At 41.5% G+C, this 144,179-nt stretch overlaps 2 protein-coding genes across 3 annotated transcripts; one reads left to right on the forward strand and one right to left on the reverse strand.

Moving 5' to 3' along the window:
- Positions 1–12,748: 12,748 nt before the first annotated feature.
- On the forward strand, positions 12,749–26,606 carry LOC122781195 (interferon regulatory factor 4-like). The gene is made up of 5 exons (XM_044044751.1): positions 12,749–12,902; positions 13,010–13,111; positions 22,290–22,667; positions 23,993–24,105; positions 26,313–26,606. The coding sequence occupies exons 1-5, from the start codon at positions 12,785–12,787 to the stop codon at positions 26,382–26,384; spliced, it is 783 nt and encodes a 260-aa protein (XP_043900686.1). The 5' UTR covers positions 12,749–12,784; the 3' UTR covers positions 26,385–26,606.
- Positions 26,607–28,337: 1,731 nt separating this feature from the next.
- exoc2 (exocyst complex component 2) lies at positions 28,338–113,028 on the reverse strand. Of its 2 annotated transcripts, none has more exons than XM_044044874.1 (28): positions 112,966–113,028; positions 100,455–100,604; positions 96,067–96,243; positions 91,612–91,738; positions 87,075–87,188; positions 81,568–81,692; positions 76,233–76,313; positions 69,464–69,609; positions 59,675–59,756; positions 59,487–59,589; positions 47,379–47,497; positions 46,441–46,542; positions 46,199–46,323; positions 45,848–45,916; positions 44,863–45,020; positions 44,634–44,755; positions 43,301–43,362; positions 43,114–43,194; positions 41,765–41,824; positions 34,418–34,479; positions 34,266–34,335; positions 33,742–33,858; positions 32,020–32,161; positions 29,665–29,720; positions 29,459–29,581; positions 29,270–29,331; positions 29,060–29,116; positions 28,338–28,680 (listed from the first exon to the last, which is right to left on the reverse strand). In XM_044044874.1, exons 2-28 carry the CDS (start codon positions 100,570–100,572, stop codon positions 28,587–28,589), a joined length of 2,754 nt encoding a protein of 917 aa, XP_043900809.1. In that variant the 5' UTR covers positions 100,573–100,604; positions 112,966–113,028; the 3' UTR covers positions 28,338–28,586. The 2 variants fall into 2 exon arrangements, with proteins under 2 accessions (XP_043900809.1, XP_043900808.1); XM_044044873.1 differs by having other exon boundaries at positions 29,060–29,119.
- Between the last annotated feature and the right edge of the window lie 31,151 nt (positions 113,029–144,179).

The raw sequence follows: 144,179 nt of genomic DNA on the forward strand, positions 1-144,179 counted from the left end.
TTTGGTCCACATCGCTCAGCCCTATGTGAGTGAGTGTGTGTGCAGTAACTAAGTATCCTGTGGGCTGACAGTCAGAGAGACACTGACTCTCGTCACATGGAGGTTAGTTTGACTCTGTGTATGTCTTGTAGTTACATGTAACAAACAGCCTGAAGTATGCCAGCTCAGCCGTGGAACCAGTCACCTGTGTAATCACACGCCAGTGCCCCTGAGCCACTACAGCTCCCATGATTCTCGCTAATCCACAATGAGATGAGAACATATCGGCGGCAGGATCACAGGAAGCTCAGAGCTCCGGAGCAGGGCAGTGCTGAACCCGACAGACCGGTTTCACTTCATCACCATGCAGAACAATGCAGTCGTCTGTGTGCTGCATGTGAGTGACGCGGCTTTTTAATCAAGGCAGACGACGCTCAGCTTTTACAGGATTAAACTTTATTGATGGATTTTCATCACAACTCATCGATCTGTTTTCCCATCACCTGATCTCATCATAACCAGTGGGTGGTGACTTAGTGTGTGTGTGTGTGTGCGCGTGTGCAGTGTCTGCCTATGCCACGCGTGTGTTCATGTTGTGAGAACCTAAATCTGTTTACACAGTTACATCATGGAGACTTGATGAAGGTAACAATGAATGTTACCTGAAGACAAGTTTTATTGTTAATATTTCCTCTCTCCCCTGCTATAAGTGACAAATCATCCCTTCAATTTGCATGAAATGAACATTTCTATAGCACCGTTCTAGTTTTGATGACCACTCAAAGCTGCTTCACACTACACTCACACATTATTTTTCTATCACACAGCTTAAATACCCACTCACACATCGGCATGTAGACTGGCAGAGTTGGGAATCAAACCCTTGACTCTCCAGTTGAAACACAGCTGACTCTACATTGAGTCACTGTTGCACCATATGTACTTAGAGAATATGTAAATGGTCTGTATTCAGTGGTAGAGCGAGTCGTCTTTCAACTAGAAGGCCGCTAGTCTACATGCTGATGTGTCCTTGGGCAAGACACTTTAACACCATGTTAGTCCTGATAGCTGTGAACTCATCACACTCTCGCACAAACTCTCACGAGTAAGTCTACGAGTAAGTCTACGATGCTAAGGGTAAACAGACATGGACGAGCGGTTCTGTGTTGCTGTTGTTGTGCAGCTTTATCTGCTCTGTCTTCTGATGCCTGTGTCCCCACCCCTACTCTTTTTCATTGGCTGTTGGCAGCATGTGTTTGCAGTTGTGTTGGTTATTAGTACAACACATTACCTCATCACGTACTGTACGTTAAATCAAACACGTTTGATTGACTGCGACTGAGGTCGCAACAGTTTTCTGTGCCGACTGTCCCCAACTGGCGCTGACTGGAGCAGACAACTTTGTGTTGGGGCAAATAAGGCGAGTGTGTTCACAGCTTGACACTCCATTCACCCATTCACTCACACTTTCATACGGCGTATCTATGTGCAGCACACTTTCTATCACTCATCTTTGTTACCCATTCACAACCTTTGAGTTGAAAGATGATTAATCAGAGATACATCTGCAGAATATCAGAATCGACCTGTGAAAAATGCATTTTTTAAAGAAACTTTAAGAATTTTACTATAGATTTCATTGCATGTTTTAGACAGATTTGCTCCTGACGTGCAAGAATACAACGGTACAATCAGTGGCAGTTGCAAGGCAGCGTTGTGTTGTGGTGTTACATTGAGTGTTGACAGTGTGACGTGGGACTGAGAGAAAAACAGAAATGACCACTTTTATTTCCAACCAGGTCACTTTGTCGGCACAACAGATCATAGTTGCTGCCTTCAAACCGAGAAAACACAACCCACATCAGATCTTCTCCTTTAGACGCCCAAAGAAGAGTAAAAGAGGAGGGGTTATTTCTTTCCATGTCTCCTCATTGGCCTTTGTGACGTCATCTCAGACAAACATTTTAAACGCTGTGAATGAAATTAGCATCATTCTAAATATTTGCTTAAAAGAGTAGTCAGAAGGTCAGCAGTTCATACTGTATCCTGGTTTGGGGAAGGTATTTTTTCTCTGGTTTCCTCCCACAGTCCTAACCCTACACTAAAATGACAGGTGTCAGTGTGAGAGTGAACGGACTGGTGACCTTTCCAGGGTGTGACTGAGATAATGTGTGTTGTGACTGTACAAATAAGATTGAGAAAATAAGAATTCTGGGTAAGTTAGCACCATAGTAGCCTATGGTCTGTATACTGAGAGGATTATTATGGATAACCGCAGGTCACAAACATTGAGACCCATATCTGTAAATATAATTCAGTGACTCCCATCGGGACTGGACGTCTGTAAAAGACAACAAAGTGAAAGCAAAATGGAAATTCAGAGTCAGGTTGTTAGACTCTCATTATTCCATTCTTTCTTCTTCAGAGTCTTTTTTCCTCCCTTTTACTTTGAACGCAACCTTTCCTTTTAACCTTTGCTCTTTTTGTTTGCATTTGGAAATTTAAATCTATTTTCCATGTCTATTTACATAAGAACCAACAGTTTTTAAGAAGTCTTTAAGATTTTAGACAGTTTAGGGGATTTTGTTGGACTTTTTCTTTTGCCATGTACGTGTGAGACAGACAGGTTAATGACTCTTTGTCATAGGGTGTAGCTCAGCTGTCCACATAATGCCATCTGGCTTTGTCTAATCTGAGTGCTGCTGTCTGACTCAGCTCACTTGACTCCCTGGTCAACAAGGGGTTAACCCACAAAGACACTAGAGGGGGGAAGGTGAGAGCACAAATGGAGAGACACGCTTACGCCGTATAGCTGTCATCCAGACAGACAGACAGACAGACAGCATCAACGTTGAAAAGAGTGATCTGAATGAAGAAGCTGCTGAAGTTAATGACTGTTCAACACTGACCTCGGGCAAAGGTAATGATGCTCCAATACAGCGCCAGCAAATTAGCTGCTGTGGTTCATGTGAGACTGATAACAGTGTCGAGACAACATACTCAGCATGTAGAGGAAAGTGTGACAATGACGGTGAACTTCAACCCTGGAGAGGTAATGAAGCCTCAACAAGGCATTAGGACAGGGAAGGACATGAGAGGAAACAATGTGAAGACAAAAGAGTACAAGCACAAGAAGACGCTAAAGGTGAGACGGAAGGGAAGAAAGGAGGGACATGGGTCAAGAGAACAGAGAACAATGTAACGTGAATAAAAAAGAAAGAAAGAAAGACTGACCTGGTACTACACAAGGAAACAAAAGAAAAAGAAAAATACTGTATCTTTCAGTTTTAAGAGAAACATTTCTCTCTTCACTTCTTCACCAGGATGATGAGACTGAACCGTAACCTCCGCTAGGGTAACGACATCACAAGGCCTCAGCTAACGGATTAGCCACAGTGCTAACTAGGGTGAGTGTGAGCCACAGGGGAACCATCAAGTCTGCAAACACATGAATCTTGTAAATGAGAGAGAGAGAGAGAGAGAGACAGAGAGAGTGAGACAGAGAGAGAGAGAGAGGGGCATGGGTCCAGGCTGGGGGTTAGATTGATGGACCCTTATCTTTGTCATGGTGGCCTGCAGTCCCCTACTAGACTGTCAAGGCCTCATCCTAATGATAATGGTCATGTTGGTGTGTGTCTGTGTGTGTGTGTGTGTGTGTGTGTCATATGAGGTGTACATTGTGTTTCCTGAAAAATGATCAGCAGCGCAGTCGTGTTCTGCCGCAGCCAGAAATCAATGTCCCATTTACATCAGAACTGCATGTTCTACCAACGAGCCAGTGTGCATTACATATGTGTATATATATATGTATATATATATATATATATGTATATATATATACATATATATACATATATGTATATATATGTATATATATACATATATATGTATATATATACAGTATGTATATATATACATATATATATGTATATATACATAGTAAGATATTTGTGTGCCAATTGTAAATACTTTTATAAATGCACTATTAACAGGAAGTGCAACTAAACAGTGGTAAGACAGTGGTTATCAGCTGCAGGTGAGTATGAACAGACGGGATAACGGAGGTTTTTAAAGGCGTTGCAGAGGTCAGACAGGAGAGAGGATCTCTGTTTCCAAAAGAGCGGCGATGAACTCATAATGTTGTCATTGTTGGAAATCACCAAAATAACAACTTATGATATAATGATGACATGATATAACAGCATTAAAGTGATTTAATGAGATGATGATTGGATGTCCTGGGACTTATCTGTGAACACTGTAGTTCATATGCCAGGCCTGTATGTGGTGCTGCTACACAAATCCCTGGAATCTCCTTCCTGAGATCATTTGATTAAGTGTGTGTGTGTGTGTGTGTGTGTCTGCCATGTTTTTAAAATGAAGTCAGATTTGAAAATCCTCTCGTGGAGGGCAGGAGTCAACCAGCTGCCCCATGTTACCATGAAGGATGAGTATGTTGTACTGATTGAACCTAACATCAGGTGACACGACCGTACACACACTGATGTGGGACTTGAGGTGAGATAGTTATATAAATACACACACACAGAGCATGATGATTTATAATGTGTCATGAACGCCAGGAAACAGGGTCTGTTTCACACATCTGACAGAAGACTGAGAGCAGAACTACATCAGAAACCAGTCATGTGACTGGTTCAACAGAAAAACTGATCATAGTCTTTTGTGGCGTCTAATTGTCGACTGTTTGTCGAACAGTTGTGTAACTCAATGTCACACTCACGTTTGCTCTGCGACACACTCCATTTATATGAAACAGCGACGTTTAAAATGACTCCAACTCTCAGTTTGTTGCATATGAGTTTCAGTTTTTCTCTGCAAATACATATTTGTGTATTTCTCAACAAACACATTCGCTAACAGTTCTTAAAAAAAACAAGACCAGGTGTTGGATTACCTGATTCATGTGTGTGCACAAGTGCATGAAAAGCCAGACTTTATCTTTCCAAAGTAAACATGGCAGTGTCAACAGAACGTCAAGCTGCTGTGTCATTGTTTGAGATGTTAATAATGAGCAGAGCATTCTGGGAAAATGACAGTGTAAAATGGTGACATCAGTAACTCAAGTAAACATGTCACTGTTCTGTTTCAGGTACATTTATAATCATTCCCACTGAAGTGCATGTTCAGGTTCTGTGCAGGTTCACGCAAGACAAAAGACAAAATCCACCACACTGTCCCTCTGTCCCTCTGTCCCTCTGTCCCTCCTCTTCTGCCTCTAATCGGATTTCCATCCATTAGATCTTTTCTGGTGACCTCCATGCATGTTAAGGAGGGAGAGATGAGCTGAGGTGTATTGATGCAGGGAGGTGATAGGGAATCAATAGTCCTATAAAATGGACAATCAGGCAGTGAGGCTGCCTGCTGGGGTCCTGAGGGGGGGATATTAGCTCCGTCTGTCTCACTCAAGTGTCACAAATGAAAATGTACAGCCTGCCTGTCCTTTATGTCCGTCCTCTGATTAAAATGTAAAGCTGTCTGTGAGTCCACGTCGTTTCCCACGGCTCACGCTGGGCATTTCATTCTAATCTCAAGACAAGCAACATTTGTATAAAGTGGATTAACCACTGATTACTTTCTCTGCATCATTGAATGTGAAGAAAAATGTGATTATGAAAAGTCAGATTCAGATAATTACTGATGTTTGAAAATCTAAATCAGACGTTCAGTGTCAGACACACACACACTCACACACGCTCAAATATCTGTACTTTGTTTAATGAGAACAATTGTTTTAATAAACAACATGGATGTGTCTGTGTCTGTGTGTGTGTGTGTGTGTGTGTCAGCTAGTGACACGCGTGCAGATTCACACACATATCTTCTGTGTGACCTATGACCTCTCAGACAATAGCTTGGTGATGCTGGTGTTTCCTCCTGCTCTGTCACACTTACTCAGCCCATCTGGACAGGGAACACACACACACACACACACACACACACGCACACACACACACGCACGCACACACACACATATACTGTACATAAAACACATGCATGCACACACACGCACACACCCACGCGCACACACACACACACACACACATACTGTACATAAAACACATGCATGTAAAATGTGTGTGTGTGTGTGTGTGTGTGTGTGTGTGTGTGTGCTACCTCTTTAGGACCCTTTCTGTCATAACCATGACTTTGTCAGGACCAGTAGGCCTCATGGAGAACAAAAACCTGGTCCTGATGAGACAGAACCTAATTTCTGAGAAAGATGATCAGGTTTAGAGCTAACATTTGAATTGTGGTTAGGTTAAACTTAGAGTTAGACATTAACTAGTTATGGTTTAGGTAACGGATAAGGCTGTTTGAATGGATGTCAGTCCTTAAAGAGATAGCTGTGGGAATATGTGTATATATATATATATGTGTGTATATGTATATATATATATATATATATACAGTATATATATATATATTTATATACATATATACATATATATATATACATATATGTATATATATATATATATATATACATATATAAGCTGATATATATATGTATATATGTCAGTCAGTCAGTCATCATCTAACCGCTTTATCCTCCACCAGAGGGTCGCGGGGGGTGCTGTGCCAATCTCAGCTGAATCGGGCGATAGGCGGGGTACACCCTGGACAGTTCACCAGTCCATCGCAGGGCCACACACACACACACAGCTAGAGACAAACAACCATTCACTCTCACACTCACTCCTATGGTCAATTTAGAGTGTCCAATTCACCTAATCCCCACATTGCATGTTTTTGGACTGTGGGAGGAAGCCGGAGAACCCGGAGAGAACCCACGCACACACGGGGAGAACATGCAAACTCCATGCAGAAAGGCCCTTGTTCCAACCGGGGCTCGAACCCGGGTCTTCTTGCTGCAAGGCGAGAGTGCTAACCATTAACATATATATATATATATATATATATATATATATATATATATATATATATATATATATATATATATGTATATATATATGTATATATATATATAAGCTGATTACATGTGCTGACTCAGTTACTTTTACCCGCCTATGTAAAAACAATTTCATCTGAGGTGCCATTAATTTTCCTCTCGACACAGCCCTCCCTCCTCCCTCCCTCTCTATTTATTAATGTGGCTCCTACGATCTGCACACACACACACACACAGAGAGCATAGCTTTATTATAGCCATATATCTAGAGTTGTGCAGCGAGGCCGAGCTCTGTAGTAGGAAAGCCTCAGAGAACACTTTGCTTATAGCATCACATTATAATTAACAACACTGTGCTATGTCTTAACGCTGCATTGTTCTTTATCCACACTGTGCTCCAGTTTCCTGCACAGTGTACAGTTAAGGTTTGGGGTTAGACATCATGCTATAAGGTTTAGGGCAGGGGTGTAAAACTTAAATGACCGGGGGGCCAGTGAGTGTCTCGTCTGGTTATAGATTTACATCTCAGGTGTGACATGTGTACGTGTACAACAACAAACATGAACCACTCACTCTCCTGCACCAAAGTGAAGGAAAGTAAGAACTTTACAAACTCCAAGTTCCACGTTGTAGACGTGACGGTTAAAGTGAGATAAACATATTCTTACGACATGAGCCTTGTGATACCTGTCTGGCTGAGTTTTCACTGAGACCAGGTTTTCCCGTCTCACGTGGGCTTTAGGACGTATCTCAGTCGCAGCGCCACACTCAGGCCTGGCCATGCGTACTGCAGCGTGCAGACTCGTTTTGGGGGTTTCATGTGGATGTTTGCCACGTTTCCATGACGATAGTGTGGTTAAATGTGATGTTTCCCTTGTTGAAGGAGACTTCAGTCAAGCAGCAAATGATGGAACTAAACTCAAGGAAAAACAAGTTTACTGTAAAGGATTTACAGAATGTTTTTTACATAAATGAATTTTGATAAACCATCTACAGTCCTGGCATGTGTGGCGTATTCAAATTATTATGATTATGATGATTTTCTGCCCACATCAGCAGACACACTGCTGTCAGTGAGTGATCACCATCAGCAGACACACGTGGGATTTTTCTCAGCTCAGCTCCGATATGCTGGATTAGCCTTCGCTCCTATAGTCAATGTTATTTTGCACGTGTGGACTTTCTTTGTGCTTGGACAGATTAAGAGCCTCCACGTGTGGTTGCCGGGGTCGTCGTTGTCCCCAAAGAATGAAGCCGCTCAGACTTTAATGCAGTGGCTGCTATCATCTCGAGGCACATGCTGCGGTTTCATCACGAGGCATCGTCTCTGCTTTTCTCTGTAAAACCTCGAGTCACGTTGAAAAGGTAAATGAATCATTTCCAGCAGATCTTTGGTAAATTCATTAAAAGTCTGTTTGTGTTTGGATAACACGGAATCAACGCACACAAAATCTCCCATGAGCCATCTGTGGGCCCCGACCCAGACTTTGGTAATCACTGATCTAAATAACGTGTGGTCCCTTGTTGTGTACATGCAGATGTTCCTCCGATCCACAGTGATGTCCGATGAATTTCAGTGATTTTTAAAGCAGTTCTTTCTTTTTTTTGTTGGTCTGAGCTTCACGTCCGTGTGCGTCACAGCTCACACTTGTGTCACAACTGAACAAGGACTCTGGAGTGAAAAAATGAACACAACACTACTCGTAAGCGGGAAAAACAACCACTTATGGAGGGAACAAACCTAATGAGACACTGACGCGCTGATTCTTTGGTTCACAAGAAATGAGAGGAGAGTGAACTTTCAGAATAAAACAGGAAACCACAACACAACTAAACTTTCTTGGTCATGACAACTTGTAGACTTATTCTGAAATGACTTAACCCTGCGCTTAAACACTCCTGTTTGCGGCCGTCTCACTTTACTTGTTGTCCCCGTTGGTCTTGATATAAATCACATGACTTCCTGTGTCCAGTGTGGGAGTGGTCATTCAAATATAATTCACCAGTTTTAAGTGCATTTCAGAGAATACATTGCAGCTGACCTCCATATAGGGACATAAATAGAAGTTAAAAAAAATTATAATTTGACTTTTTTTAATAAAACCTTTTTTGGGCAATAATCAATAATGATCAATAATTTCAGGATAACTTTTTACGATAAGGAAAATGAAGCGATCTCAGAGAGAGAACGACACCTCTGCTCCGCCTTGGTCATTCAGAGAGACGGAGCTTCCTGTTTGCCATTTTTAATGTAACAGGTAATGTTTTAAGATTACACATCAAAAGTGATCCTAATTTACTGCAGCTTGGAATACATGCAGGCTGGGCGTGTGTACGACAGTGTTTAGAGTCATTTTGGGACTTTCATGTAGATGAAGACTTTTTAAAAACAGCAAAGACAAAGATTGTTCACGGTTTGTTGTGTTTTTGTGTGAATACCTAAACAAGTCTGACCTCAACTGCATCAAAAAAAAGATTTTATACTTTCACTTGAGGAGGAGAGTTATGAATCAAATGATAAAGTACGCTTAGCAGGGATATTATTAGAGTCATGTGAGTGTATAGCATTAGTTTCTTCATTTTAATCTGTTTTGTACAGAGCTTATTTCAGCAATAATCCAAAAGCCACTGAAAAAAACCCTTTTCTCAAGGGAACAGGTGATGCTAACGTCCAGTTTGACTGTAAAAACAACACATAAGCATATAAAACATGTGATCATCAGCTTAATTGACTTGGGCGGAGCAGATGTCCGTGGTGGTGATCGTCACCGAGAGCAGACCAGACCACAAACACTGAGGTCACAACACTAATTGAAAATGCCAAATACTGATCCTCCAATTACTTTGAACATGGACTCTGTCTGTCTGTCTGTCTGTCTGTCTGCTCCCCAACCTTAAACCTCACCGCACCCTCCCACTCAAGCCTCCATATGTGATCTCCAGACCCCACTCTCTCTCACTGTCCAGCCAATTGTTAGCGGCAGCACGAGGAGAGGCGGAGGAGTGGCGGTGTTTATTAATGAGAGATGGTGCGACCCCGCGCACGTCTCCATCAAAGAACAAGTTTGCACAAAGGACATTGAGTTTGTTGCGGTGGGCATCCGCCCGTATTACATCCCGAGGGAGTTCTCACATGTGATTGTGTATACAGTCTACATCCCTCCCTCAGCCGATGCAGCCGCAGCATGTGAGAGGCTGCACAGCTCAGTGTCAGCACTGCAAACTAAACACCCAAACTCTCTCCTGCTCATAAATGGTGATTTCAACCATGCCTCGTTTTCCCCCTTTTTACCCACGTTCACACAGTACGTGAAGTGCCACACCCGGGAAAACAAGACGCTGGACCTCTTATATGCAAATATAAAGGATGCGTACACCTCCGCCCCCCTCCCCCCACTCGGCCGCTCTGATCACAACCTGATACGTCTGCGACCTGAATACACACCCATGGTGAGGAGGCAGCCCGCACAGAAAAGAACTGTAATGATGTGGAATGAAGAAGCCAAGGAGAGGTTGAGAGACTGTTTCGAGACAACAATCTGGGAGACTTTCTCTGATGGAGATAACATCGACGGCTTCAATGACTGTTTCACAGATTACATAAAATTCTGTGAGGAGAACGTTGCACCAACCCGCAGGGTGCGATGCTTTGCCAACACCAAGCCATGGGTGACCCCTCAACTTCAAGTCCTGCTGAACAAGAAGAAGAGGGTGTTTGCTTCAGGGAGCAGAGAGGAGCTGAAAGAAGTTCAGCGGGAGCTCAAGCAGGCGATCAGAAAGGCTAAGGACGTATACAAGAGGAAACTGGAGGAGCAGATGGGGCAGAGCAGGACGAGGGATGTGTGGAGAGGCCTGAAGAACATCACAGGTCATGGACAGAGTGGAGCCAGAGTCACAGCAGGGGGGGACCAGCGATGGGCCACTGAACTGAATCAATACTTCAACCGATTCGATCAGGGCCCCCCTCCCCTCTCCACCACTGCCCCCCACTCCTCACACGCCTGCTCTCCAGCGGCTACAGCCACCATCCACCAACCGTCCTCACCTCCAAAACACCTCACTCCAACACCCCACCCCCCACAGCCCCAGCTGCCCACCCCCCCTCAATCCCCCCCCCTCTCTGTGACAACTGAGCAGGTGAGGAGAGAACTGAGGCGACTGAAGATCAGGAAAGCTGTGGGACCAGATGGGATCAGCCCCAGACTGCTCAGGGACTGTGCGGACCAACTCTGTGAGGTGGTCGCGCACATCTTCAACCTGAGCCTCAGACTGGAGAAGGTCCCGGTCCTGTGGAAGACCTCCTGTGTGGTTCCAGTTCCTAAGACGGCGCACGCAAAGGAGCCCAGCCACTTCAGACCGGTCGCCCTGACCTCTCATCTGATGAAGACCATGGAGAGGCTGGTCCTCAGACATCTTCGCATGGTGGTGAGCTCCGTGATTGTCCCACTGCAGTTCGCCTACAGGAATGCCGTCATCTACCTGCAGCACCGGGCGCTGACTCACCTGGAGGTCGCCGGGAGCACTGTGAGAGTCATGTTTTTTGACTTCTCCAGCGCTTTCAACACCATCTGACTGGCGCTGCTGCGGAGGAAGATGTAGGACGTAGGAGTGGGGACGCAGCTGGCTGCATGGACCACCGACTACCTCACCAACAGGCCGCAGTATGTGAGGCTGCAGGACTGCAGATCTGAGGTGGCCATCTGCAGCATCGGATGCCTCAGGGGGCGGTGCTCTCACCTTTCCTCTTCTCCCTCTACACCTCAGACTACACCTACAACTCCAGCAGCTGTCACCTCCAGAAGTTCTCCGATGACTCAGCCATTGTTGGCTGCGTGTCTCATCAAGGACTTTGTGGACTGGTGTGAGAGCAACTTCTTGTGCTTGAACACTGGAAAGACGAGGGAGATGGTGATCGACCTCCGGATAAACACCCCACCACACCCACCAGTGAGCATCCAGGGCTCGGACATTGAGCTGGTGGATAACTTTAAGTACCTGGGTGTTTATCTCAATAATAAACTGAAATGGACCACTCACATCGACGCCCTGTACAAAAAGGGTCAAAGTCGCCTCCAGCTCCTGAGGAGACTGAGGTCTTTTGGAGTGTGCAGACCTCTACTCCGGACTTTTTATGACTCTGTGGTGGCCTCTGCCATCCACTATGCTGTGGTTTGCTGGGGAGCGGGCAGCACGGACCGGGACAGAAAGAAACTGAACAGGCTGGTCAGGAGGGCCGGCTCTGTCCTGGGCCGCTCACTGGAATCGGTGGAGGAGGTGGGATAGAGGAGGACATTATCCAGACTGTCCTCCATCATGGATAACACACTCCACCCACTGCACCTGACTGTGGAGGGGCTTGGCAGCTCCTTCAGCAGCAGGCTCCGGCACCCTCAGTGTAGGACGGAGCGCTACCGAAGGTCCTTCATCCCCACTGCTGTTCGGTTATTTAACTCCTTGTCGTAAATGTCCACTCACTTTCCTACTTACCCCTGATACTTACTCTATATTAGAGTGTAATTTTATCTTTTTTATTTTTATTTTTTGTAATTTTCTTACTATTTTATTTTATTTTATTTTATTTTATTTTATTTTATTTTATTTTATTTTATTTTTATTCTATTCTCATCTCTTAACTGAGCTGTTGTGAATGTGTTTCCCCCCTGGGGGAGGAATAAAGTCATTCAATCTTCAATCAATCTAACTGTGTGTATGTGTGTGTAACTGTGTGTACGTGTGTGTACATGTGTGTAACTGTGTGTACATGTGTGTAACTGTGTGTACATGTGTTTAACTGTGTGTACATGTGTGTAACTGTGTGTAACTGTGTGTACATGTGTGTAACTGTGTGTACGTGTGTACAACTGTCCACAGATGCCACAGTTCATGCCAGAATCTGGCTGGAGAGATTACTGTCAGGACCAGGCCCCCCTGCTGGAGCTGCCCTGCCCCCCCCGCAGCTTTCCCTGGAAGGGTCCATCCATAGAGAATGGTTACAATATATGGAAATGAGCATTCTTGGCCGTTTTAGCCATGTACATATTGATTGATTGATTGATTGATTGATTGATTGATTGATGTGGTCTCTGTCTTTGACAGGATACCAGCACAGAGCCTCTGTTTACTCGTACGGCCCTGCTGACTGCCAGCCGCTGCCGTTCACCCTGGACACAAGCATCAGATCAGCAGAGGCACTCTCAGGTACCACAAGAGACCAAGCAGTGAATGCATGTTTCCACAGTGTATATCAGATATGATAATTAAAGGGTGGATTACTTATAGATCTATTTGAGGGGTGCTTATGGTTTGCATGTTCCACATTTTATCATAAATATGTCATGCAGTGTGGGACACTGGTCTGGTCTTGGTCTTGACTCGGTCTCACCCTGCCTCGGTCTTGGTCTTGTCTCGGCCTCGACCCCTCAAAGTCTTGGTCTTGTCTTGGTCTCGATACACTGTGGTCTTGGTCTCGACTTGGTCTCAGTTTAGGTGGTCTTGACTACAACACTACTGTGAGACGAGAGCGAGCATCAGTGAACACAGAAACATCGCTGTGAGTGACAGAGAGGACCAGAGAGAGAGAGAGAGGGAGACAGAGAGAGAGAGACAGAGAGAGACAGAGAGAGAGGGAGGAGATTTTGATTTTGAATCAACTTTATTTTTTCGTTCTCTTTTCATAAAATCATCTGAATTGAATAATATCAAACATTTCCTCTCTTACTCTTTAGAGTAAATAAATAAATAAATTCACTTGATTCACATGAGCACATCTCCCAACTGCAGTGTGTGGTTTTCCACTGAACACAACGCCTGATTAAAACACCAAACCTGCTGGAAAGAGTCCAGATCTCCTGCTGCTTTGAAATAGTTAAAATCAATGAGGAGTCTGGACTTGATCATATTGATACACAGCGACAAGTTCAACGATAAAACCATCCTCCACCAGTTTAAAAGCTGGCATTTGTCCTTGTGTTGGAGTGTGTATTTAAAACCCAGAATAAAAAGCTGCTTGGTAAAAACCTCTCCACATTTGGTAAAAACAGTTTGTAAAAAAAGAAACAAGGGTAAAAGACGAAGACACTCATGAAAACAGTGAAACACAGTCTCTCTTTGGTCGCAGTAGGGGCACTTGTCCTCTACTGCTGGGTTTATAGTGGACACAAAGGAGTTCACTGCCATGACCCCATGGAGGACTCTCCAGTGAAGGTCTGCATGTCTTTTTGAGAGTGGAGGTTTGTAGAAGGACCTCCACTCCAGTCTGGCTGCAGGAGCCAGTTGCAGATATCTCCTCCATGGGGTGTCAGGTCTTTTGTCCAGTTTTGTCCGGTTTATTGCTTTCACCAATATTCTGTAAAATGTTTTTCCCGCGGGAACCCTCCAGTGGTGCGAGGTGTGTATATTCCATTAAAATCCCAGAGCAGTCTGTAAAATCCGATGTCAGGAAAATGGCAGGAAAAGGATCGTCATCCGTCACTGTTTGATTAAAAGAGGAGTTTAAAAGCAAAAATAAAATCCTGACCAAGGCCTTTAAAACCCTGCAGAATGCAATGGGACAGGGGTCTCCACAGAGTGTCTTTTGGTCCGGTCAGCAGTCTTTGAATAAACTGGAGGCGTAAAGCCGCGCCCCTGCTGGCCAGATGGACCAGGCCTTGCCCCCCCTCTTCTTTAGGTAAAAACAGGACACTCTGTGGGACCCAGTGCAACTTGTCCCAAATAAAATCAACTAAAATAGACTGAATTTTTGACAGGAGAGAAACCGGAGGATCGACGCAGGCCAGCCGGTGCCACAGGGAGGATGAGACCAGGTTATTTGCTATTAAGGTTTGGCCTCTATATGACATTTTTGGGAGTAGCCACCTCCACTTCTCCAGCTGACCTTTAACGTGTTCTAGGACATTGTCCCAGTTTTTATTTTTGCTGGTCTCATCCCCCAGGAAGACTCCAAGATATCTGAAACCTCCTTTTTTCCACTGTAGGCCACCGGGCAGCCCTAGCCGACGCCCAGTTCCCCTCCAGCCATCAGAGCCTCGCTTTTCCCCCATTTCACTCTAGCAGATGAAATAAAACCAAAGTCTTTCACAGTGTTAGTTAAAATGTCGATATCTTGTTGTGACTTAACTAAAACAACGAGATCATCCGCTGTGAAAGAAATTCTTGAGTCATCAGTGTTGAGTAAATCATGCCTTTACTGCATGCATGGATTTTTGCATAGAGGAGAGACACTGTCACCAAGGACAATGGTCTCTCCCCTTCCTCCAAAAAGCTTCATCACTTATACACAAACATCAAAAAGTTACAAACAGAAGTTACAAACAGAACACCATACCTAATGTTTATGACCCCAGTAAACGTTATCTGATGTTTTACAAGATGCCATCATTGACCTTTCCTGGTGACTTTTCCCTATCATATAATCACCCCAGCATTCATTCACAGCTTGACTGTTAATTGTTGTCTTAGAACATTACAGGAAACAAGAAGAAAACCAGTTATTTCCCACATTTCCTCCCTAACAACTAACTCTTTCTATGACTACACACGGCAAACATATTAGTATAGGTTAACTATTAATTCTCAGTACATAGCAAACAACACCAAAAAAACAAAAGATCAAAAAAAAAGGGCCCATTCTGAAATGTGACACACATTTGATTCACAATCCTTACTTTGTTCACAAGATATTTGCACATACAATGGTGTTTTACTCCACCTATACACCTATACACAGAAGCTTGCATACAAGTGAGTGCACAAGTACGACAACAAAAATTATACAAAACACAATTAGCACAGGGATACACACATGAACAATCATTTCAGCCCAGGGTCCAAATTGTTCATTTAACCATCTGTTGAAAGTAAAACCTTATTTCATTCAGTGTGCAGAACCAGATATTCGCTATTGTCCAATTTCCCATCCACCACATGTAGCCATGACACGATCCTTGAGGCTAAGGTGATCGTATGCCTCATTGTCTGCGTCGATGCCGGAGTGAGCTGCAAAACAGCTGCTAACTCACCCTCCTTTTGTTTTGTGTTGTGGTTCTCTGACCAACACACTCTTAAGGGGAAAGCAGCACGCACAGCGTCAGCCAGGTTGACCATCATGTCGTTGAACCGCACTGATTCAATGGCAAGGGATGTCGACCAGTTGGCCGCTTGGATGTTGGCCCATCTGAGTTTAAAACACCTCCGACACACAGCTTCTACCTCCTCTTCATCTGTTGGCCATGGAATGTCAACATAGGCATCTGGTGCACGTTCCCTTTGTCCCCTTGACTCCTGAGCCAGTAGTCAAAAGAAGCTGCTAATGGAGAGGAGACATTTCTGGGAAAGGCAATGTTAGCTGGCTGATTTGTAATTTCAGTCCCTTTGTTTTTTCTCATAGATGTTGGAAGGGTTTACAGATCAGGGTACAACTCTGGCTTCTTCTCCTTCTCCCCTTCAGAGTCATTTGAGGCATATTCAACTGTAAATTACAATTTTATCTATCTTAACTTTACAAATAAATGTAATGAATGTCAACACCATCATAAACACCTTGAAGCAGAACACCATTTCCAAATTAGTACATTTGACTTAGCACAATAACACACTCAGGTTGCTAGGTTCAGTTGTAACATAGACAAGTTTAATGCCAACACACTTTGAACAACTTTCAGCACAAACACATACTCAATACACTCTTTGCATTACACACAGACACACACACAGTACAATACACTCTTTGCATTACACACAGACACTCACACAGTACAATCTCTTATTTTACAGTTTTTCTTTCTTTTTCTCCTTTTTTCCTTTCAGTCAGTCAACAACACTTATACCCCAATTACTATTTTTTTTTTAATTAATTTGTTAATTTATTAGTACTGTTGTTTTTATTTTATTATTGTTGTTATTTCTAAACATCTATTCTTTTGGTTCTGGCTCATATCTAGTTTTTCCTATCAAACTTCCTCTTGTATCTGAAACTCCCCTTCTCTCTGTCACTGTGTGTGTGTCTCCGTCCACCAACACAGCTGTTCTCATTCACCACAAGGAGTCAGCACTTAGAACCAGTTTGTTCACTATTTCCTAACCCTATTATATTATTAATTATAGCCTAACGCTCATGCTATAATAAATCAAACTAAAAAATAAAAAACTAACAAACTTCACAGCCTGCAATGACCCCATGTCAAAAATAGCTTTTCCTCTTCAACACAAGCTCTAAAGACTGAACTTATGTCCACACATACATAAAACAACACAAAACAATACAAGACAACACATAAACCAAATTTCTAAATTTTACTCAGTCCCAGTTTTAAATTTGTATGTCGACTTTAAAATAAATCTTAATCTTAACAACTTTTTTCTTAAAAACGTTTGCTCTTCTTCTCACAGAACACCACAAACAATACGAGACAACACATAGTCCAAATTTAAATTTTACTAAGTCCCAATTGTAAAAATATATGTCGACTTTAAAAGAAATCTTAATTTTAAAACTTTTTTCTTTTCTTTTTTTAAACATTTACTCTTCTTCTCTTTAACTTAAGTTTTATAATTTCTATGCTCAATTTTCACTTAGTAGAAGAATACCATGTCTTACAGTTTCTTTCGAAATCTGGCACCGCATATTCAACTTACTGTTGTTACTTATTAGCTGAATTTTTCTTTATCTTTTTCCTTTAAATTTTTCTTCAGAGCTTCAAAACCACACAGGAATTAAATGAAACTAGTCTCCAAACCACACAGGAATTATATGGAGACGGTCTCGGTTACCACAAAGGAATTACACCAGACCTCGATAGACTTTCTTTTCTGAGATATTTTGAGGAGATCGTCATCTGACTTATCCTCCTCCATCATTTGTTGACCCATGTCACTCTGCTCATTCATACTTGTTATGGCTTCAGTGTTTGTCTCAAGAGACACTTCAGGAATGGCAACCCTAACCCGCGACGGACGGCCCCACCAGAGCAGAAAAAAACGGCCCACACGGAAGTGCCCCCCACGGTAATGGGGGCAGGGGTGACATCCGCGGGCGGATCTCCCCCCGCAGCAGCCCGCCACGCTCCGCAATCCCACGGGCAAGAGCGGACCAGGTGCCCCTCGCCCCCACAACCAAAACATTTCATTGTTTCTGAGGAAAAGAAAACCACATAATTAAATCCATCAACTTTAAAAGAGAAAGACAGGTTTAGATCAGTGTTTCTTTTTTTTTAGGACCTGTCTCCTATGACACACAACATGTTTCAGCCCAGCGAAACCATCCTGATTGGTGACACAAGTAAGTTGCCCGTATCTCGACAGCTCCTTTCCCAGTAATTCATTCTTGATGAACGGGGGAGCACTGGAAATCATAATCTTTGTGGCTGGGTTGACGAGAGGGGAGACGGAAGTGAAAGTGTCTCGGATAACCACACCCTCTCCACCACCTCGCCAACCTTAGCCGTACTGTCCAAAAACAATACAATGCCCCGTTCATTCGCGAGGCAGACTTGACGCTGTCATACCCGACTACCTCTCCCACAGCACTGCACTGCGGGGAAAAGCTTGATCGCATGTTTGCGAGTCAGCTTCTCAAACTCCACAGATGCAGCCTCCGCCACCGGCATTGTGCCACACAGAGCACGCTGCCCCTCACAAACAATTACACACACACACACTCTCGCACTCACTCACACACACACACACTCTCACACACACACACACAACAGCCTTATAACAATAAAAGATAAAATAAAAGCTCATAAACACACTCACACGGAAAATAGTTTTCTCACAACCTACGAAAAAGCTGAAACAAAAACCATACGCTCTCAGCTCCTTACTCACACACCACCTCAGAGAGAGACAGAGTGAGACAGAGAGGGAGAGAGACAGAGAGAGAGAAAGAGGGAGACAGAGAGAGAGATTTTTAAAAACACAACTTTATTTACCGTTATGAAAACAGTTTTACTTTGTGTGTTTTTTTAAATAAAATATCCATATATATAAACACATATATACAAAACACATACACACACATACACAAACACATCACTTCAGGACTTTCCCAAACAACAGGTCATCATCTTCCACCTGACACAGGACATCCTGAAGGCACCACATGTTTTTAAAAGAGGTTTAAAAAAACTCAAATCCAGCCCGATCCTGGCACTGATCAGCTACACACACACTGGAACAGGAGAGATGGTTCCCCCCCTCCACCCTCCTCTTTCTGCTCACATACACCTGCCTTCTTAGCCTGACCCAGCACAAAGTTCAGGAGCTGGCTCTTCTCCTTCTTTAAAACCACAGATAAAAACCTCTTCAGTAAAAACACTCTGCAGGAACAGTGCAGACAAATGACAACCGACACACACACACACAGGGAGAACATGCAAACTCCATGCAGAAAGGCCCTTGTTCCAACCGGGACTCAAACCCGGGTCTTCTCTCTGCAAGGCGAGAGTGCTAACCACTACACCACCAGCACTTGTGCAGGGGTGCAGGCTGGTGCTTTTTGCAGAAACTTGTCCATAAGAGGCTGTGATGGTTTACTGAAAAAGAGGTGAAAATAATTATTACTTAACAGATATTTTGAAAGCTAAATGTCTTAATCCTACAATAAGCCTGCAAACTAAAATGAATAGACATGTGCTATGGTTAATCTGTTAATAGCAGATCTCTGGTAAGTTGTCAATTAATTGTAGTGAAGTACAATATTTCCCCCTGAGATGTAGTGGAGTAGAAGTAAGTGTTAAAAATTGGAAATACTCAAGTGAAGTAAAAATACCTAAAATTGTATTTCAGTAGTTGAGTAATGGCGCATTTCCACTGGCTCTACTCGCCTCGCCACGGCATGGTTTAAGCGTTTCCACTAGCCTAGTACCTGGTACCAGGTACTATTTTTATTAACTATTTTTAGTACCTGCTGCGAGGTTCCAAGTACTATGTGATGATTGGTCAGACTGCCGGCCGCTGACTGGCCAGAGTCCCGTCACAGGAAGAGACCTCCCACACACAAATCAAGCCGAACAGAGCCGAACTGTAGATCACTTAAAACTACTTAACTTACTTGGACTAACAGTCCAAGTAACATTAGTAACATTAAGCTTTATCACATCACGGATTTTATGTTGCATTTACCTTGTCTCGTGTCATCCGCTCATGTCATCAAATGGGTGTTTTCTTTTGAATGTGCTGCAGCATTGAAGTCGTGCTGTTATGGTACGCTAGCTCCATCTTGCAATGTACACACACCACGATGTTGTCCTTCATTTTTTATTTAAAATGATCCCACACCTTCGACATCTTCTGTCTCTTCCTCTTATTACTTTCGCTTTGCTGTGTTTGCTCATTGTCGCTGTCACTGTTTTCGGTCCCGGTGTCTGCCATTCTGTACAGCAAAACAGCCCACACGCGTTACGAAAAGAACCGCCGCCGTCTCCCGCTTCATAGGGGACGCATACCCGTGGGCACGTTGTGTCACACTAAAAAGAAACATGAGCTTTACGTTTATTTGTTTAATTAAAGAGGCTTCGAGGCAGAGAAAATTCCTCAATCATTTTTAGTAATCAAGTTATTCGAGGTACTCGAGGAATCGTTGCAGCCCTCCAGTGGAGGCGTATACAGAGACCTCCAGGCCGGTCCTGACCTCTCCAGACCGAAGTGCGCCCACTCAGCTTGTCTCTGTTCAAAGTTTTTACCATCAGGTGGTAGAAGGTCTTTCCTGAGGCCTCCTGCAGAGAGGCCTGAGGGCACTGGTCTAGAAGAGGACACGCACAGTCCTTCAGGTCTGGAGTCAGCTGGATGAGGGGGAAGGAGTCCTGTGTGTTGGCTGTGGTTTCGCCTGAATTCAAGGTGTCCAACATCAGGAGCTCATGTCCACTCAGTCTCACTCTCCAGTGATCCAGCAGTTGTTTGGCCACTCTACAGGACCTCAGACCCAGACCTGAAGCCAGACCAGCGGAGTCCTCCAGCCAGGGCCCAGCCAGCTGCACCACCTGGCCCAGAGTAGTGAGCCCTGCAGCTTGAAACAGAGAAAACAGAGGGGCCCGCCCAGTCTGGACAGTCCAGGACCGACCTGTGGAGAACTGGCTCCTGCAGTTGCCAGTGCAGAGAATCTGCCTGTTTCAGTCTCTGTTTGTTTTTTGAGCAGCTTCCACCAGAGATGACCTGTTGAGCTGAGTGTTGTCCATTAAAAACTAATTAAAATCCATATCCAGGCTGTTAAAACAGTTCAGGATGCAGCAGGCTAGAGCCCTCCACACAGTATCCTCTGGTCTATTCAACAACCTCTGGATGAATTTCAGGCGAAAGGCAGTACCCCTGCTCGCCAAATGAACTAGGCCCTCCCTTGGAAGGAAGAGGACACTCTGTGGGACCCAGTGCATCCTGTCCCAAATAAAATCAACTAAAAGCCTTTGTATTTGGGAGAAGAGAGAGGCCAACCTGTGCCAAAGGGAGGACGAGACCAGGTTGTTGGCGATCAGCACCCTGCCCCTGTATGACATCTTTGGGAGGAGCCACTTCCACTTGTTAAGCTGTCCTTTCACCATTTCTACAATGTTGTCCCAGTTTTTCTTGGTGCTGGTCTCTTCCACCAGGAAGACTCCCAGATATCTCAGCCCACCTCTTTTCCGGGTGAGCTCTGCAGGCAGGGTGAGCTGGTCCCCCAGCCTCTCTCCCACCATCACAGCCTTGCTTTTCCACCAGTTGACCTTGGCAGAAGATATAAAACCAAATAAATGAACAGTGTCAATTAAAACATCAGTATCTTTTTGTGAGTTGACAAACACTGAGATCATCAGCGTAGGCAGACATTTTAAAAGACACCGGACAACTGGGGAGGAACACACCTGTCAGTTTGGGCCGTAACTGATGCAGCAGAGGCTCGATGGCTCAGGAGTATAACATGCCAGAGAGAGAGCAGCCCTGTCTCACCTCCCTGACTATGTTAAAGGCACGTATGAGCCTGCTGGGAACACAATAGGTCTGGTCTGGGTGTGGCATGAAGGTTTCCATGACAACCACAGCACAGCATTCCCTTTATCAAGCTGAGCTGTAGTTCTAGGTTTTAGCTCATCTTTTATTTTAAAGGGAAAATAACTGCCAGCAGGGTAGGCAGTGGTGATTGTGTGGCCCTCTCGTCTCTTCCTTGGAAACATTGTCATTTGGCTGAACTACTCACATTAAGCTGCTGCTGTTGGTCCAGATGTGGGAGAAATTCAAAATTCAACAGGTGTTCAAGCCTGTGATGAACTGATTTCCAGAAGTTCTTTCCTTGTTGTATCACATGTAAAGTGATGTTGGGTCAGAAGAGCAAAGCAAACGTCTGCTTATTAGTCGAGAAGTAAAGATACAAGAGCACAGTGTTGCTACAGCTGCTCTCTCCTCTGTCCAGATGTGCGCCTGCAGGTGTCCGTATATTTCAGGGACAGTCTCGTGCAGGAGGTGACCACATCCAGTTTGAAGGGTTGCCACATCACTCCGTTCCTCCCTGAAGAGGAGCACAACCTGCCGCCTGGAGGTCCTGATGTGATACCTCTGCCTTTGGACAGCCTCCTCTCCCAGAGGAGGACAGAGGAGAGGACCCACAACTCCTTTTCCAACTTAGAAAGGGGAGTATTGCTGTGGATGGGTGCGGACGGACTGTACGCTTATCGCCTGTGTCAGAGCCGAGTGTACTGGCAGGGAGGACTGTCCACGCATGGAACCAAGGCCTGCATGTTAGAGAGAGAGGTCACGTGTAAACTTCTGGACACACAGCACTACCTCACAGGTGAGAGAACACAGCAACAACAAGATCATCTCAACTCAGAGATACACAAATATTTATATTTGTGAAGCTGCACTTAATAAATGGGAGGAGTGCATCAGGAAGGGCATAAACAATCCAATATGAATTGTAGAATAGGTGTCTGATATCATTTAATCATTTTTATTTTATAGCTTAATAATGATAATAATAATAATAACAAAAAATAATGATATTAATATGAATGAAATTCTGAAATGTGTCTGTAGGTCAATGTACAACAATCAGACACTTCTAATTTACCATCCTTTTCTTTAGGGAAACAAACAACCTTGGACAAAATATTACAGCTGCATGTTGACATCGTCTGTAAATAAAAATGAATTCTTTCAGTTTTCAAAACAGAGATTAGTTTGTTTGTTTTCAGTCTACAAGCCATTACATTTACTGGATCTTTGACACTTAGTATTCATATTTTAAAAAGTGGAACTTATCTTTTCACACTTTAGTAGGACAGATAATGAAACATTGATTTTTCATTTGTACACTGGACTTTCTACAGGACTCCATGATGATGTGTTGTGGCACAATTGTCGTTTTACTTTGATGAAACTGGTTGAAACTTGCATAAAACGTGAGAAATTAATGTTGTGTTCTAGGTGGATCATGGTGACAGAGATCATCTCTGTATCTGCAGAGATATTAATTTAGTATTGTTATTATGTTATTATTATTATTATTACAATAATAAATTAATAATAACAATTATAATAATAGTAATAATAACAACAATAATAATCATAATAATATTAATAATAACACAAACAATGAAATAAACATGTTGTATCTGCTGTCTTGTGTGGTTTCACCACAGCATACAGAGCCGGACACGCTTTCAGTGATACTTTCTCATGACGAGCAGCTACTTTCAAAACTTGCGGTTTCTTCTCTGCAGACGTTTCCACGACAGAGAGTGCACCAATGATAATGACAATTTCTGTTTCAGAAACAGCAAACACATATATATCTATATATATATATACATATATATATGTGTGTGTGTGTGTAGTTTTTAACTACAAATTAAATGATGGTGCTTTTTTATAAATGTGATATGGTGTGAAAATGTAAAATAGTATAAAGGAACACCAGTATAGTGTTGACAAAACAGAACTTCTACGCACAATAGAAAAATGATGCGCTTGTTGGTCGTTCCATTCCAATCACACCAAAGGTCAAACCACTTCAATGACATTTCTCTGAAGTCATTTGAATGTGTTCAGTTCAGTTCTGTCATCTTTGAGCTATCAAAGCTAATAAAGTGTTCTTGTGTCGTTCTCTTCAACCAGAGATCCAGAGTTATGGACTCCATGACCGACGACTGCCTCATTTCCAGGTCCTACTTAGTTTTGGAGAAGAGTGTCTGGACCCACAGAGCCAAACATGTACCCTTACTGTCCAGGTGGAAACACACAGCTTATCCTTACAGTACCTTCATCCAACCAAGACACAACCACAAGTTCATGCTCCAGACTTCTAAAACACTTTTCTCTGTGATTTACAATGAAAGTCTGTTCATCAGGCTCATTGAACACAGATGACTGTGACTGTAACTGTGACTCTGACTGTGATTCTGACTGCGTCTGTGACTGTGACTCTGACTATAACTGTGATTCTGACTCTGACTGTGTCTGTGATTCTGACTCTGACTGTGTCTGTGATTCTGACTGCGTCTGTGACTGTGACTCTGACTATAACTGTGATTCTGACTCTGACTGTGTCTGTGATTCTGACTCTGACTGTGTCTGTGATTCTGACTGTGTGACTCTGACTATAACTGTGATTCTGACTCTGACTGTGTCTGTGATTCTGACTGTGTGACTGTGACTCTGACTATAACTGTGATTCTGACTCTGACTGTGTGATTCTGACTGTGACTGTGACTCTGACTATAACTATAACTGTGATTCTGACTCTGACTATAACTGTGATTCTGACTGTGTCTGTGACTCTGACTGTGTCTGTGACTCTGACTATAACTGTGATTCTGACTGTGTCTGTGACTCTGACTATAACTGTGATTCTGACTGTGTCTGACTATAACTGTGATTCTGACTGTGGACTCTGACTGTGTCTGTGACTCTGACTATATCTGTGACTCTGACTGTGACTCTGACTGTGTCTGTGACTCTGACTGTGTCTGTGACTCTGACTATACTGTGTTGACTATAACTGTGATTCTGACTGTGTCTGTGACTCTGACTATAACTGTGACTCTGACTCTGTGACTCTGACTGTGACTCTGACTATAACTGTGATTCTGACTGTGTCTGTGACTCTGACTATAACTGTGACTCTGACTGTGTCTGTGACTATGACTATAACTGTGTGTGACTCTGACTATAACTGTGATTCTGACTGTGTCTGTGACTCTGACTATAACTGTGATTCTGACTCTGACTGTGACTATAACTGTGATTATAACTGTGACTCTGACTGTGATTCTGACTCTGACTGTGTCTGTGACTCTGACTATAACTGTGATTCTGACTGTGTCTGTGACTCTGACTATAACTGTGATTATATGACTCTGACTCTGTGACTCTGACTGTGTCTGACCCTGACTGTGACCTGTGACTTGACTGTGTCTGTGACTGTGTCTGTGACCTGACTATAACTGTGATTCTGATGTCTGTGACTCTGACTATGTGACTCTGACTGTGTCTGTGACTCTGACTATAACTGTGACTGACTCTGACTATAACTGTGATCTGACTGTGTCTGTGACTCTCTGATCTGTGACTCTGACTATAACTGTGAACTGTGATTCTGACTGTGTCTGTGACTCTGACTATAACTGTGATTCTGACTGTGTGTGACTCTGACTATAACTGTGATTCTGACTGTGTCTGTGACTCTGACTATAACTGTGATTCTGACTCTGACTGTGATTATAACTGTGACTGACTATAACTGTGATTCTGACTCTGACTGTGTCTGTGACTGACTGTGTCTGTGACTGACTATAACTGTGACTCTGACTGTGTCTGTGACTCTGACTCTGACTATAACTGTGACTCTGACTATAACTGTGATTATAACTGTGACTCTGACTGTGTCTGTGACTCTGACTATAACTGTGATTCTGACTGTGTCTGTGACTCTGACTATAACTGTGACTCTGACTGTGACTGACTCTGACTGTGTCTGTGACTCTGACTATAACTGTGATTCTGACTGTGTCTGTGACTCTGACTATAACTGTGACTCTGACTGTGTCTGTGACTGACTATAACTGTGATTCTGACTGTGTCTGTGACTCTGACTATAACTGTGACTCTGACTGTGTCTGTGACTCTGACTATAACTGTGACTCTGACTGTGTCTGTGACAATGAGGCTCAGCTCACATAGTCTGAGTGTGAGAGGAATCTGCCACAAAGCATGTCGACGACACGTCGTCTGAGTCCAGCCTTTTACACAAGCATGAGAGATCATTGACATGCTGCATCTATACAGACACACAATGCCCCTGTCAACGTTTATGTTCATGTTATACATATGTCTATGTGTATATATATATATACGTATATATATATATATGTATATATATATACATATATATTGTTGAAAATGGTTCACTGATCTGTCCAATCGTGCTGTGTTGCAGGTGGAGCCGCTGATTGCCAGGCAGCTCCTGTACTATGCTCAGCAGACAGGCAGCCACTACTACCGTAGCTAAGAGCTTTCATGAGTCACAGAACACAACCAGAGGGTCCTAACACATCGCATCAGTCTGCAGAAGTGACTCAGGATACTCCTGTGAGCTTTTTAAACAGGCAGTGCGACAACGTCTGAGACAAACATGGACAGTGTTACACAGGCATGATGGGCATTTAGTGACCATTGCTGTTTGCTGAGTGCAGTTCTTTGTGTGTATGTGTGTGTGTGTGTGTGTGTGTGTGTGTGTCAAAACAAACATGCAATACTTCCTTTTTTTTTTTCAGGGGACACAGACATTTTCCAAAATGTAACACAAGGTGATGTTTTACTAATAAAAGCAAAGTTATGTTTTGTGTCTTAAATAAGCAGATTATTTATTTTCATACAGATGAAATGAACAAAAAAAGAGAAATATGAAGTAAAATAGAAAAGGTAGCAGGTAGCAGTAGCACACTGGAAGAAACACTTCATCTCCTCCTGAAGATTCATTCATACTGCTGCTTTTAAAAAATAAATACATTAATAATCATTTGAGGTTATAGCCTCATAATTATAAACACAAATAAACACAAGCTACATGAGTAATGTCAGGGTTAGTGTGTGTGTCTGAACAGGAAGCGTGGTTCAGGTGCAGGATGACAACATGACGACATTGTGAGGGGGAAGCCGTGCTAAACACAAAGCCTTCTTGGATTGTGCTCATATAGTGGATTTAAAGGGATCATTGTTGTGTTGTAAGTTGTATGACACAGACCCAGGGTTGTTAAATCATTTCCGGAGCTGAGAAAAGCAGTTCTGTGAGTTTGGGACACAGCTAATGGGTTTTAAAGCACAAACATACATGCATATATTATGTTAACAAGTTTGAACAATAACAGTTGGGGACTACGCTGCATGTAGCTGCGCAGTATTTCAGCTGTTTAATCAGAGAGTGAAACAAACACTGATTATGAGTCCCAAACTCTCCCAGAACTACTGTTCAGGTGCGACAGAGGCTCAGTCGTCTTTCAACTGGAAGGTTAAAATGATGTTCGATGTCACTTAACCCCACGTTGCTCCTGACAGCTGTGTCGGCAGCGTGTGATGGGTATGAAAGAGTGAGTGAAAGGTGGTGAAAAACAAAACTAGTGTAAAGCAGCTTTGACTGGTCATCAGGACTAGAAAACGTTGCATCTACTCCTCACTCCTGGGCCTGTTTCTTACAAATGAATGTTCAAAAATCCAAACTATCTCTCTAAATCTGGTTTGCACTTCTACAGAAAACAGTCACACAAAAGAAACAAACCATAAAGATATTTGTCTTTGAAATAAATCATTGTGTCATCACTTACAGAGAGTTTTTTTGGGAAAGCTGCCATTTCGGCCAAAGAGTTTTGAGCAAAATTGTCAAGTGAAATAAATGATTGATTTATAAACTTAATCGCATAATCTTATGTTCTGCTATTTACATTAAAGCATTTTTCTAATGTTCTCTCATGTTTCCATCAAAGGTTACTGACTGGTGTGTTATGCTATGAAATGTGGGTCCTTCTATGTTGAAATGTTGACTCATGGAAAGTGTCCATGAAATGCTCCAAAAGGTGGAAGAGGACGTTCAGGAGGTTCTGTGTGAGGTTCGGACTCATCCACCATGGTTTTTGGTTGTTTTTAGTCGGACTGCATACAAACATATCAGGAAATGAGTAGAGCTTATTTCCCCTGCTCTGCACTAAAGGTGAATCAAAATGACTAATACGTTTGCATACGTTGCCGTCTGTCTCCTTCCACCCATTCCCATAATGACTATTATTCGTCTGCATCTTACTCTAGGATTCATGGACAGGCTCGAGTGTCTTCAGTGGCTCCACCCCCTGATTACTAAACACTGACCTTACTGTCAGACAGCATGAGTGAACTGATGAGAGCATTTGTTTTGTTAAAACCCAAATCTGATTTGATTAAGATCAATCAACAAATCACTTTTAATAATGAGTGAATTGGAATGACTTTATTGGGCAACTGGATCAGACTGAGTGATGGTGCCTTCATCATTAGCATAACAATCCCAACTGTTCTTCATGAAATCAACTCATTTAAAATCTTCAAGATTAGATTACATACATTTGGATCAAATCTAGTGAAGCAGACATTGAAAAACAGGTTGAGAAACCAAAGTGATGTATGTTCAATATTTGAATTCTAACAGCAAAGATACAAAGACATTGCAGCACAGATGCAGAGTTCATCTCTTTACAGGCTGGACAGAAGAGGGCTGGAAGCAGGTCAGCTGAAGCTGCATGCTGCTCTTGAACGTATTCAACAGCTCCTCCAGTAACCTGTCACGAGAAACACTGTCAAATAATTTTCAAACAAATGCATCCTGAGGCAAATCAAAAGTGTTGGTCCTGAATTATGTCACATTCATTCTTCATTTGTCATTGTCCACACTGCAATAACTCCTTTTGTGTCTTGAATATTTTGAGGAAATTTAGATATTTGTTCTTGTAAATCTAGTTTATAACGCCAAACAGACTTTTACAAATGTGCACATTGCATCAAATCATATGGGACTGATGAGGACTCTCCTGTTTAAGATGGCGTCTAAGCGTAACTGACCATTGGCCTGATAACAGCCTCTTTTTGTTTTTTTCAAACTAAATTGATTGATATCTAGATCTAGTATTTGTTTGTAATATGGACCAGTGAGAGACTTACTTCTTATCAGATCCACTGTGTAACTGAGGCAAAGCATCCAGAGCTTGTTTGAAGCTGCTACTGTGGGAACGAGAAAAAGAGCACAACAGAAATACACTATGATACACCCATAGTTCATACATATGTATGTACATGCGTGTACACACACAGATTCATGTATGTGACTTGTCTTGCTGTGTGAACATGTGTGTGTGTGTGTGTTGTACTTACTTGCTTTCAGAATTTAGATATGTGGCTATGGCGTCTCTCAGAGCGCAGAGTTCAAGACGAGCCTGAGGACGACGCAGGGAGAGAATGGACAAGAAAAAAAGACAAGATGATGACATATTAAACTGAAATATGGCATTATCACAAATGACAGGTGTGTGTGTGTGTGTGTGTGTGTGTGTGTGTGTGTACCTGCAGGGCCCCATTTTTGCTGAAGAAGGACACACACTGCATAAGACGACACATCTCCTCTGAAACTGACTCAACAATCGTAGACAAGACCTGAGATACCAGATCCTTAGAGACTGCGAAGACCTGCGACAGAGAGCAGATAAATGTTGATGAAAGGAAGTGAAACTCAACACTGTCCAGTGTTAGAGGTGTACGGCTGCTCGTACCTCAGCATGCACTGTGATTATGTTGACCAGAGCTTCTTTCAGGTAGTTCCTGACGCCTGAGACAAAAATCCACAACAGAGGTCAAAATCCAGGTCAAGGGAATGAGATGATGAATGAACTCACTGACAAAAAGTACATGTCTTTCCTTTGTGTCTCCAAAGCTAATGGCAGGAATACTTTATGAAAAGCTGGACAGTTATGCATCATTTGTGCAGAACTATATGATGTACAATAACATTTATACTGCAAAAATGCTCTTATTTAAATTAGGATTTGGGAGTCACCTGATGACCAAGTCTACATCCATGGATCTAATCATCAAAATAATAGATCAATAAACCTTTGGGAAACCAGTAACCTCTGGGAAAGTCTGGATGGAAACTGTGGAAGACTGGTAACACTGGAGAGACGGCTAACCCCCATCAAAACCTGGCAAGGACATTTGGAGCCAGCAACCCCTGGTGCAGCACCCACAAGAGGGCACCAAGCCGGCTACGTCACATACACATGAACAGAGTGCCCGTAATGGAGGGAGGAGGAGACCCTCGCCTGAATAGATTCACAGATAACAGCCTGGACTGTGACATAGACACAGAGAACAAGGCTTGAACTAACAACTCTAACTGAGGAGGCACGGGACGCAAACTGAAATCTGAAGAAAAAAGTTTAATGTTTGAGTCAATAAACAACTCAATGAAAAAAGCATTTGTGAATGTACATATTTAGAAAATAATAATAATAATAATAATGATAATAATAATAATACAACAATGTTCAGTATAACAATTAATACAATTTAAATATTTACAGTGGAAAGAAGTTTATAAAATAATCTGTGAGAGTTAAACATTTCATGCTTCTTTGAAAAGGGGAAAATGCATTTGCAGTTACCATGATATGCCACCAGAGAGCACTGTGGTTCTATTAATCAGGAAATGTTGGCATTGAGAAAACGAATAACCTCCTGTGTTGTAATCTATCCAAATAAAGATGCATTAAAAACATCCCCACTACTATGTATACAGATGTATGTATATATACACATACATACAGTGCCTTGTGAAAGTATCCGGCCCCCTTGAACTTTTCAACCTTTTGCCACATTTGAGGCTTCAAACAAAGATATAAAATTGAAATTTTTTGTCAAGAATCAACAACAAGTGGGACACAATCGTGAAGTGGAACCAAATTTATTGGATAATTTAAACTTTTTTAACAAATAAAAAACTGAAAGACATATGAAAGCCCACATAGAGTTTGCCAAAAAACACATGAAGGACTCCCAGACTATGAGAAATAAGATTCTCTGGTCTTATGAGACCAAGATTTAACTTTTTGGCATTAATTCTAAGCGGTATGTGTGGAGAAAACCAAGCACTGCTCATCACCTGCACAATACAATCCCAACAGTGAAACATGGTGGTGGCAGCATCATGCTATGGGGGTGTTTTTCAGCTGCAGGGACAGGACGACTGGTTGCAATTGAAGGAAAGATGAATGTGGCCAAGTACAGAGATATCCTGGAAGAAAACCTCTTCCAGAGTGCTCAGGACCTCAGACTGAGCTCACCTTCCAACAAGACAATGACCCTAAGCACACAGCTAAAATAACGAAGGCGTGGCTTCAGAACAACTCTGTGACCATTCTTGACTGGCCCAACCAGAGCCCTGACCTAAACCCAATTGAGCATCTCTGGAGAGACCTGAAAATGGCTGTCTACCAACGTTCACCATCCAACCTGACAGAACTGGAGAGGATCTGCAAGGAAGAATGGCTTCCCCAAATGATCCCCACATGATCCCCAAAAGAAAAATTTAAAGGGGTCTGAATACTTTCCATACCCACTGTGTGTCGCGCTAGACTTTTTACATTCACATTCTTTTTCAAGATAATGACACTTTTTTCAGCATTGATCTCATGACCACAAGGAGGTCATGAGATCTATGCTGAAAACTGTGTGGCTATTATAAGGGTCCCTAATACTACGCGATAACAGGAGAGTTCACTACACACTCTGCTTGTGTCACACAGAGATGCACTTCAGCGATCCTCCTCATCAGTTACATGCTGATTGAATGTCGGTGTAATTCCTTATTTAATGGAGGTGTTGATTGGACATTAGTGCAGGGGGCTGCTGGGACTGCAGGCTCTTCCACACAGGAAAACAGTGAGCAGTTAGTAAAACAATGCTTGCTCCAAAACAAATCAGACATGTTGAGCTACAGGACTCAATTAGTGGTTGCCACGAGTGATTTTCCTGTGTTATCTTGGCCTGAAGTCACAGCTTTTAGCGTAGTGAAAACATAAACTTCTAAAAACTGTGCCTCCAGTGAGGCTTTCACTGCATGCTTGTACCTGTGGGCGTTTGACAGTCTCTCCAGTCGAAGTATCCGGCATAAATGCCAGGCTCCAGAGAGCCTGCGATTGGGTCGGCACGTCTTTCGATGTAGGCATCAAACAGTGTTCTGTCCAGTTCCCGAACAGCATCGACACTCTCCTGATGGGTAACCACAAAAACCACATATATCAATAGTTCATAAACAACAATCTGTCCACATGTTTACATAATATAGGCTTCAACAATTGTTGTTGAAAAAAAGTTGAAATATGGAGATTAAAGGTTTCTGCCCAACAGCAATCTCCAATACTTATCGACCAAAATTAATTTGTTAATAGATTTTTTTTTTTTAACTTTAACTTTTAACTTTAAAACTGGACTAAAACCTTTTTGAGTTTTCGTCGACTCAAGCTGGACTAAAACTATCACATATAGAAATGAATTAAACTGGACTAAAACTATCACATATAGAAATGAATAAAACTGGACTAAAACTATCACATATAGAAATGAATAAAACTGGACTAAAACTATCACATATAGAAATGAATTAAACTGGACTAAAACTATCACATATAGAAATGAATAAACTGACTGAAACTACTATATGAAATGAATTAAACTGGACTAAAACTATCACATAGAAAATGAATAAACTGACTGAAACTATCACATATAGAAATGAATAAACTGGACTGAAACTATCACATATAGAAATGAATAAAACTGGACTAACTATCACATATAGAATGAATTAAACTGGACTAAACTATCATATATAGAAATGAATAAAACTGGACTAAAACTATCACATATAGAAATTAATTAAACTGACTAAAACTAACACATAAGTAGAAATGAATAAAAACTGGACTGAAACTATCACATATAGAAATGAATAAAAACTGGAAAACTATCACATATAGAATGAATAAAACTGGACTGAAACTATCACATATAGAAATGAATAAAACTGACTAAAACTATCACATATAGAAATGAATTAAACTGGACTAAAACTAGTCACATATAGAAATGAATTAAACTGACTGAAACTATCATTACTTAATAGAAATGAATAGAAATGAATAAAACTGGACTAAAACTATCACATATAGAAATGAATAAAACTGGACTAAAACTATCACATATAGAAAATGAATAAAACTGGACTAAAACTATCACATATAGAAATGAATAAAACTGACTAAAAACTATCACATATAGAAATGAATTAAACTGGACTAAAACTATCACATATAGAAATGAATTAAACTGGACTGAAACTATCACATATAGAAATGAATTAAACTGGACTAAAACTATCACATATAGAAATGAATAAAACTGGACTAAAACTACTTCCTCTTTGGTCACATCAGTAAACAAATACAGAAGACCTAAAAAAACACATTTGATCTTACTGATAAGCTATGGCTCAACAAACCCTGTGTGATTTTCTCTATGAACTGGTGTTGGCAGTTTACGAGCCAATGCAAACTTCCATTTCTTTATTGTAAAAGGGTTTCCAACAGCGAGATGAATGAATAAGCATAATGTAGCACTGGTACAGAAGTGGCAGAGGCTGAAGAACAGCAAAGGATTATTGGCTCTAATTTACAGAGGCAATTATTGGCTTTTTTATGCTTAAAACTGTTATAGCATCATATACTTGTACATCGACATTTGAAAATCCACTGTTAGACAAAGTCTTGTAAAACGTGTAGTGTAACACTGACCCGTGTGATTTTCTCTGTGCCTGTGAAGCCATGTTTCTCAAAGTGTTCAACCAGGTTCAGGAAGGTGTGTCTCTCCAGGTGCTGGCAGTTACTCAGGATGATCAGCAGACGCTGCTCCTGCGCGCACACACACACACACACACACACACACTCATGTTATACTTTCACACATTTTAGGCCTCTCATAGAAACAATGCATTGTTTACACCTTAGAGAGAAAACAACACTAAACACAAAAGACAGTAACAGTTGAGCAAGACAATTTCAACTTCCCCAAACAAGTTGAAAGGAAATAATAATAATAACAACAACAATAATAATAATAATAATAATAATAATAATAATGATAATAGCAATACTAGTGTTATTATTAATGCAATAGCAATATAATAATAATGATAATAGCAATACTATTGTTATTATTAAAGCAACAACAAAAATAATAATATGATGATGATAATTAACATCATAATCATTATAATAATAATAATAATAATAATAATAATATTAATAATAATGCTTACAAATGTTGGACTGAAGACCTCTTGAATGCTGCTAAATTGATCTGGAGAGGACAAGTCCACTGCAATGTTGCTGTATACAGGAGAGATTTGGACATGCATTTTAAAAGCAAACAAATGTATGCACACACACACACAAACCTTCAGACACTTACTGAGCTGCATCATTGTCTCCATCTGTCTTGGTGCTTAGCTGCTCCAAGCAGTTGATAAAAACCTAAGTAGAACAAATGGACATGGTTATCAGGTATGTTGTAAAACCAACACACCACAACAGTGCTACAATCAAACCTTACACTAACAGGGACGGGCATGTCATCAAATAAATACAACAACAAGTCAACAATGGAACGTCACATATTTAACTTATGTGTGGATGTGTCATGGTTCATTTACACCATTTCATGCATTACAATGATAATTGTACATACATTGTTTTGCCTTTTAGCTGTTGTTGGATTGCTGGTGGCACCAGAGTGTGTCTACTGTCAATTTTATGATTTTTTTTCTTAATAATTTTATTGTGTTTTGATGGCTTAACATAATCTCTGCTGCCAGGGGTCTCTCTCAAACAAAATATCCAATTCCATGACAACAGTGGCGTGCACAGACGCAGCAGTGTTTTTGTGTTTGTTCAGGGACTTTACTGTATGTACGTGTGTGCGTAGTGTAACGTTTGCATCCATTACAAGATACAGTCACCGCTGTATTTTGGATATTAGGAAGAACTTCTGGTATAGTGTAGGAGGCTCCCAGACAGTTTTATTTACCCTCACAAAATACTGAATAATTACACAGCAAGGGTGTCAGTGTAGCATGAAAGGGGGAAATAAAAGACGGACCAAAAGTAATTCAAGAAAATACGGTCAATCGCCGACAGAAAGTGAGGAGGATACAGCTAATGTTAGCATGCTAGCTGAGCAAAACGCTATGGAGGCCATCCAAGCTAAGATCATTTCAGAGATCCAGAAAGAATTCAGCGAAGCAATAAGAACACTCAAGAGTGGGCTGGTGGACTTCCAAGGAGAACGGAGTTAACGGAAATAACCGACAGAGCCGCGGAGATGCTATCCTATACACTTAAACTTCAGGAATCCATTACATTACATTACATGTCATTTAGCAGACGCTTATATCCAAAGCGACTTACAAGGGAATTGAGTACAACCTGCCAGGAGTGGAGTTGAACTTGCGACCATGAAGTCTTTGCACACAGGGTCTTAACCACAGGCGATCTTAACCACTGAGCCACTCCACCCCCAATCCATTCAAGTGCAGCTAACAGACCTAGAGACCGTTCCTGCAGGAACAACACCCGCATCCACGTATCCTAGAAGGGGCTGAGGGGGACAACATGAACACTTTTCTGGAGGAGTTTTTCAAAAAAGAATTGTCCCTCACCGAGACCCCCCTCGGTATTGAGCACTGCCACCGCACACTGGGATCCAGACGCCACAAGGTGCCTTCCCCAGGTCTGTGCTTGTGTACTTGTTGGAGTACACAACTAAAGAGCTGGTGCTCCGCTTGGAGAAAGAAGGAGATTCATTATGATGGAAGAGAGTTTTTCGAGCAGGACTACCCGACAGATATACACATGAAAAGAAAGCCATATCGAGATTGATGGTTCCTCAGCAGCATGGTGTAAAACCTTTCGAAAAATCCTTGTACTGGTACTTTAATGATATCCTTAGGGGCGGGGAAATGCCGCTTTCATGGAGACAAGCTATCATTTCAGTAAATCCCAAACCAGGCAAAGACAAAACCGAATGTAACTCGTACAGACCCATATCAGAATTAAACATGGATTACAGACTATATGCATCGATACTAGCAAAAAAGGATGGAGGATATTGTCCCAGATCTAACGGATTAATCGATTATGAAAATAATCGTTAGTTGCAACTCTAGAGAGAATTAACTTTGTGTCACTGTCACAGTCCTCCCAACATATTGGACATTCTGGGGGCCCCCTCCTGGAGGCACAAAATGGTTTAGTCCGCCCATAGACCGCACGGGTGGCAAGTGTAGCGTCAGTGAGCTCAGACTGAATGACCTGGGGGCGAGCTGTCATCACGCTGCCCAAAAATTAGAGAAAGAAAGAGCGGAAAGAAAAAGAAAGAAGGCAGTAGTGTTGTAGTCAAGACCACCTAAAACGAGACCAAGTTCGAGACCAAGACTACAGTGTATTTTTTTTTTATTCACCCCGTGAGTTTGCCTCATTCATTCTGGTCGGTGTTTACATCCCACCGCACGCCAGCGTGCAGGACGCACAGCGCATGCTCGCCGATCAGATACTGTGTGTGGAGCGGATCAACCCGGACTCTTTAGTTATTGTCCTAGGCGACTTTAACAAAGGAAACCTCACTCGCGAACTCCCCAAGTACAGACAGTTTATTAAATGCCCGACCAGAGAGGAGAACATTCTGGATCACTGTTACACCACAGTCAGGGATGCTTATCACGCTGTCCCCCGTGCTGCACTGGGACTCTCTGACCACGTCATGGTCCACCTGATTCCTGCTTACAGGCAGAAACTAAAGCTCTGCAAACCTGTAGTGAGGACATCAAAGAAGTGGACCAGTGAGGCTGTGGAGGATCTACAGGCGTGTTTGGACTCTACTGACTGGGATGTATTCAGGACTGCTACCAACAGTCTGGATGAGTACACAGAGGCTGTGACGTCATACATCAGCTTCTGTGAGGACTGCTGTATTCCATCATGCACTAGGGTGAGTTACAACAATGACAAACCCTGGTTCACAGCCAAGCTCAGAAGGTTAAGGTTGGATAAGGAAGAGGCCTTCAGGAGTGGAGACAAAGACAGACTTAAAGAGGCAAAGTACAAGTTTAGCAAGGCGGTGAAAGAGGCTAAACGACTGTACTCTGAGAAGCTCCAACACCAATTCTCAGCCAACGACTCTGCGTCTGTCTGGAAAGGGCTTAGGCAGATCACCAACTACAAGCCTAAAGCCCCCCACTCCTTTAACGACCAACGCCTAGCCAACGACCTGAACGAGTTCTACTGCCGCTTTGAAAGACAGAGGGACAGTCCTGAAACCATCCCCCACAACACCTCCCAACTCCCCCAGCTCCAGTGTTTCACCTACACCTCCCCCACCTCAGCAGGGGCCTGGGCATCTCCACCAATGCCCACCTTAAAGGTCCCCCCCTCCACCTCCCCACCCACCTCAGTGTTGACTCTTTCCATCCATGAGAGGGACGTCAACAAACTCTTCAGGAAACAGAATCCCAGGAAAGCAGCTGGTCCGGATTCTGTCTCCTCATCCAGCTTGAAGCACTGCGCTGATCAGCTGTCTCCAGTGTTCACAGACATTTTCAACACCTCATTGGAGACATGTCACGTGCCAGCCTGCTTCAAGACCTCGACAATAATCCCTGTTCCCAAAAAGCCAAGGACCACAGGACTCAATGACTACAGACCCGTCGCCCTGACCTCTGTTGTTATGAAGTCCTTTGAGCGTCTTGTGCTTTCACACCTGAAAGCCATCACCAACCCCCTCCTGGACCCACTGCAGTTTGCCTACAGAGCCAACAGGTCTGTAGACGATGCAATTAATCTGGCCCTCCACCACATCCTCCAGCACCTGGACTCTGCAGGAACCTACGCCAGGATCCTGTTTGTGGATTTCAGCTCTGCCTTCAACACCATCATCCCGGCTCTGCTCCAGGAGAAGCTCTCCCAGCTGAGCGTGCCTGACTCCATCTGCAGGTGGATCACTGACTTCCTGTCTGACAGGAAGCAGCATGTGAAGCTGGGAAAACATGTCTCCGACTCACAGGTCATCAGCACCGGATCCCCCCAGGGCTGCGTTCTTTCTCCTCTGCTCTTCTCCCTGTACACAAACAGCTGCACCTCCAGTCACCAGTCCGTCAAGCTCCTGAAGTTCGCGGACGACACCACCCTCATCGGACTCATCTCTGATGGTGACGAGTCCGCCTACAGGTGGGAGGTTGACCAGCTGGTCACTTGGTGCAACCAAAACAACCTAGAGCTCAACGCTCTAAAGACAGTGGAGATGGTCGTGGACTTCAGGAAGAACTCAGCCTCACCTGCACCCATCAACCTCTGTGACTCCACAGTTGACACTGTGGATTCCTTTCGCTTCCTGGGAACTATCATCACCCAGGACCTCAAGTGGGAGCTGAACATCAGCTCTCTCATCAAAAAAGCCCAGCAGAGGATGTACTTCCTGCGGCAGCTGAAGAAATTCAACCTGCCAAAGACAATGATGGTGCACTTCTACTCCTCCATCATTGAGTCCATCCTCACCTCCTCCATCACCATCTGGTACGCTGCTGCCACGGCCAAGGACAAGGGCAGACTGCAGCGTGTCATTCGGTCTGCAGAGAAGGTGATCGGCTGCAATCTTCCATCTCTCCAGGACCTGTTCGCCTCCAGAACTCTGAGGCGTGCAGGAAAGATTATGGCTGATCCCTCCCACCCCGGACAGAAACTCTTTGAGTCACTCCCCTCTGGCAGGAGGCTGCGGTCCATCAGGACCAGAACCTCACGCCACAAGAACAGTTTTTTCCCGTCTGCTACTAGCCTTATCAACAAGGCCCGGAGACCCCCCCTGACACTCTGACTCCTCACACTCCTCCTCTGCCTCTACATGTCACATTATCATTACATCCTTTTATGCGTTATATTAACGTCATTACTATTACTTATTACACTTTGCACTGTTACTCACTTCTGCCCAGTCGTACTGCTCTTTAATGCTCTTTACTGCTCTTTACTGCTCTTTCTGTAGTGCTCTTTTTCATCTTTAAAAACATTTATATACTGTGTATATATACGTTTACTGTCCACTTTAAAAAATTTTGTATGCTTGTTATGCGCCAATGACACCAGAACAAATTCCTTGTATGTGCAAATCGTACTTGGCAATAAAGCTCTTCTGATTCTGATTCTGAAGACAAGACCAAGACACTGAGGGGTCGTGACCGAGACAAGACCAAGACTTTGAGGGGTCGAGACCGAGACAAGACCAAGACAGAGGCAGTAAAAGTTGGACGTGGTCCCAGCCGCCTCCGTTAGCGTCGCTTTACATGTTGCGCTGTGTTTTTTTTTTGGAGGTATTTATGCACAAAAAGTCTTTGTGGTTCAGGTAACCACATTTTATTCTCGATGACTCGAGACTGGTCTCGAGACCACTTTGATTTAAATGTTTTAAATGTTTTTAAATCAAAATGTGCACGAGTGTCATGGATCAGAACGTTCAAACACAAACCAGATGTAGCCTAATGTTTATAGGTATTAAAGCACAAGAAAGACTAATGCATCAATTCAGGTGGTGAATGAAAGAATAAGTCATCAATATAATCTGATCTGACTGTAGTTCAAACACCTAATTATCCTTGTTTATTTATAAATGAATACCCCAACCTTTTTTTTTTGGCTCGTGTGCTTCGTGCACTGGCATGGATGGGGGCTCACTGCCATTAAGAGTGTACAGGGCGCAGAATTTGGTGGTACGCCACTGAATGTACTGTGTGTACACTAATCAATGAAAAGTAGTCTTGACCTTTTTAGAGATTTGAATGCAAAAATGCTACAAATATCATTAAATGATGTTTTCTCAAACTGTCCAGGGTGTACCCCGCCTATCGCTCGATGTAGCTGAGATTGGCACAGCACCCCTCTGGTGGAGGATAAAGCGGTTAGATGATGACTGACTGACTGATGTTTTCTCACTCTAAGAGCTGATGAGTCATAAGAATCTACAGCTGTGCACAGAATACTCAAAGAATGATAACACATTACATGTCATTTAGCAGACGCTTTTATCCAAAGCGACTTACAATGGAATCAATTACAATTAGCCAGGGGTGGAATCGAACTTGCGACCATGATGTCTTTGGTACACAAGGTAGGGTCTTAACCACTGAGCCACTCCACCCCACACATGTTCATTGTGGACTTCTGATGAAAGAGTTGAACACAGAACACAAATGTAGTAATCGCTGATTCTCTGCATGTTTCTCCTTTGTGACCATACAAGTATTGTTGTAACAGCTGCTTGATGTGCTGTGAGATAGTCACCCTAAACTCTAACTGTTTTAATCCAACAACTATTTTAAATATTCAAAATCCATGCTCACCTCTGTATACTTAATTATGATCTTTCTTGCTTCACACAAATGTAACAAACAATGAAAAGCAACAATACAAGTTCAACATTATTCACTTTAAGAGACGGAAGAGAAGGTGATCATGTTGCCAAATACCATAAGTAAGGTGCCATGACCTGCAGTGTGAATGCCAAATCTGCCTTTATGTTTAACACAGTTAAGGATGACTTTTTAACAACAATATCCAACAAATCAAGAAGAAACAGCTGCTCCAACATTACAATCAACAGTGATGAAATGAAACTAAGTGAAAGACAAGCCCTGACTCCATGAAGTGTATAAATTCCTGAAATAGCAGACAACCAACATGTTTGCCCCTTTTTAATTAATCTATCTGCTCTATAATATTCATTTAATTAATAGTGTGCTGCTGCTGAAACTTCATTTTTAACTGTATGATTGACGATTGTCATAAAAAGGCGTGTATTATTCAAAATACAGTGGGTACGGAAAGTATTCAGACCCCTTTAAACTGCAACTGGTCCAAAATTCAAAACTCCAAAACCCGCACCGCTTATTTCCATCTCCGCAACATCAACAGACTCCGCCCCTCCCTCACCCCCCACTCCACAGCCGTCCTTGTTCACAGTCTCGTTACCTCCCGTCTTGACTACTGTAATTCTCTCCTCTATGGCCTCCCTCAAAAGTCTCTCCATAAACTGCAACTGGTCCAAAACTCAGCCGCCCGTATCATCACAAAGACCCCCTCACAGCACCACATCACCCCCGTCCTCCAGCACCTCCACTGGCTCCCTGTCAAACACCGCATCAACTACAAACTCCTCCTGTACACATACATGGCCATCCACAACCTTGCCCCTCCCTACCTGTCTGATCTCCTGCACGTCATCACCCCCACTCGTACCCTCAGATCCTCCTCCTCCATCCACCTCTCTGTGCCCCCTGCCCGCCTCAGCACTATGGGGGGCAGAGCCTTCAGCCACTCTGCTCCTCAGCTCTGGAACACACTACCACCTGACCTCCGTAACTGTGACTCTCTCCACTCTACCACTATAAGCTGTGAATGACAATTTCATGTTGACAGTGCACAATAGTCCCATTAGTATAAAATACTAAATGTAAATATGACAATAAGAAAAGCATATGTACATTGACTCTAGTGTTATGTACACAAATAAAGAAGGACAACACATACATGATGAGGGAAGTCCATTCAGAAAACGTTTGGGTTATTACTGATTCATAATCTCCAATTCCAATATGTACTAGCAAGGTTACTTATAGATTACATTATGTGATTTCACATGACATTCCTATAGGCTGCTAATTCAAACATAGGTGATAGTAGCAGTCGGATTAGGCTGTAGGCTGAAGAGCAGTCTTACCTTCATAATGGTCACAGTGAGCTCAGTGACCTGATCCTGGACCTGGTCTAACAGCAACACCTGAGAAAACAGCAGTAAAAGAGCATTTACATTTTCTTGTTATTAAAAGTGGAAGGCTGTCCTCTGTGTTTGCACTGCCACAATATTTTGTGATTTATATTTGGTTTTAATTAGATTTGGAGGAAGAATAAATTATACTAATTGTCAGAATTGTATTTTTATTTTCTGATTTTAAGGTGCATTTGACACCTTTCTAAGGGTTTGGGTCACTCGGTGTATGAAAAATTATATAATGTGTTTTTATGTGTATTGAAAGTTACATGAAGGAAAACAGAATACAACTGAATTATTAATTTTTGGACTGCTAGAATGAATGTAATGTAATGTAATGTAATGTAATTTAATTTAATTTAATTTAATTTAATGTAATGTAATGTAATGTAATGTAATGTAATGTAATTTAATTTAATTTAATTTAATTTAATTTAATTTAATTTAATTTAATTTAATTTAATTTAATGGCCAGAGAAGAAATAATCTCTTGTTTTGCAGTGAAAATGTTCTTAAATCATTCACCAAATATTTGGGAAGCAAAGTAGCTATGTCTATTCAGTTTGACTTATTAATCTTAGGATTGATTCACTTTTCATGTTCTGGACCATGGTTTTCCAAGTGGGGCACCAGGAACCTTAGGGGTCTGCAATCCATAGATTGGGGGGTCAATTAAATATTTAGCATTAAATTATTATTATTATTTTAAAAATACCTTTTTGAACAAGTAACAAAACAAATACACTTGTGGATCCTTTCATGACTCTGAGTGAGACGGAGCAGTGTGTGATGCAGTTACTGCATGGATGAAGTCAGTCAAACCAAAGATTATCTGCAACAAACTAAATATCAGGGACCAGACATTCACGCTGTTTTAATTCAAGCGTTGTGAAGTATCTAGCACTGCTGTATAACTCTGATGTGTGATGCTCTCTCATAGTTAAGTCAAGAAAAGCTTGAGGACATTTGTGATCAACACAGATGTTTGAGACATCTTTCTTGTTTCTTTCAGGGGTTTTGCTGCTGACTGGTGTGACTTTTTTTTTTCAATATAATGTGCAAATAAACAAAGATTTGCAGTGGATGTTAAAGCTACTAAACATGGAGTTTGTACATTTGCTTAATGTGGAAGATGTTGTGCTGTGTAAAGGCTCTATGGATAAACCCTGCCCGAGGATATGTTACACAGAAGTTACCTGAGGTATGTCAGCAGTTACGTAAGTTTCACTTTTATATGAACTTTGCAGTGATTCTTCTTCTAACTGTATTAAACAGTAGTGATCACAGGTGACTCTTACGTTAGTCTCTCCCATTTTGATTTCCAGAGGCTCTTCAAGTGACTGCAGCATCTGGAGAATGCACTTTTCAAACTGAGAAGGCTACAAAAAAGACACAACAAAAACACAAGTACACACATGGACTGCAGTATGAATATTAATATAAACAACGATTAAATAAAGGCCGAGTGTAATTTGTCATTCGTACCAAGTTAGTGATTCCCTTGTTGTCGACAACCCAGTCAACCTTCTCAGTGAGTCTCTTCACATCTGAGTGTCAAGAAAACAAAACACAAATCTTAATTAAAAGTACAATTAGATGAAACCTCTGCAGTGCTTTGAAATGTAGCTTCATATAGGTAGAGACAAAAAATATCAACAAAGGAAATCTGGGTTTGTGTGGGAGAAAATCACATGATATAAAATGAGTGTTTCAAACCACACACACGTGATGTTGCTAAAAGTTAAGTGAAGACCAGTCGCACTTCTCACACTGACCTTTTGTTAAGTTATAAGCAGTAAATATATATATATATATATATATATATATATATACATACACATATGTATACATATGTATATACAGAGAGCAGAACGAGAGCCTTAATACCACAGAGACGAGTCAGGATCTACAAATCTCCCACCATTGTTTTATTAATAACTGTGTAGATTCATTTATCAAAACGCAGATTAACGTGAATGCCTGATGAATGCCTGGTTTACTTCTTCAAAATAATATTAGCTGTTACAGAAATAGTAGCATTAATGAGCTCTTTTTATGATTCATATTGTCATTTTGACTGAAATAGTTTGTCATCTGTAAAAAAAAAGGAGTATTGGGAGAAGCTTGGCGAACACTGCCAAAGTGTGGGATGTTGTCCTCTGGTGGGTCATGAAGGAACTGCACGCAGGCCGATTACAAAATCCATTTTTGGATTTGGATTTGGAGTTTTTGCAGATAAAGTTAATTTTGTTTTCTAGAGATAAACAAATGTATAACTTGATGCCTGCAATACACTTGAAAAATGTTGGGACAGAGCTAAGTTTACCAGTGAGTTAACTTTTTGTATTAATCAGGTTCATTCTGTGATTCATTCTGTTCATTCAGCTCTATACTTTCCACGATGCAGAAAACAAAGACAGAGGTGCACAACTGAGCAACCACATCAACTGTTGCTATGTGTTTAGGTAAGAATCCACCCACTGACGACATCAAATTTTCATCTCTGAGAATAAGTACTTATCCAGACCTGATCCAGATTAGTTCAGATGTGTACATCTCAATGCCATCTCGACAGATGAGGATGAATTTGCTCATGCCTATGTAAGTATAAGCAGGTTCAAGACAAACATGGAAACAAAGTGTTAAATCCTTGGTGGAATCCTGCACTTGTTCTTGTTTCACTAGCACATTGTTCTTGTACTTCCTGTCCACAGTGTGAGGACGTTACCAGGCCACACCCACTGCAGCTTTACACTGAACATTCAGTTCAAAAACTGTGTCTCTTTCAGCCATTATTGACTACGCTCACCAGCCTCACCTTCTGTTGTGTGCAAGAGAGTCACCATGAGGCAGTGAACTCTCAACTCCAGCAGCAGATCCTGGATCACCTGCAGCAAATCATTGGGGATTTCCATAGCAGATAGAGCCTCATGACAACTCCTGTGCAAGGAGAGAGCAGAAGGTCATAATCTCATGGAGACTCTATAACTATGTCTGAATAGCAAACAGTCTGACATGAAAACAAGTGCAACAGTTAGCGTCAGGACCTGACAGTGTGTATGATTTGTGTAAGCCAGGCTCCAGTGAGCTCCGCTTTATTCTCCCAGCCTCCATAATCACTCCGCTCCCCAGGTGGCAGGGTGGTGGGCAGTAGAGCCCCCCGAATGAGCTTCACCAGCCGATTGGTAATCTCTTCCACCATTTTCTATAAAACATGCAGCATGCACACAAACAGCAGGGTTACACTGCATTTCTTTATGTGGTGAACACATTTTAAAATGATATCACAGTGTTTTATGAATGATAGTTGTCACTGTCATTTTTCCAATCAGCTGACCACTGTTTAATGAGCATCTATTACTGCATCATGGCAACAGCAGCATGTGTCACGTTGCCCTACACTCGTGCGACAGGGTTCTGTAGTGTCCCACTTTCCCATCGGGTGGCAGATGCATTCCTACCATTCCAACATTATAAGCTACATTTAAGTAGCTTATAAAGTGATACAGCTGTGGTAAGCTTGGATACGCTCTCTTAATGTGGTTGTTAATGATTACTATAGAAACTGGAGCTGTCACACAAATGAATGTCAGTCTAATGTTGCTTGTTGTTTTGTTTTGTCAAATATGTTCTGTCTGTTTTATATCAGTTTCATTGTTTAATGCTGCTAACATACTGTATATATACACTGTCACTGATATTGTTGTTCAGCTTTTTCAAAACTTCTCCCTGATCTGTTTATTCAGGAATGTTCTGTGATTTATTTTTCTGAGATTAAATTGTACTACTACTTTACTAGTTCCATAACTTCTTAAGGCAACTGGATGGACTGGATTTTACTTAGTGGTTTCACAGTACAGGGCGATGAATACGCACACAACATTACATTTAGATTTGTACATAATTATGAAAACCCTTACTTTAAAATGTAAGGGAAACACTATTTTGTGTTGGTTGTAATGTGACAAAAAGTGGAAAAGTTCAATATAATAAATGGCACATCCCTGGTCTAAACATCATAGTAACACTTACTTTAAAGTCATTCTGTCTCTGTCTGGCATTCTTCTTGGATTTCTCCATCTGTCCAGATTTCTCTCCAGTCTGCATGAATGAAACAAATGCTTAAATCTGACTTTACTGCTTTTCCAACATGAAATATTTTGGCCTTTGTTATGATTTGACAGTCAGTTTTAGTGACTTCATTCCATCAATCAAGTTTCATTTCCAGAAATAAGAACACAACAATGTCCTTGTTTTAGGACCAAATATAATAAATAAACCTCTCAGAACAGACAAAAAGTTATGTGTGTTATCTAAGATCTCAGGAAGGTCATTTGTGAGAACCATCTTTATCTCCAGTACACAGGAAGCTCAGGTATTTACCTCACTGAAAAGACTTCCATTAACATAAGAGATCCAAAGTTTCCAGAAATTCGGCAGCTGACCAATAACCACGTCTGACAGCTTCTCCACGAACTGCACCTGCTGTGGGGTTTCAAAGTGCCGGGCTGGAACAAAAAAATACACACTCTTCATGCGGGAACTGTACAGCAACTGTGACCCCACTCAGTACTGCAGAGACAACACACAAAGACAACACACAAAGCCAGTGATGTGCGACTCACTGCTGGCCCGGAGTGTTCTCAGGCTGCTCCCTCCCTTCAAAGACACAGTGTGGCTGAGTCTGCCGAGGGTCAGTGGATGGGCGTCCCCCTCCAGATCAAGCACTGACCGACAGGAGAGACAAGGAACAAATGCCCGATCAAAATATCAAATAAGACAATTTCATAATTCCACATTCAACAATCCTCCCTCGCCTGGCTGACAGTGAGAGAAATTAACAGTCCAGAGAAATCGAGGGGATTTACGATCACCACAGGGGCTCATGTCGAGCACCAGACGTCCACTAGATGGAGATAGAGCTATGCTGCAGCAGTTTGAGTCATTGTGAAGCACACACTTACATTTAGACCTGTAAATACAGCCCTCACATTGAGTGTGGGTTCAAACGCACAACTCTGCAAATGAAACAAGTTACACACAGTAACACACACACAGACAGTCATACACAGACACACAGTCACACACTGACACACACGGACAGACACACACAGTTACACACAGTCACACACACAAAGACACACACTGACACACACGGACAGTCACACACTGACACACACACTGACACACACACAGTTACACACAGTTACACACAATAAAAACAGAACAAAGTTTTGGGCTCTTATGAGAAAATAAAGACTTTCCTCTGTCACTGACAGAGGTGAAGTGGGCCAGATAAGTTTCCTTTAACAAAGTCAGTCCGGTATCAGTTAAACAACACTGCTCTCAGATGCAGCCCATCAGTGATTACATTTCTGCTGCTAAACCAAGCTTCAGATGTGTTCATGTTCCACACTGATCTGGCTATAGGAGTGCACGCATGTGTGTGTAACTGTACGCCTAAGCATGGCTGGTTAATTGCTGTTCTCTTTATAATTCACATTATTTTGCTGGCTGATGTATCAGAGGAGCAGCTTCACTGAGGTCGAGCCACATCACTCACCTTTCTGGCCACAGATGAACTCTTCTCTGCAGTTTTGCATCAGGTGCAGGATCCACTTGTGCTGTGCATAGATGCACTGCCAGGCTGGGTCACCTGGAGCGTGCAGGTCGATCAGGTACCTACACAAACACAAAACCAATGGAGCAAATGTTAAAATCACTTCTACTACAGTTCTGGGATAGATTACAGGATGGAAGAATAATCCAAACAACTAATCTGACAAAGAGAAAAGAATCCCATGGAAGTTCTGTGTTCAGTTGATTTTTCTTTTTTATAACTTATTTTTTATTAATTTCAACAGTTACAGTCATAGGGCAAAAAATAAAAAAAAAACAAAAAAAAACAAGACATTTATTACAATCATCCGTCCCTTGCTCATTATAATGGTCTTAGTGTCCTGTGGTGGCGTCCTCTTCTGTCCTCCTGTAGTTAGTAAATTTTTCCCATTTTTCATCAAATTGTGTTTCCTGTAGTCTTAATCTGTGCGTGAGTCTCTCCATTACAAATATTTCCTCGACAGTGCACACCCACTGCTCCCCAGTTGGCGGTTCCATTTTATACCACAGTCTAGTGATTGATTTTTTGCTTGCCAATAAAAGTACTTTAACTAAATATTTGTCTTCCTTTAGTACTATGTCATGTGTCCAATATCCCAAATACATCATTTTACAAGTTTTGGGTATCTGGTATCCCATAATTTTTTTTAGATTCTGCCATATTTGCTCCCAGTACCCGTTTAATTTGTGGCAAGACCAGAATATGTGTGTGTAATCTGCATTTACCTGCCCACACATTCTCCAGCACGGCTGCTGTGTGGAAACCATTTCCTTCCTAATTTTGGGGGTTATAAAAAATCTGGCAATGTTTTTCCAATTGAATTCCTTCCAGACCCTGGAGCTGGTGGCCGTGCACTGCGATTTACACATGGTATACCATTCTTCTTCTGATATTTGCTCTCCCAACTCTTTTTCCCATTTTTCTTTAATATACAAAGAAGAAGACTCCCTGCACAGCATCAGACTCTTGTATAAAGCTGAGATTACTCTGCACTTTTTTCCCTTGTAGGCCTTCTGAAATACCAAAACTATTCCATTGTCACTGTCGGTTCGTATTTCCTTATTAAAATAATTCTTTATTTGTAAGTAACGGTGTCTTTCATTTTCATCTAATCCAAATTTGTCCCTTAACTTCTGAAAACTCTGAAGCTTACCTAGTTCCGTGAATTTGTGTATTGTTGTGATTCCTTTGGACGCCCATTGTTTAAAGCCTTTGTCAATTGTCCCCGGTATAAACCTGGGATCAAAAGCAAACCAACTCAGGATCTTTGTCTCCTTCTCCAGTTTATATCTCTCGACTACCGTATTCCATATTTCTTTTTTTATTATAGTTTGTCTATTCTATTTGTAATGTTTACTCCCAGGTATTTAATTGATTTACTTTTCCATTTGAGCTTGTAAGTATCTTTTATCTCTTGTGATGGGGAGTAATTTATGGCCAGAATCTGTGTCTTTGAGACATTAATTTTATATCCCGAGTATTCTCCATAACTGTTTAAGAGTCTCATTAGTTTAGGAAAGCTTCTGTTTGGGTCTTTCAAAAAGAGCAGTATGTCATCTGCAAATAATCCTATTTTATGTTCCTCCCCTCCTAACTTCACACCTGTGACTTCTTCCTCCTGTCTAATCATTTGAGCTAACGGCTTGATGAATAATGCGAACAGACTTGGGGAGAGGCCACATCCCTGTCTAGTTCCCCTTTCTAAACTGAATTGTTTTGTCAAACTACCATTTATTTTGATCCTCGCCTTGGGCTCCTGGTATATCGAGCTAATACAGTTAACTGATTGTTCGTTGAAACCAAATTTTCAACGAACCAATTTACACTGTCGAAGGCCTTTTGGCATCTATGCTTACCAAAATTGCACTTTCCTCTTCCCTTTGAATACAATCTATAATATGTAGACTCCTTCTAATATTATCTTGTGTTTGTCTTTCTCTTATGAATCCACATTGATCCTCATCAATCAAGTCCTGCATAAATGTTTCCAATCTCTTAGATATAATGGAGGTATAGATTTTGTAGTCCACATTTAAGAGTGATATGGGTCTGTAATTACAACAATATTCTCTGTATCTTTATCTTCCTTTGGGATGATGGAGATAATGGCCTCCTTCCAGGAGGGGGGAATTTTACCTGATTTGAGAGTATGGTTGAATGAGTCATATAGCATTGGGATTAGCTCTTCTTTAAAGGTTTTATAGAATGAGGCCGTAAATCCATCAGATCCTGGTGATTTTCCTGATTTTGCCCGGCTAATAGACTTCATTATCTCTTCTGCTGTTATTTCTGAGGTCAGCATCCTATTCTGTTGCACACCTATTGCTGGTAAATCCAGTCTGTCCAAAAATTCTACCAGTTGCTCTTCCCCCAGAGTGGCAGGTTGTGAATACAGTTTACTATAGTATTCTTCAAACACCCTTTCCATCTCTTCTGGTTCATATAAAATTTGATTGGTTTCCGGGTCCCTTATCTTGTGTATATTAGTTAACGCTTGCTGTTTCCTCAAACGTCTTGCTAGGTTTTTGGTGGCTTTAGAACCTCCCTCATAGTATGTCTGTTTACTAAACCTTGCATTCCTTTCCACCTCTTCTAGCAATATGGCATCAATTTTCTTTTTTATTTCTTTGATCTGGCCAAGTAGATCTGGGTCCTCTAATTGTTTATGTTGTTGCTCCAATTCCCTTAGTTGTTCAATTAGTTTCTGATATGTCTCCAGCCTGGTTCTCTTAGCAAATGCTGTATGGGAAATAAGCCTCCCCCTCATTACTGCTTTCAAGGCGTCCCACAGAATTGTTGGGTCTAATTCTCCATCATCATTCTCCTCCCTGTATCTCATTATTTCCCCTTTTAATCCTGTAACTAGACCCCTATTGTTGAGTATACCTTCGTTAAGCCTCCATACTGTGTTTTTTCTTTTGTTGTTAAGATGAATTTTCAGATAAATTGCACTGTGGTCCGAAATGTCAGCTACCCCTATCCAGCATTCCTTTACTCTATACATATCATCCTTATTCATAAGGAAAAAATCGATCCTGGAGTACATACAATGAGGGGGCGAGTAGTGAGTGTAATCACGGTCACGTGGGTGAAGTTCTCTCCACACGTCCAGCAGACCCATTTCTAATATTATTGTGTTCATATACCTGCTAATTTGTCTTTTACTTCCCTTCTTACTTGTTGTGTCCAATCTGTAATTTAGTGCTACATTAAAATCCCCACCACATATTAATGTCCCTTCTGCTTCTGAATTTAAAAGATCAAATATTCTACCATAGAATAATTTGCCACTTTCTGGAGGGGCATATACATTGATCATCGTCACCAAGTGATTTTCCAATTTGCCCTTAATCATGACATACCTTCCCTCCTTGTCGTTTTTCTCAGTAATCAATTCAAACTTCAGTGTATTGGAGATTAGTATTGCCACCCCTTTTATGAGTTTTCCCATATGAACTGGTAAAAGAATTCCTGTATCCCATTTTTTTAAACTTAGCATGTTCCTCCTGAGCCAAATGCGTCTCTTGGAGAAAGATGACCTGCATCTTTTCCTTTCTAAATTTTGTTAGTGCTTTATCTCTTTTTTTGGTATTGTTCAGACCGTTAATATTTAGTGACACCACCACTATATCATTAGTTTGCTTTGTTTGTAAAGTGTGTAATGATTTCAAGACCCTTAACTGTGACTTCAACAATGAACATTTGCCCAAGAACAAAAAGCGGGCAGAAATAAAACCTGAACTCCCCGATGAACAAGGGCCGTTTTCCCTGCAGGCCCTGTCTCCCTGTTGGTGGGAGTGGGGGATGGCCTTCTGATAAAGGGCCCCCCCTAGTGATTTGGTGAAAACCTGTGTTAGGTCTTCCCATTCTACTAGTTATGTCCAACATTCACCTAGTTAGAGCACTCTCTGTCGATTTCTTTCAGAACATAAGAGAGCTTCGATGCATAGAAAGGGGGGTGGGCGGAGCATCCTCATTTTAAAATCTTTATCAACAAGATCCAGTCTGCTATAATAGATAAAGATCAGCACCCCAATATAGAGTTATTCAAACAAGAAAATTGACAATGTATCAGTCCATTTATCACACTGTTCAAAAAGCAACAATAACAAAAGGAGGACTGGATGAAAAATAATAAAATCAAATAAAGTTGTGATAATAATACTGATAACATCATCATTATTAATAATGGTAGTAATAGTAGCAACACATTTAAATAAGAAACTAAGACAAGTGAATGAGTTAAAGAAGCCTGGTCATCTACAGTTTTGGTAACTCACTTGACTCATCCCACCATGAGTGTTAACTTCAACCAGAAGACTGACCATGGGTTCTTTGTCCACCGCCTCCCCTCTCTCTCTCATACCTTTTAGTTGAGCTTTTTATTATTATCATCTTCTAAACTCCTGCAGCCTTTTCCTCGCTCTGTTCCCTGCGTCCTGGCCGGGTTCCTCTGTGGCAGCGGCTTCTTCGTTGCCTCCTTGTTTCTCTCCGACGCGTAGCCATGGTAACGCTCGCTGCAGTCGCTCCTGGAGCGAAATTCCGCTGGCGGCCGCGTAGTTTCGTCTGTCGGGTGTCTTCATCCCTCTCTTCCTCATGTCCCGCACCACGTCTTCCGCGTTGTTATAAACCTTCGGTCCCTCTGGCCAGTGGATTCTCATTGTGCTCAAAGGAGTTTGGAAGCGGATCTTTTTTTCTTCAGAATCTTTTTAACCTCGGCGTATGATTTGCGCTTCATCACTTCGGTTGGATAATCATGGTCAAAAAATATTCGTCTCCCGTCCACTTCGATTTTCCTTTTCCATGCTTTAGCCAGGATGTTTTCTTTCATTCCGTATTTCAGAAAGTCAAACACTATAGACCTCAGGGATGCTCCAGGTGGGGGTCTCCTACCGAAGCTCCTGTGCGCCCGTTGAATGTGCAACTCGGTTCCCTTCTCCAATTCGAGCTTGCGCCGAAGTAGTGCGTCCACCAGCTCCGGCACGGACTCGCCGTCCTTCTCAGCCACGTTGTAGATCCTCAGGCTGCAACGTCTTCCATGTCCTTCTACGTCAGTCAACTTTTCCTGTAGTTTTTCCTGTTGTTGTAATAAAGTGATGATCGCCTCCTTCGCCTCCATGCTCCACTCCTCCAAGTCCGCCACTCGTCCCTCCGCCTCTGTGATATCCTTCCGTTGCTGTTGAATTTCCTCGGCATTTCGTTCAATTTTCTTGTTAATTTCTTCTTCAAACCCGGCGAATTCACGCCTTACCTCATCTTTGAATTCATCTCCAAACTTTGTGAGATTCTCTTTCATTTCCCTTTTAGGTTGCGTATTTCCGTCGTGATGGTGCCAAGGCTCTCCATCAGCGAGGCCTGCTGCGTGGAGTCTCCGGATTCCCCGTCTATCGCCTCACTCTCCACCTCGTGTTCTACCTGGTCAACGGGCATCGTTGTTCGCCTCGAACCTCTCTGTCCTCGTCCCCCGGGCATTACTAAAAAAATCGCGTTTTCAAATATTTCTTGGTTTTGGGGGGGGTAATTTATCTACTCGACTCAGGAGCCCCGCTCTATGCAGCCATCTTGGTACGCCTCCAACCCGGAAGTCGTGTTCAGTTGATTTAAAGTAATTACAGTAAATGGTGGTGTTTCTCTTGATGTTAACTGTGATGCTTGCAGAGAACAGGTGGAGGAAAAGCTCCAGAGGTGGAGATATGCTCTAGAAAGGAGAGGAATGAAGGTTAGTCGCAGCAAGACAGAATATATGTGTGTGAATGAGAGGAACCCAAGTGGAACCATGAGGCTACAGGGAGTGGAGATAAAGAAGGTGGAGGATTTGAAGTATTTAGGGTCAACAGTCCAGAGCAGTGGAGATTGTGGAAAAGAGGTGAAGAAACGTGTGCAAGCTGGTTGGAATGGGTGGAGAAAAGTGTCAGGGGTAATGTGTGATAAAAGAGTATCAGCCAGAATGAAAGGAAAGATATACAAGACAGTGGTGAGACCAGTGATGCTGTATGGTCTAGAGACAGTGGCACTGAGGAAAAGACAGGAAGCAGAGCTGGAGGACTGCACGTCGGACACTGTGGTCAGCAGCACCGGAGCACCACAGGGGACAGTGTATATATTCAGATGACACTGCGATCATTTAAGGATGGACGGGAGGGGGGGTACAGGAGCCTGGTTGAAGACTTTGTGAGGTGGTGCAGGTCCAACCACCTGAAGCTGAAGACCTCCAAAACCAAGGAGATGGTGGTGGATTTCAAAAGGAAGAAACCACATCTCCAACCTGTGTCCATCGAGGGGGTCGAAAACATTACCAACAGGTCTTTAATAGGGCTGGGGCAATTCATCCACCTTGTGCATATTGAAGTAAGATGCCGACTCCTGGTCAAAGGATGGATGTAGAGTAGTTTGTAAGCCCTGTAGAAGGACACTATAAGTGCTCTGCATTGTAAATGACTTATTTATCGTCTCAAATGATCTTAAAACTGTGTTTTAAAGGAAAGAGTTTTATTTCAAGTTCTGAGCCAGGAGATAATTTCATTGGAAAGACAGTTAAGCTCTTGCTTTAATTAGATTTTTTATTATGTTGTACTTTATAAACTTGGTTTAATCTTGTTACATTCTTATTTGTAAGAGAAGATGGTTGAATAAAATATCGAAATATTAATATATTTAAAGACATGTTTTTGATATTTATTTTGGTAAATGCATTGCTATATTAATATAAGAGTGGAAAAGAAGGAGTTCAGGGAAGGCGCATGGAGTGGTAGGCTGCGTGGCATCAGAGCTCTCAACAGTCAAGTGTAAAACTCCTCGAAAACTCGAATAACTAAAGCTTGTAATCACACCGACTGTAATGTGACCGGGGGAAAGCTGGAATGGGAAGGAAAACTCGACTCGCTCAGGCTAAAAACACGATGACAGACGAAATGGAGGAATGGAGGTATGGAGAAATAAAATACAGCTGGGGAACAAGGTCCTGTCTTTCGACCACGATTACGCGACAGAGGTTGTGCAAAAGAGAAAGGAGTATAATGCTACTAAAAGAATACTGAAGGAGAAAGGCGTCCGATTCCAGACGCCGTTTACCAGGATGAGGATCCATTGGGAGAGACGCGGACTTGCTGAGAAGACACCGGCGACACCGACGACCGCGGTGGCGGCGGCCGGGCTGGAGTCACGGCTCAGTTCGGCCGTGGAGTGGCAGCGTAATGAGGGATCACGGAGGAACTACTCTACAGCAGCCGCACGAGCCAAGGAAAAGCTGCAAGAGTTCTGAAGATTCTTTGACTGAAGATCAATGATTATAAAACGAAGCAAAACCGGTAAAAATGTTTTGATATAATCTGTGTTTTTAGTTGTCAGAATAATGGTTAACATGCTATTCCTATGCTTAAAGAAAAGTGACTGTCGGAGGTCTTGGTTACTTATTTTTTCTTTTGTAAGTTCTAACGTTGGACTCATTTAGAATGACTATAACTGTAGGCCCTGTCATTTCTAAGTTAGGCCCCTCTTTATCTATGGGGTTTTTTCCTAGATCCACCAACGGGATCAGATCGTGGGAGGACAGTAAGATCCTCAACTGTTTGGAAGTTCACCCATTATATTTGATATGTTTGTTCCATGCCACCGTTTTGGTATTGTTAGTGGGGCTACTGATGTTTTCTTTTGTCTTTATTCTTATGAATGATACAGAGTAACAACGTGAGAATAGCGTCCTTAAATGTGAATGGCTTAAACAATGTAATTAAAAGAGGAAAAGTAATGGCAAAAATAAGGAAAGAAAAAATTCAAGTGATATATTTACAAGAAACACATCTAACTCAGCAAGAACATGATAAACTGAGGAAATTTGGATTTAAAAATACATTTTTCAGTTCATTTAAGAAAGGTCCTAAGAGAGGAGTCGCCATATTAATTTCCAACTCTGTCAATTTTGAACTCATCAAAGAAATAAATGACAAAGAAGGGAGATGTGTAATAGCGAAAGGGAAATTGGATAATCATTTAGTTACTTTGGTCAATGTCTATGTGCCACCTAACTCTGATAGAATGTTCTTGAAATGACTGTTTGAGATTATAGCCCAGGAAAACGAGGGAATTCTAATATATGCGGGGGATTTCAACATGATTTTGAATGCTAAACTGGACACAACTAATAACAAGAGGACTAAGACTCATCTATCGAAGCTTGTCAGCACCTCTCTAGCTGAATTGGGGATGTTTGATGTTTGGAGAGAGCTCCATCCACTTGAGAAGGACTACATGCATTATTCGGCTCCACGCTCAGTGTACTCCAGGATAGACTATTTTTTTATGAACACAATAGACCGATATAGAGTAGAGGAATGTAAGATAGGGGTAACTGACTTATCTGATCATAGTATTACTTATCGCAATATCCATTTATCTAGGAGAAATAAAAATACAATATGGAGATTTAATGTGGGTATGCTGAATAACCAGCAAACACAGGAGGAGATTAAGAAAGAAATTAAATGCTGCATAGAGGATAACTTAGACAGCCCAGTGGATCCTACCAATTTTTGGGACACGGTAAAAGCTGTAATGAGAGGGAGATTAATATCGAGAGCAGCTTACCAAAAAAAAATTAGAGAGGAAGATTATAAGAATTTGGTTAAACAATTATTAATACTGGAACAGCAACATAAAAATAAAAAAGATGATCCGGTTTTACAACAAATAATCAATGTGAGACTGCAGATAGATGACATCTTAAGTCAAGAGGTTGAGAAAAAACTAAGATTCACTAAACAGACCTATTATGAATCTGGATCTAAAGCAACTAAATATTTGGCAAGAAGACTTAAGGTCCAGCAGGCTTCTCAAACAATACAAAAGATTAGAGACCCTGTAACGAAACAATTACTATTTGAGCCTAAAGAAATAGAAAAGATTTTTAAAAATGATTATGAAAATTTATATACCCAACCCAGAGCAAAAAGTGATTGTGAAATGAAAGAATTCCTTGATTCTTTGGACTTGCCTGCTATTGGAAGAGAGCAAAATAAAAAATGAATTTCCAGCATCACGAAGAAAGTTCTAGATGCCGCAATTAGTAGATTAAAATCAAACAAAACGCCAGGTAGTGACGGATTCCCTAGCGAGTGGTATAAGACATTTAGGGAGGAATTAACCCTGTTACTTCTGAATTCCTTCAATCAGACTATGACAGAGGGCAAACTGCCCCCCTCTTGGAAAGAGGCCATAATTTCAGTTATTCCAAAGCAAGGTAAAAATAAAGAACTTTGTGAATCCTATATACCTATTTCAATCCTAAATGTGGATTATAAGATTTTTACTTCAATAATTTCAAAAAGATTCGAAAATTTTATGTCAGACTTAATAGATGAAGATCAGTCAGGTTTTATTACAGGCAGGCAGACTCAGGATAACATTAAGCGTATTCTCCACATGATAGATCAGATCCAAATACAGGGCCTGAGAACAGTACTCGTGAGCCTCGGATTTATTTTACAGCGAGGAACTCGCCAAGGATGTTGTTTTAGCCCTACCTTGTTTGCTATATTTATTGAACCGCTGGCAAAATTGATTAGACAAAGTAACAACCTAAAAAAATTCATATAGGTCAGCAGGAGCATCGGATAGGGCTTTTCACTGATGATGTTATTGTGGCCCTTCAAGACCACAAGATTAGGACATTTCCTAATCTGATGTCGATATTAGAAGATTATGGTAAATACTCAGGTTATAAATTAAACATAGCAAAAACACAAGTTCTTACACTGAATTATTCCCCAGGCCGAGAAATTAGAGAAAAATTTAAAATAAAATGGAATTCCAAAGTAATTAAATACCTAGGTGTGCTTTTGACAAAAGCCCACATTAAAAAAATTTGAAATTAATTATAAAAACATTAACAACAATATTAAGACAGATATCGGGCGGTGGTCTGCTTTTAACATGGACTTTGAGACACGAATCGAGGTAATAAAAATGAATGTGGTATCCAAGACTGTTATATCTTTTCCAGTCCATCCCTCAGATGATTCCAGATACACAATTCAGACACTGGGATAAACTTATATCTAAATTTATCTGGGCTGGAAAAAGACAGAGGGTCAGGTATAAGACACCTCAACTACCAAAAGAAGAGGGGGGGGCTGTCCCTGCCTAATCTGAAACAGTACTTTTACGCAGCTCAAGTAAAGTTCCTGGGTTCTACATGCTGCCCTCTATATCAGGCAAGATGGAAAGACATAGAGACCAAGATGGAAAGTTTCCAGATTCAAGCATTACTAGGGGACATAGGAAACAAATTGGCTCAACAAAGCAAAAATGAAATTATTAAACAAACATTGGCTATCTGGAGTAAGATGGTAAAGGAATATAAAATGGAGGGAGACATCAAATTATTAATTTGGCCTGCTCTAGATCCCAGATTCGAACCAGGAATTAGTGATGCTGGATTCAGGTGATGGTGTGACAGGGGCATCACAGCAATATGCACAATAACTCACAGAGGGCACTTAAAAAGTTTCAGTGAGTTACAGAAGGAATTTGGACTAGAAAACAAATATTTTTTCCAATACCTGCAATTAAGAGATTTTTACGAGAGAAGAATCAAACCAACATTGTCTAAAGAGGGCAATACAGTGGTAGATACCCTGACTGTGGCATATAAAAAGAAGAATAGAAAAATAATATCTAACATTTATCAAGGTCTTCAGAAGCAGAATGGGATCAATACAGGATACATTAAAGCAAAATGGGAGAAAGAACTAAACATGGAAATAACAAGAGGAGGAGTGGCGTTCTATGTGGAATGCACAGCATTCATCTACAAGTTCTAAGAAGTGGAGAATATATGGATGGAAGAACTTGATTCGTTTTTTTTCATTACACCTCTTATAAAAAGCAAATTCACTCAATGTCAAGAACAGTGCTAGAGGCTGTGCGGAAACATGAACGCAGATCATTCCCATATATTTTGGCTATGCCCAAAAATTCAAACCTTCTGGGGTTATGTATGTACTACTGTGTCAAAGATCTTGGGATACACAATTCCTAATAATGTGATGGTCCTCTATTTCTGTGTCTTTAATGATGTGGTTAAAAAGAATGATTGGTATCTGTGTAAAATACTGTTGATGGCTTGTAAAAAGGTTATAACAAAATGCTGGTATAAATCTGAGTCTCCTAGCATTAACCAATGGATGGACAAAGTGAAGGAAATGTGTTCCATGGAAAAGATGACTTTCTCTCTCAGATCTAGAGGAGCAACCTTTCCCAGGAAATGGGAGAAATGGACTGCTTTTATCAAAACATCTGAGGATGCTACACACTAACAAGCAAAGTCACTGGACATTATATATAGGACTTTTAACTGAGGAGCCCCCTTGTTTTTGTCTGTGTTTTTGTTTTATTTTCTCATATGTTAATTATTGCTTATACTGAAAATACTAAATAAAAAGTTTCCAAAAAAAAGAGTGGAAAAGAAAATATTGTTAGAATAATCCATAGATGAATCATTGGATTAATCAATTAATTAAAAAAAATCGCTAATTTAACCGATAGAAATTAATCTTTAGGCGCAGCTCTAGTATTTAATGAAAATCAAATGAATGAAAGTGATAATAATAATGATGGAACATCAATGATAGGTGGTGACATGGAACAGAACAACCAAAACAGATAGAAAGAAAAGATTATGTTCATGTTATCAGTAAACCTGATGCTTTTGCTTTTGCTGAAGCACAAGAAGGGAGAGGCAAGGGGCAAGAAAATATAAATAGAAAAAAGAGAGTGGGGCAACAGGAGGCCAAGAGGGTTAGAGGGCACAGGAAAAAAACAGATGGAGGATAAAGTCCTGCTAAATGATAACAGAGGAACCAAAGGGAGTAAAAGAGGTAGTTCATGACTTTGACTTGAATATTCAGACATGGTACATCATCATGTAAATTGTGTAACATGTAAAGATAAAGAGAAAAGATTATAAAATGTAGGATGAATTAACTCACTATTGCAAGTAAATACTAATATATGTACATATATGAGATATGATTTCTGCAAAACAGTTGAAGGTACCTGATGTATCGCTTCTGGTCATGCAATGTTGATGGCGTCTGCAGCAGTTTCTCCAATAAGAGCCTCCTCAGCGCTCCGATCCTCGTCTCAACCTCGGCATACACTACACAGAACAGTGTACCAAGAGTACCAATGTAATGACAAATATCTGATTTTATTTCATTCATTTCATAAAGATGATAGTTTACCTTTTTGGAAAACAGGGACCTCAGTGTTACCAAACAGAGACTTGGCTTTCTCATAATCGTTGATGACCACATCATAATCTCCCTGGAAAGAGAGGACAATTCAGTTTACAAATTTATATTCAGCCATCCTTAAGATAAATAAGCTGTACATATCGAAAAAGGCAGAGAGACAGGAATTAAAATACACTTCAATTTTACAGTAAAAATCTATCAAAACAAAGAATTTTGCTCAGTGTCCATTATCTTGTATGGTCTATGAGAAATATATATATATATATATATATATATATATATACATACATACATATATACATGTGTGTATATGTATATCTACATATACATATATACACACGTGTGTATATATATATATATATATATACATATATATATATATATACACATACATACGTACTGTGCAACTGTGCAGTACTGGGCAAAAGCATTGGTAATTATTTCTTAATCACTTTCTTGAAACACATGGAGAAAATACAGGAAACATGTACACTTTTAATATGAAACATACAGGTTAAAGTGTCAACTATTTAGTGTGATCTGCTCTTACACTTGAACAATAGCACAAGCCTGGCTTTCTTAAACCTGGACTGGAACCCTAAGTAATAGGGATGTCCGATATTGGCTTTTTTATCAATATTCGATATGTCGATATTGCCCAACACCTGAGTTCCGATTCTGATATCAACCACTACCAATACATACAGACTTTATTCTCACAAAACATCACTATCTCCTGTCGTGAAATTAAAACATATTGCCAACTTTGATTGTCAATATAAAGATCTATAAAAGCCTTTTACAGATCTTTATATTCTATATTTTTAATTCATGGAGTTTCACATGTGTAAAACCTTCCTAAAGGCCATAAAAAAGCTCAGAAACATCTTATTTCCCAGAATCACGTGACCGCGCTTTGCTGTGCTCGTACACAGCTGTGACGTCTCAGGAACGGCTACTGTCAGGGTACCTTACAAAAACTTTATGAGAAATGTGAATAAATGAAGACAATTATGGGTTTGCTTTTACATTTTTTAAAATATTACAACAAAACAGGTTTTAGTTATTTATTTGTCGCTCATTAGTATTTATTTCAAACTTATTATCGATGTATTAACGAGCTGCTGTGTGGATTCAATTCAATTCAATTCAATTCAATTCAATTCAATTCAATTCAATTCAATTCAATTCAATTCAATTCAATTCTATTTGTATAGCGCCAAATCATAACATACATTATCTCAAGGCTCTGTGCATAGACAAAATCAAGGAGAGTAGAGAAACCTAACAGTTTACACAATGAGCAAACACTAGGCATCAGTGGAGAGAAAAAACTCCCTCTTAACAGAAGAAGAAATTTCTGACAGAACCAGGCTCAGAGATGTGCGGTCATCTGCCTCGACCGGTTGGGGTGAAAGGAAAAATGGGGGACAGCGGAGAGGTGGGGGACAGAAAGGGGGGAGAGAAAGGACAAGAGGGAGATGAGGTAGAGACAGAAGAGAGAGAGGGAGACCAGCAGCAGATACACAACAACTGTATCAGGTTACAAGTTTATACAGTTACTGATATCGACTTTTTAATTACAAAATAATAATAATGGTGATGATAATCATAGCCTCGAAAACTGGATCTTGATCCTGCAACTTGCATGATTAGAATATATATAGAGAGAGAGGGAAGGAAGGAAAGACACAAACTAGAGACAGATAGAGACAAGGTTAATAACATAAAAAGTCATAATCATATCCTGAGTGTGAGAGAGTGAATGTGCGTGTACCACAGGAAAATCCCCCAGCAGTCTAGTTCTATAGCAGCATAACTAAAAGCTGGTCCAGGTTTCCCTGAACCAGCTCTAACTATAAGCTTTATCAAAAAGGAAAGTTTTAGGTTAACCTTAAATACAGAGAGAGGCTCCGCCTCCCGAACTATCATTGGGAGCTGGTTCCACAGGAGAGGAGGAGCCTGGTATCTAAAGGCTCTGCCTCCCATTCTGCTCTTACAGACTCTGGGAACCACAAGTAAACCTGTATTTAAAGTTAAAGTTAGTTTTTATTAATCCCCTTAGGGGAAAGTATTCCTCTGCATTTTGACCCATCCTAGAATTAGAAGCAGTGGGCTGCCACACTGAGTGGCGCCCGGGGAGCATTGAGGGTTGGGTACCTTGCTCAGGGGTACCCCAGCCCTTTTTGACCGGGTGGGGATTTGAACCGGCGACCCTCCGGTTACAAGTCAAGTTCCCTTTCCCCTTGGCCACAGGCTGCCTAATTTTGTGACCTAAGTGGTCTATTGGGGTGATAGGGTAAGACTAGGTCTTTCAAGTATGAAGGGGCCTGACCATTAAGTGCTTTGTACGTGAGGAGGAGGATTTTAAATTGAATTCTAAACTGTACGGGGAGCCAGTGTAGAGAAGCTAACACTGGAGTTATGTGGTCTCTCTTTCTAGTTCCTGTCAGAACTCGTGCTGCAGCATTTTGAATTAACTGAAGGGTTCTAACAGACTTGTTAGAACATCCTGATAATAAGGAGCTACAGTAATCTAATCTCTAACAAAAGCATGAACTAGTTTTTCAGCATCCTGTAAAGACAGAATGTTTCTAATTTTCATAATGTTCTGCAGGTGGAAGAAGGCTGTTCTGGAAATTAGTTTTATGTGTGAATCGAATGACATTTCCTGGACAAAAGTAACTCTGGGCGCTGTTGAGCGATGGAGGAGTAAGACGTGTTCACGCGAGCTCTGATAACTTTATCTTTATTAAAACACTAACCTTTCGTAAATCCGCTCTTAAGATCCTCGGAACGACACAAGAAACACACAAGTGCATTACAGAGACCAATGTAAGGAAAATATGTCAAAAAAGGTGAAAACTAGGAAAAACGATCAACAAGAAACAGGCCCCGACCAACCCTCGGGCCCGAGTTATACACCTCTACCCGTTGATACGAGTGACGATGCGGACCCACCTAACCGTGAAATACTAGCTGCTATCGCTAACCTGCGAAATGAAGTCACTCAGATCAAGAACGATATATGTGCCTCCATAGATGCACGTATACAAACGGTTTGCAGTGAGCTGAGAGAGGAGCTGGCTACAACTAAAAAGGAAATTCAAACATCCATTTCAACACTTGAAGAAGCCACGGCGCACGAGAAGACTATTACAGAGCTGGAGAAGTCAGCCTCACTCCACTCCGACGATGTTACTCCTCTCCAACGCCAGGTAACACGACTGAATTCCGAAGTGGGGAAACTGACTGAAAAACATCTTAGGCAGATCCAGGAGGCACAACATTAGAATCATCGGAGTTCCCAAGGGGATAGAAGAACCCAGGCCGCGCGACTTCGTAGCTGATCTGCTAAAAGATGTGCTATCTTTGGATGAGAAGCCACTTATTGACCGAGTGCATCGGACCCTCCGAAGAAGCCCCGAACCTCGAGAGCCCCCCAGACCCTTCATCCTGAGGCTACACTATTATCATGTGCTTGAGGACATTCTACGGAAAGCCAGCGCGGCGAAGCAACTTTACTTCAGAGGCAAGAGGATTCAAATATTCCCCGACTGTGGCTAAGCAACGGGCTCTATTCAACCGTGCCAGGGAGCTATTACAAGCAGCTATATGTTTATTTCCAGGACTTAAGACTAATTTTTGGATGCTTACCCCTCCAGATTGTAATCAAAGGTGATTTCAATTTTAGATGGCAGAGAAGTAAAAACAGTAGAAATATGTTCATTTGATTTGGATAATTTCCAAAGTTGTTTATGTGTATATGCTGCATAAGATGTTCTGGTTAAACCAAAAAAACAAACAAACAAAAAAAAACCTTTGAAATGCACAGTTTAGGTTTGGAGAGTGCATTTGTGTTTAACTCTACGTCTCCCATGTACATGTGAAACGTGATGATTGACGCGCTTGTATGAATGGGGGTGTGTGCCGCATACCCCTGTGTGGTTGTTCGTTCCTTTTCTCATAATTAAATTTCTTTATTATTAAGTTTCAGAGCTAATGGACCAATTCTGAAGTTAACACAGGCCACCAGTAGGTGTGGAAGAAACCTTAGTTATCAGTTTTTGTTTTTTGCTTCCCTAAGAAGGCTCGCACCATTCACATTGAACTGGCTAGAGTATATTATTTTGTTTTTTTTATTAATATGTGGTTCAGGTTGACCTGGGGAGGGAGATTTGGGTTGGGGAAGGAAGCTGCAGTGGGATGGAAGAGACGAGAAGACCTTACAGAAACTGATTACCAATGCCAATACGCGGGGTACTATGAATGCAACAAGGAGAAAAAAAATCTCATTTTTTCCAGTTGGAATGTGCGGGGAGTTAATAATCCAGTCAAGAGAGGGAAGGTTTTGTCCCATCTTAAATCATTGGCCTCGGATATTATGTTTTTACAAGAGACCCATCTGAATAACAAATCACATGGCAGGCTCAAGACAAAGTGGATAGGAGAGATCTATCACTCAACTATTTCTTCCAAAGCAAGAGGCGCGGCAATTTTAATCAGAAAAGGTGTACCTTTTTTGCCGAAAAAAACAATTACCGACAAAGAGGGTCGTTATGTTATAGTGATTGGAGAGATTCAGCATATCTCCCTCACCCTAGTGAATATGTACGCACCTAACACTGATAACCCTATATTTTTTCAGAAAATCTTTGCATTAATACCAGATATGTCACAGACTAATTTGATAATTGGAGGAGATTTTAACACTGTTTTGGATGCATCTAGATACATCCTCCTCAACAAAACCTCCCAGAAATGCCTCAAGTGAATTCCTTAATACATATATGAATAACACAAATATCCTAGACATATGGAGGATGATGAACCCCTCAGGTCGCGATTATTAATTCTATTCACCTGTGCATAAGTCTTATAGTAGGATAGACTACTTCCTAGTTGATGCCAAACTGGTACCTTTTGTAGTGGATGTTCGGTATCATAGTATTGTGATTTCAGATCATAGCCTGCTTTCCTTTTCAGTATGTTTAGACCACATAGATAAACCGCATACCTCTTGGAGACTAAATCCTCACCTGCTTACTGATAAAAGATTTTGTGATTACCTAAAAGATCAAATCTCATTGTATTTTGAGATGAATGATATTCCAGAGACATCTCCCTCCACTCTCTGGGAGGCATTTAAAGCCTATATTAGAGGTAGCATAATCTCATTTGAAGCATCAAGGAGAAAAGAAAATATGTCCAAATTAAAAGACCTGGAAGAACAGATCAAAGCACTGGATCAGGAAAATGCTCGATCCCCATCTACAAATCTGCACAGAAAAATAACAATATTGAAATATGAATACAATCAAATTATGTCTGTGAAGATTAGTAAAGCATTCCAGTATACCAGACAAAGGTTCTTTGAATTTGGGGATAAATTGTTAGCTCGTCTGCTCCGAAAAATGGAGAATGATAGGACAATACATAAGGTCAAAGCCAGTGATAACACGATACTCACAAAACCTAGAGATATTAATAACAGGTTCCTCGAATTTTACAAAGACTTGTATATTTCTAAATCCACTTCAGAGCCTGAGATTATTTATACTTTTCTAGATAAATGTAACCTTCCCAAGTTAGGTGTTGAAGATTGTAAATCACTGAATGCTGAGCTCAATCAAAGAGGTTCAGTCTACTGTTGCCTCATTAAAAGGTACTAAATCACCAGGTCCTGACGGACTCCCTGGAGAATTATATAAAAAGTATGGTGAGAAGTTATCTCCTTATTTATTAAAGGTATTCAAACACGCTCAAGAGAGCGGTGCTCTACCACCGACTTTAACTGAAGCTGTGATTACGGTAATTCATAAGAAAGGGAAAGATCCACAGGAAGTAGGTGCTTATCGCCCTATTTCTCTCCTGAATGTTGACGGGAAGCTATTTGCCAAAATTTTAGCTAACAGACTGAGCCCCTTGTTGGGGGGGTTAGTTCACCCAGACCAGACGGGTTTTGTTCCTAACAGAAACTCTACTTTCAATTTGAGACGCCTTTTTAATATTATGTACACAAGAAGGGAACCACACTCTGATCTTGTTATACTTGCACTTGATTATGTACCCAAAATCAAAAAGAAAATATGTCCAAATTAAAAGACCTGGAAGAACAGATCAAAGCACTGGATCAGGAAAATGCTCAATCCCCATCTACAAATCTGCACAGAAAAATAACAACATTGAAATATGAATACAATCAAATTATGTCTGTGAAGATTAGTAAAGCATTCCTGTATAACAGACAAAGGTTCTTTGAATTTGGGGATAAACCGCATAAATTGTTAGCTCGTCTGCTCCGAAAAATGGAGAATGATAGGACAATACATAAGGTTAAAGCCTGTGATAACACGATACTCACAAAACCTAGAGATATTAACAGGTTCCTGATCAAATGCCGAAAAGGCATTTGATCAGATTGAGTGGCGATACTTATTTGAAGTTCTCAGTAGATTCAATCTCGGAGATGGTTTTTTATCACTAATTAAAATTATCTACAAAAACCCGACAGCCCAAATTCTAACAACCGAACATTATCCTCCCTGTTTCAGTTATGTAGGGGGACGAGGCAGGGTTGCCCCATCTCCCCTCTAATCTTTGCTCTTGCTACCGAGCCACTGGCTCAAAGTATTGGACTTGACCCTCAGATACATGGATACACCACTAAAGGAACAATTAGTGAAATACTTTGTATGCAGATGATATTCTTCTTTATTTAACACGTCCACAAATGACGTACTTTTAGATAAAATCAAATTATTCGGTACTTTCGCTGGCTATCGCATTAATTGGACAAAAAGAGTCTTGATGCCAGTTCACAGGGATGATTTGACTTTCATAATTAATCTCCCATTTAAAATCTCCTCGGATAAATTCACCTATTTAGGAATAGAAGTGACAAGACAGTATTCCTCTCTTTTTCAAGAAAAACTGCGCTCTAGGTTATTGTTTTGGGATGCACTCCCAATTTCAATGATCGGAAGAATAAATGCGGTTAAGATGGTCTTCCTCCCACAGTTATTATATCTGTTTTATAATATCCCGATAATCCTTAAAAAAACATTTTTTAAACATTTATACTCCTTAATTACTCCTTTTTTGTGGGACACAAAGCTCCCAGAATAGGTAAGAAATTTCTCTGCAGGGCTAAATCTGCAGGAGGATTAGCACTCCCAAATTTTCTGTTTTACTACTGGGCCTCAGCGATTAAGACTTTTATTTTCTGGCTGAACGCCACAAAGTCCTCACCTAATTGGCTCCTGATGCAACAAGAAGAATGCCATCCATATTCATTGGCAACAATTCTATTAGCGCCTACTAAAATCAGTAGATTATTATATAACAACAATCCTATTATCCATAACGTGATTCGTATCTGGAAACAAATCAAATCCAGTTAGTAATCTTAAAGCCATATCCTCTGCATTACCCATAGATAGAAACCCCACTTTTACCCCACCTGGTTTGGGTGGAGCCTTCTCTAGGTGGAATCAGAAAGGTATTAAATATGTTAGAGATCTGTATATACAAGGTGTATTTGCCTGGTTTTCTCAATTACAGCAGAAATTTGGACTGGAAAGTAATCAATTCTTTCACTATCTGCAAATTAGGGATTATATACGTAGACATTTGTCTGACCAACATCTCTCAGTGGATGTCTGACCATCACCTGAAACTCAATCTCGACAAGACTGAGTTTCTTTTTCTCCCAGGAAAGGGCTCTCCCACCACAGATCTAACCATCACCCTCAACAACTCTGTGGTAACTCCTTCTCATACCGCAAGGAACCTGGGTGTGACACTTGATGACCATCTCTCCCTCACTGCCAACATTGCTGCAACAGCTTGATCTTGCAGATACATGTTGCAGAACATCAGAAGGATACGGCCTCTTCTAACCCAGAAAGCGGCACAGGTTCTGGTCCAGGCTCTTGTCACCTCACGCTTGGATTACTGCAACTCCCTCCTGGCTGGTCTCCCTGCGTGTGCCATACGACCTCTGCAACTCATCCAGAATGCAGCAGCTCGACTGGTCTTCAACTTACCAACATTCTCCCACACTACATCGCTCCTCCGCTCCCTTCACTGGCTTCCTGTAGCTGCTCGCATCCGCTTCAAGACTCTAGTGCTTGCGTCCCATGCTACAAACGGATCCGGTCCAGCCTACATCCAGGACATGATCAAAACCTACACCCCGGCCCGTCCACTCTGCATCAGTAAACCAGCTCGCTGCCCCCTCACTGAGAGGATTGCAGAGGCATTCACAGAACTCGAGACTGTTCACTGTCCTCGCTCCCAAATGGTGGAACGAGCTCCCCATCGACATCCAGACAGCGGAAAGCCTCCACATCTTCCACCACCGACTAAAAACACATTTCTTCCGACTCTACCTCAACTAAGACGACAACAAAAAAAAAAAACAACGTTTGGATAAAAGCGTCTGCTAAATGACATGTAATGTAATGTAAATATTCCATTGTAAACACATGTCTCAGCAGCTGTGACTGTGTTACTCCCATTATGCCTTTGACTGTTCATGGACGTGCCGAGCAAGTCGAGAACGCTCTGCGTTTCGTTCACATAGCCCAGAGGCATTATGGGAGTAACACTATTGTGCATGCTCTATGGGCCGCACAACCCGGAAATACACTTTTTCAGCATATGCGCTAGAATAGCAACTCCATAGGAATGAACAGAGCCAAAATGGCGGTGCTCTATCCAATTCTTATAATACACCCATGGTTGGGAAGGTAGGTGGGCGGAGCTTACATGCACGTCTTGAGTTTGCATAAATGTGTTTATGTTTGTGCAGGCATGGTGCAGTAATCATTGTTGTAACAGCATACACTGTTGTGTTTGTGTTGATGCAGTTAATATCTCTCTGGGTGATTAATGCTGCTAATGCTGTGTCAAAATAAAAGGTATGTTCCTCTACTCATTATTGCTCACTGCGACTCAAGCTCGCCACAATACATAACAAGCATTTAATTGCACATTTTTGACAAAACCCAGGTATTATTTTATCTGGTTTTCATTATTGGCAGAAGAAACAATACCGATACGAACCGATTTTACATTAATCGGCTAATATTGGGCTGATATTATTGGATAGCCCTACTAATTAATGTAAATAGTAAAAACAAATTATGATATGTGGCTTTATAGAATGAAGGTAAAAGCTGGGATTGTTGGACTAACTGAATGTTAAGTTGAAAATGTTTTTTTTGTATTTTCTACATGCTGCAATATATAATTGACCTTTATTTAATTATTATACTTACTTTTTATTTATGTGAGCAATGTCACATTCACCTTTAAGTTATGTTGGTAGTATATGCAGCAGTGTTGAGAACTGGCTAATTCTTTTTTGTTCATATACCTTTTGCTCAGCCCACAGTTATGTTTACAGTAGTAGTACATCACAAACAGTGGCTTCAGACCTTTAGGGTCATACATCAATGGTTGCTCCTGCAGTTCATGGCAAAATGACTGGAGAGTAAAGTGAGGTGAGAGAAACTCACCTCACACAGGAATTTGTGAACTGTAAACACTTTTCTCTTGCCCTGTCATGACAGCTAAATCAATCTATAAATCTATTAATATACAAGATAAACACAATGACATATTACCAGATCGAAACACTGCATAACTCCATCACTTGGAGCATCTGTTGATGATGGCTCTAATATCTAATTACACACACCTCAGGCTGAAACTGAAGCTGGGGAGAATTTATTGACACAGGTGGCTAATAGGGATTTGTGTAAATTGTACCTTTTGAATATTGCGTTCAATGTTGAGTGGTAAGTTGAAGAGAAACTTGAAGCGTTGTAGTACATTGAGAGCATTGCGCGTTGAGTCCGCTTTGTCCTTCCGGCCCAGGACCTCCTGGAAAAGAGTATCTGCAGTATTACTCGCTCCTATGAGAAAGACAAAGACGACGAGCGAGAGAAAGTGAGAATATGGAGAAAAACAAACGCTAATGTCATATTTTCCATATTTTCCTTATTGTCAGTCTCTGGTGTTTCTGGAGTATATGACGTCTCTGTATTTGTTGAGATACCCTAGATCAAGTGTGGCACCATAACAATGTGTATGCTTTGTATCAATTATTGGCTATCAAAGATTAATAATACTAATATTGAAAATATTAGTATTCAATTAACAACTTCCTTGAGGCACCACCTTTCAAAAGTAGAGAAAAATGGCCAAGTCAATCATATAGTCTCCTTAATTTAGATTATGATTAATAATCAACTTAATAATTGACAAACTTCCTAAATGTAAGGTTTGTTCAGATAAAACCTCACACCAGATCTCACCTCATCCGAACTAGAAATTAGCGTGGACTGGTCCTGCAGTCTATGGCTGTGTCAAAAATAATCCATAATAGATCATACTAAAGCAATGTCCTGTTCAGATTCACAAGTGTTCCTAGACTTTGGTTCAGTAGGTAATGAATTTTATTATTGTTAAATATCACAGTAAGAATCTACAGCCGCATATCACTTAATAGCAATGTTAATTACAAAGATGTCATTTTTACAAGTGATAAAATGACTATTAATAATTAACTAGTGACAGTTGCATGTTTGCTGCCTCTGTGCTGTATGTAGTAATTAAGAGAAAAATTCATCTAATTAACTAGAGGCTTTGTGATTAATTAATCTCAATTAATCGCACATCAATATTTGACACGAGAAGCAACATTTTTCAATTTAAATGGATTTTGGTAAATGACTTTTCTATTCGATGAATAGACACATAAATGAGCTTAAACAACAAAACATTAACGTCAAAATGAAGTGCAATATACAGTGCCTTGTGAAAGTATCCGGCCCCCTTGAACTTTTCAACCTTTTGCCACATTTGAGGCTTCAAACAAAAAGTTATAAAATTGAAATTTTTTGTCAAGAATCAACAAGTGGGACACAATCGTGAAGTGGAGCGAAATTCATTGGATAATTTATACTTTTTTAACAAATAAAAAACTGAAAAGTGGGGCGTGCAATATTATTCGCCCCCTTTACTTTCAGTGCAGCAAACTCACTCCAGAAGTTCAGTGAGGATCTCTGAATGATCCAATGTTGTCCTAAATGACTGATGATGATAAATAGAATCCACCTGTGTGTAATCAGGTCTCTGTATAAATGCACCTGCTCTGCGATAGTCTCAGGATTCTGTTTAAAGCGCAGAGAGCAGCATGAAGACCAAGGAACACACCAGGCAGGTCCGAGATACTATTGTGGAGAAGTTTAAAGCTGGATTTGGATACAAAAGATTTCCCAAGCTTTAAACATTGCAAGGAGCACTGTGCAAGCAATCATATTGAAATGGAAGGAGTATCAGACCACTGCAAATCTACCAAGACCCGGCCGTCCCTCCAAACTTTCATCTCGTACAAGGAGAAGACTGATCAGAGATGCAGCCAAGAGGCCCATGATCACTCTGGATGAACTGCAGAGATCTACAGCTGAGGTGGGAGAGTCTGTCCATAGGACAACAATCAGTCGTACACTGCACAAATCTGGCCTTTATGGAAGAGTGGCAAGAAGAAAGCCATTTCTCAAAGAAATCCATGAAAAGTCTTGTTTAATGTTTGCCACAAGCCACCTGGGAGACACACCAAACATGTGGAAGAAGGTGCAGAATAGGTGAGTTTTCAGTTGTGATTTAAAGAGGTGGAGAGAGTCGCAGTTACGGAGGTCAGGTGGTAGTGAGTTCCAGAGCTGGGGAGCAGAGTGGCTGAAGGCTCTGCCCCCCATAGTGCTGAGGCGGGCAGGGGGCACAGAGAGGTGGATGGAGGAGGAGGATCTGAGGGAACGAGTGGGGATGATGATGTGCAGGAGATCAGACAGGTAAGGAGGGGCAAGGTTGTGGATGGCCATGTATGTGTACAGGAGGAGTTTGTAGTTGATGCGGTGTTTGACAGGGAGCCAGTGGAGGTGCTGGAGGACGGGGGTGATGTGGTGGTGTGAGGGGGTCTTTGTGATGATACGGGCGGCTGAGTTTTGAACCAGTTGAAGTTTATGGAGAGACTTTTGGGGGAGGCCATAGAGGAGAGAATTACAGTAGTCAAGACGGGAGGTGACGAGACTGTGAACAAGGACGGCTGTGGAGTGGGGGGTGAGGGAGGGGCGGAGTCTGTTGATGTTGCGGAGATGGAAATAAGCGGTGCGGCTAGTGATGTTGATGTGTGAGTGAAAAGAGAGTGTGCTGTCGAGGATGACACCCAGACTCTTTACCTGAGGGGAGGGGGAAACTGAGGAGCTGTCAATGGTGAGAGAGAGGCTGTAGATAGGGTGGATTTAGTGCCGAGGAGGAGTTCAGTTTTGTTGCCGTTTAATTTAAGGAAGTTTGAGGTGAACCAGGTTTTTAGCTCAGAGAGACAAGAGGTGAGGGAGGGGGGTGGTAGTGTGGAATTTGGTTTGCAAGAAAGGTAGAGCTGGGTGTCATCCGCGAAGCAGTGGAACTGGATATTGAATTTACGGAGGATGTGGCCAAGGGGGAGGAGATAGATGATGAAGAGAAGGGGCCCCAGGACAGATCCCTGGGGCACACCTGTAGTGACTGGGGAAGGTTTGCGGAACTGGAGTGCGGCCTGTGAGGTAAGAGTGGAACCAGCTGAGGGGAGGGTGGGAGAGGCCAATGGTGGAGAGTCTACTGAGGAGAATGGGGTGGGAGATGGTGTCAAAGGCAGCACTCAGATCGAGGAGGATGAGGATGGAGACAGAACCATAATCAGCTGCAATGAGGAGGTCGTTGGTGATTTTGATTAAGGCGGTCTGGAAAGGCTCGTAGAGTGAATAGAGGGATAGGTGAGAGTGGAGTTGGGTGGCAACAGTTTTTTCAAGGATTTTGGAAATGAAAGGTAAGTTAGAAATTGGGCGGAGGTTATCGTAATTGTTGGGGTCTGAACCGGGTTTCTTTAATATGGGGGTGACAGCGGCAGTTTTGAAAAGTGAAGGGACTATTCCGGATGAGAGTGAGGAGTGGATAATAGCAGATATGAGGGGGAGCAGGGAGGAGGAGCAGGATTTGACTAGGGTTGTGGGGAGGGGATCGAGCTGACATGTGGTGGGCTTTGATTTGTGTATGAGGTCGGAGATTTCGGAGGTAGTGGGAAGAAGAAAACTGGAGATCATGGATGAGGTGTCCTTTGCTCGTGAGTGAGCGGATGTTGAGCAGACCGAAGTTGACAGCGAAGGTGTCGTGTTTGACACTAGTAGCATTAGCCGACCTAGCCAGGCCGGCTAATGCGTTGTGGTTGACGGTACGGCCGGAGGGGATCGAGCTGACATGTGGTGGGCTTTGATTTGTGTATGAGGTCGGAGATTTCGGAGGTAGTGGGAAGAAGAAAACTGGAGAAGAGATGACAAGGAGGAGAGGGTTCAGATGGGGAGATAGGTGGCGAATTGTGATGTAGGTGCTGATGGATGTTATGAATTTTCTGATTAAAATAGTCCATTATGGAGTTGCAGGTTTCTGTGGAATACAGGTGGAGGGGTAGAGAGTTGGGTGGCTGGAGGATTTTGTTCATGACAGAGAAGAGGGTTTTTGAATTTCCTTCGTTGGAGAGGATGAGGCTGGAGTAATAACTGGTTTTGGTTTGTGAGATTAGGTCCTTATATTGTGTGATATGGGTAGTGTACATGTCCTTGTGGATGGTGAGACCAGTTCTTTTGTGAAGTCGCTCCAGTTGACGGTTTTTGGATTTCATGGATCTAAGCTCGGGGGTAAACCAGGGGGCAGATGCAGAAAAGGACACAGACTGGGTTTTCAGGGGGGCGAGAGAGGTGAGCGTGTTGGTGAGGCAGGTGTTATAAAGAGTGACCAGTTCATCTGGGTTGGAGAGGGAGTCTGGGGTCTGAAAACTGTCGATAATGGAGCAGAGAGTGTTGATGTTAATGTCCTTAATATTACGAAATGAAATGAGACGGGGGGATTTGAGAGTAGAAAGGCGGAGTGTGGCGTTAAAAGTGAGGAGGAGTGGTCTGTTACAGGGAAAGCATTGGCAGTGGGCTTGGAGGGGGTGAGACCAGAGCAGCAGACTAAGTCCAGTGTGTGTCCTTTAATGTGGGTGGGGAAATCTATGAGGTGTTGTATTCCGAAACTGTCCAGACAGGATGCAAAGTCTCTAGTGAGAGGCAGGTTGGTATTGTCCATGTGTATATTGAAGTCCCCCAGCAGAATTAAATTTGGAGAGAGAGTAGATATATAAGTGAGTAGAGTGGAAAATTCACTGATAAAATCACTGTGTGGCTTGGGGGGGCGGTAAACTGTGGCGATGATGGTTGGTGTAGGTCCAGGAAGCTTAAAAACAAGGCATTCAAATGTGCTACATGCAGGGACAGAGACGGGCAGGACTTTCCACTTCTCGCGGTGACCTCCTCCACGGCCGTTGCCTCGGGGACGGCAGATGTAAACAAAACCGGGAGGAGTGGATTCGTTGAGTGCAGAGAAGTCATTAGGCTGTTGCCAAGTTTCTGTTAAAAAGAGAAAGTCAAGCTTTCGGTCAGTGAGGAGATCATGGATGAGGTGTCCTTTGCTCGTGAGTGAGCGGATGTTGAGCAGACCGAAGTTGACAGCGAAGGTGTCGTGTTTGACACTAGTAGCATTAGCCGACCTAGCCAGGCCGGCTAATGCGTTGTGGTTGACGGTACGGCCGGAGTTTCTGGGACGAGAAGTGGACCAAGTAGAGTTGACTGTACTGGAGCCATTGTGCTGGAGATGTCTGCGGGACCCACGGTGGATGTAACGCCGGCGGGGTGGGCGAGCGATGTCCGGGTGATGGTGCATACCATAGGCCAAAGCAGCGATAAAACACTTGAAAAACACTTGGAAAAACTACCGGTGAGCAGCGGCAACATACATGCCAGCGTCCACTCAAACCGGTCTATCTTCCAACAGGACAATAATCCTAAACATAAAGCCAAATCTACAATGGAATGGTTCACAAATAAACGTATCCAGGTGTTAGAATGGCCCAGTCAAAGTCCAGACCTGAATCCAATCGAGAATCTGTGGAAAGAGCTGAAGACTGCTGTTCACAAACGCTCTCCATCCAACCTCACTGAGCTTGAGCTGTTTTGTAAGGAAGAAAGGGCAAGAATTCCAGTCTCTCGATGTGCAAAACTGATAGAGACATATCCCAAGCGACTTGCAGCTGTAATAACGCAAGGGGGCCGAATAATATTGCACGCCCCACTTTTCAGTTTTTTATTTGTTAAAAAAGTATAAATTATCCAATAAATTTGGTTCCACTTCACGATTGTGTCCCACTTGTTGTTGATTCTTGACAAAAAAATTCAATTTTATATCTTTATGTTTGAAGCCTCAAATGTGGCAAAAGGTTGAAAAGTTCAAGGGGGCCGGATACTTTCACAAGGCACTGTAACTGCATTGTTCACAATGCACAAACTTCAATTCAAGTAACCTATATTGAGGCTTTTTCAGGACTGTTAGTAAACTTTCTATGTCTTAAACACATTTGTTTTTATTCAAATAAAATAAGATAAAAACAGTACAGTATATTTCCACTAATGACAGTCCCTGATGTTCTAGCACCGAGCTTGGTCGACAGTCTACTGTAATCCACGTTGCCAGCGCGTTTGTTTTGTCAGTCATGGACTCATGTCGGCTCTGAAGCCTGTCGTTTCGTCAAGTGTGGATTGGCGACACAGCCGCTCAAACTAGGAGCATTGTCTGTGCTAGCTGCAATATGTTTGGCATTGAGGTGGGAGGTAGAGGAGGATGGAAGTGCTCCGGTGGTAGGCAACTGTACTTTTATCCATGTTTCCACTCGGTAGTTTTTTAAACCAAACCCAGCAACAAACTTCTCATCGGTTTCCATTTCTCTCGTGTCGTGTCCTGTGCATCAGAATTATGCACAGGGAACTCGTGCAGCGAGCAACGTTGCGTGCTGTTTGGAGTGCAAAAATAAATTGCAATTAAATGGGTTATTTTTTCTGTTGCATTATTTTTTATGTAATTAATTCATCGTAAAGTCCCAGCCCTAGTAGTAATAAAATACAGCAACAGTCTAATTTATCAAAACTGTTAAAAATGGGTGCAGATAACTGCAGCATTTTGTAATACCTAAAGCAATATGTACTTATAATTTAAACTGTAGACAAATATATTACACAACGCCATTACAAAATTTAGCAGATCAATAAAGAATGAAATAATGAAGTATTACAATACGACATATTTTGATAATATTTACAGGTGTCTCATTAAAATCTATGATTTCCTAAGTCTATAATATTTGTTATATATGTTTGCCACTTTATTTCTATGGTGCTGTATCCATTAGTAATGTATTTTGAGACTTGTTTGAAATCCTTTATTAGGATTTAAGATTCACTTCTAGTTTAATAAAGCAGCAACTACATTCCTCAGATGTCATTGGCACTCAGATGTCAGTGTGTGAAATTACACACCAAACAGATTTATGTGTGAGATGGACATTTTTAAGAGGAAAGTCCGAAAACTCAACATGTATATGGGGAGCACTATAAATATGCAAAGACATGCTTACTGTTGAGGATGTTTTCAAGTCGTTGGGTCATTGATCCTTCAACTCTCTCTGTTCCATCAGACTCCAATCTCTGGTGAATTGCTGCAAAACAAGTTGCAATTCATTGCGATTGTAAAAGACAAAATGCACTCAAATGAAAAAAGAGAAAGTAAATGTAAACATTAGCAGGTTAGACATATGGAAAATAAATATAAGATAACCACTGCACAAATCCTTTTCCTTTTGACTGTTCCCACACAACTGAGGACCTGTCCTCATCCCAATGGTAACTGTACTGGATCAACTCACCTAACAAAGCAATGAAAGAGCGGTATGACTCTTCTCGTGAATAAATACATGGTGTGCAGGAGTGGGCAGCTGGGTGCTGACAGCTGTAGTGTGGGTTTAGTTTATTTACCTTCTTATATTAGCTGTGGATCCTTTCAAATACACAATATACAGCACAATTGCATATTAAAAGAAAAATAAAGTTTAAAGTGCAATGTTGTACGCAACATTACATGTGACCATCATTTCAGATTCCTCAGAGGAGCTGAGTGCTGCTCGGCTGAGCTGTGGACTTTGTTGTTGTGGACTTTTATGTTGCTGTCAAAAACCAAACTGATTTTGCTCGATTGTAGAACTGCTCGGAATCAAAGTGTTGAGCTTGCATGCAGGCGGGTTGAATTAGAATTGTGTTTCACTTTGTTTTCACACTGCATTTAATTTTGCTGCATTTTCTCAGGTCATTGTTTGTGACTACTATCAGACTGCCATACTGACAACATTATTTGTTAAGGTTTACATATTAATGTCAATACTTGGGCCTATCAAGGGATTGTTAAATGGTTGGTGAGGACCGCTCTTCTGTTGGGGTTTATTGATTTGATTTGATTTGTATTTAGTAGAGTTGTTCCAATTGTGATACCGGTATCGGAAATGCCTCCGATACTGCCGAAAATGTGGGCATCAGTATCGGCGAGTACTGGAGCCCATGCACCGATCCGATACCATGTAATTTATTAGAGCTCTGTTAGCTCTGACACGGTTCTTCTTCGCCGCTCTTGAAACAGTTGCGCGGTGCTGTTTTAGAGGTGTGAAGAAGAACTTATCACCCGACACCTGTAGACAAGGAGCTAACGTTAGCTCATCATGTCGGCGGTTTGGCAGTACTTACAAGTTAGCTCTGTTAGCGTTGTTAGCTGCGCTAGCTCCGTTAGCAGGCCTACAGTCAAACTGGAGTGCCCCGTTTATTAAACGAAAAGAGCAGCACGACAACTAACCAGCGTACCTGTGTCCTGCATATGTATGCCTCTGTTTTTAAAGTTCAGCGTTACTTCAGAGACTCATTTTAACAATCTGGAGTCACGTAAAAACGATGTCACGCTCGTCCCTTCCCGGTCAGTCGTCATGGAAACTTGAAGCTCTGCCACTGCTGCGGTGTTCGGACCAGAGTCAAAACAAACATACAAGCTGAAAAACGAAATAACATATCACTGGTAAAAATAAATGGTGTCCATTTGCTGTATTAGTTCATGTTTTACAGAGGGTTTAACCTGAGCCAAACCTTACCACCAATGATAATCATATCACAGTCATGCAGGGGTAGTATGATATTTTTTTTTTTAAAACACACTGGTATCGGTATTCTGTATCGGCCGATACCCACAGCACAAGTATCGGAATCAGTATCGGGAGGGAAAAAATGGTATCGGAACATCTCTAGTATTTACGCCATTATTATTATTAGTCTGGAGAATTAATTACTGGGCCAAGTTAAAATAAATTTGTTTTGTCCCATTTAACTTAAACCTTGTCAGCTCGAGTGAGTGAAGGGAAGGGAAGCTTAAGGTGACTATACCACACTGTGAAATCAAAAGTTTGAGCAGAAGAAGAGTGATGACTTGGAGTTGGTGGAGTAACTCTCCAATAGTTGGTATTATTCCACAACAGACAACAATGATTGTTACGATGGCGCCGCGGATGGTTGCCTCGGTGTGTTGGTGCGCGTTGTTCTGTCTTGTTTTGTGTTTTAACTCCGTCTTTTGCGATTCTACACGGAGCTCTTTCACCAGAGAAGAGCTCATGAACATCAGGGTAACAACACCAGCGGAATATTTCCTACTTTTCTTCTCCCCACACTGGAAATTTTGGACATTATGGTCAAAGGTGTGCTCACCTTTGTCCACGCAGTGAAACGCCGGAGGAGAGGGAAACGGGCCGGTGCGCTCGTGCGTCTTCGCCAGCGCGGATTACGCACATCGCTACCGGGAATATTTCTCTCTAATGTGCGTTCACTGGCCAATAAACTGGATGAATTACAACTGCTGTTGGGAAAAAACAGGGACTTCTATTCATCGGCTGTTTTGTGCTTCACGGAGACGTGGCTGTGTGGATTAATACCGGACTCTGCGCTGCAGCTGGCAGGCTTCCAACTCTACAGAGCGGACAGAGACACGGAACTTTCCGGCAAAACTAAAGGTGGAGGAATCTGTTTTTACATCAACAGTGGCTGGTGCAACGACGTGACAGTGATTCAGCAGCACTGTTCTCCTGACCTGGAATCTTTCATCATAAACTGCAAGCCTTTTTATTCACCCCGTGAGTTTGCTTCATTCATTCTGGTCGGTGTTTACATCCCACCGCACGCCAGCGTGCAGGACGCACAGCGCATGCTCGCCGATCAGATACTGTGTGTGGAGCGGATCAACCCGGACTCTTTAGTTATTGTCCTAGGCGACTTTAACAAAGGAAACCTCACTCGCGAACTCCCCAAGTACAGACAGTTTATTAAATGCCCGACCAGAGAGGAGAACATTCTGGATCACTGTTACACCACAGTCAGGGATGCTTATCACGCCGTCCCCCGTGCTGCACTGGGACACTCTGACCACGTCATGGTCCACCTGATTCCTGCTTACAGGCAGAAACTAAAACTCTGCAAACCTGTAGTGAGGACATCAAAGAAGTGGACCAGTGAGGCTGTGGAGGATCTACAGGCGTGTTTGGACTCTACTGACTGGGATGTATTCAGGACTGCTACCAACAGTCTGGATGAGTACACAGAGGCTGTGACGTCATACATCAGCTTCTGTGAGGACTGCTGTGTTCCATCATGCACCAGGGTGAGTTACAACAATGACAAACCCTGGTTCTCAGCCAAGCTCAGAAGGTTAAGGTTGGATAAGGAAGAGGCCTTCAGGAGTGGAGACAAAGACAGATTTAAAGAGGCAAAGTACAAGTTTAGCAAGGCGGTGAAAGAGGCTAAACGACTGTACTCTGAGAAGCTCCAACACCAATTCTCAGCCAACGACTCTGCGTCTGTCTGGAAAGGGCTTAGGCAGATCACCAACTACAAGCCTAAAGCCCCCCACTCCTTTAACGACCAACGCCTAGCCAACGACCTGAACGAGTTCTACTGCCGCTTTGAAAGACAGAGGGACAGTCCTGAAACCATCCCCCACAACACCTCCCAACTCCCCCAGCTCCAGTGTTTCACCTACACCTCCCCCACCTCAGCAGGGGCCTGGGCATCTCCACCAATGCCCACCTTAAAGGTCCCCCCCTCCACCTCCCCACCCACCTCAGTGTTGACTCTTTCCATCCATGAGAGGGACGTCAACAAACTCTTCAGGAAACAGAATCCCAGGAAAGCAGCTGGTCCGGATTCTGTCTCCTCATCCAGCTTGAAGCACTGCGCTGATCAGCTGTCTCCAGTGTTCACAGACATTTTCAACACCTCATTGGAGACATGTCACGTGCCAGCCTGCTTCAAGACCTCGACAATAATCCCTGTTCCCAAAAAGCCAAGGACCACAGGACTCAATGACTACAGACCCGTCGCCCTGACCTCTGTTGTTATGAAGTCCTTTGAGCGTCTTGTGCTTTCACACCTGAAAGCCATCACCAACCCCCTCCTGGACCCACTGCAGTTTGCCTACAGAGCCAACAGGTCTGTAGACGATGCAATTAATCTGGCCCTCCACCACATCCTCCAGCACCTGGACTCTGCAGGAACCTATGCCAGGATCCTGTTTGTGGATTTCAGCTCTGCCTTCAACACCATCATCCCGGCTCTGCTCCAGGAGAAGCTCTCCCAGCTGAGCGTGCCTGACTCCATCTGCAGGTGGATCACTGACTTCCTGTCTGACAGGAAGCAGCATGTGAAGCTGGGAAAACATGTCTCCGACTCACAGGTCATCAGCACCGGATCCCCCCAGGGCTGCGTTCTTTCTCCTCTGCTCTTCTCCCTGTACACAAACAGCTGCACCTCCAGTCACCAGTCCGTCAAGCTCCTGAAGTTCGCGGACGACACCACCCTCATCGGACTCATCTCTGATGGTGACGAGTCCGCCTACAGGTGGGAGGTTGACCAGCTGGTCACTTGGTGCAACCAAAACAACCTAGAGCTCAACGCTCTAAAGACAGTGGAGATGGTCGTGGACTTCAGGAAGAACTCAGCCTCACCTGCACCCATCAACCTCTGTGACTCCACAGTTGACACTGTGGATTCCTTTCGCTTCCTGGGAACTATCATCACCCAGGACCTCAAGTGGGAGCTGAACATCAGCTCTCTCATCAAAAAAGCCCAGCAGAGGATGTACTTCCTGCGGCAGCTGAAGAAATTCAACCTGCCAAAGACAATGATGGTGCACTTCTACTCCTCCATCATTGAGTCCATCCTCACCTCCTCCATCACCATCTGGTACGCTGCTGCCACGGCCAAGGACAAGGACAAGGGCAGACTGCAGCGTGTCATTCGGTCTGCAGAGAAGGTGATCGGCTGCAATCTTCCATCTCTCCAGGACCTGTTCGCCTCCAGAACTCTGAGGCGTGCAGGAAAGATTATGGCTGATCCCTCCCACCCCGGACAGAAACTCTTTGAGTCACTCCCCTCTGGCAGGAGGCTGCGGTCCATCAGGACCAGAACCTCACGCCACAAGAACAGTTTTTTCCCGTCTGCTACTAGCCTTATCAACAAGGCCCGGAGACCCCCCCTGACACTCTGACTCCTCACACTCCTCCTCTGCCTCTACATGTCACATTATCATTACATCCTTTTATGCGTTATATTAACGTCATTACTATTACTTATTACACTTTGCACTGTTACTCACTTCTGCCCAGTCGTACTGCTCTTTACTGCTCTTTACTGCTCTTTCTGTAGTGCTCTTTTTCATCTTTAAAAACATTTATATACTGTGTATATATACGTTTACTGTTCACTTTAGAAAATTTTGTATGCTTGTTATGCGCCAATGACACCAGAACAAATTCCTTGTATGTGCAAATCGTACTTGGCAATAAAGCTCTTCTGATTCTGATTCTGATTCTGATGTGTTCATGTGCGTCTCACCTGCAAGAGCGTCCTGGGCCTCAAAGAACGTACTGAGGCCTCCTTTCACATAGGCCAGACTCCCCTCATTCTTCTTAGTAGCTTGCTTCTTAAGGTTACTGGCTGCAACCTTCAACTGCTCAAAACTAAGAAAACAGAAATAACAGCTAATTTAAGTGTTAACTTACAATTAGTTGCTTTCTGTCAATACGAGGGTGCAGTACACTTAAGCATCCATGTCTTGTCTGCGCTGAGTGTGTGGTTGTTTGTGTCAGTCTTGAATGAGGTTTGAAGATTTCTGACTGTTTAAGCTTCTTAAATGTGAATACTTTCTTCATTTCTTTGCTCTGGAGAACAAAGAAATCTTTAAAAGCAAAACAAACAAGACATTTGAGGACAAGACATTTCCAGGTTTGATGAACACCGATCAACATTTTTTAAGGTTTTCTGATATTTTATGGACCAAACGATTAATCGAGAATATAATCGACAGATTAATCCATTATGAAAATAATCGTTAGTTGCAGCTCTAAAATCCACCCTGAGAAGTCCAGAGATCCCTGATGATGGATGCTGAAGTTCTGGTTAGTGGAAGTCTAAGTAGGAGGGAGAGGAAAGTCCAAAATAACTCTCATCTGCCCAGAAATTACAATGTCAAGTCGACTGAAGGCTTTTTTGTGTGAATGACAAATCAACTGAGTGTGTATAGATTCAGTCAAGACAACCTGACCTCACACTAAAAGCAATAAAAATTCTGTTTCATTTTCCTCTATACGTAAATTATTTTCATTTAAATTTAGTCATTGGAATGTCAGCATGGGCCAAGCCACCAACCAGTAACTGACGGCTTAAGGGAAAGATGAAGGAACACATCACAGGGGCATTTAAAGCTTGTGGCTTCAGACAAGGAAGAAAACTGCAAAACATTATTATCCTGGAGAAAGTCCTGGAGAAAGTTAGCAGTGTGTTCAACAAACACTATGTCCAAAACCTGCAACACTTTAAGATAGAACATCTTTCACCAAATGGACACAACACTTTATAGTAAGGATGCACCGAAATGAAAATTGTTGGCCGAAACCAAAAAACGAAAATCAGGAAAAACTTAAAACAACAAAAAACGACACATCGAAAGAAATGATTATGCTTATAATTCTGAACCATTGTTTTTTTAATCTAATTGTTATGGCTGGAACTGTGTGTACTTACCTCACTACAGTCAAGGCACTGCAATTATATAGATGAATATTCATGCTTCAAAGAATAAATCAATTAAGAAACTATGAAAATATTTAGGAGGATCTCATCGAGCATATCAGACAACGAGGATTCATGCTCCTCCTCTGCAGACAGACAAGCCCTTTTTTCTGCACACCGCTCCTGCACGGGCTCTCTGTATCCAACGCAGCCTGGATCATTTCTCTATGCGCAGCTTTATCCTCACATCCAAGTCATGATCTTTATGATGAGGATCGAGTACAGTTGCAATGAATTGCACGGGATCCCAGTAGATCTTAGTAAAACAACCCTTACCACTCCGCGTCCAGACTGCTAATGAGTCACACATGGCCACCGCCGTGTAAATGTAATGTTTCTTCACTGAGTCTCACACAAAAATAAATCACTGCATTTGACACGTGTCAGTACTGACATCTGTACCGTGTCACGGCGCACATTTCAGGCAAATGGTCAATTATGCAAATTAGGTGATGACGTCATTTAGGGACTTATAGCGACAGCCAATAGCGACTTTCCTTACTGAGGAGTTGACAGCAGTGCTGAGCGAGCTGGTCGCCAACAACGTTCCTGTGCACGAATAAGCGCCACTTGTAACGGCAGAAGTCGTCGACCTGAATCGAGCACACTCCTGTGACCAATCATGCTATTGACTGAGGTTAGGACCTCCTACCTCATTAACATATGGACACAGTAATACAGAAATAAATAAATGTAGGTGAACAGAAATGTAGAACTAAAGGTAACGCATTTATTTATTTATTCATTCATACATTTATGTATCCCTGTATTTATGTATTCATTCATTTATGCATGTATTTATTTATTCATTCATTTATGCATGTATCACTGTATTTATTTATTCATTTATTTATTTATTTAAGCATTTATTTATTTATGCATTTTTTCATGCTTTTCATGCTTTTATTTATTTATTTATTCGTTCATTTATTTATGCATTTACTTATTTATCCATTCATTTAAGCATTTATTTATTTATTCATTTATTTATGCATTTATTTATTTATTTATCCCTGTATTTATTTATTCATTTATTTAAGCATTTAAGCATTTATGCATTTATTTATGCACTTATTTATTTATCCCTGTATTTATTTCTACATTTTTTCATGCTTTTATTTATTATTTCTACATAAGTCAAGTCATTTATTTATCCCTGTATTTATTTATTCATTTATTGAAGCATTTATTTATTTATGCATTTTTTCATGCTTTTATTTATTTATTTGTTTATTTATTTATGCATTTACTTATTTATCCATTCATTTAAGCATTTATTTATTTACGCATTTATTTATTCATTTATTTAAGCATTTAAGCATTTATGCATTTATTTATGCACTTATTTATTTATCCCTGTATTTATTTCTAAATTTTTTCATGCTTTTATTTATTTATTTCTAAATAAGTCATGTTTCGTCCTCCATATGGCCGTGCTGTGTGATTCATAGATGCAGCCTCTGCTGCAGCACAGCTGTGTTACCTGGTTCTTGGAGGATTTACATGCGCTGACATTTAAGCCTGTTTTAAACTCAGTGAGAAACAAGCTGAGCCCACTGATATGAACGACTGTGTGAAACACTGTTCACTATGGAGTGCACTGCCAGTAAGCCAGTGTCTTTTTGAGCCGGTCCCAAGCCCGGATAAATGCAGAGGGTCAGGAAGGGCATCCGGCGTAAAACTTAACAACGACCGCCATTGGTGCCGATAACCTACAGGGTAACAGTGGAAATTGGGCTACTGTTGGTCGAAGTCGAAGGAGGAGAGGAGGAAGGCGGGTTCAGAAACAGAGAGAAAAGAGAGTCTGGGACTGAGAGTAGGGACTTTGAATATTGGGACGATGACAGGAAAAACTAGAGAGTTGATTAACATGATGCAGAGAAGGAAGGTGGACATACTGTGTGTCCAGGAGACCAGGTGGAAAGGTAGCAAGGCGAGAAGCTTAGGTGCAAGTTTGAAGTTGTACTACTATGGTATTGATAGGAAGAGAAATGGAGGAGGGGTTATCCTTAAGGAGGAGTTTGTTAGGAATGTCCTGGAAGTGAAAAGAGTGTCAGATAGACTAATGAGTCTGAAGCTTGAAATTGAAGGAGTGAAGTTAAATGTTATTAGTGGCTATGCCCCACAGGTGGGATGTGAATTAGAGGTGAAGGAAACATTCTGGAGTGAGTTAGATGAAGTGATGCAGAATATCCCCATAGGTGAGAGAGTGGTAATTGGTGCAGATGTCAATGGACATGTTGGTGCAGAAAACAGAGGTGATGAAGAAGTGATGGGCAGGTTTGGTATCCAGGTATCCAACTCAGGGAGGAGTTGAGAAAGAATCTGGGTGGTCAGGGAGAGCTCCCAGATGACTGGACAACTACAGCTAACGTAATCAGGGAGACAGGTAGGAGAGTACTTGGTGTGTCGTCTGGAAGGAAAGTAGATAAGGAGACTTGGTGGTGGAATGGGGAAGTGCAGGAGTATAATGTATATGCTAGGTTGGAAAAGTAAGGAGGGAGAGAATGATTTATACAGGTTGGCAAAACACAGAGATAGAGATGGGAAAGACGTCCAGCAGGTCGGGTGATTCAGGATAGAGAGGGACATGTGTTGACAGGTGCCACAGAAGTAATGGGAAGATGGAAAGAGTACTTTGAAGAGCTAATGAATGAGGAAAATGAAAGAGAGCAAAGGGTAGACTACTGTGAACCATGAAGTAGCAGAGATTAGTAAAGCTGAAGTGAGGGGGGGCACTTGGAAGAATGGAAAGGCAGTTGGTCTAGGAGAGGCAGTAGAGTTTCTGGTTAGACTATTCAACAGGATCTTAGAGAGTGAGGGGATGCCTGAGGAATGGAGAAGAAGTGTGATGGTGCCCATTTTTAAGAATAAGGGAGATGTTAAAAGTTAAAGTTGATGAGCCATACAATGAAGTTATGGGAAAGAGTAGTGGAAACTAGACTGAGAGCAGAAGTCAGCATTTGTGAGCAACAGTATGGTTTCTTGCCTAGAAAGAGTACTACAGATGCAGTATTTGCTTTAAGAATGCTGGTAGACAAATACAGAGAAGGTCAGAGGGAGCTGCATTGTGCCTTTGTAGATCTGGAAAAAGAGAGAGGAACTATGGTACTGTATGAGGAAGTCTGGAGTGTCAGAGAAGTATGTTAGACTGGTGCAGGACATGTATGCCAACTGTGAGACAGCGGTGAGGTGTGCTGTAGGTGTGACAGAGAAGTTCAAGGTGGAGGCGAGACTACATCAGGGTTCGACTCTGAGTCCCTTCTTGATTGCGGTGGTTATGGACAGACTGACAGATGAGGTTAGACAGGAATCTCCATGGACTATGATGTTTGCAGATGACATTGTGATCTGTGGTGAGAGCAGAGACCAGGTGGAGGAAAAGCTCCAGAGGTGGAGATATGCTCTAGAAAGGAGAGGAATGAAGGTTAGTCGCAGCAAGACAGAATATATGTGTGTGAATGAGAGGAACCCAAGTGGAACCATGAGGCTACAGGGAGTGGAGATAAAGAAGATGGAGGACTTGAAGTATTTAGGGTCAACAGTCCAGAGCAGTGGAGATTGTGGAAAAGAGGTGAAAAAACGTGTTCAAGCTGGTTGGAATGGGTGGAGAAAAGTGTCAGGGGTAATGTGTGATAAAAGAGTATCAGCCAGAATGAAAGGAAAGATATACAAGACAATGGTGAGACCAGTGATGCTGTATGGTCTAGAGACAGTGGCACTGAGGAAAAGACAGGAAGCAGAGCTGGAGGTAGCAGAGATGAAGATGTTGAGGTTCTCTTTGGGAGTGACGAAGATGGATAGGATCAGGAATGAGTCAATCAGAGGAACAGCACATGTTAGATGTTTTGGAGATAAGGTCAGAGAGGCCAGAAAGAGATGGTTTGGTCATATACAGAGGAGGGATAGTGAGTATATTGGTAGAAGGATGCTGGGGTTGGACCTGCCAGGCAGGAGGTCTAGAGGAAGACCAAAGAGAAGGTTTATGGATGTAGTGAAAGAGGACATGAAGTTAGTTGGTGTGAGAGAGGGGGATACAGAGAACAGGGTGAGATGGAGGAGGCTGATTCGCTGTGGCGACCCCTGAAGAGAGCCGCCAAAAGGAAAAGAAGAAGAAGAAGATCTAGAAGATCGCAGTTCAAGTGGTCATTTGCGATATGTACAGTATATCAAGCATGTAGATATCACGATAATGATATATTTGTGATATTGTGCAGCCCTATTCAGGAGCCAATGCAGGATCTAGGTGAAGTATAGAGATGGAAACCTACCTCGATCCTGCATGGTTCTCGATGAGGTACCAGGTGGCAGAGAAGTTCTCACTGGTGAAGTCTCCACTCATGCCTGGAAAGGTCAGCTCCATGTCACTCTGTAGGATTTTGCATCTAGGAGAGGACAAATGAACAAACAAAACACTTAACCAAAGAATCAATGTAATAAATATAATAAATATTAATGCCATTCTGAGTGGAGACAGCAAGACAGATTTCAGTTTCTCAACATGGTATGGAAAGGGAACACAGCACAACCAAGACAGTAAGTTCATCCCATTTCATGACTTGATGGAACAAATATGGACTCAACAGTAGGCATTTTATTTGAATACTTGTAACTTTAATATGTAATACATGTCTAGGTTTGGACATAGCCAATTTCATCTAGTGCTAACTCCACAGAGAATTTCTAGAATGGTTAGGTCCTATCGGCATGTTTCAGGTACATTTATTTCCACTGGCCTAACACTAACGACCTAACCCTAAGCCAAACCTTAACTCTAACGTCTTCATAACCATAAAACGTGTTTTCATCTTCAAATATAATCATTTACATTATGGAGACTTGCTTTTTGTCCTTTATAAGAAAGGCAACTCCCCAAAATGTGATGTGTAAACAAATTAAGCTGCACACATGGAGAGTGAGAAGAGTGATTGAACGCTTGTATGTGTACTTAACAATAAACACACATTCAATCATGCATAAATGCATTGGTAGCAAGGCTATTGTATTCATTTCACTACTGCTAAATATGCTTGTAAACTCTCAATGCTGGTTGCAAACATCCATTTCAAGACAGTGTTACCCTGAATTTGGTAAAGAGTGATGTGAGTGGACGTGAAATAATTATTTCATAGCATGGGGGGCTTTGAGGGTTTGGAGGTTGGTGGACTGTAGACCACCTCTGGGCTGTCCTTGGAGTTTGGGTGGGTTTGGGGTCTTGGAGTCCAGGCACCATGTTGCCATGCCGACCCTGGGCACGAGGTATGTCTGTACCTGGTCTGTCTGTGATGGATGCTCAGCTTTTAGCCAGCAGGGCGTCCAGGACGCCTTATACTGAAAATAATAAGAAATTAGACGGCCTACTTTTATGCAGGACGCCGTAAAGTCCTATTTTTTCCTCCCGTTTTCCTGGGTAATTTCGCTGAATGTGATCAAAATTCACCGATTCAGACTTCAGGTGGAGCAACTAACCAAGATGGCCGCATAGGGGAGAGCTCTTAAAAACCGTCCGCCTTACCCCCCTTAAAATAATGATTTTAATATTTCTATGGAAAATAGGTATGGGAGGGACCAAGACTACGGTTTAGAATTCAGAAAACTCTTACACAGTACGGTTTAAGAAGTCAAACTAATCGTCTCATGAAGACATGGAGGAAAACATGGCGGCTGCTCTAACGCCGGAAACCCAAGCAGATACAACAGTGGAATTAACGAGTGACGGACTGTTGAGCCGCATTTTGTAATAAAGCCGCATTTTGTAATAAACTGCCACATTTTGTAATAAACTGCCCCAACGCATTTTGTAATACATTTTGCCGCATTATGTAATAAGTTATTACATTTTGAGAAGATTATTACAAAATGCACTTGCAACTTTTTTATTCTCTAGGAAATGTAATAACATGGTGCATTATGTAATAATACCTATTATTGTTGTTTGTTAAACAATGAATTTATACAAGAGTGACTTTTTGTTGTTTTTTATGCAATTTCCCTTAGAGCTATGTAGCCCAATAAATCTATGTATGACAGAACACATTTTGAATTATATAGGCCAATAACTTGTGGCCAAATTCAAAGCTCTACATGGTCTGTCACTCAGCCAGGGAGGGGAGGGCGGGCTGTAATCTGATTGGCTGCTGCATCAGTTCTACAAAGATCATGTACTGCTTGCATGCTTAATTGAGACAGCCAACAGAGTTCAACATGATGCCAGGTATGAAAAAACTGTGTCAAATATTATCTGTGTAATTGAATATATGGAAGTATAAAGACATTTTTTACAATAGTACACTGCTCAAAAAATAAAGTGATCATTTAAACAACACATCCCAGATCACAATGAATGTCATAATATGCAAATTAGATTGGTACATTTACTCCCATCACGTACTTTGGGTTGTGGTTAAGGTTTATCTCATTTACAGCATAATTTTATCTCTTATCAGTTTCAAGTTACAGCCTTTTGGAAAATTAATATTAATATTTCATAAATTTTTGGAATATCTTTGGCGGCCAAAGGGTAAACACAGTCATAAATAGTAAGCATCGAAATAGCTATTAAAAGGCTAAAAATTGGGTGTGAAACAGGTGTGAAAACAATAAATTTGTTAACACCTTGTTTTTCAGTATTCCTACAAAAGCAGCGTCCTCTTTAATGATAGCATCCTTTATTGAGACAAATCTAGGGCTATAACATAAGATCAACATTCATAAAGCAATTCATAAAGCCAATCAGATTACAGCCCGCCCTCCCCTCCCTGGCTGAGTGACAGACCATGTAGAGCTTTGAATTTGGCCACAAGTTATTGGCCTATATAATTCAAAATGTGTTCTGTCATACATAGATTTATTGGGCTACATAGCTCTAAGGGAAATTGCATAAAAAACAACAAAAAAGTCACTCTTGTATAAATTCATTGTTTAACAAACAACAATAATAGGTATTATTACATAATGCACCATGTTATTACATTTCCTAGAGAATAAAAAAGTTGCAAGTGCATTTTGTAATAATCTTCTCAAAATGTAATAACTTATTACATAATGTGGCAAAATGTATTACAAAATGCGTTGGGGCAGTTTATTACAAAATGTGGCAGTTTATTACAAAATGCGGCTTTATTACAAAATGAAATGAAAAAGTTATTACATTTTGGACGTTTATTACAAAATGCACCGTTATTACAAAATGCGGCTCAACACGGACTATGACATAACAAAAACGTGACTAAAACTATCACATATAGAAACGACTAAAACGTGACTAAAACTATCGCATATAGAAATTACTAAAACATGACTAAAACTATCACATATAGAAATTACTAAGATGTGACTAACACTATCACATATAGAAACGACTAAAATGTGACTAAAACTATCGCATATAGAAATTACTAAAAAGTGACTAAAACTATCACTTATAGAAACGACTAAAACGTGACTAAAACTTTTACATATAGAAACGACTAAAACTTGACTAACACTATCACATATAGAAATGACTAAAATGTGACTGAAACTATTACATATAGAAACGACTAAAACTATCACATATAGAAACGACTAAAAGCGATGGAGACTAAAAACCACTAAAATGTGACTAAAACTATCACATATAGAAACGACTAAAACGTGACTAAAACTATCAAATATAGAAACAACTAAAACGTGACAAAAACTATCACAAGCTGACTAAAACTGCGTAGAAACTAAGCAACTAACTATCACATATAGAAAGGACTAAGCGTGACTAAAACTATCACATATAGAAATTACTAAAACGTGATTAAAACTATCACATATAGAAACGACTAAAATCAAAACTATCACATATAGAAACGACTAAAACGTGACTAAAACTATCACATATAGAAACGACTAAAATGTGACTAAAAATATCACATAATTGACTAAAACTATCAAATATAGAAATAAAAGCGAAAAACTATCACATACAGACTAAAACGTGACTAAAACTGTCACATACAGAAATGATCAAAACGTGACTAAAATGATCACATATAGAAACGACTAAAACTATCAAATACATAAAAGACTAAAACGTGACTAAAACTATCACATAAAGAAATGACTAAAACTAGCACTATCAGAAATACTAAAAGACTAAAACTATCACATATAGAAATGACTAAAACTATCACATATAGAAACGACTAAAACTATCAAATACAGAAACGACTAAAACGTGACTAAAACTATCACATATAGAAATGACTAAAACTTGACTAACACTATCACATATAGAAATGACTAAAATGTGACTAAAACTATTACATATAGAAACGACTAAAACTATCACATATAGAAACGACTAAAACGTGACTAACACTATCACATATAGAAGTGACTAAAACGTGACTAAAACTATCACATATGAAACGACTAAAACGTGACTAAAACTAATAGGCGTTTTAGTCCAAAAGACTAAAACTAAGACTAAATCTAGACTGGCTGCCAAAAACAACACAGCTCGACATGCCGGAAATAGTGTTTCAGAGAGTTATGAATTTCAAAATGTTCACCACACATCATGTGAAGGTGTTAAAAGCCTGGTTGGAGACATCAATTTCTAAATGTTTTAAGTTTAAAACTCTGAATATAATTATTATTTCTGTCTGTTAAATTAAGGTTCAAATGAATTAGCAAATTACAGATTTTAGCCCACTTGCCCACAGCCCCACTCTGAGGCAGTATACTTATTTACATGTGTGTGGCTCTCTGATTTGCAGTGGTTTCTGTGACTAGGGTGCATGTTCTCATATTAAGTGTGTCGTCAGACCATACTTGTCTATCTCGATGCCCAGGGGATTGCTAGGTCGCAGGGAGAGGGGGGAGATGCCTTTGTTGCGGCCGGTCCTCATGTCATAGTAGTTCATCTCATCCACCCACACAGCAGACTGGTCCAGGATACCTGCAGGATAGACCAGGACATGTGAGACATACATCACTTAGATGTACATCATGTCCCAGGTGTATACTGGCACACACAGTGCCCTGCAAATGCATACATGCAAACATTCTGCTTAAATACAACACATTCTATTTAGGGAAAAGCTTGTGGTTTGACACTAACGTTTCATATTTAGCATTTATTCAATGCTATCGGACTCAGTGCGTGCTGAGAGAGCCACGATACGGGCAGCAGAAAGAAAATGGAGGAAATCAAAACACCCTGATGACCTGCTTTCCTATCACTCTCTTCTCTCCACCTTCACTGCCTCTATCTCTGCAGCCAAACGATCTTTCTATCAGACTAAAATTCAATCCTCTTTCTCTAACCCCAAAAAACTTTTCTCTATCTTCTCTAACCTCCTTGATCCCCCCACCCCCCCTCCTCCTTCCTCCCTTCTACCAATTCACTTTGTCAACTACTTCACAAAAAAGGTAGATGACATTCGCTCTTCTTTCTCAACCCCACCTCCTGTTCTCACCACTCCACCAACCACACATTCAGCTCCTTCTCTATCCTCTTTCTCCCCTCTATCTCAGGATCAAGTTCTTTCCCTAATAACCTCTGCCCGCCCCACCTCCTGCCCCCTTGACCCTATCCCCTCTCACCTTCTTCAGTCAATTGCTTCTGATCTTCTTCCTTTCCTCACCCACCTCATTAACACATCTCTGTCATCTGGTTGCTTTCCGGACTCTCTTAAAGAGGCCAGAGTGACCCCCCTCCTTAAAAAACCCACCCTTGACCCGTCTGAAGTAAATAACTACAGACCTGTCTCTCTTCTTCCTTTTCTCTCCAAAACTCTGGAGCGCGCTATCTTTAATCAACTCTCCTCCTACCTTCACCGGAACAACCTTCTTGATCCTCTTCAGTCTGGTTTTAAAGCAGGTCACTCGACCGAAACTGCACTTCTTGCTGTCACTGAGCAACTCCACACTGCCAGGGCTGCCTCTCTCTCCTCTGTGCTCATCCTCTTGGACCTTTCTGCAGCGTTTGACACAGTTAACCACCAGATCCTTACTTCCTCCCTTCAAGAACTAGGTGTCTCAGGCTCTGCACTTACCCTACTCTCGTCCTATCTTCAAAACCGAACATACAGAGTAACCTGGAGAGGATCCGTGTCGGAACCCTGTCCTCTAGCTACTGGGGTCCCTCAGGGTCCTGTCTTGGGCCCTCTCCTCTTCTCTCTATACACCAACTCTCTTGGTTCGGTTATTCGCTCTCATGGTTTTTCCTATCACAGCTACGCCGATGACACCCAACTCATTCTCTCTTTTCCCAGCTCCGACACACAGGTAGCAGAACGGATCACCGCTTGTCTGACTGACATCTCTCAGTGGATGTCTGACCATCACCTGAAACTCAATCTCGACAAGACTGAATTTCTTTTTCTCCCAGGAAAGGGCTCTCCCACCACAGATCTAACCATCACCCTCGACAACTCTGTGGTAACTCCTTCTCACACCGCAAGGAACCTGGGTGTGACACTTGACGACCATCTCTCCCTCACTGCCAACATTGCTGCAACAGCTAGATCTTGCAGATACATGTTGCACAACATCCGAAGGATTCGGCCTCTCCTAACCCAGAAGGCGGCACAGGTTCTGGTCCAGGCTCTTGTCATCTCACGCTTGGATTACTGCAACTCCCTCCTGGCTGGTCTTCCTGCATGCGCCATACGACCTCTGCAACTCATCCAGAATGCGGCAGCTCGACTGGTCTTCAATTTACCAAAATTCTCCCACACTACACCGCTCCTCCGCTCCCTTCACTGGCTTCCTGTAGCTGCTCGCATCCGCTTCAAGACTCTAGTGCTTGCGTTCCATGCTACAAACGGATCCGGTCCAGCCTACATCCAGGACATGATCAAAACCTACACCCCAGCCCGCCCACTCCGCTCTGCATCGACAAACCGGCTTGCTGCTCCCTCACTGAGAGGATCACAGAGGCACTCGCAGAACTCGAGACTGTTCACTGTCCTCGCTCCCAAATGGTGGAACGATCTCCCCATCGACATCCGGACAGCTGAAAGCCTCCACATCTTCCGACGCCGACTAAAAACACATTTGTTCCGACTCTACCTCGACTAAGACGACAAAAAAAAATAAAAAAAAAAAATATATATATATTGCACTTATGACTAGCACTTCATAGTTTGTTCTACTTGAAGCTCTTACTTACTTCTAGCTCTTATTTGTACCCAAATGTTTAAATGCACTTTTGTAAGTCGCTTTGGATAAAAGCGTCTGCTAAATGACATGTAATGTAATGTAATGCTATACTATTTAAGGCTTATTATTAATTCACTTGGCGATGTGCAGTTGTCGGCCAAGTCCAAAATGTCGGGTTTTATGATGTAAAAAAAAATTAGATCACAATAAAAAACGTTTTCCACCTTTAATGTAACCTGTAGTATTTGAACTGAAAAACAAACACATCTACAAAACTACAAATGTACAATAAGCTGTTTGCATGAGTAAGGATCACAACAAGTACAACAAAATGAAGCATCTCTCATACCCGGCTAATGAAAAAGAGATGACTTAAATTTAAAGTGTGTACACTTAGAAGCTAATTCTTTGTTGAAGCAACTTTGATTAAGTGAAAGCATTCTGCTTGGGTACACACCTGTCATCAACTGAAGAGACTCTGATTAACCCCAAATACAGTTCAGCTGTCCAAGTAAGAGTTTCCTGACATCTACTACATTGCCTGCTACAGCAAAGGCCATGGTTCACGGAGGGGTGAAAAAACAATTCCACAGCATTGGATAAACGACGGAACACAGTGAAGACAGACATCAAAAAGTTGAGGAAAATTTGTGACAATAGTGACATTGCAAGAACTGGATATCCCTCCAAAACTGATGAAAGGATGAGATGAAAACTGGTCTGGGAGGCTGCCAACACTGAAGGAGCTGCAGGATTTTTGGCAAATACTGATTGTGTAGGTGACAACAATCTCCTGCATGTGTGATAGTCACATCGCAGGACATGTCACACACCACACTGAAGAAGAGCGATAAACAAGAGGGAGAGTCTGTGGCCACATCCAGACGGAAAAGGCATGAAACATAAACAAGCTTTTTATTTGCCATTTTCAAAAAGACTAACGTTACACCAAACACCGAGAAAGGACTCACACTATGTGTGTATATCCAACAATTAAATAATAAATAAATAAAGGTTCTCTCATTCTCTCACATTTCAGAGAACTGTAACATGCTTTGAGCTAAGCATGGTTCAGTCTAAACTTGGTGATCTTTAGTGTTTAGTGAGCAAATCCTGGTGAGTGAACTATAATCAGACTTTGGAACATCTACCTCTTTCCGTTATGACTCAGTTGGAAAAGGTCTGTTTGTGTTAATCTTGCTGCCCGTGTGTGTGTTTGTGAGAGGCTGGGACAGAGACACACACAGATCTCTCCTCATTGAAACAGCAAAAATCCATCACAGACAAACAGCTAAATTTTTTTCCAAAAATACCATTAGCAGCACCATTAATGTCAGCACTTATCGATATTATGGTACTTCAATATTTTTCCTTGGGGCCCATTTAGTACCGGGTTTCGTATCCATTCCTAGTTACCAGATGACAGCTTAAGTAGTGAGGGACATGGCCAAGACGGTGTTTGGTGGTGGAACACTAAAGTGCAGGAGAGTATCCAAAGAGGAAGAGGATGGCAAAGAGAAAGTGTCAGCCAGGTGCATCAGGAAGTAAAGAGGATTAGTAAGGAGAGATGAGGGCAGCTATCAAGAGGATGAAGAGTGGGAAGGCAGTTGGTCCAGATGACATATATGTGGAGGTATGGAGATGTCTAGGAGAGAAAGCAGTGGACTTTTTGATGAGAATGTTTAACACAACCTTGGAGGGCAAGAATATTACTGAGGAACAGAGAAGTATAGTGGTACCAAGTTTCAAGAATCAGTCACACTGTGAAGATGTGCTGCAGAGTTGTTGAAACTTGGTTAAAAAAAGAAGTGAAGATCAGCAAGCAACAGTATGGGTTCCCTCGTAGTTGGTGTAAATATCCCATGGACGTTGAGGTAATACTTAATGGTGATCAGTTGTGTTGTTGTCTGTTGTCTGTTGTCTGTCACGTTCAATGTTGTCATTTGTTGTCGCACCAGTACGACAGCCAACGGGCACAGCCCACATTTCCCTTTTTGACATGTGCAGTTAATAATTATTATTGTAATATAAAATAATATAGGCAATGTAGACCATTTTTATTTGCATTTACAAGTACTTGTGTCTCCAATTCTTCATAATTATTTGTCTCCTGAGTCTTACCAATTCTCTCTGGTCTGAGCAGTTTAAATGACACCGTGGAGGTGCCAAGACCCCCTGACTTGGTGGTGACAACGATCTCTCCCTTGTCATCTTTGGCAGGACCCACACGGCACACTATCTTACTGGCTGACATCCATTCAGCTGTCAGCAGGCAGTTATGGCCACAGATCGACAGGCCTGACAAAAGAGAGGGGAAAGGGCTGTTACAGCACAATTAAACACACTGCAGCACAGACAGACAAGAAGTGCGCACTCACAATGAGTATCTCATAGCAAGCTCATCAAAATTGTCACCAGAGCTAAAAGTTGAAGCAGTATTGAAGAGTATTTGGACATTACACAAGAGACATAGGGATTAGTCTGACAGATTATATTAGATAAGAATTTCTTTGTTGTCTGTACACCAATTCACACCGTTATATAAATTCGCTGAATAAAAATAGCAAATAATAAATAAATTCATGTACAGTATAACACTGTGCAAGTCTCAGGGCACCACCAGGTTCGACGCCTTTATGTAAAATTAATTGGCATTTGGATTGGAATGATGTGACTGAAGGTTAGTCAAGCTGCCAATGAGTTTAACTCATACAACATGAGTATGAAACGCATGTAATGTATGTAACAAGAGGAATGAAAGTTGGTAGGCGCAAGATAGAATACCTGTGTGTGAATGACAGTAAGACAGGTGGTATGGTGAAGATGCAAGGAGTAGAGGCAGTGAAAGTGGAGGGGTTTAAACACCTGGGGTCAACCATCCAAAGCAATGGACCATGCACAAGAGAGGTAAAGAGGAGAGTGCAGGCAGGGTAGAGTGGATGGAGACGAGTGTCAGGGGTGATGTGTGACAGAAGGACAGCAGCAAAAGTCAAAGAGAAGACAGGAGATTAAAGAGCTGAAGATGCTGAGATTTTCATTAGTAATGACCAGGATGGACAGGATTAGAAATTAACATATTCGAGGGACAGTAAGAGATGGACAGGAGAGGACATATAGTGATTATATTGGACAAAGGATGTTAACTATGGAGCTGTGGGGCAGGAGAAAATAGGAAGACCACAGAGAAAGATCATGGGTTTTGTGAAGGTAGACATGAGGAGAGTTGGTGTAACAGAAGAGGACACAAAGGATAGGACAAGCTCAGAATCAGAATCAACTGTATTGGCCAAATTTGTGCACACAAACAAGGACTTTGACTTGGTTCCACTTTTCTCTCTATTACAACAAACAAATATATAAACAGAAGAGATATAAGGTATAAATATAACAAGTACAAGTTATTGAGAATAACCAGAATGTACAAGTGAGCATAGTGCAGAGACGACATTAATTGTTCATATGAGAGACCGCTTGGGGGAAGAAACCGTCTGTTTGCAGACAGTGTGTTTGTAAACTGTTTGTAAACAGTTTGGGTCTGCAGAGATGGTCAGCACCTATGATCTTCTCTGCAGACCTGATTGTCCGTTGCAGTCTGATTTTGTCCTGTTTCGTGGCTGAGCAAAACCACACAGTGATGGAAGTGCACAGGACAGACTGAACAATGACACGTTGAACTTCCTGAGTTGCCTGAGGAAGTACAGTCTCTGCTGGGCCTTCTTCCTGACAGTGTCAGCATTACGGCTGTAAAGTCCTAGTCGACTGTTCGATGTATTAGTCGATAAATTCTGGCTCGATCAAAATTCTGATTGGTCGATTTTTTGCCTGCTTGTACAGGGCTCAGTCCCACTGCTGTTGGCCTCCTTGGTCTAGCGCAGCTTCTTTAATTTTGGTGTGAACCATGGTTTATTGTTACTGAATGCACTAAATGTCTTGGTTGGCACACAGTTCCTCACAAAAACTGTTGAAAAAAGACACTCCAGTCAGTGCAGTCAAAGCAGGCTTGTAGCTTCTGCTTTGACTCCTGTGTCCACTTCTTCACAGTTCTTATCATAGACTTAGAGGTTTTTTTATTTCTGTCTGTAGATAGGTATGAGGTAAAGCAGACAGTGATCAGAGAGTCCAACAGTGCAATAAGCATCCTTTAAAAGAGTGTAGCAGTGGTCCAGTGTGTTGGTGTCCCTGGTTAGTCATTTAATATGCTGCCTGTATTTGGGGAGTTTGTGGATCAGGTTTGCACTGTTAAAATCCCCAAGAATATTGATGAAGGAGTCTGGGTGTTTTCTTTCCATAGCCATTATCTGGTCAGCTAGCAGTTGTTGAGCCTCCAATACACAGGCTTGAGGTGGGATGTAAACTCCGACCAGAATGAATGAGGAAATTTCCCATGGTGAATAAAAGGGTTTGCAGTTTATGGAAAGGAAATCCAGATTAGGGCCACATGACTTTTCCAACACTGTGACACCCATCTTTGTTTGTGTAGAAGCATATTCCACCTCCACCCTTTTTACCTGTAAGATCCGGGCTGCGGTACGCTCGGAACAGCCAGAAGCCCGATATCCTAAGTGTGCAGCCCGGTATGTGTTCACTGAGCCACGTTTCAGTGAAACAGGAGGTGGTGGAACATGCAAAGGCCGAGTTTTTTTTTACTAGCAGCAGCTCATCTATTTTAATTCCCAAGGAGCAGATGTTCGTCAGGTGTAGGGATGGGAGTGGGGCGCGCAGTCCCCACTGGTGCAGCTTCACGAGTGCTAAATTTAATAATGCTGCCTAACCTCTTTTTGTTCACCATGTTGAGGTTGCCAAACCAACAGATTCCTGCAAATTGTCAACATTAAAATCAATCACCTAACTCCTAAAGAAAAAATCAGTTAGTCATCCGAAATTGTGCTGCAGAATGTTTTAAGTAACATCCTGCATCCTGCAAGCGTCTTACTGAGGCCTGATACACAGCTGCAAGTAACTAACTCAGTCAATTATTTATCCTCTTTAATAATTAGGAATAACAACAACAACAACAATAATAGAAGTAGTAAAAGTAATAAAAATTAATTTTATATAATTGAAAGCCTGATTAGTTACCTTTACAAAGTACACATTGTGCATTTATGGAATGAACAACACAGCTAAACTTAAAATGTCAAAATCCCCTGCAATATTCTCCTGCTGGTATTCACTCTTGTTTTGAGCTACAAGTGCTGTCAGGAGTAAAGGAGACATATTATACCCTATTTCCCCAAGTTAAAATAATTCCTTCACAATAATAAAAATGTGTGTGTTTGTATAATTTTGCATAATATGTCCCCTTTAAAGCAGGAGAATACTCCCATAGGATATCAGACTTTGATTGGATTTCTTGATAGTAGTAGTGCAGACTGACACAGAATATTCACACAATTTCTATATAGAATGCTGTCAAAACTCAGCTATTGAATGAAATTATTAAGACCTGTTACTCTAATAAAATGTAAATATTGGAAGACAAAAAATGTGTATTTAGAAGAAACTAAATAAAAATGTTTAAAAGAAAATTATATAAGTTGACCTTTCCATTTACAGTATAGTACACTACAGGAAGCGTGTATGCAATTTGAAAACATCAAATATTTCAGAAAAACAGCTTCTATAGTTTAAAGTGTTAGATATTTAGTGTGACCTACCCTTTCAATGTAACAATAGTATGACTCTGGTTTTCTTGTCGTACAACTGTAGTACAACCCTTATTGTTTTTAGGATCATATAGTTGCGAGATTATATAGCGTGGGTTGGGGAACAGATTAAATAAACTCTCTATCTTGTCTGGGTTTGCCTTCTCTAAATTAGGGAGGTGTGTTCTGACATAATTCCTAATCTGAAGATCTGAAAAACTGATTCCTTGGTAAATTAAACCTTTCTTGGAGTTGCTGGAAAGAGGCAAAATCCCCTCTATGTATAGATTACCAACAATACAAATCCCCAATCGTCTTCAGAAGGAAAAGGCCTCATCCAAAGCTGAGGGAGTGAAAGAGGGGTTTTCAGTTATAAGTAGCAGAAATGAAACTGCCTTAAGTTTGAAATGATTCCTTAGTTGTTTCCAAATCTTAATTAAAGCATAAATTACAGGGTTATGTTGAAAACAAGATCTATTAACTGGCACGGGAGGTACAACAGCTCTAATAGAATAAGGTAGACAGTCTTCCCGTTCCATCTCTAGCCCATCATTGGGTTGTCATCTAACCAATATACCATAGAGTGTAACCCAGTGGCCCAGTAATATAAAGTAAAATTAGGCAGCGCCAGCCCCCCATTAGTTTTGTGTTTAGTACAACCCTTATTAATAGGGGTGTAACGGTACACAAGTCCTGTTCAGTACATATAATTTAATAAGAAAAGAAGTACAGGGACAGTAGGGAAGTGTAAAACACCAAAAGAATGAATAAGGATAATTTTATTCCCCACAAGAATGAGTGCTCCTCCAAGACAGTGAAGAGAAATGCGCTTATATTAATATTATAATTGTTAATATTAATTACCAATGAGGTCAACTGGGCCTGTGCCCAGGTTTTCTCCACGGATGGTGACTTTGGTCCAGGCAGCACCCTCTTTCGGTGAAATGCCTGTGACTAGTGGAGGTTGACGGGAACGAGACATGGTGGCCTGAGGCGAACCCTGGATCTGTGGATCTGGAGAGAAAGGCATACATAAGTGGAGAAACACTTGACGGCTCTGAAACTGTTTTGCATCTTGTGCATCTGCAATATCATAGCACATGATTTCCGAAAATATACTATATACTATACTACGTTGATATCAGCGCGATAGAAACTGTTGAGAAATATTGAGATGATTTGTCTCATGAACACAGGAGCTCAGCTTCGCTGCTGAGACACAAATAGATCGCTGCCGTTGTTGCAGGCGAGTGCATCTGCAGTTATAAAACAAATCAATGATTATTAGACTAAAACATTGACATATGACAATTCTGATATGATCATATACTCAAAACAGATGGAGCAACATAATGAAGACAAGTTAGCTTAAGTTTTTATATGATATGTTTGGAGTTGAGCTGTGATATGAAAACTGTTGCTGGCAAACTTTGCATTTGACTTTTTTATCAACATCTATTTTTGTAAAATGCTGCCACACTGTGACGTCTGTGACATATTAGAGTACGACTGAATGTAGCTCAACATGAAATAAAACCACCACACGTTCTTTAATCTGTCTGTCTCTAGTGGGTTGGGCTAATCCAAAATACAGAAAACAAGGGGGGTGTTCTCTGAAGACACGCTGTTACCTGTGAAACACGGGTGCTCTGAAAACACCCCCATTAGCACTTGGTACATTCCTCCAGATGAAATCAAATTAACCATAGAATGTATGAAATTAACATGGCAAAAAATCGATTTATCAGAATGTGAGTCGAACCAGAACGTATCGACTAGTCGACCAGGACTTTACAGCCCTACTAGTTTAGTCTAGAATCCTTTGTCATAACTCATTTGATTTTTTTATCCCATTTCAATTGTCTCCCATGGTGTCATGAGTGGTAAATGGTGTCCATCATGTCCATCATGCACAAACATGCACGCCTGCTTGAGCAGGGGTGCATGTTTCCTCTTCACCAGAGGAAACATGACGCAGCCTAAGATGACTGACCTAATCACACAGGCTGGGTGGGACATCATCTATCTATAAATTCCAGGAATGTCTGTCTATCTGTGTGTGTGTGTGTTATTTGCATATGAATGAATGAATGACTTTACTCCTCCCACAGGGGGGAAACACAAAGAGGTGGAGAAATGTGCAAGTGTAAATACAAATGTAAGAACAAGAATGAGAACAGAATAAAATAAAATACAATATAGTAAAAAAAATTACAAAAAAAATTACACTCTAATATAGAGTAAGTAATAAAAATAAGATAAGAATGCACAATATCCAAAAATGTACACAGTGTAGAAAAAGACTAAACCGAGATGTTCACTCAGTACAGAAGAAAACAAAATCCTGAATATAAACACTGAAGTTTACAACCATAATCAGAGGTAAGTAGGAAAGTGAGTGGACATTTAAGACAAGGAGTTAAATATCCAAACAGCTAACAGCAGCTAACTTTGTACTTTTAAACTCAGAAAAAACTGAGGTCATTATACTCGGCCCTAAACACCTCAGAGAAAAACTTTCTGGTCACATTGTCACTTTAGATTAAGGGTCCACCAATACATCAGCCGGCCAACATACCGGCCTGATATTTACGTGTATCATCGGCCGATTCACGGGTGCGTTCGCCGATCTATTGTGCTACATGAATCCTGCGCATTCATTGGGTACTCATACTGGGTTGAGATGCTGGAGAGCACTGAAGCGCGTGCATTGCCCCTCCCTCCATGGCAGGGAGCAGCTGGGAGTTTTGCAAGCCTGACTACAACTACTCTCCATGAGAGAACGGTGTTTTCAACTTTCAATGTGTTTTTAACTGTCTAACTTAGCTGTATTATTGCATTACACTTCAATATGGAAAGTGTGGTGCTGCATGCAAACAAGTTCAAAGGATCCCACACTGGTAAAACAACATCCCCAAGCCAAAGGTAACGTTAGCCTACTCTTGTCAAGAATTTGATATTTTCTCTTGTTTTTTTTTACTTGTCTTTTACTGGAAAAAAGTACTGCAGCAATTTGAGACCTGCTTCAAAAGCGCTGTACAAAATACACATTTTATAATATATTATTATTATAATATTATTTCTTATTTTAATTTAATTTTACTTCTTGTTGCACTATTATTATACATGATGTAATTACAACTCTCAGGTTTTAGAAGAGTTTATTCAATTATTGTCACCCATACCAGGTAGGCAATAAAAAAGTTCTACTGGATTCACTCTGTGTTAGCCTTCTTTCCTGTTTCACAAAGGTTTTTAAGCAGTGCCTGACCAAGCCATGATAGCAATGATTTTACATCCAAGTGAGTTTGCGGTTCTTTAGTATTAGAAGAAAAAAAGCTCTTATATTACTTTTATGGTATCGGTACGGTATCGGCCAATACTGCACAGCCAGGTATCGGGAGCCAAAAAATGGTAGCGGAACCATTGTTAAAATCCTCCTAGTCGCTGCAAACGAGCCGATCGAAATATCTCCTCACTGACACTCTCGTCAGCCACGCTGTTTCAGACCAAAACCACACCCCCAGAACGTGGACTGTGTTGTGATTGGCCAGCCAACGAGAGCTTTCCCACTGTCCTGTGATTGGCCAGGTATCTGGAAGTGATGTAATTGGTAGGCCAGCTCTCAGATACACAGCTCCCCCTCCGGCACGGTGGATGCACTGCATCTCACCAGCTACAACGAGAGTAGTTCTTCTTCTTCTGCGGTTTAATGTACACAACCGGATGTGCCCAGACTAGTGCCCGCACCAGGAGGCGCTACGGTGGTGAGCGTGGTGAGGTTTACTGATGACATCATCAACATACGGAAGTGCCGTTCTGCTTTGCAGAGTCCAGCAGTGGCTGAACTGTTTGTTCTGAAACCTTAGGGTTTGAGGTAGTGAGGTAAGTGAGGTAATGACACAGATACACACAAAAAAGCAGCGACTGCGCGTCCGTGTGCCATGGCTACAGAATACGACACATTTATCACATTTAACCGCCACCCAGAAGTACACAAACAACGGCAGGAAGCTAACGCTAGTAACATGAGGAGCACTGCCTCATGCTGTCAATCATCTGTGACATCACTGAAAATCGCCGACACTTCCTTGAGAGGGGCGGTAACGTATTGTGTCACTTCCTGTGCTTCCACTGGTGTTCCGCTGTGTGTCTCCTGCCCTCTCTGCAGTTTTATATCTACTGGAACTATCGTTTCACTGAACAAACACTCGTTTTATTACTAATACTAGTACTAAGACTAATACTTTCACCCGCTACGTTTTCGTAAACTCTATCGTTTACGTAGATCACATACGGTGTTTCTTTCTAGCTAACTTTGCTAGCGTAAAGTTAGCTTAGCAGCGATGGCTTCTCTCTCTCCCTCTCCTTCTCCTGCTCTGTCCTGTGTTGTGTGCCAAATGTTTAGTTACTCCTCTGTCTCCTTTAGTGATAAAAGTACTTGTAAAAAATGTAGCTTGCTGGCTAGGGTGGAGGCGAGGCTTAGTGAAGTAGAAACCCGGCTCCGCACCATAGAAGCTAAATCAGTTAGCCAGTCCCCTCTAGTCGGTGCGGACCACATAGCATTAGCTCCCCCAGCAGCTCCCGTGCAGCCGGGAGACAAACAGGGCAGCTGGGTGACTGTCCGCAGTAAGAGGCGTAGTGTTAAGCCTAAGAGTCCTGTCCACCACCAACCTGTTCACACCTCAAACAAGTTTTCCCCCCTCAGCACCACACAGACTGAGAAACCAACTCTGGTAAGTGGTGACTCCATCCTGAGGAACGTGAAAATAGCGACGCCAGCGACCACAGTCCGGTGTTTTCCCGGGGCCAGAGCGGGCGACATAGAGTCTTATCTGAAACTGCTGGCTACAGATAATCGTAAATTCAGTAAAGTTATTATTCACGTCGGCAGTAATGACACCCGATTACGCCAATCGGAGGTCACTAAAGTTAATGTTAAGTCTGTGTGTAGGTACGCACAATCTATGTCTGACAACGTAATCTTCTCTGGTCCTTTGCCCAATGTAACCAGTGATGACATGTATAGCCGCATGTCGTCATTCAATCGCTGGCTGTCGAGGTGGTGTCCAGAAAACAACATTGGGTTTTTAGATAACTGGCAAAACTTCTGGGGGAAACCTGGTCTCATGAGGAGAGACGGCGTCCATCCCACTTTGGATGGAGCAGCTCTCTTATCTAGCAGCTTAGGGCATTTTATTAGAAACCCATGACAATCCAGAGTTGAGACCAGGACACAGAGTTGCAGTCTTTCATGCTTCTCTGTGCTTCTTTTCGAGCAGTCACCTATTAAAACCCCATAGAGACTGTGTCTGCCCCTCGACCTACTAAAGTAAAAACTAAAGTAAATAAAGTAAATAAACCAATAACAAACAGAAGAGGAGTTAGACATTCTAACTTAATAAAGATTAATACCAACAATAAAATAGAGTCAAATAATACCACTTTCAAATGTGGACTATTAAATATAAGGTCTCTCTCCTCAAAATCTGTTTTAATAAATGATCTTATCTCCGACAATTGTATTGATTTATTCTGTGTAACTGAAACTTGGTTACATGAAGACGATTACGTCAGTCTAAATGAATCAACTCCACCCACTCATGCTAATACCCATATTCCTAGAAGCTCAGGCCGAGGAGGAGGAGTAGCAGCCATTTTTAATACTAGATTATTAATCAATCCCAAGCCCAAACCAGGATATTCATCGTTCGAAAGCCTTATTCTTAATCTATCTTATCCTAGTTGTAAATCACAGAAACCAATTATAATAGTCACAGTTTATCGTCCACCTGCACCTTATTCAGAGTTTCTATCAGAGTTCTCTGAGTTCTTATGTGAGTTGGTGCTTAAAACAGATCAAATCATAATTGTAGGGGATTTCAACATCCATGTAGATGTTGACCGTGATAGTCTTAGCTGCGCATTTAACTCGCTGTTGGAATCAATAGGTTTTATTCAGCACGTTAATAAACCAACTCATTGCCTTAATCACACCCTCGACCTTGTTTTAACTTATGGTATTGATATTGATAATTTAAACATAGTTCCTCAAAACCCTCTCCTTACTGATCATTATTTACTCACATTTAACTGTTCAATAATGAACTACAATAACATAAATAAGAAATACAGCTACAGCCGGTGCCTGTCTGATAATAATATTAATACATTCAAAGAGACAGTGCAACCTTTATTTAACTCGGTGCCATATGTCAGTACATCTGAAGGTACCTTTTGTGATTTTACTCCCGCCCTCATAGATAACCTTGTTGATAGTACAGCAGCCTCACTGCGTACTACATTAGATCGTGTTGCCCCTCTGAAAAAGAAAGTGGTGAATCAGATGAGACGAGCACCATGGTTTAACTCCAATACTCGTGCTCTTAAACAGACGTTACGTAGATTAGAAAGAAAATGGCGTTCCAGTAACCTAGAGGAACTTCATATAGCCTGGAAAGATGGTTTTGTAGCTTACAAAAAAGCCCTACACAAAGCTAGAGTTGCCTATTATTCTTCTCTAATTGAAGAAAATAAGAATAATCATAGATTTCTTTTCAGCACTGTAGCCAGGCTGACACAGAGCCACAGCTCCACTGAACCATCTATTCCTTTAACACTGAGCAGTGATGACTTTATGAACTTTTTTGTGAATAAAATAACATCAATTAGAGAAAAAATTGATCATCTCCTCCCTCATATTGGGACTGACTCATCTTCTAGTACAAGAGCTTTAGAAGCACCAGGTGCACAGTTAGACAGTTTCTCCCCTATAGATCTCCCTGAGTTAACATCATTAGTTTCATCATCTAAGCCATCAACCTGTCAGTTAGATCCTATCCCCACCAAACTGTTTAAAGATGTGTTTCCTTTAATTAACAACTCTATATTAACTCAAATTAATCTATCCTTATTAACTGGATATGTGCCCCAAACGTTTAAAGTAGCAGTTATTAAACCCCTTCTAAAAAAAGCGACCCTTGACCCAGATATTTTAGCTAATTACCGACCGATATCTAATCTTCCCTTTGTCTCTAAAATCTTAGAAAAGGCTGTTGCCAATCAATTATGTGAATATCTGCGCATTAATGGCCTGTTTGAAGATTTTCAGTCAGGTTTTAGATTAAACCATAGCACAGAAACAGCACTAGTTAAAGTTAGTAATGATCTTCTCTTGGCGTCAGATAATGGTCTAGTTTCTTTACTTGTCCTGTTAGATCTTAGTGCTGCATTTGACACCATTGATCATGATATTCTACTGCAGAGATTGGAGCAGACTCTTGGTATCACAGGTGCTGCCCTCTGCTGGTTTAAATCATACTTATCTGATAGATTCCAGTTTGTTCACGTTAATGATAAAGCCTCATTACAAACACAAGTTAATTGTGGAGTTCCACAAGGCTCAGTGCTTGGGCCTATACATTTTACCTTATATATGCTTCCTCTAGGGAACATTATTAGAAAGCATAACATACACTTTCATTGTTATGCAGATGACACACAGCTATATCTATCGATGAGGCCGGATGAAATAAATCAGGTTGTTCAACTCCAGGAATGTCTCAGAGACATTAAGTCCTGGATGACCTGTAACTTTCTACTTTTAAACGCAGATAAAACTGAGGTCATTATACTCGGCCCTAAACACCTCAGAGAAAAACTTTCTGCCCACATTGTCACTTTAGATGACATCACCCTGGCTTCCAGTTCCACTGTGAGGAACCTTGGAGTTACTTTTGACCAGGAAATGTCATTTGATTCACACATAAAACTAATTTCCAGAACAGCCTTCTTCCACCTGCGGAACATTATGAAAATTAGAAACATTCTGTCTTTACAGGATGCTGAAAAACTAGTTCATGCTTTTGTTACATCTAGATTAGATTACTGTAACTCCTTATTAGCAGGATGTTCTAACAAGTCTGTTAGAATCCTTCAGTTAATTCAAAATGCTGCAGCACGAGTTCTGACAGGAACTAGAAAGAGAGACCATATAACTCCAGTGTTAGCTTCGCTACACTGGCTCCCCATACAGTTTAGAATTAAATTTAAAATCCTCCTCCTCACGTACAAAGCACTTAATGGTCAGGCCCCTTCATACCTGAAAGACCTAGTCTTACCCTATCATCCTAATAGACCACTTAGGTCACAAAATACAGGTTTACTTGTGGTTCCCAGAGTCTGTAAGAGTAGAATGGGAGGCAGAGCCTTTAGCTACCAGGCTCCTCTCCTGTGGAACCAGCTTCCAATGATAGTTCGGGAGGCGGACACTCTCTCTGTATTTAAAGTTAAACTTAAAACTTTCCTTTTTGATAAAGCTTATAGTTAGAGCTGGTTCAGGGAAACCTGAACCAGCTCTTAGTTATGCTGCTATAGAACTAAACTGCTGGGGGATTTTCCGGTGGTACACGCACATTCACTCTCTCACACTCAGCATTTGATTATGACTTTTTATATGTCATTAACCTTGTCTCTTTCTCTCCCTAGTTTGTGTCTTTTCTTCCTTCCCTCTCTCTCTCTCTCTGTATTCTCATCATGCAGGTTGCAGGATCAAGATCCAGTTTCCGAGGCTACGCTCATCGTCACCATTATTATTATTTTGTAAATTAAAAAGTCGATATCAGTAACTGTATGAACTTGTAACCTGATACAGTTGTTGTGTATCTGCTGCTGGTCTCCCTCTCTCTCTTCTGTCTCTCCCTCATCTCCCTCTTGTCCTTTCTCTCCCCCCATTTTCTGTCCCCCACCTCTCCACTATCCCCCATTTTTCCTTTCACCCCAACCGGTCGAGGCAGATGACCGCACATCTCTGAGCCTGGTTCTGTCAGAGATTTCTTCCTGTTAAGAGGGAGTTTTTTCTCTCCACTGATGCCTAGTGCTTGCTCATTGTGTGAACTGTTGGGGGTCTCTGCTCTCTTTGATGTTGTCTATGTACAGTGCCTTGAGATAATGTATGTTATGATTTGGCGCTATACAAATAAAATTGAATTGAATTGAATTGAATTGAATTAGGCAGCAGACAAAAAAGAAAGCAGCGCAGCTGGGACTCGACCAAAGGAAGACATTGGCTTTTGATACTGTAAGCTCCTCAATTGGTCCACAGCGACCTCACCAAGTTTGAAGGTGATCGCACGAAAACTCTAGGAGGAGTTAGTTCAAATACCATTGCTGCGGATTCGCCAAAATCGCCAAAAAATGGCCAGTCAACCCAAGATGGCGGATTTCCTGTTGGGTTTGGATCATGGTCATAATGTAATTTTGTCTTCATCCTGACCCACTACACATGTGTACCGAATTTCGTGCATGTGCGATATTTGTGTTGGTCATGGTGAATTTGGACAGGTGGCGCCGCACTTATTGGCCCCTCCCACATTCAATTTTCGACGCACATTCCCCGAACCTTTTTCAGACGTAAATTTACACCACGATTGATGCGGTCACAAAAATCTGTGAGTTTTGGGGTATGGGAAAGGCCTCAAAAATGCGATTCATTTGGGGGAATAATAAGAATAATAATAATAATCCTTCCAGTTTCAATAGGGTTCTTGCAACCTTGTTGCTCGAACCCTAATAATAATAATAATAATCCTTCCAGTTTCAATAGGGTTCATGCAACCTTGTTGCTCGAACCCTAATAAACCAATAGCATCACAAGCTTCATAGACATTCAAAATAAACAGTCAGTTCTTTGTTGATCGTTTAGTTTAGTACAAAAATGATTTTAACATCCAACACAAAAGCAGCTGAATAAACCAATAGCTTCTAGATAGAAGTCCCTCATTCACAATGAGAAGCAGACTAGACTACGCACTCTCATGTTCTCCATCGCCTTTCGCATGTTGTTGGCGTTGTCCCTCAGAATCACATGGACTTTGCTCAAAGGAATTTGCCAACATTTCCATTAGGGGAACTGCAATCGCATTGTTGTTGCGTTTATCATTGCACTGTGTGGCACGTAACTCGCATCCAGCCAGTGAGCTGTTAAACTTCAAAAAATTCAGAGCTCAAGATATCTGTAGTTAAATTTTTATTTTCTCTAATATGCGATTGTACACTTTACAATGCAATTCAGGTACAGCTGGCTCGGACAAATATTTTTGGCTTATCATGTCGTACCGTGGCTCCAGGTGGCTAATTAACAGCCCGAATTCCTTGGCCCCGGCAACCGACAGTGGTTGACCATCCATAACGATGACTGTCCCTCGGAACATTTACTGCGCAGGTATTGCAAGTATCCGTCAAGTTTGTTGGCTAAGGTTGTGTGAAAAAGTCCTAGATAATTGATCCTGTCACTTGCTTCATTTTGAAAACATGTGCTTCCGAACAGCGTGCTGTTAATTTGTTTCGGCAGGATCCGGCACCTCTTGGTTTTGGCCTGCCTGCCTTTCGGGACTTATGTGGGCCGACCCAGTACCTCTCGTATAGAAAAAAAAATTTATATATTAAGAAAAGTTTAAAATTAATCAACAAATAAAATTCACAGAATAAACCCCAAGAATTTCATGTTGTTTATTAAGATTTAATGTTTCATTTGTTTCATTTGATCGGAGGTCCGTTGACGCACTGAAAAGCTAAAAAAAAAAGACGCACTGAAAAGCTGGTGTCAACATTACTGTGGATGAACAGCTCTTTCCAACAAAGGCAAGATGCAGCTTCATCCATTACATCGTCAGCAAACCAGACATGGCATCAAGTTCTGGCTCGCCGCTGATGTCGATACTAAATGCATGGTTAATGGTGCACCACACCTGGGAAGAGACGAAACGCGGAGGCCAGTTCAGAGGCTCAGAGACAGTGTGGTGTGGGTTTAGGTGGAGTCTTACACAAGAAAGGGCAGGGACATCACTAAAGATAACTTTTTTTACTTCACTTGAGTTGGCAAAAACATTACCTGAAAAGTAGGGGCTTTTTATCTGTAATTTCAAGAGCGGATTCGATTTCTGTTCATCAATGAACACATTTTCTCACTTGCTTACATTTTGCTTCCTCATATTTACTATCACCTGTATTCATATTACACATCTATTTATTTTCACTATTGAAATTATATGCAAATTAATTATGAACGGTCAAAATGACCGCTATGGTATTTCTAGTAGGTACATCATTTCCGGTAGTTTGAGTGTTAATGATAAATTGATAAAAATTATAGAAGTGGTGGGGACAAAATTGTTGATCATAAATAGTGTTGGGGCCCCTGCAGTATCTGATGCCTATGGTCCCACCTGTGGTGATGTGGGCATTTAATAATTGTAAATTATTGTCATAACATTTAGTGCATCACAATGTGCATATTTTGCTCTGCATTTACAAAATATAATATATTGACTCATTGACCCTTCAGTATGTTGTTGTAATGTTTTTATAATTACAGTATCAAAAGTAATTTTCTGATATAAAAATGTACTTAAATATTAGGAGTAAAAATATTTAAACAAAGTGTGCAATTACAATTTTGAATATGACATTTATTGTGGCTTCTTAAAAGCATAATAGGTACAGGCGAACAACTTCAAACAACATTAAAATTAACCTTGTCATGAATAGTGACAAGCTCTCTCTCTCTCAACCTCCATGTGTCTGCTTGAATTTTTGAAACCTATTGTGTTTTACTTCAACTTGGAGACGAAATCTGCGATTTATCTGCATGAGCTCGCAGACAAAAAGTATTTTGGCCGAAATTTGGTGGCTCCCTATTAAAAATATTTTGATTTTATTGTTAAGAATTATGCAATTGTGTCCGACTGTCTGTCTGCCAACTTGAGTGGACATTTGACAAGTATATAAGATTTTCAAAAATTGCGTTTTAATTAACACCTTCACACATGTTGTGAGAGAGCTGCGGTGCCTTTAGGTGTAAGAGTGTCAGCCCGAAGCAGGAAATATCTCCCCTGCCCTTTCTGACCATGATCTATAAGCTAAGCAGGAAAGCTAACACAAGACAATTATCAGCATCAGTTATTGGTGAAACATAACCAGACTTTAACTTTCTCCACTGTGACATCACTGTATCATATCAAACATTATATGAGCAAGCCTGCTCATATAATAGAAGGGCATTACTATAGATCAGCCTTTCTCAAAGTGTGGTCCCCAGACCACTGGTGGTCCGTGAGCAACCCCTAGTGGTCCGTGAGGTGACAAGCAAGTAACATATCATCTATGTATAAATTCCAAGAACATCTGTCTGTCTGTGACTTTCATCTCTCTCGAACCGAGGAGCCGACTGATTTCAAATTTGACAGGTGTCGTGCTACGGGCACGAGTAAGTGCAGTTTGGCGTTGTTTGGAGAAGTAATACAAAAGATATCGGTAAAAGAAGCACACACTGGCTTTTGCCGCTCTCACCGCTCTACTGCAGCCACACCCCCTCTCACTCGCACAGCACTGAGAGTGAGACAAGGCACAATGAAGCTGAGGCAGATGACGAACACAGTGCCCCCAACCATAGACTGTTCCCCCCACTCCCCTCCGGGAGGCATTACAGGTCTCTGCACCTGAACCAGCCGGTTCAGAGGAAGCTTCTTTCCTGCAGCTGTCACCCTACTGAACTCAACCTCTGCATCCCAGTGACAACCAACCAACTGTTATGCAACCATGTAGTTCAATTTTCCATATTTATTGTATACCATTATGTCAGTATCAATATTTGCTTTCTACCATACATAAATAAAAAGGTCACTGAACTTTTACTGTGCAATAGTAACAATGAGCACTCAAACACACCAAACCAACAATAACTAAAAACACAAAAAAACAGATTTTGCACGGGCACTGCACCAGTGTTTTCAAATTTAAATGTGGGTTGTTTTCAATATAAAATCAACTATTTCATTTTAGGAGGTTGTAATTTTTAACTGTTTAAGTTGGCATATTGTTTGGGGCTATTTTGAGTTAGGTGGTCCTTGAGTGTTTTTTTATGGGTTAAGTGGTCCTTGGTCTGAAAAAGTTTGAGAAACACTGCTATAGATGCAATTTGTGTCATAGGTCTGAAATGTTTATGCTAATCAAAATGTCATCTGTAATTTTTCCGATTCGTACAAGCTCATATGTTGTGATCATGCATCTGATTTAGCGATCTCTCTCTCTTTCATTCTCTCCATGTATCTATATACATGTGTATATATCTATATACACATGTATATAGAAGCGTACTAAGTACATTGTCTCTATCGTAACTGTGACAGCTGACGTTAGCTTAAGCTAACCTCAGTAGCTTTCAAGCTGATTCGTCATACCGGAAGGGTTAACAGAAGCTGTCATTTGTGTTTTCTGTAATATTAAATGCTCCATTTCACGTATTTTAACGAACACTCCCGATATATGACGAATCTTGGGGGGAAGAAAACCCAAAAAAGAGACAACAGCGACTTACATGTTACAGCAGGACGACTGCCGCGACCATTTCCTGTATCATCTGACTACTTCCGGCTTTCCGCTCTCTTCTTCTTGTTTGAGGTGTCATGGAGGTTGGCAAACAACGATTTGGTGCGTTACCGCCACCACCTGGTATGGAGTGTGGATCAAAAATGTGGATTTAAATACTGCAAAATAAATAAATAAATAATAATATACATATATGTATATATGCAAACATATTAATACACATGCTTAGATACACATACATATATATGCACACACAAACAAAAACAAATACAACTTACATCCCAACCTATATCCTCTCAATCAGCTTTGTGGTTTTAAGAAAATCACATAATATTTTGTAACAGTCACAGTCGCAAAAGTCAATTCTTTTCCAATATGTCTCCACTTCAATGTCTTTCAACCTTTGAATCATAATTTCTCTTTCTCTTCGATGTCCATGACAACGAGCTAGTACATGCTGAACTATTTCTTCCTGCCCACAGTGATCACATCTGCCTGTATTATGTTTATTGATTCTGAATTATGTACTGTGTAACCCTGTATGACCAAATCTAATCCTTGATATGTACTGTACTGTAACCTCTCCCACTTTCCTTTGGATTTTGAAAAACCATCTTCCTTTTCTCTCCTCCTCCCATTGTTTTTGCCACCTCTCCTTTAGTTTTTGTTTAAAGGGGCCATATTATGCAAAATCAACTTTTTAACCATTTCAATACTTATATTTGGGACTCTGGAGGCCCTACCAGTCGCCAAAGTGTGGAAAAAGAATACTCAGTCATGTTTTCGTGGTTCCGCTTAGTGTAAGTATAGGCAATAAAACGCTCGATGTTGAATTCCCTGCACTTATGACGGCAGCATGCGCATTTCACCGCGAATGTAACCGCCCCACCAGTACGTTTACTTCGCGAGCTCCACCTTAGCTCCACCTTGTCCCTGCGAGAGTGCAGGCGAGGGAGGAAGAGCAGTATTATGTCAATGCGGAGGGACAAGTGTGCTGTTGGTGGCTGCACAGTGGAGCACAGTGTTTTACAGAGGATTTTATATATGAAGCTAACGTGCCGGATAAAGTCAGCAAACGTGTATTCGTGTGTTTGCACCACTTCACATCAGACTGCGGCCAGCGGTCGCCGTATTTAGTCAGGGGACGTATTTCACCGAGGTACAAACACACAATTTGTTCAGTACGTCCTCCATGACCGGAGCACAGACTCAGTCTGATACAATCACATAAAGCAGCTGTTTATGCTGTTTACACTCTCTGTGTCACCGCTGATCGCCAGCGGCGCGTGGCGAGCTGCCTAAACTGATCAGCGGTGCTGCACTCTCTGTGAAAATCAGTTAGGGGCATAGGGACAGCACCGCTGGTCAGCGGTGGGGAGGTCTCCGGAGCACAGTCTGTAGCAACATGCAGTCTATTCAGCTCGCCAGCCGCTGGCGATCAGCAGTTCTGTTCATAAGTGTTCGGCACTGTTCGGCTCGATCCTTATGTAGGACGTCTCTTCCTGTGACAGCACTCTCGCTGTTTTCTGCGCACGCTGCCATGTTGATATTGTCAGAGAACTAGTGGAGGGAGGGGGAGACGAATAGAGCTGTAAAGCGCTGTAAAGAGGACAAATCAGAAACCCCCTGGAAGAAGTGGGTGTGTGTTTGCCTGTGTCTCATTTGCATATAAAGGGACCATGCATGAAAACCGAGCGTTCTGAAAGGGGCGGGTTTAGCAGGTTTATTGAACTACTATGATGAACTACTATGATTCTTCATCCTTATGGTATTTTGACCAAAGCATGTCACTGGTATAGGGTATAATATGTCCCCTTTAATGATGCTCTTCATTTCCTTTTTGCTCAATTTGTGTTGCTAAATCTATGTTAGGGTGCCTTTGCCACCTTATCTACTATTTAGTTTCCTGTAACCCCTGTAATATGTGCTGGTATCCACTCAAGCGGATATCATGCATCACTGACTATATTTCAACTATTACTCTTACTGTCATGCTTCGTTGTCAATGTCATTTTATCGTAAAAAGTCCCACTCTTATTTTGAAGTTTTCTCGTCCCTTGTCTACATGGTCTTTATTTCCCCTCCTTGATTATCCCATCCTGTTTCACATGTGTCTAGTTTGTCGCAGCTGTTCGTCTTTACCCCATGGATGTATTATAAGACCTGGATAGAGCTCCGCCCCTTTGGCTCCGTTCATTTCCATGGAGTTGCTCACCCAGCGCCAGGGCCGGGCCGAGCCTTTAAGGGGCCCTAAGCAGAATTTGATTATGAACTACTCTTCCCCTGGTATAGATGCATAAGGACCACCCTATTTGTTCAAGAGTGGGTGCATACAGGAAGGGGGGTCTGGGGCTCCTCCCCCAGAACATTTGAATCTGGTAGATGTGATTTCTTATATTCTGGTTCATTTTTGAGAGCTGGAGAAGGACAATACATAACTGTGTTCAGATTCAGAGCCTTTCTCTTTTTGAGAAAGTGACTTGGGCTTCAGGGCCCCTTGACCTATCATTCAGTAATCCATCCTTGCTCACATGCCAACAATGTTTTGGGGCTCCCCTCTAGACTTGTGACCCTGGTAGAACCCTGTATTAATATAGTCTTTATTTACACCAAACCAGACACCTTTAAACCTTAGAGGGCGCTGAGATCACACATTTATTTAAACTGTCATATTCAAAGTGAAGCACTAAGTATGGTTTACTGAAGTTACATTGAAAAATGCATTCATTCATTCAATCTTGTCAATTGTTATTTAATATGTTTAAAAACAAACAAGCAAAAAACCCAAACACTTAATTGGGGGCCCCCTTGTAGCCAGGAGGCCCTTAGTTCACTTATGCCTCTGGCCGACCCTGGTAGTCATCATGGTGTGGTGGGATTTTTCAAGGGCCGGGGCATGGTGCACACTGGGCTGCTCTCAGCTGTGTTTTCACTGTAACTAAAGTCTCAACTTAAATTCACTACGTTTCGCTGTTTTTTTCCACTGATATGTGTCATCACTTGCACGCAAAAAAATTGTACGCAATTTTAATTAATTGCTCTTGGGGCCCTCTGGTGGTCACGGGGCCCTAAGCAGCCGCTTAGTTCGCTTGTGCCTTGGGCCGGCACTGCCCAGCGCATATCATGGATGTATTATAAGAACTGGATAGAGCTCCGCCCCCTCTGCCTTGAAGACAATTTTGTCATGGTGGCCACTTCCGTGTACTGCAACAAAAAATACTCATGGGCCCAAAAAGCAATTTTCCCATTGAGCACAATAGTAAAAGAGACGCCTGTAAAAGTGTCCACAGGACACCTGGCGACATGGACACAGGCATGTATAGATCTTTATATTCTATATTTTTAATTCATGGAGTTTCACATGTGTAAAACCTTCCTAAAGACCATAAAAAGCCCAGAAAGATCTTATTTCCCAGAGTGACGAGCACAGCTACTGTCAGGGAACCGTACGATGTGAAATCTTTACCAGAAATGTGAATAAATGAAGACAATGATGGGTTTTCTTTTACATTTTTTAACGCGCCGAGCAAGTCGAGAACACTACTGTGCATGCTCATGCTCTACACAACCCGGAAATAAACGCGGAAGTCAGAATCTTTTTTGGCATATGCGCAGGGTGAGCAACTCCATTGGAATGAACGGAACCAGGGGGGCAGAGCTCTATCCTGTTCTTATAATACATCCATGGCGCATATGCCAAAAAGGTTTCTTCTGTGTCTATTTCCGGGTTGTGTAGAGCATGAGCATGCGCAGTAGTGTTACTCCCATAATGCCTTTTGGCTATGTCAACGAGCCAGGTTAGATGTCTCGTCTGCGCTGCTGGCCAATGGAGTCGAACGTCCGCACAGGGCTGCCATCATGTGTTGTAGTGGTACACGGACTTTTTAAATAACCAGAACTTGCTCAATTTTCTACCGATTTTCAAACAGTTTGGTTTGTTATAAATGTCAGAGATGTAGTTATTATGACACTGCATATTTATGAATAATTATAACCATGGGCTTCAAATAACATTCAACAGAACAGAAAGGTGCAATGAATACATACACACACACAAGGTATTTATGCTAAATCAATATATGGGCTACTAAAACTCAGGATACAGAATGGCATGAGATATATGTGTAATTTTATAATAGGAATATTACTAATATAATCCACTAATTTGAATTATTACTTGTTTAAACTAAACATGTAATAATTCAAATGATTTTAATAGGAATATTACTAATAATCCAATAATTTGAATTATTACATGTTTAGTTTAAAAAAGTAATAATTATTAAATACATTTTTTTATTATTTTAGTAATATTCATATTATGAGTGAGCGAGCTGACTGTGGCAAAATGGCCGCCAGTCCTTAAAGCCCACATAGACCGGAAGCTCCAATTAACGCTGCGTTTGTGTGTGTATCTGCGTCATTACCTCGTTTATGAAACCCTAAAGTTTCAGAACAAACGGTTCAGCCACTGCTGAGAAAATAGTATTGTATTGTTTTCCTGGGCTCTGTGAAGCGGATCAACACTTCCTTAATTTGATGTCGTCATCAAAAATCCTCACCACTCCTCTCACCACCGTAGCGCCTCCCGGTGCGGGCACTAGTCCGGGCACATCCGGTTGCGTACATTCAACCGCAGAAGAAGAAGAACTACTCTCGTTGCAGCTGCTGAGATGCAGAGCATCCACCGTGCCAGAGGGGGAGCTGTGTATCTGAGAGCTATCTATTACGTCACTTCCAGGTACCTGGCCAATCACAGGACAGTGGGAAAGCTCTCGTTGGCTGGCCAATCACAACACAGTCCACATTCTGGGGGTGTGGTTTTGGTCTGAAACAGCGCGGCTGACGAGAACGTCAGTGAGGAGATATTTTGATCGGCTTGTTTGCAGCGATTAGGAGGTTTTTAATCATGAAAACAAGTTAATATACATAAGTAGACCTCCAAAACTAACATATATGTGTGATACAAGCATTCTATGTCACCTTTAAAACATCTACCGCCCCCTCTGCCTTGAAGACAATTTTTTCATGGTGGCCACTCGTGGTACTGCAACAAAAGATATTCATGGTCCAAAAAGCAATTTTCCCATTGACTACAATAGCAAAAAAGACGCGTGTAAAAGAGTCCACAGGACACCTGGAGACATGGACACAGGCATGTAGAGATCTTTATATTCTATATTTATATATTTATATTCTAACCTTCCTAAAGTCCATCAAAAGCCCAGAAACATCTTATTTCCCAGAGTGACATCACAGCTGTGTACAAGCACAGCAAAGCGCGGTCATGTGAGGTCTCGGGAACGGCTACTGTCAGGGAACCATACGAAAACTTTATGAGAAATGTGAATAAATAGAATAGAATAGAATAGAATAGAATAGAATATACTTTATTAATCCCTTGCGGGAAATTCTTTCGTCACAGCGCTCCAGTGTACAAAGGTAATGAATATTATAGCAGCAAACGAATATTATAGCAGCAATTATTTTTTTTTAATTACAAAGTTAAAAACTATAAGAATAAGTAAGAATAAACCTAAGAATAAAAGTACAAAGTTAAAAGAATACGAATAAAATAAGAATAAATTTACAAAGTTAAAAATTTCAAGAATATACCTCAAAACTTGCACCTCCCCCTCCCCCCATATTAACAATATATGCAGAGGAAATATAAGCCTATTTATCATACAGAAGAATTGTACAGCTTAATGGCCACAGGCAGGAATGATTTCCTGTGGTGCAGCGTGGTGGAATGAGTCTCTTGCTGAATGTGCTTCTGGAGAGGATGAAGAGAGTTGTCCAGTATGGACCTAACCCTGGACAACATCCTTCTCTCTGACACTGCTGTCAGGGAGTCAAACTCCTCTCCAACAACATGGCTGGTTTTGCGGATGAGTTTGTTAAGTCTGTTGGCGTCCCGCACCTTCAGTCTGCTGCCCCAGCACGCCACACCGTAGAGAATGGCACTGGCCACCACAGACTCGTAAAACATCCGCAGCATTGTCCGGCAGATGTTGAAGGACCTCAGCCGCCTCAGAAAATAGAGACGGCTTTGACCCTTCCTGTAGAGTGCGTCTGTGTTTTTAGTCCAGTCCAGTTTATTGTCCAAGTACACCCCTAAGTACTTGTAATCCTCCACTATGTCCACATTAACCCCACGGATGGAGATAGGGGTCACTGGAGCCCTGGTCCTCCTCAGGTTCACTACCAGTTCTTTAGTTTTTGTCACGTTGAGCTGCAGATGGTTCTGCTCACACCACGTGACAAAGTTGTCCACCACACCCCTGTACTCAGTCTCCTCACCCTTACTGATAAGTCCAACTACTGCAGAGTCGTCAGAAAACTTCTGAAGATGGCAGGTCTCTGTGCAGTAGTTGAAGTCCATGGTGTACAGGGTGAAGAGGAAGGGAGAGAGGACAGTCCCGTGCAGTGCCCCAGTGTTGATCAGTCTGTCTGACGTACAGTGCTGCAGGCGCACATACTATGGTCTGCCAGTCAGGTAATCCACAATCCAGGACACAAGGGGGGGCTCCACCCGCATAGCTGTCAGTTTCTCACTCAGTAGAGCTGGCCTGATGGTGTTGAATGCACTGGAGAAGTCAAAAAACATGACTCTTACAGTGCTCGCCGGCTTGTCCAGGTGAGCGTAGATGTATGTTCAGAACAGCGCTGCCAGGGTCCTGATGAGTGTTCGGAAGAACGACCACATCGCCCCCATGCTCCACACCCTTTTTTATGTAGCACTTTGAGATTTGTTGTTCGAATGTAAAGTGCAATACAAATAAAATCTATTACTATATTATATTATATATAATATATTATTCATATATGATATTATTATCATCACCATTATTGTGCTATAAGTCGATATCAGTATAATTTTTATCAACACTCTCTGCTGCTGCATTATAAATTACATTGTATTGCTATAAACATATCATCATTGTATAAACTTGTAACCTGATACAGTTGTTGTGTATCTGCTTCTGGTCTCTCTCTCTACCTCATCTCCCTCTTGTCCTTTCTCTCCACCGTTCTGTCCCCCACCTCTCGAGAGGTGGGGGACAGAACGGTGCTGCAGACCTGCACTGTCAGGACCCTTCGTTGCAGACCTGCACTGTGAGGTCTCCTGCATTGTCAGGAACGGAAGTTGATTCGAAGCCTTTCAAAATAAAAGCGACCATACCGGAAGCATATATTCAAAATAAAAGCGAGCATACTTGAAGCACGTATTTTTCGTTCCCCATGTGAAGTGTGAAGACGACGAGGTGAGTAACAGTCAAGTGACAACAACTTTGCGTCATACGAAGAAACAGAAACAGTCTTTATTCACTAGAACGTTATGTTGCGCACTATATATTGTCCTGTGAAGTTATATTAATTTGAAAGAATCGGGTTTTGGACTTTTGGGTAGTTTTTAGCGTTGTTATCGTATCATATCGTTGTGAGATGTCCTTTCATGCTCTGACAAAAAAGCGGAATTTTTTTTTTTTCTTTAGACCAGTTTCGGTGGTCAAAGTGGTGGATCACGGCAAAAAAAGCAGCGGAATGGGTGCAGGCGAATTAACACTTGTTTGCAGCCAGAGTGGAGATGCCTGATTTTGAACATGAACAATCGATCATCCATCTCCCCATCGACATCCGGACAGCTGAAAGCCTCCACATCTTCAGCCGCCGACTAAAAACACATTTCTTCCGACTCTACCTCAACTAAGACGACAAAAAAAAAGAAAAAAAGAAAACATCTGTACATCGCACTTATGACTAGCACTTCATAGTTTGATCTACTTGAAGCTCTTACTTACTTCTCGCTCTTATTTGTACCCAAAGGTTTAAATGCACTTTTGTAAGTCGCTTTGGATAAAAGCGTCTGCTAAATGACATGTAATGTAATGTAATGTAATGTAATGTAAGAACATAGCACAAACAATATTAAGCAATTATTAAATGAATTATGAGGTGTTATAATTGCAAACAAACATAAGATATGCCTATATAAAAAAATAAGTAAATCAATATGTAAATGGATCCAAGAGTGCAGGGGGCTAAATTTTCAATGATAAATAATGGTATAAAAGAACAGTCGGCAATAGGTTGGAGTGTAGATGCATTATGCCATCACACATTAAGGTGTATTTACAGAGATGTATTGTTTCAATATGAATTTGTAGTGCAGTCTAAACTAACAGCTGTCCTTTTTGTGAATTATATTAAATTAAAATACTGGCGTAAAATAATGCATGTTTTGAGTAGGCTAATAATGTTTATAGGGGATCATAACAATAGCTGTACATCTAGTTTGCACTGATTATCTGTAGAATAACCCTAGAAGTGGTCATAACGTTTTGTATTTTCTTTTTTATATATATAACATTTTGTTCGTTTTTTATCTTGACATTTTCCTGAGTTTTTTCACCTTATACAGTTGAACTGGAAAGATATACAGTTTTTTTTTATCTCTTTCATTAAACACATGGATACACATACACATATTTACATTGTATACATAAAATAAAGATCCAAGAAATAAACATTGGGAACGAAAAATACGTGCTTCCGGTATGGTCGCTTTTATTTTGAAAGGCTTCGAATCAACTTCCAGTCCTGACAGTGCAGGAGACCTCACAGTGCATGTCTGCAACGAAGGGTCCTGACAGTGCAGGTCTGCAGCTAGACTGTCTTGCACCTCTCCGCTGTCCCCCATTTTTCCTTTCACCCCAACCGTTCGAGGCAGATGACTGCACATCTCTGAGCTCAGAGATTTCTTCCTGTTAAGAGGGAGTTTTTTCTCTCCACTGATGCCTAGTGTTTGCTCATTGTGTGAACTATTGGGGTTCTCTGCTCTCCTTGATGTTGTCTATGTACAGAGCCTTGAGATAATGTATGTTATGATTTGGCGCTATACAAATAAAATTGAATTCAATTGAATTAAGAAAACATTTTAGCCAGACAGCTGGAGCTGTGACAAGGATTTCCCACAATAGTTGCATAATCTTGTCCAGGCTGCTCCGGATCACATTCTGCTTACAGTACATGATGGCACACACCAGCCCGTCTTTTGTTAAAACAAATCTCTGCTCCAGGTAAAAGGCTTTGTCGTCCCACGTAACGATGCGACTCCGGAGCCATGGTGATGGCAACTAGAAGCCAAGGTGATGTCATCTAAAGTGACAATGTGATCGGAAAGTTTTTCTCTGAGGTGTTTAGGGCCGAGTATAATGACCCCAGTTTTTTCTGTTTAAAAGTAGAAAGTTACAGGTCATCCAGGACTTAATGTCTCTGAGACATTCCTGGAGTTGAACAACCTGATTTATTTCATCCGGCCTCATTGATAAATATAGCTGTGTGTCATCTGCATAACAATGTAAGTGTATGTTGTGCTTTCTAATAATGTTCCCTAGAGGAAGCATATATAAGATAAAAAGTATAGGCCCAAGCACTGAGGCTTGTGGAACTCCACAATTAACTTTTGTTTGTAGTGAGGCTTTATCATTAACATGAACAAACTGGAATCTATCAGATAAGTATGATTTAAACCAGCAGAGGGCAGCACCTGTGATACCAAGTAGTGATGTGTCGTTCGTGAACGTTTCGTTCAAAATGAACTAATCTTTTATATGACTCTGGAGTAATGAGTCATCTCAGTGAGTGATTTGTTCATTTTCATGCAATACCTTCCTTCGCCACATGGCAGACAGCTGCATAAGCTCAGTCAGCAGGACAGGAAACAGAAATGATTAGTTCAGGAGTGACTCAACTGTGTGGTTCGTTCGTTCATTTTCATGCAGTACCTTCCTTCACCACAGGATGGCAGGCAGCTGCATAAGCTCGGCAGGAAAGGAAACAGAAATGATTAGTTCAGGATTCACTCAAGCGAGTGGTTTGTTCGTTCATTTTCATGCAGTACCTTCATTCGCCACATGATGGCAGGCAGCTGCATAAGGTCAGCAGGAAAGGAAACACAAATGATTAGTTCAGGATTCACTCAACTGAGTGAGCGTCCGTCCTTAGGTCACGTGACAGCTACCTCAAATCAAATCAAATCACTTTTATTGTCATTAAGCTGTACAAACAACAAGTAGTGCAACAAAAAGAGAGAGCGTTTCACAGGGATCTCAAGATTTAAATATTTAAATACACATTTACACCCCCCCCCGACACACGCACATTCACACTTCCCTAAGACGTTAAGCAGCAATTGTCAGTGTAGAGATCAATGTAAATGATAGCAGCAGCCTGTTAAATTGCATTACGGTTAACATTGCAGTACAATTAAAGTTAAAGTGCCAAGTGAAATGCTATGTAATTACAAAAAGAGAAGAGAGAAAAACAAGGCTGGAGAGAAATAAAGCAGAACAGATTAAGGTGCAATAGTGATTGTCGTCCAGATTTATATCAGCAATTCAGCATTCTGACGGCTTGTGGAATAAAGCTGTTGATCAGTCTGTTGGTTCTGCCTTTTATGCTCTATTTGCCTGATGGCAGCAGTTCAAAGAGTTTGTTGAGAGGGTGTAAGAGGTCATTGACGATGGTCAGTGCCCTCTTCTTGCAGCGGGACTGGAATAGTTCTTGGATAGAGGGGAGGGAAACTCCGATGACCCTCTCCGCCCACCTGATATCCTCTGCAGAGCTTTTTTGTCTGACATACTGCAGCTGGAGTACCATGTGGAGATGCAGTATGTCAGGACGCTCTCAACTACACCTCTGTAGAAGGTCGTGAGGATGCTGGGTGGGAGAGAGGTTTGTTTCAGCTTCCTCAGGAAGTATAGTCTCTGCTGGGCCCGTTTTGTGATATAAGAGGTGTTCTTATTCCAGTTTAGGTCCTGCGAGATCTGCACTCCTAGGAACTTGATGTTCTCCACTCTCTCCACTGTACGGCCGCTGATGCTGAGGGGGGCGTGCTCTGGTTGTGACTTCCGGAAGTCGATGATCATCTCCTTCGTTTTGTCCACGTTGAGCAGCAGATTGTTTTCCCTGCACCAGTCCTCCAGGTGTTGAACTTCGTCCCTGTACATAGCAACCATACCTAGTCACTGTCGTGCTGTTAAACAACAATGGCAGAGAGGATACTGGACACAAGTCACTTTATTGAGGTGTGTATTTGCTTTCCTAGGGTTTCATATGGTTTGAATTGCTTGTGGCATTTTGTTTATTATACTTTGTCAGCTGAAGCAAACCATGGTAAGTGTTTGATAACCGCGGTCTTTTTTTACAACTCCCACAAGAGGGATACAGCACCAACCACTGTAAAAATTAACGAAATGAACGAAATGACTCAAAAAAGATTAGTTCAATTTACTGTCCGAGAGTAAAAGATCCGAGTCAGTAAGAAGAGTCGAACTTCCCATCACTAATACCAAGAGTCTGCTCCAATCTCTGCAGTAGAATATTATGATCAATGGTGTCAAATGCAGCACTAAGATCTAACAGGACAAGTAAAGAAACTAGACCATTATCTGAGGCCAAGAGAAGATCATTACTAACCTTGACTAGTGCTGTTTCTGTACTATGGTTTAATCTAAATGTCAAGTCCCTCACTATGGCAAGGCTTTAGTGTGCAAAACTCCCCACTTGATAAGGCTGATCATTTTTAGGAAGACTTTACAGTATTCCACTCGTCACACTTTTGCTCTCTTTTTCTTCTTTCTTTTATTTAGAAGATTGATGCAATGTTTACAGCCAGGTGAAAAACCTTTAAACACAAACAAAATACCATTTTAATAAATGAAAGTAAGATAAACACACTCAGTGAAACACCTGAGAATTAAGTTATCAATACCCAGAAATAAACCTTGTAAATAAGTAGTAAATAATCTAGCAATATCTTAATAAACAAGTTAAATACAGAAATCACATGCAATATGGCAGTATGGAATTTGACTTGACCTCATGATTTTAACTATGCAATGAATTAATCATCTTTTAATACATAACATTTAAATTGCATTCAGCTCACATGATTTTAAGAGGCATTAGTTTTGACTGTATTTAACTACCATGAAATCATTTTTAACTATATTTCCCAACATGGTTTTACCCACTAACATGTATAGTTCACAATCAGATCATTAAAATGGCTTGCAAACAATGGACTACGACGATGCAACAAGCCGGTGAGGCTGTGTCTTCCTTGAAAGCTTTGTTTTGGTGTCTTGGTGTTTCAATCCACCAGATCTCATTGCTCCTCTCATGCTGCTTGCTTCCACTGCTGCTCTGTAGTGATTCTGTGTGTGTGTGACTCCACACTCACTTGATTAGTGAATCACCTTTCACCTGGTGCACTCAGCCTGGTGCATTCAGGCTGGGAGAGGCTTCAACCTGGTGTATCCAGGCTGGAGAGGCGTGGCCCACAGCTCAGCTCAACACTAAAACCTGACTGAAAATCTTCACAATCTTCAATCTTCAATCTTCATCTGCGCAAATATTCACATCATTGATTAGCAACTGCCTTTTCTAAGATTTTAGAAACAAAGGGAAGATTAGCTATAGGTCGGTAATTAGCTAAAATATCTGGGTCAAGGGTCGCTTTTTTGAGAAGGGGTTTAATAACTGCTATTTTAAACGTTTGAATCAGAATCAGAATCAGAAGAGCTTTATTGCCAAGTATGATTTGCACATACAAGGAATTTGTTCTGGTGTCATAGGTGCATAACAAGCATACAAAATTTAAAAAAAAAGTTAAGTGAAACAGTAAGAAGTTAAGTGAAACAGTAAAAGTTAAGTGAAACAGTAAAACAGTAAAAAGTTAAGTGAAACAGTAACGTATCGTATATATACACAGTATATAAATGTTTTTTGTTTGTTTGTTTGTTTTTTTTGTTGTTTTTTTAAAGATGAAAAAGAGCACTACAGAAGAGCAGTAAATAGCAGTACAGCTGGGCAGTAAGTGAGTAACAGTGAAATATTCACCAGGTGCAAAAGTTCACAGTAATGATGTTAATGTAACGCATAAAAGGATGTAATGATAATGTGACATGTAGAGGCAGAGGAGGAGTGTGAGGAGTCAGAGTGTCGGGGGGGGTCTCCGGGCCTTGTTGATAAGGCTCGTAGCAGACGGGAAAAAACTGTTCTTGTGGCGTAAGGTTCTGGTCCTGATGGACCGCAGCCTCCTGCCAGAGGGGAGTGACTCAAAAAGTTTCTGTCCGGGGTGGGAGGGATCAGCCATAATCTTTCCTGCACGCCTCAGAGTTCTGGAGGCGAACAGGTCCTGGAGAGATGGAAGATTGCAGCCGATCACCTTCTCTGCAGACCGAATGACACGCTGCAGTCTGCCCTCATCCTTGGCCGTGGCAGCAGCGTACCAAATGGTGATGGAGGAGGTGAAGATGGACTCAATGATGGAGGAGTAGAAGTGCACCATCATTGTCTTTGGCAGGCTGAATTTCTTCAGCTGCCGCAGGAAGTACATCCTCTGCTGGGCTTTTTTGATGAGAGAGCTGATGTTCAGCTCCCACTTGAGGTCCTGGGTGATGATAGTTCCCAGGAAGCGAAAGGAATCCACAGTGTCAACTGTGGAGTCACAGTGGTTGATGGGTGCAGGTGATGCTGAGTTCTTCCAGCCTCACCGACCATCTCCACTGTCTTTAGAGCGTTGAGCTCTAGGTTGTTTTGGTTGCACCAAGTGACCAGCTGGTCAACCTCCCACCTGTAGGCGGACTCGTCACCATCAGAGATGAGTCCGATGAGAATGGTGTCGTCCGCGAACTTCAGGAGCTTGACGGACTGGTGACTGGAGGTGCAGCTGTGTACAGGGAGAAGAGCAGAGGAGAAAGAACGCAGCCCTGGGGGGATCCAGTGCTGATGACCTGTGAGTCGGAGACATGTTTTCCCAGCTTAACATGCTGCTTCCTGTCAGACAGGAAGTCAGTGATCCACCTGCAGATGGAGTCAGGCACGCTCAGCTGGGAGAGCTTCTCCTGGAGCAGAGCCGGGATGATGGTGTTGAAGGCAGAGCTGAAATCCACAAACAGGATCCTGGCGTAGGTTCCTGCAGAGTCCAGGTGCTGGAGGATGTGGTGGAGGGCCAGATTAATTGCATCGTCTACAGACCTGTTGGCTCTGTAGGCAAACTGCAGTTGGTCCAGGAGTGGGTTGGTGATGGCTTTCAGGTGTGACAGTACAAGACGCTCAAAGGACTTCATTACCACAGAGGTCAGGGCGACGGGTCTGTAGTCATTAAGTCCTGTGGTCCTTGGCTTTTTGGGAACAGGGATTGTTGTTGAGGTCTTGAAGCAGGCTGGCACGTGACATGTCTCCAATGAGGTGTTGAAAATGTCTGTGAACACTGGAGACAGCTGATCAGCGCAGTGCTTCAAGCTGGATGGGAAGACAGAATCCGGACCAGCTGCTTTCCTGGGATTCTGTTTCCTGAAGAGTTTGTTGACGTCCCTCTCAAGGATGGAAAGAGTCAACACTGAGGTGGGTGGGGAGGTGGAGGGGGGGACATTTAAGGTGGGCATTGGTGGAGATGCCCAGGCCCCTGCTGAGGTGGGGGAGGTGGAGGTGAAACACTGGAGCTGGGGGTGTTGGGAGGTGTTGTGGGGGATGGTTGCAGGACTGTCCCTCTGTCTTTCAAAGCGGCAGTAGAACTCGTTCAGGTCGTTGGCTAGGCGTTGGTCGTTAAAGGAGTGGGGGGCTTTAGGCTTGTAGTTGGTGATCTGCCTAAGCCCTTTCCAGACAGACGCAGAGTCGTTGGCTGAGAATTGGTGTTGGAGCTTCTCAGAGTACAGTCGTTTAGCCTCTTTCACCGCCTTGCTAAACTTGTACTTTGCCTCTTTAAATCTGTCTTTGTCTCCACTCCTGAAGGCCTCTTCCTTATCCAACCTTAACCTTCTGAGCTTGGCTGTGAACCAGGGTTTGTCATTGTTGTAACTCATCACTCATGATGGAATACAGCAGTCCTCACAGAAGCTGATGTATGACGTCACAGCCTCTGTGTACTCATCCAGACTGTTGGTAGCAGTCCTGAATACATCCCAGTCAGTAGAGTCCAAACACGCCTGTAGATCCTCCACAGCCTCACTGGTCCACTTCTTTGATGTCCTCACTACAGGTTTGCAGAGCTTTAGTTTCTGCCTGTAAGCAGGAATCAAGTGGTCCATGACGTGGTCAGAGAGTCCCAGTGCAGCGCGGGGGACGGCGTGATAAGCATCCCTGACTGTGGTGTAACAATGATCCAGAATGTTCTCCTCTCTGGTTGGGCATTTAATAAACTGTCTGTACTTGGGGAGTTTGCGAGTGAGGTTTCCTTTGTTAAAGTCACCTAGGACAATAACTAAAGAGTCCGGGTTGATCCGCTCCACACACAGTATCTGATCGGCGAGCATGTGCTGTGCGTCCTGCACGCTGGCGTGCGGTGGGATGTAAACACCGACCAGAATGAATGAAGCAAACTCACGGGGTGAATAAAAAGGCTTGCAGTTTATGATGAGAGATTCCAGGTCAGGAGAACAGTGCTGCTGGATCACTGTCAAGTCGTTGCACCAGCCACTGTTGATGTAAAAACAGATTCCTCCACCTTTGGATTTGCCGGAAAGTTCCGTGTCTCTGTCCGCTCTGTAGAGTTGGAAGCCTGCCAGCTGCAGCGCATAGTCCGGTATTAATCCAGGGCACATATCCAGTTAATAAGGATAGATTAATTTGAGTTAATATAGAGCTGTTAATTAAAGGAAACACCTCTTTGAACAGTTTGGTGGGGATAGGATCTAACTGACAGGTTGATGGCTTAGATGATGAAACTAATGATGTTAACTCAGGGAGATCTATAGGGGAGAAACTGTCTAACTGTGCACCTGGTGCTTCTAAAGCTCTTGTGCTAAAAGCTGAGTCAGTCCCAATATGAGGGAGGAGATGATCCATTTTTTCTCTAATTGATGTTATTTTATTCACAAAAAAGTTCATAAAGTCATCACTGTTCAGTGTTAAAGGAACAGGAACTAGAAAGAGAGACCATATAACTCCAGTGTTAGCTCCTCTACACTGGACATTCTTCAATGTCATGTTTTAGTCCTTCATCCTTTGTTAGCTTTACATATTCCTTTTTATTGGGACAATCCTTTGCCCAGTGATATGTGCTTTGACATACTGCACATCTCGTTCTCCTCCCTTGTTTGTCGAACAGGTTTGTTCCCGGAAACACAGTTTGAGATTGTTGCCAGTTTGACCTACTCTCTCGCTTGCCTGTATGTCTTGTGTAGTATGTCGAGTCACTAGTATCTCCACTCATCTGCATTGCACTTCCGCCCTCTTGTGGTGGAGTAATGTTATTGTCAAAAATTCTCTTCAAGGCTGATTTCATGTGAACAAATGAGACGCTGGGGCAAGCTGTAAGTGCCAACTGTTTGTCTTTTACATCAAGTCCCACAGCTTGAAAGCTAACACAGCATCTGGTAGATCCATTTTTAGCTTACGTATTTTGTTGTACCGATGTTCAAATTCGATGATGTAATCCACCATAGAAACACAGCTTCCTCTAGCGATCCGGTCAAACTCTGTGTACGCCTCATATTGCCGGTCTTCTTCTTCTTTCAATACACGGAGTCCAATTTTGTCAGAAGTGCAGTCATTCCCGTGTTGGAATTTAAGTCGCCTGCAGCAATTTCCAATGCACTGGCCTTCGCTCTCCCCGTTATCGACAAGGTAACCGCCAAGGCTTGCTTCTTTATATCCAGGTCGGTGACGAGTCTCCAAATTTCGACCTCATTCTTCCAGGTTTCGTAAGACGTCTTCTCGTCAAATGGTGGCGGGACTTTGTAATTCCCAGCAGCGGCCATCCTCTGCTACCAATGTTGGTTTTATAACCACAACTACTGTTGTTCAACTGAGACTTTACTTAGCAATCGCATTCAACATGTATAACCATGGGTGCCGCCATAAACACACACTCTACACGTGCGCAGTACACTCCTCTTCCATGTTCACCCATGCGCAGTTGTTAACATTACAACTTAACATGAAACTCAGCACCCTAGATCAGTCTTAGTCCCTGATACACATACGGAAAAATCAGACTGTTGGCTTAATGCCTTTAGGAATTATTACAAAAAACACACCCGAATGGCTGACCTTTGACCTTTCAGAAGGTTGCGCAGGTCTGAAACTTGGCACCCTGGATCAGCCTTAGTCCCTGATACACATACAGAGAAATCAGCATCCTGGCTCATTGCCTTTAGGAATTATTGAAGAAAAGACAGTTTCCTACCTTTTTTACGTTTGGCCGGGGGAAAAAAGCCCAAAGTCCTGTTTGTCCTGTGTCCAAAAACTGAAAATCAGGTCGTGTTAGACTCTATACAGAGTACAGAGTGGAAGTTTTGGAGGAAATACATTTCTACAGGGGGCCACACGGTGGTGTAGTGGGTAGCACTCTCGACTTGCAGCGAGAAGACCCGGGTTCAAGCCCTGGTTGGAACAAGGGCCTTTCTGCATGGAGTTTGCATGTTCTCCCCCTGTGTGCGTGGGTTCTCTCAGGGTTCTCCGGCTTCCTCCCACAGTCCAAAAACATGCAATGTGGGGATTAGGTAAATTGGACACTCTAAATTGACCGTAGGAGTGAGTGTGAGAGTGAATAGTTGTTTGTCTCTAGTTGTGTGTGGCCCTGCGACTGTCCAGGGTGTACCCCGACTGGCGAACTGTCCAGGGTGTACCCCGCCTATCGCCCGATGTTGCTGAGATTGGCACAGCACCCCCTGCGACCCTCTGGTGGAGGATAAAGCAGTTAGATGATGACTGACATTTCTACAGGTCGCAGGAGTGTTAAATTTCATATGTTGTTTGGGGTCCCAAGACGAGCGGAACGACGCCAGTCTCATGCCGTGTGCCGGAAATAGCCTTATCTCAGTGTAATTCAAACAGTGAAGGTACAGTATATAACTATATCTTATAAGATTTTAACTTTATTCGTGAGGTTTATGTTATGGGACAGTAGAAAAAAGAAAAAAATCAGAAAACAGCAGTATCCCTGCTGAATGAGCACAAAAACAGACACAAACAGAAAAACACATCCAAACAGTGAAATCATTGCAAAATCGAACAGTGAGGGTACACATTACTTTGTTTTCCAACTAATCTTTATCTGAAACGGCAATCTTCATGGTGAAAGCTTTATGATCAGCCGTGATTGATACAGCCTGCACAAGGACTGTATGTGGAGAGTGGCTTGATGATTATTTAAGTGAACTGCCACAAAGTAAAAGACTGAACATGAACAACGAACAGAGTGCACAACGTTTCAGATTTGGTGATGGTAAAGTTGTTCACTCAACAAGGAAAGTAATTATACCAGCCAAAATAGGACAGACTAAATGCAAAATAGAAACAGGTTGTCCCGGCAGATATACCAATGCTTTTAAGCAAGACTTCATTGAAGAGAGCAAGTGCAGTTTTGGACATTGCACATGACAAAGCCACAATGTTTAGACAACCTGTGAAGCTTGAATTGACATCAGGACATTATTGTGTCAACTTGAGAGATAATAGTAACCCAGATGTAAGCGAGACACAAAATGATGAGAGTGAAATTCTTGCTGTGACAGAATATATGACAACAAAGGAAAAAAGACAGTCCTGTTAAAACTACATAGGCAATTTGGACATGCCTCAGTTGACAGGCTAAAAAAACTACTGGCATGCTCAGGTCATAATGACGATGAAAGCAACACAATTCTTACAGACATTGTGAAAAACTGTGAAACATGTATTAGGTACAGCAAACCAAAACGCAAGCCGGTGGTGGGTTTGCCCATGGCTTCAACTTACAATGAAACTGTAGCTGTGGACTTGCATGAGCTTGAGCCAGGAGTGTGGTATCTACATGCGATTGTCCACTTCACACGCTTCAGTGCAGGCAGTATTATCACCACGAAGAAACCCAAGGAGATAATAAAGCACTTCATTCACTGCTGGATAAGTATTCATGGTCCTCCACACAAATTATTCAGTGACAATGGAGGTGAATTTAACAATGAAGAAAAGAGAGACATGGCTGAAAATTTTAACATTGAAGTTAAAACCACTGCTGCATACAGCCCATGGAGCAATGGCCTTCTGGAAAGGCATAATCAAACCCTTACTGACATTTTGATGAAGATGAAGAGTGACAACCAATGCGACTGGAAGACGGCCTTGGACTGGGCAGTGATGGCACAATGTACATGGTTACAGCACATACCAGCTAGTATTTGGGCAGAACCCAAATCTGCCATCGATCCTCAATGATAAGCCTCCAGCTCTTGAAACCAGTGTGAGTACCTGGATAGCTCAGCATATCACAACGTTACATGCTACAAGGAGAGCATTTACAGAAGCTGAATGATCTGAGAGGATCCGAAGAGCTCTGCGTAAACAACTGCGGCCTTTTGATGACAGATATGAAACGGGGAACAAAGTCTACTATAAAAGAGTTGATTGTAATGAGTGGAAAGGTCCAGGTGTGGTCATCGGCCAAGATGGTGTGGTGATCTTTGTCAGACATGGGGGAACCTACATTCGAGTACATCAATCTAGGCTGAGAAAAGTGGATGGCCCACTGGAAAAGCTGGAAGAAACTGAAAAGGACAAGAAAATCAAAGAATAGAAAATAAAAAACTTAGAGTAACACCAGCAGCTGGACACAGTGACTATAACTATGACACCTACAAATGATGTACCTCTTGATGCTGAGCCTAGCAGTGAACCTCCTCATGCATCAGTACAGCCTGGAGGAAGTAATCTGGATCAATCTGACATGTCACAGACGACAAACTCAACCATGACTTGTGAAGGCCTGAGGCTGAAAACTGGGCAGATGGTTAAGTACAAAGACAATGAAAGTGGCCAAGCCCATACTGGAAAAATCCTCAGCAGGGCAGGAAAGGGAACTGGTAAATACAAGTACAGTGAACCAGAGATCATTGCTGGTACAACAGGGTCAGTTGACCTAGGACAAATGGAAAACCTTCAGGTTTTTCCATCGGAGCACGCCAAGTTATGCACGGAATACACTGATGACATACTAATAGTGAATGATGAGGCCTTCATACCTGCCAAACACAGTGAACTCAGTACCTGGAGACAAAATGATGTATTTGAAGAGGTGAAAGATGAAGGTCAGAAATGCATCTCAACAAGGTGGGTCTGCACAATTAAGGACACACCTCTAGGCATCGTACCAAAAGCTAGACTAGTTGCGAGGGGCTTTGAAGAGATAAACACTCAAGACCTTCCTAAGGACTCGCCTACATGTGCTTCAGAGTCTCTCAAAATGATCATGGCTGTTATATGTCAAAATAAGTGGCAGCTTAACTCCATGGACATCAAAGCAGCCTTTTTGCAAGGTAAAGAGTTGACCCGGAATGTGTATATCCGCCCACCTCAAGAAGCACTGGTACAATAGAGTGAAAGACACTATGCAGCAGCTGGGAGCCACTGTTTCAAAGCTCGATCCAGCAGTATTCTACTGGCTGGATGATTCCTGCAAGGTGATGGGGGTCCTTGGATTTTATCTGGGGTGGTTCAGACACTTTCTCCACAACTGTCATCCCCCAATTGAAAGCGGCTTTTCAAGTTGGACGTGAAGAACACAACAGCTTCAGCTACATTGGAATGCAGGTTCATTCCCTGAAGAATGAAATACAAGTACAACAAGGTACGTACATTAAAAGTCTTCAACCCATCCTTGTGGACCCCAGCAGAGCAACACAGCGTGAGGCTCCTTTAACAGATATCGAAAGTGACATGCCAAAATCAAAGTTTGGACAAATATTGTGGGTAGCAAGACAGAGCAGACCTGACACAATGTGTGACATATCCATGTTGGCATCTCTTGCACCCTCAAAATGAACAGCCAAAAACCACGTCCATCTTCGTTTTAGCAACTTTTTAATAAAAGAAAAATCGTCCACGGTTTTACACAAGCACACTTTTCGTCTTTTTTTTCAGCCCGTTCCCAGAACACCTCACTCATTCTCTTAAAGAGACAGTACTCCTTTTTTTTTTAAAGACCAAGTACAGACATTTCCAATCTTCCAGGATGGAGCCAAATAAATAATATTTTCACCTTGAAATAATAATCATATTAATTAACCGTAACACATATAAGGCAAATTGCTTCCACTGGACACTGATACTCCAAAATTAACAAATATGAAATTACTGTTCCAGTGTGCCACACATCAAACACAAAGCATGCCACTGTTCAGACCCTGCACTGTGCAAACAAACTAATCCGAAAATTGAAATCAGAAGAGGTGACCTTAAGGTTTCAGTACTCAGGTTAACAGTTCACTCAAACTAGTGGTATTCAGTGATTCCTCAATGGGAAACCTCACAGACGGAGGCACGCTGGGTGGACATTTTATTATTCTTATTGGAGAAGATGGAAAATTCTCACCTATATGCTGGCAGTCAAAACGAATCAGGATAGTTGTACGGAGTACATTAGCAGGAGAAACTTTTGCACTTGCAGATGGGATTGACAGTGCAGTTTTTCTTGCTACACTCTACTCAGAGCTTACGACTGGTGATTGCACACTGTAATTTGCCCATTGTGTGTGTAACGGACAATCATTCTCCTCTGGATGCTGTCAAGTCTACAAAATCTGTCAATCTTTCATGCAATCATGCAATCATGCAATCTTTGGAAAGGTCAAAGGTCAGCCGTTTGGGTGTGTTTTTTGTAATAATTCCTAAAGGCATTAAACCAGGAGTCTGATTTTTCCGTATGTGTATCAGGAACTAACGCTGATCTACGGTGCTGAGTTTCAGACCCGTGCAACCTTTGAAAAGGTCAAAGGTCAGCCGTTCTGGTGTGTTTTTTGTAATAATTTGTAAAGGCATTAAGCCAGGAGTCAGATTTTTCCGTATGTGTATCAGGGACTAAGACTGATCTAGGGTGCTGACTTTCAGACCTGTGCAACCTTTGTAAAGGTCAAAGGTCAGCCGTTTGGGTGTGTTTTTTGTAATAATTTGTAAAGGCATTAAGCCAGGAGTCTGTTTTTTCCATATGTGTATCACGGACTAAGACTGATTTAGGGTGCTGAGTTTCAGACCTGTGCAACCTTGGGAAAGGTCAAAGGTCAGCGTGTAGCGGCCAAAAGGAAAGTCTGTAAAATTCAAATGTAAACTGTCTTTTCTTCAATAATTAAAAATAATGCAATAATATATGTTGCATTATTTTCTATGGGTCCGGGACCCATAGGAAAGTCAGGGACTCATAAGGAAAAGAAATGGAAAGACCGGTAAAATAAATAAAATAAATAAAAAAAAAAAACATTAAACATAATTAAAATAAAAGTACGAATATTTTTTTTTTCAGAATGGGAATTGTAATAGTTGTTATAAATGTTGTTGTGAACCTGACGAGGTTTAATATGAAGGTGATGCAAAACGAATGGGCCAGAAGGCATTAGATAATGTAAAGTAAATAAAAAGATGGGAAAAAAAATATGGGTTTAGAGGAAAATTACAGGTAGAAGAATGTAAAAAAACGTTTTAAAAAGAGTGTTAAAATTAAGATTTGTCGACACATAACTTTAAAATTGAGACTGAGTAATATTTAAGATTTAGACTAAGTGTTGTTTTGTGTTTTGTGATGTTTTAATGTGTGCGCCATGGATTTGTGTTGTTTTATGTGCGTGGTAACACAGGCTCAGGCTGCAGAGTGTTTCTTAAAAATGATTGTTTGAAAAGGTGTAGAGTGTTGTTAGAAAAGAGAAAGGGAAAGAAAGTATGGAAGAAGTTTTTGAGATTGAGAAAGTCGAGCTGAAGGATTTTAGTCTTTGAGAAGAGCATGATTTCCTGTCACTATGGAGATGATGACAAGTTGTGGGGGCTGAGTTAACAGAATTTGTTCCTGTTTAATGTAGTGCTTTGAGTGGCCCAGGTAATAAATTATACGAAGACCGTTTGAATCCCATTATCATTGGTGCGATGTGTGGGTAAATGGAAGTGAGTGAAACGCGAATGGGTTGACGAAAAGTGAATTCATAGGTCTGCTATGGAACACACCTTCCAGAATTATTAAATTAAATTAAATTAAATTAAATTAAATAGTAGCAGTTTTTAAGGTGAATGTATTTGATTAGATATGGTTACATCTCATTATAGGAGAAGAGGAGTGTGCTGTGTGGATGTGGTTGGTGTGATGAGAAGATAACTGAAGTGGTCATAAACTAAGTCTTTATAGGGCTGAAATGATATAGAATAATGTATATTTCCATAGACATCTCTTGAGTGTATTTGACAATTAGCTCAGGAGATATCAGAAGTTATGAAGAGAGACGTAGGATGCTGTAATCTCTTCAGGGATTCCACAGCAGAGAAGAAATGGAGGACCCAGACGAGTTGACGATTCTTCGGCATGACTAGTCAATAAACCAGGTCATGCACTCACACACACACATACATACCAGGACACAGAAGATGAGGAGGAAGAAGAAGTATGTTCATTAGAAACACTGAAGTATTTTTGAATATGAACCAAAAGCCATAGTCACCCCGTTTAACACCCCCGGTTAATAATCATAAAACTCGTTTTCTATGCGATACTGAAGCATGCAGAATAATAATTGGAGAAGATGAAGGCGGTAGTAAATTGCCACTTCAACACTGTAATGGTATGAAGGTTAGATCTGCAACAGGACACATAGTCAACAAACCACTTAATCGACCTGTGTTGATTACTGATCTGAGAACAAAAGAATTTGTTTAAGTTTGTTACAATATTGAGTCATGGGATTACCCATGTCTCAACAGGAGGGATGGTATCTACAATAGATAAACATATTTACTACATGGATTTTAAAACTACTAAGAAAAATGTGTGCCTCATGATTAATGTATTCTAAGCACAATGATCAAAGCAGACTAGTCAATAAAACCAGATCCAGCACCCACAGGAGGGCCAATTAATCCAGGAGATTGGGTGTTGGTGAATTGGTAGGCTTCACGCTGGGAAGGGCCCTATCAAGTACTACTGTCAACACCCACAGCAGTACGCATAGCTGAAAGACAGACACGGATCACACACTGCAAAAGAGCACAAATGCCTGTCAGATAAGTATCTGACAGGCATTTGTGCTCTTTTGACAAGCATTCACCATGCCGGAATTAAAGCTGTGTTTTACAACTGTTTCATGTATGACCACAATTGCATTCCTTATTTTAAATATAGTGACATAAGGCCAGGTATGATAAAATGAGGAATAGATCAATAGGAACAATCTAGGTGGGACACTAGGAGAGGTGCAGTGATAATAAAATATGTGTAAAATAGTATTATAAAGAAAAATTCACCAGCAGGATGGTCACTCCTGGCTTGATGGGTAACTGTTAATAAAAATGTGGATTGGATAAAAATGTGTATTATAATAAACAGAGATTTTTTGAATTTCACTAAGGAAGCAATTGGAGGCATACATTAAGAGTTAGATAAGACTAGTTTAATGGTATGGCAGAATAGGATGGCTTTAGACATGATGTTGTAGAATGTAGAATGTTTGGAGATATGTGTTGTACATTTATTCCTAAATAATACAGCACCTGATGGCAGCATCACTAAGTCATTGGAGGATTAACAACCCTATCTGTAGAGTAAGCTAAAAATTCTGGTTTCAAAGAACCTCTAATCAGAGGTTCTTTGATGGCTTTGGAAAATGGGCAGGTACTATACGTTATCTGTAGCTGTGATGATGCTATTCTAATCACTCGTGGATTTTGTATTTCCTGTTTGAGAGGACTGTTACAGAGACTCAGGACACCGCTTTAAAAAAAAACAACAAAAAACTATGCTGCATGAAAGAGTCCCCACCACCGATGACCACCGAGAGGACTACAAGAATTCAGCACCAGAAAATGTTACATCTGATTTGACAAACGATGATCTATATGGTAACCTGTTTGATGAAGACAAGAACACCGTGTGTTAAGGGATAATTGCTTTTTATTCTATTGATTATGATGGTACTACAGGAAATCTAGAAGTTGTAGTGTTCTGAATTGGTCCCCATTGAATTCGTTTTGGGGTGACAATATAATCAAAATGTTTTTGAATGTATGCTTTTATGCCTTGTCAAATGGAGTACTTGCGTGTGGTTGCCGGGGCAGCGGGACCGTGAGAGAGTTTCCCTATCTAGAAGGAAAATGGATAATTAGAATGTTTTGAACTGCTCGATAGGGTTTTCGCTCTCACACTCTACAACATTTGTTATAATTATGCTGGAAATCAGCATAAAGAGGAGGGATATGTTATGGGAATTATGTACCTCATGTAATACATGAAGACAAATGTTCAATGCAACATGTAATTTAGCAGACACTTTTATCCAAAGCGACTAACAACAGAAATTGAGTACAATCAGCCAGGGGCGGAGTCGAAATTGCGACCAGTACGACCATGCACACAGGGTGCCGGTCTTAACCACTGAGCCACTCTACCCCCATATATATGAAATATGTCTTATTAACTTGTGATAGGATGTGGAATTTGAGACACGGCCTCATGACAGAATGAGCCGGTTAATGTCTTTTTATTTTTTATTTTCCCTTTTCATTGCTTAAGCAGGAATGCTGTTGTGACCTATGGCCTTTGTGGACCATGGAGGAGAATTTTATCTCTCACCATATGTGCAAGAAAAACTGTCAGGATACACAGAGACAGCATTAACAAGGGTATTTAAAAGTGTTTCTAAACATTATTTCTCTCAACACCATATGTGATGTGTGTGTGGGTATGTATTTTTCAGTACTTGGACCACTGTCCAAGTACTGAAAAATACCACTGAGTGTCTGGGTGGTTGTGTATATAGCTCCTGTGTGTCTATATCGATACATGCTACTAGATTTTAAATTATTTGCACTTCTTTTTCCCACAAATCTTTTCTGAGTTATATGGCATGTGAAAAATAAAAGATAATCTTGGAACAACATTAATATTTCCTAAAATGTGTTCCATTGACTGGGCTTGAAACCTAAAAGCAACAGAAAACCTTTTTTTAATTCCCTTCTGCCCTGCATTTTTACAGAACCACAGGAAGTGAACAACACTTCCACTGAAGGCCGCCTTGGTTCACCTGGTGGACCAACAGCTTCTTGATATGGAGGACACCACAGTCCGATACTGTGTGTCAAACCTGAGCTGCCAGCATCGGAATCCAACGGTTTATTGATGCTTAGAATTCTCACACAGTTTCAGGTATTTGATCCATTTGAGAAGTTGTATCCCCAACACTAAAATGAATTTCACTTAGCAGGGAGCCTGCTGTGAGGATTACTTCCCCCTTGGCAACACCTCAGGTCCACTTCCTTAGGTCCCACTGAGCATTTTCAAATTCAAAATGTGTGAAGAAAATCATTTCAGTGTAATCAAATCAGTGCATCTGAAAAGTATTCAGATGCACTGGCTTTCATATAATAACCCTAACCCTAACCCTCATTTATTACACACTTTGTTGTGTTAGAGACTTGATTTAAATAAATAGCATAGCATTAATCAGATTTTACATAATTTAGGCAGCTGACAAAACAATACTGTGAAAATTACAGTTGCCTGATAGCCAAAAAACATGATTACCCTGTTATTTGTTGCAAAAAGTGAAGTTTGACCCTATATTCCTCCAAAACATATACAGTAAAAGTATTTCATACTACTAGTATATGAAGTACGCCCCCCCATTATTTTTCCTGCTTATATAATTTCAAAGGCCTTGTGTCATCTGTATAAAAAAACAAAAAAAAGCAAAAACTCAAGTAACAATACCGTTTCTCGCCAGTAGGTGTCAGCGTGAGGATGATGAATGAGTGACTGCCACTTGAAGTTCACAGTAAAGAGCGCCACACAGATTATGGATGGTTATTCATGAACGTCTTCTCTACTATATTCACAGATTCACAGTGTTTCTTGCACAATAAAATCACTGGCACCAAGAAGAACATTGTTATCATTGTGCAAGTGTAAAAATTTGACCCAGGAATTCTCAATAAGTATACAGTAAAAGTACTCCATACTACTAGTATATATATTAATTTTATACTTAAAACGGATGATTACACAGGCCATACAATACATCTACCTTATGCTTGATTTGATGTAATTATTTTACATGTAATCACTATAATGTGATAGGCTTGGGGTTTGTTTTGATATATAATTAATATATAATCAGTACATTGTGACTGATGGTTGATATGAGGTCGAGGTCTTCAGCGTCTGAGGCTGTGTCTTTGACAGTCAGGATGAATTGAGCCCCAAACAAAGTGAACAAAGTGAACAAAGTGTGTTTACCTGTAAAAAGTGTGTTTACCTGTAATTGTACCTGTGTAAACAAAACCAGACTTTTGTTTGGGTTCACGTAGAGGCCAAGTCTTTGAAGTCCCTCAAGATGCCTTTTTGTATTTTTTACTCAAAGGAGTGAATGTGTGTATGAGCCTCTTTGTAGGTGTAGGTGCCTGTGTATCATGTCGATTTGAACTTGATGTGAGAACAAGTGTCTGGAGTTGCACATACATACACACACACACACATTCATTCCTAAACCCACATTCACACCATACTATGATATCCCTAAAATACACCCAAATCATTTTAGCTTCAGATATTGATTGTTATATGATAATGAAAAATATTGATATTCCCTGACAGTGGTAGATTTATATTACATAAAAATTAACTTCACCTACACCAAATTTCAAGCAATTTACAGCAACACAGCCAAAGATATACACAAAAAAATCCAAAAGCACGAAGAATGCAGAGGGTTAAAAAAGATTTGTTCACAGAATCTTTCTGCATGACTGGAGTGCAGACTCCCTGTAACACAGTCAATGAACTGAAATATGCCACTCGACTCTTCCAGTGCGGACACTCTGCCAATCAGTTGCCGACAGTCTGTCGACGTCACATGTGGTATGACGTATTAGTATGTTGTTCCTCCTCGATCTCCCTTCGAGGTCAGTCATCTTTTCTCGCATCTGTCGTAGGCTTACACTCCCCCTTCTGTATCTGTAGTTCATTTATATTATCTGTTAGTTTACGCTCAATCTCTTGTTGTAGAATGATCATTTCTTCTTTAATTTCCTTTTTCAGTTCGTCTTTTAGTGTGGTTAGTTTGTGTCATAGCTCTTTAAGGTCTTTAATGTCTTGTTCTTGTGTTCTTGTCCTGTTGTGTCATTATTTTGCCTGAAAAGTTCATTCATGAGGCTAATATTTGACAGATTATACCTCACCCAGTTATTTGTACTGTGGAATACAACCCATGAAATGCTCATTTCCACATGTTAAAAAGTGATTATGATGACTCTGAAAAGTGCAATCGATAAGTCTGTCCAAATGATGAATTTATTCCAGCCTTCCCAATTATGAGCTCCCTGATTTATCTCCTCCTGTCTGGATTGACGACTATGACAAAGAAAAATCTGAATCTGACTCTGAATCCCATTTGACCTGAACCACAATCGGTCCTTAAACTGTTAATATGGTTGACACTTTTTGACTGTAGCTTAGCTCTTTTTGTTAGGTGTTAGGTAGCTTCAGAACAACACTTGGGCACATATTGGTCAGAGCATATAACAACAATCTTATCAAGTAAAGTCTTTTCCTCGCCTTCGTATTTGACCACAACACCCAGGCACATGGTCCCATTTAATGTTAAACTTGGTGCGCATACAACCAATAACTCGTTCCATGTGGATCCTGGAGTGAGCTAGTTTGCTGGTCTGTTCTACATCTTTTGCATCCAGTTGGCTGCGGCCCCTGGTGAATGCAGGGATTTTCAGTGTGGCACCCTGCTGTCCACCTGTGTTGTCCATTGGAGCAGCATCCTCCTGACATGTCTGTGCCTCTTAATCTGACGACGCTGTTTCCATCTCAGCTACAGATGAAGTGTTGTCTGATGGTGATAAGAATAAGAAATATTGTTGTTATACAATATCATATGAAATCCAAAAATAAATCACAAGGTGCTGTAAAATTTATCATACATATTGATACACATCTTATCCATTAATTCAGGGATAACAAAGTACCAAAACGTCTGCTAAATGACATGTAAAAGATGAACGAACCAGTCTTTCATTGCAGTTTTAAAAGTTCATATTACTCAATCAGCAAACACACTCACACACACGCACGCACGCACGCGCGCACACACACACACACGCAGACATTCATTCCTAAACCCACAGTCACACCATCAGAGCTGGATTAAATAAATGGACTATACTAGGCAGAATGTATTTTTTGGGCCCCCCTCCATGTTATTTATGAATTGAAATCTGAAACCTACCAAAGTTACTAATAAAAGTGAATTCACATTTTACATAGCGTAGTCTTTGGTTACGAGTTGGTTCTTTGTATGCCAAAATAAGTCATGTGTCGTATATTAAACAGTCTATCAGACTATTTTTTGATTTTTATTACCGTAAACAAGACAATAAGCAAATAAGATAAATGTTGTAAGCTATTGCATTTTGCAGAAAATCTTAATTAAATGTGTTGATTAAATTGAATAGTGTAATAAGTAGTCAAATATACAATGAAACCAATACAATTTGCAGTAAGAGAAACTGTGCTGTAGTGGTAAAGAGGTTTATTTTCATGGACAAGCATCACCTCTCTTCCATTTTCTGGTATTCAACACTCAGCAGCTCAGCTCCTGGTCTGGACTGTTCTGCAGTTTTCTCCACTGGTCTGGATGTTTCTCTGGATGGTGTACTGTGCAGTGTTGTTTTTGGAAGCCATTCTAGATTTAGTCTTAGTTTTAGTCTTTTGGACTAAAACGCTTATTAGTTTTAGTCACGTTTCAGTCATTTCTATAGTGCACTGTCACACATAAGTTTGACATGAAATTTCCTCCGCCGGTGGTGCGCCGCGACCGGCTTGGAAGGGCTCGGGGCGAAGGTGGTTTACAGTGAACCACCGCCCGGACCTCGCCGCGGACATGTGCACTCGCTGCGGCTTCTCCCGCCCGCCTGCCCCCAGCGCGACTGTCGATCGGAGCAGACTGTCCTCAGTGCGCCCTGACAGCGTTGCGTCATCAGGACGAGGAGTGTAAATCGTCTTGAAACGCGGACCAAGTCATTTTCAGGTTTTAATTGTCCCCTTGCCAATCGGGCCCTAGGCACGTGCCTAGTTTGCCTTTGCGTTAATCCGGCTCTGGTTGCAGCATCAGTCGCTGACCAAGGAATTACTGGGGAAGTTGGCGGTAGACGGGATCTATTGACATGTCACAGGAAGATGCTCAAAAATGTAGAGGTAAGTGAAATTTTACATTACATTACATGTCATTTAGCAGACGCTTTTATCCAAAGCGACTTACATTATGATAATGAGCTAAATAGCAGGCCAGGTGGCTAAAGAGTTGTTGCTAAAATGTGTTCATTAATAACTACGTCTTTTCACTCATTGAAAATACATACATACATACATACATACACATGTATTTAAACACACACACGAATTAATCGAAATATAGTTAATAATAATATATGCACATGTAAATGTTCCATGCTCTTTTTTTTTCTTTTTCGCTTAGCTGTTTTTTGCGAAAGTTTAGTGTTTAAATACAGTCAGTATCCTATCTCTGAGATATCTCTGAGATGGTGTTGTGTGCGACGTTACACGGGAGCCAGACTTTCTGTCTGAACAGTTCCACTGTCCTCTCACCCGGACCTCTCATCCGTCTTCGCGGAACCGCTTGCTGTGTTTCGGCTGCGTCTTCGGTTGTGAGGACTGTGGGTCACATTGCTGATCTGTTCAGAGAGGTTCACTGGTGCTGCTGCTGCAGGTATCCTGTTGTAATTATTATAATTTTTCATGACAGTCTTTTCCATTCTTACAACGCACAGTTAACGTGACTGGATTCTGCTTCATTGTAAGGTCAAATTAGAATTCAAATGAAAACATTTTATTAATAGATCAATAGAACACTGAACATTGTTTTCACCATACACTTGAGTATATGGCAGGAATGTTCACTCCCAAGAATTGTTGTTATAAAAGATTAATACTACCTGCATCAGTCCTCCTCAAAACTACCAAATATTCAATCATTTCCATATTACAAATGTCCTCTTTTCAAATTAAGAGGGGAGGGAGTACATGATTTATCTGATGCTACACAAAACTAACAATGCTTCAAAGTTAATATTGTGGGTAATCTTTGACATATTCAAGACTGATTAAAAAGAAAATCTCCCAGCCACCCAACATTTGTCATATCTGTTGCCAGTGCAACC

Source organism: Solea senegalensis, linkage group LG14 (assembly GCF_019176455.1).
Source record: "Solea senegalensis isolate Sse05_10M linkage group LG14, IFAPA_SoseM_1, whole genome shotgun sequence".
Classification (NCBI taxonomy): Eukaryota; Metazoa; Chordata; class Actinopteri; order Pleuronectiformes; family Soleidae; genus Solea; species Solea senegalensis.

What these genes read in the sequence shown, in the direction of transcription:
- LOC122781195 (XM_044044751.1), top strand. Translation starts at nt 12,785, where the DNA reads ATGCCACAGTTCATGCCAGAATCTGGCTGGAGAGATTACTGTCAGGAC. An exon ending in ATCAGCAGAGGCACTCTCAG is followed by an intron (nt 13,112 to 22,289) that starts GTACCACAAGAG and finishes TCCTCTGTCCAG; the next exon opens with ATGTGCGCCTGCAGGTGTCC. An exon ending in CACACAGCACTACCTCACAG is followed by an intron (nt 22,668 to 23,992) that starts GTGAGAGAACAC and finishes CTCTTCAACCAG; the next exon opens with AGATCCAGAGTTATGGACTC.
- exoc2 (XM_044044873.1), bottom strand. Translation starts at nt 100,572, where the DNA reads ATGTCTCGTTCCCGTCAACCTCCACTAGTCACAGGCATTTCACCGAAA. An exon ending in TCACTGTGACCATTATGAAG is followed by an intron (nt 34,480 to 41,764) that starts GTAAGACTGCTC and finishes TGTTCTACTTAG; the next exon opens with GTTTTTATCAACTGCTTGGA. An exon ending in GCACAGAGAAAATCACACGG is followed by an intron (nt 32,162 to 33,741) that starts GTCAGTGTTACA and finishes GTTACCCATCAG; the next exon opens with GAGAGTGTCGATGCTGTTCG.